This window comes from Phyllobates terribilis, unplaced genomic scaffold, assembly GCF_046119375.1.
Source record: "Phyllobates terribilis strain yellow unplaced genomic scaffold, ASM4611937v1 Scaffold_1__5_contigs__length_1240528914, whole genome shotgun sequence".
Classification (NCBI taxonomy): domain Eukaryota; kingdom Metazoa; phylum Chordata; class Amphibia; order Anura; family Dendrobatidae; genus Phyllobates; species Phyllobates terribilis.
The window spans coordinates 33,393,395-33,537,573 of record NW_027362761.1 but is presented as its reverse complement, the minus strand read 5'-3'; the positions used below and the strand labels follow the sequence as shown (position 1 = coordinate 33,537,573).

The 144,179-nt window shown below is 44.9% G+C and overlaps 1 protein-coding gene across 5 annotated transcripts; it reads left to right on the top strand.

Moving 5' to 3' along the window:
- The first annotated feature begins 34,549 nt into the window (after positions 1-34,549).
- Positions 34,550-139,066, top strand: C2CD4C (C2 calcium dependent domain containing 4C). Of its 5 annotated transcripts, none has more exons than XM_073660713.1 (6): positions 34,552-34,960; positions 91,502-91,663; positions 91,755-91,790; positions 91,877-91,936; positions 113,974-114,060; positions 118,266-126,452. In XM_073660713.1, exon 6 carries the CDS (start codon positions 118,326-118,328, stop codon positions 119,631-119,633), a length of 1,308 nt encoding a protein of 435 aa, XP_073516814.1. In that variant the 5' UTR covers positions 34,552-34,960; positions 91,502-91,663; positions 91,755-91,790; positions 91,877-91,936; positions 113,974-114,060; positions 118,266-118,325; the 3' UTR covers positions 119,634-126,452. The 5 variants fall into 5 exon arrangements, 4 of the variants coding, with proteins under 4 accessions (XP_073516815.1, XP_073516814.1, XP_073516813.1 ...); XM_073660712.1 differs by having other exon boundaries at positions 91,864-91,936; XR_012256398.1 differs by lacking the exons at positions 91,502-91,663; positions 91,755-91,790; positions 91,877-91,936 and adding an exon at positions 135,529-139,066 and having other exon boundaries at positions 118,266-120,742.
- The last annotated feature ends 5,113 nt before the right edge of the window (positions 139,067-144,179 follow it).

Sequence of the window (144,179 nt, the reverse complement as noted above, 5' to 3'; positions counted from 1 at the left end):
GCGTCCTGCCTTTACGTACCACCAGGAGGCGGCGCCCTACCCGGCAGACCTTGTGGGGGCTGATGCGCAGGCCCTAAACCCATCCCCGCCTGCGAACCTGCACCATCAGGTCCAAGAACTAACAAAGAGTGTTGCTGCATTGACCAGGACCGTACAGTCGTTACAGATGGACCCATGAGGACCAATCAAGCTGGCTTCCAGTCCGGAGGATGTCCCGTGGCGTCGACAGAGGAGGATTCCGTCGTGCAGAGGGAGGCCCACAGACCGCTACGCTGAGGATGGACAGCCGAATTGCCGCCGTTGCAGCCAGCCGGGACACATAGCCAGGTACTGTACTTTAAACAGGTCCAACCTGGGGCAGAGGGCCAACCCCCAGGCATAAGGTCACCAGGCCCGTCTAATTGGCGCGATAAGTACGTGGGGGGGTGCCCGGTTTTACCCGTAGTGCTGGACGGTATCCCCATGAGTGCACTGCTGGACACTGGGTCCCAAGTGACTACCATCCCCTATGTACTTTTCAAGCAGTACTGGAGTGACACTGATATAACCCGTTATCCAGACGATGACTTGAGCATCATCGCCAGCAATGGCCAACCTGTGCCGCAGGTGGGGCTCAGAGAGATGACCATTAAAATTGGTAAAGTTGAACTGCCGGCACAGGGAGTGATTATTGTGGACATTGACCGTCGAGAAAGTCACCCTAAAAAAACCTTGGGTACTAACGTGATTGAAAATTGTCTTTCAGAAATAATTGTAATTTTGCAGCAGGTGGCGATGAATGCCAGCTCCAGCCAACAGAGGGTCCTCCAGAAAGAGATAAGAGCCCTGATGAGACAGCAACAAGTAGAACTATCTGGTGGTGAGATCGGTAGCGTGAGGATGAGCGACCCGTTCCCCATTGCCATGCCTCCCAAAAGTGAAATGATGATCTGGTGTCGGACTGCAATCGGGTTAAGAGGAAGAGACTACCAAGCCATGTTAGAACCCGTGTACTCAGACAGCAGGCCCACCATTTTGACAGCCCGGGGGGTGGTTGATGTCTGCCATGGAAGGTTGCCCGTCCGGGTCTTAAACATTGGGGAAAGGGAAATACACTTGCCCCGGTACGCTACACTAGCCAAATTGTTTGCTGTCGAACACAATGCTCTCAGGGTCGTGGAGCCCTTGCCTCCATCTCCCCCGGTGGAGGATAATGGCTCCCAGAAACACAAGGAGGACTGGTGCCAGAAACTCCATGTGGGTGCTGACTCCACTCCCTTGCACCAAAAACAAGGAGTCTACCGGGTGGTTCGGGAGTACGAGAGAATCTTTAGTAAGCACCTGCTGGACTTCGGCAGAGTGAAAGGGGTAGAACACCACATCCCACGGGGAGCCACCCACCAATAAAAGAAAGATACAGACCTGTACCCCCCGCACACTATCAGAAAGCAAAGGGCATGCTGAGAGAAATGAAAAAAGCCGGGGTCATTAGAGACAGTTGTAGCCCCTGGGCAGCCCCCTTGGTTCTGGTAAAAAAGAAAGACGGTACTATGAGAATGTGCGTGGACTATAGAAAAGTCAATCGTATCATCCATAAAGACGCGTACCCGTTGCCTAGAATAGAGGAGTCTTTGGCTGCACTAAAATCAGCTAATTTCTTCTCTACTTTGGACCTTACTAGCGGGTACTGGCAGGTTCCTGTGGCAGAGGCTGACAAGGAGAAGACCGCCTTCACCACCCCGATGGGGTTAAGTGAATTCAACTGTATGCCATTCGGGCTCTGCAACGCACCTGGGACCTTCCAGAGGCTGATGGAATGCTGTCTAGGGCACCGAAAATTTGAGACGGTCCTACTTTACCTGGACGACGTGATTGTATATTCAAAGACCTACGAGGACCATCTGAAACACCTGGCAGAGGTGTTCGAAGCCCTGGCAGGCTTTGGCCTGAAGGTGAAGCCCTCAAAGTGTCACCTGTTGAAACCAAAGGTACAGTACCTAGGACACGTGGTGAGTGCAGAGGGAGTAGCCCCCGACCCCGACAAGGTTACAGTAATCAAGAGCTGGCCAAGTCCCTCTAACATCAAAGAAGTGAGGCAATTCCTCGGGTTGGTAGGCTACTACCGAAGGTTCATCCCCGGATTCACTAAGATGGCAGCCCCAATGCAGGACCTCCTGATAGGTCAATCCAAAACTAGAAGTAACAAACCACCCTTCAAGTGGGATAAGTTGGAAGAGGATTCCTTCTGCCAACTGAAGATTGCCCTCACGGGGGATGAAATTCTGGCCTACCCTGATTATGGCCAGCCTTTTATCCTCCACACCGACGCCAGTAATGTGGGGCTAGGAGCCGTACTGTCCCAAAATCAACAGGGCAGGGAACGAGTGATAGCGTATGCCAGCCGGAAGCTGAGGCCCACCGAAAGAAACCCGGAGAATTACAGCTCCTTCAAGTTAGAGTTCTTGGCAGTGGTGTGGGCCGTAACAGAACGGTTTAAACATTACCTGGCCTCTGCAAAATTCACGGTGTATACGGACAACAACCCGTTGACACATCTGGACAATGCTAGACTTGGTGCTCTAGAGCAGCGGTGGATGGCCCGGCTGTCAAATTATGACTTCACGATCAAATACCGAGCGGGCCGAACCAATGCAGATGCCCTATCCAGAATGCCTCACTTACCCGATGGGGGAGAAGATGAGAAGATCCAGAAGAGCTGGAGGAGGTGGAGATCCCTGCGTTTCACCGGTATGGGGCCACCCAATATTCCCACAGCGTAAGAGACAAGAACGTAACCACCATCATGTTCAACCCCTTACCTCATCACGGCTGGGCTGAAACGCAGGATAGTGACCCTGCAGTCAGCCTGGTGAAAGAGATGCTGACCCAGGCAGACGCTCGCCCTGATCCGGATGCTCCAGAGGAAGCTAAGCAGCTGTGGAAGGAGAAGAGCAGACTATTCCTCTACGAAGGTAAGCTGTGCAGAAGACTTGTCAACCACCGGACGCACGAGCTGACCTGGCAAGTAGTGGTCCCAAGACGAGATGCGGCTATGGTTCTGGAGGCCTACCATGACAGAGCGGGACACTTCGGTTGGAAGAAACTAGAGTTCCTACTGAGAGAACGGTTCTTCTGGATAGGTATGAGAGGGGCCATAGAGAAGTGGTGCAGGGACTGTGGCTCATGTAACTTAAGAAGGAAGGACCGTACCAGCCAGAAGACACCCTTGAGGCCCATCGTCACCAGGCAGCCTCTTGAGCTGGTAGCTCTGGATCATGTGAAATTGGCTCCAAGCCGGTCGGGTTACATCTATGCCCTGACAATAGTGGATCACTATTCCCGGTCCCTGGTGGTGGTCCCGGTTAAAGACTTGACAGCCCAAATGGCAGCCAGAGCCTTCCAGCAGCACTTCTGCCGCCCACACGGGTATCCGGAACAGGTACTAACAGACCAAGGTCCAGCGTTCGAGGCTGAAGTCTTCCAGGAGTTCTGCAACCTCTACGGCTGTAAGAAGATTCGGACGACACCTTACCACCCACAAACCAACGGGATGTGTGAGAAAATGAATCAGATAGTCATTGATCTCCTCAAGACATTGCCCCTGGAAGAATGCAGCCTGTGGCCAGAAAAACTGCTGGACCTGATAGACTTATACAATCATATCCTGGTGAATGCTACCAACTGCACCCCGGCTTACCTGATGCGAGCGAGACCAGGTAAGCTGCCTATGGACCTGGAGATGGGAGTCCTGACACCCGAGGACACCTCCCCAGATGCGGACTGGGATACAGAACGGCGGCTACAGCACAAAAAGGTACAGGAGAGTGTGGAGAGGAGCCTGGCTCAAGCAAGAGAAAAGCAAGAGAGGCTCTTCAACCAACACGCCCCTGCTGGTCCCCTGGAACCTGGTGAGCAGGTCCTGAAGCGGAAGAGAAGGCTTCACAAGCTAGATGACCAGTGGGAGAGAGACCCATACACAGTACTGCCGTCCAACCACGACAACTCGAAGGTCTGTGTAATAAGCAAGGATGGAGGAGAGACCACGAACACTGTCTCCAGAGACCACCTAAAACAGTGACCCGAGCAACTACAGAGTGCAAGTGAAGATCAAGATGACCTTGAGCCCGCAGTGGACAAGGAAGAAACGGTCAGCACCGTTCTCAGAGAGTTTCCCCAGTCCTGGACTCGGATAAACGATGCAATTGTGGTACCTGTCCTACACTTCCTTCAACCAACCCAGCAGGAACCTACAGGCGAGCAGGAAGAATCAGAGGAACAAGCAGACCCGGAGGCAGAAGAACCCATGCCAGCAGCCCAGGAGAGTCAACCCTCTGCTGACAGTGAGCCTGCCATGCCTGCGGTAAGCCAAAGGACCCGCAGACAGCTGCCTGCACTGCCTGTAAACCCAGCTAGTAGCTGTTCCCTAAATGCTAGTGGGGAAAGCCAGGTTAGACCACCACCAGACAGTGGGTTACGTAGGTCAACCCGGAGCACTAGGGGGCAGATGCCCGCTCGCTGGAAATTATAGGGTGTGTAAAGAACTGTAAATAACCCTTATAAGTAGTTGTCAAATGTTGAAATGTTTGAAAAGTTAACTGCATGACCAGTGATTATGTTTTTCAGTTTCTTTCAGTTAACCAAACGGACTAACAGGTTATGGACATTAAATAACCGGGACTCTTTGTAAGGTTTGTTTGGAGCTTAACCGAGGAATGAATAAAGATTGTCCACCAAAGACTGTCAAGGACTCGGGGCTAGGACAAACCCCCAACCGGTTTGAGCTCCCTTTTGTTGGTGATATGGACACCCGGTCACAGACCACACTGTGACCTTAAGAACTCAAATTGTGCTGGTATTTGCTGATGTTTTATGGTTATGTGTATTTACCCTGTTTGTTTTTGGCCAAAAAGGCTTAGTCCCGGAGTACTAAACTTTTACTAGGGGGGAATGTGTCACCCCAGGCCTGAATGCTACAAATAATAAAGGCTGTGTCTGAGAGCAGGAGGGAGGTTCCCTGGTTAGGGACAATTAGCATGCAGCACCTCCTGTCCCAGGCCAGTAGGGGGAGCAGGCTGCCCTATAAAAGCTGGAACTGGGGGCAGGGTTAGAGAGACCAGAAAGACCAGAGAGACCAGAGAGACCTGGGAGACCTGGGACCGTGACGGAGTCTAGGCCCAGAGAGTAAGGGTCAGCAGCAGGCTGAGGAGGTCGTGAGGCAGTGGAGGAACTGCTAGCCAGGGACGTACGGCGCTGAGAGCCTGTCCTGGCAGAAAGGGAGAATTACCTACCGGACATTGGGGTCCGAGGCTGTAAAGACTCTAAGTCCAGCAGCAGAGAACCAATCCGCGAGGGATTTCATGTCCTTTGGCCTAAAAAGCCCGGAGGCTCCGCCACAACAGAAGGGACCAGCAAAGCCAAGAGAGGCCAGAGGTAAAAGGAGCCCAAGTTGCAAGCCATACGGGTGAGAATACACGGCACGCTCAGGGACGTGGGCTATTTTACCACTAAGAGGGGAATAGTCAGAAAGAGCATAGAGAGCACGGTAGGCCTACATCCTCACCCTGACCAGAGGGGCTTCCCGAGTGTTCTAAGACATCCAGGCCCCTTCTAGCTGGTACTGTTGTTGGGTCATTACCATCTGTTATAATAAAGACCCTGAACTGTTTAAGAGGACTCTGCATTCTGACCATCGCGGCCAGAACTATCACCCCCAACGTCCACCTACCCTGCCCTGGGGCTACACTCCTCCTGTGGGGAGTTATACCATTCCTGTGCTGCTCACCAACACCAGCCCCAACAGTCTGTCCTGCAGAGGCGGTTATCCCTGACCGCAATCCACGGGTGGCGTAGTCGGACTTTCACATGAATATATACATAAAGAGACTGCCACCATTTTAGATTGACACCCTGAGCACGGGACCGGGTTGCCACTACTACCCCTATCAGCACCGCGCAACCTAGAGACCCGGTCTTGAGTACCCCACGGCCCAGGGGGCGAGTCATATATAGTGGTCGATCATACACACATTCATTCTGAAGGGAGTAACGAAGACAAGTCGAACATTGCGCTTGGCTATCTCCAGTGATCCCAAAGAGAATGAATGAAGTGGAGGTGTGTATGATCATCTAAAGCTCTATTCACATGGGATCTTCAGAGCCCTGGTTCTTGGGATTGGTGCGGGTCCCAGTGATCAGAACCCCAGCAATAGGAAAGCTAAACCCTATACCAGGAAAGATCTTTGAACAAATTATTAAACAACATGTATGTAAATACCTGGATAAGAATGAAGTGATTAACCAGAGTCAGCATGGGTTTGTAACTAACAAGTCATGTCAGACAAACTTAATTTCCTTCTATGACAGAATCACTGACTGGGTGGATCAGGGAAATGCTGTAGATATAGTATATCTTGACTTCAGCAAAGCATTTGACAAATTATCTCACACCATCCTTATTGAAAAAATGACCAAATATGGAATGGACAAGGCAACTGTTAGGTGGATTCATAACTGGCTTAGTGATCGGACTCAAAGAGTGGTCGTAAATGGCTTCACATCCAGTTGGATGAATGTCTCAAGTGGGGCACCACAGGGCTCTGTCCGGGGACCTGTATTGTTCAACATCTTTATCAATGATTTAGATGAAGGAATTGAGGGTAAACTAATTAAATTTGCTGATGACACAAAGCTAGGAGGGATAGCTAACACTAGAGAAGAGAGAGAGAGGATTCAAAAAGACCTAAATAAACTGGAGCAGTGGGCAGCAACTAACAGAATGGTTTTTAACAGGGAAAAATGCAAAATACTACATCTTGGCAATAAAAATGAAAAAAAACCATATACAGAATGGGAGGAATAGAGCTAAGCAACAGTACATGTGAAAAAGACTTAGGTATACTAATAGATCATAGACTGAAGTTCTAATAAACCTGCATGTAAATTCTAATGAAATTGCTTAGTGTGCCTACTTCAACCACAGCTGAGTGAGTAAAATCCTACTGTGTGTAGAGGCTCATATGAAACAATGGCTCATGTCCAATGACCTATTGAACAAAGGAACAATACATCTGGCATAATTAAGAATAATTCACCCCCGTACCAGTGTCCAGGGTGAAGCTGTGTTATCACATAGCCTCTGGGGTTAAATGGGCTCTTCAGAAATACACAAGGATTAAAGAGTATAAGCACATGTAACGCTGTAAGGAGATGGACAAGTGAGGAGATTTACACAGTTAATGCACAACCGAGTGTCTGCAAGAAAGCACCGCCATCTGCTGATCAAAGATGATAGGAAAAGAGAAAGCAGAGAACTACATTAGCAGGAACCGAAGAGTGAAGTGCATGTTGCCTGAGGGAAGAGATTGGAGGAGACACCAGATCAGGTGATAGCTGTGGTGAAGTTAATAATTATAAAAGGCCCCGGAGGGCAGTGAAGGGGAGGACTCGGCACCTGGACCTGTGCAGGTCAGACTTGTGGTGCAGTGGAGTTGGCTTACAGGCATTACGAGTGAGGAACTGAGTAACCAGACCCAAGTGAGGAACCGAGTAACCAACCCGAGTGAAGAACCAAGTAACCAGATCCTGGGCCGAGTGACCAGAATTGAAGATGGGAGACCAGAGCTGTGATATCTGAGGCGAGTTCCTAGGACCAGGGCTGAGAGAGAAGACCAAGATGCAGAAGAAGGACATTCGTGTAAGCCGTAACTTCTGGTGTAGACTTATGGTACAAGGGAGATTGGGGCCATGTTTCTGGGGACGAAGGTGGCCAGCGTGATGGGTGTGCAAAATGACTTATCGATACGGGACTTGCAGCCTAGCGGCGGAGCATCGTAGACTCCCATTAGGGCCTGTACGACGGTCCGTATTGCTTAGAGAGTGACAGAGAAACAACATGGATGGGCTCAATAGTACTGTGACACACTTCAGGTGGAGGTGTTAGGTCCAAGACACTACTAACGATAATAGTTGTTTACTTGTAATAACAGAACAATAGCGTGTTAATAAAATTGTCTTAATACCCAGTGTAACCTAATTGTTGTATTCGTACTGTATTATTTACTGTAATTCCACTATTTTCTTTACCCCTTTCATATTGTGCCATAGGCACCACATACATCTGTGTTAATCAAATAAATATCTGTTGGTTAAGTTACCACTGAGTCATCCATCTCTGTACTGTTGCATCCACATACCTGTTAACCTTCAACTTTTAACACTGAAAAAAAAGACAATCTGTGTACACATCCATGCTCATTGTAAACTAGTGCATGAATAGCATTCTTAAAGAAGGCAGGCCACACCTTAATAGCTAGCATAATGTCATATTGCATACCAGTGTCATATTATTTTACTGCTATGAAAGCACACAATAGGTATGAGATATACATACAGTATACAGTATAATTGCAATAAACCTCTTGAATGGTAATTGATTAGCTTTAGGTTACGTTCCCAAGGTGAGATTTTTGTGTTTTGACACTGTGTAATTTTGCTGGGCAGAAAATGCAGCATCTTACAGTTCCAGCAAAGTGGATGGGATTGATAGAAATCTCATTCCCAATGTGCATTTTTTCATGCTGCATAAACTGGTCAATTTCTCCGTAAAATTGCATTAGATGAAGAAAATCCTCAGTGAAAAAATCCATGAAATCCGCATATGACTGTATCAATAAAGCCAGATACCAGGAAGTATCAAAAACAAAGCAGCTTTATTTAAAACATAACATACCAAAAATAGACAAAAACTGCAGCATCAAAAATGTTATAAAATGCATATAAAAAAAGTGCTCTAAGGGTATGTGCAGACGGTCAGGAGCCGCTGCGAGTTTGAAGCTGCGTGCTTATGCAGTATAAAACCTGCAGCGGCCAGATGTTACAGCATAGTGGATGGGATTTGCAGAAATCTGTGCCTGAGGATCACCTGCGGACACTGACATGTGGCACGTCTTTCCAGGATGCAGCATGTTAATTTCTCTTGTGGAGTCGCTCGTCTCCGCAAGAGAAATTAGATCAGTACAATGTATTGAATGCGGTGAATCCGCATAGTTCAATGAACACATGCGGATTCAACTGCGTTCAATATCATGCAGCGCTTATAAAGTATGCTGCGTCCAAAGCGCTGCCTGTACAAATCGTGTGCACATACTCTTAGATGCAACAAACAAAAAATTTAGTAACCTAATTTACCTAAATGATGCACAAATGCTGCAAAAACAAGCCCAATTAAAGATATACCTCTAAATGAGGTTAAATTGGGGGCATCATGCAGAAACAAGTCACAAAGTCTACAATACTTACCAAAATGTTTGGTCAAAATTACTGTTATTGTGAACAGTTAAGCAAGTTGAAGATGAAATGATCTCTAAAACGCCTAAAGTTAAAGATGACACATTCCCTTTGTATTTTAGAAAAAAAAAAAAAAAAATATATATATATATATATATATATATATATATATATATATATTCATCTTTTACATTTTAAAAATTACAAAAAAGCAAATTGGCTGTTGCAAAAGTTTGGGCATGTTGCATGGTTAGTACCCAGTAGCACCCCCTTTTGAAAGTATCACAGCTTGTAAACACTTTTTGTAGTCAGACAAGAGTCTTTCAATTCTTGTTTGAGGGATTTTCATCCATTCTTCCTTGGAAAATTCTTAGTTCTGTGAGATTTCTGGGTCATCTTTCATGCACTGCTATTTTGAGGCTTAGCTACAGATTTTCAATGATGTTCAGATCAGGGGACTGTGAGAGCAATTGTAAAACTTTCAGCTTGCGCCTTTTGAGGTAGTTTATTGTGGGTTTTGACATCTGTTTATCTATTTGTAGAAGCCATCCTCTTTTCAACTTCAGCATTTTTACAGATGGCGTTATGTTTGCATCAATAATTTGTTGAAATTTCATTGAATTATTATTATTATTTATTATTATAGAGCCATTTATTCCATGGCGCTTTACATGTGAAAATGGGTATACAGTACATAGCAAACAAGAAGTACAATAATTTGAACAAAAACGAGTCACCGACTGATACAGGAGGAGAGAGGACCCTGCCCACGAGGGCTCACAATCTACAAGGGATGGGTGAGGATACAGTAGAAAAGGGCAGAAGTAGTCGTGCAGCAGTATGGTGGAGCGAGAGTTACTGCAGGCTGTAGGCTTGCTGGAAGAGGTAGGTCTTCAGGTTCCTTTTGAAGGTTTCCACGGTAGGCGAGAGTCTGATATGTTGGAGTAGAGATTTCCAGAGTAGGGGAGATACACTGGAGAAATATTGTATGTGATTGTGGGAAGATAAAAGGAGAGTAGAGAAGGATATCTTGTGAGGATCGGAGGCTGCATGTAGTTAAGTACCGGGAGACTAGGTAACAGATGTATGGGGGAGTGTTAAATAATACTTCTTTCTGTATTATTTATCTCTATTGAGGACTTCGCAAAGTATCAATATCACGATTTTCTTATAAAAAAATGTATTGATTTATTCTTGGATTGTCCATTAAAAAGAATCAGATTGCAGCAGGTACATACAATAATTAGATAATTAGATAGTTACAGAGTGATTGTCCATTTGTCCATAATTAGCTTAATTGTTGAGATTCACCCATCTTTCCCTGGAATCCAGCACGTGTGTCCAGGTAAAGAACGTGTTTCCTGGGCCTACATCAGCTGCTGGTTTACACACGGATCCTTGTCTTGTGTCCTGTGGAATGGCAAGCAACCCCCCTTTCTCTAGCATGGGCTTTTATAGCACCTGTTATTTTGAATATGGTAGTGAACTAAAAATACACACACAAATAGCGCATGTCATCTAGACACCCTTAGCACGAGGCTGATGCAATTTTGTGCAATGTATAGAACTCAGAATTAAGAATAAAATGAATATCAATAATTAATATTTAACAGGGAGACAGGTTGTGGATAGCTTTGTATGCCACGGTTAGGGTCTTTAACTTGAGTCTCTGGGCAATGGGGAGCCAGTGCAGGGATTGACAGAGGGGAGAGGCCGGGGAATAGCGAGGTGAAAGGTGGATTAGTCGGGCAGCAGAGTTTAGGATAGATTGGAGAGGTGTGAGAGTGTTGGAAGGTAGGCCACAGAGCAGGAGGTTGCAGTAGTCGAAGCGGGAGATGAAGAGGGCATGCACTAGTGTTTTTGCAGATTCATGGTTCAGGAATGTGCGGATCCGGGAAATATTTTTGAGTTGCAGTCGGCAGGAAATGAAAAGGGCTTGGGTTTGAGGTTTGAAGGAGAGATCAGAGTCAAGGGTTACCCCGAGGCAGCGAGCTTGCAGGACTGGGGAGAATGGTCAGCCATTGACCTTTAGATAGGTCAGTTGGGGGGGTTGAATGACATAGTGGAAAGATGATGAGCAGGGGGCCTAGAACTGAGCTTTGGGGGACACCGACAGATAGGGGGCGAAATGAGGAGGTGGTGTGTGAGTGGGAGACACTGAATGTCTGGTCTGTTAGGTATGAGGAGATCCAAGATAGGGCCAAGTCTGTGATGCCAAGAGATGAGAGAGTCTGCAGTAAGAGGGAATGGTCCACTGTTTTTAAGGCAGATGACAGGTCCAGGAGGAGGAGGACAGAGTAGTGTCGCTTGAATTTGGTGGTTAGTAGGTCATTGATGACTTTAATCAGGGCAGTTTCAGTGGAATAGTGTGGTCGGAAGCCAGATTGTAAACGGTCAAAGAGGGAGCAGGAGGAGAGGTGGGAGGACAGTTCAAGATGGAAGTGTTGTTCCTGTAGTTTTGAGGCAAAAGGAAGAAGTGATATGGAGCAATAGCTAGATAGAGAGGATGGGTCAAGGGAGGGCATTTTGAGGATGGGTGTGATCGAGGCATGTTTAAAGGATGAGGGGAAGATACCAGTTGTTATTGACAGGTTGAAGAGATGGGTTAGGGTTGGGATGAAGACTGTGGTAAGGTTTGGGATGAGGTGGGACGGGATTGGGTCAAGGTCACAGATGGTGAGATATGTCTTGGAGAGTAAAGAGGAAAGTTGATCTTCCATGATGGCGGAGAAGCTGGTTTTGGAGGAGAGTTGAGTAGTTATGACAGGGGGCTGTAGAGAATTTAGGCAAAAGCTTTGCCTTACGTTGTCAATTTTCTGATTCATTCATTCATTTTTCTGAATCAATTCTTCTCTCTAGCCATGAAATGTCCCCCGTGCCATTGGCTGCAACACAACCCCAAAGCATGATTGATCCACCCCCATGCTTAATGGTTGGTGAGATGTTCTTTTCCTGTAATCCTGTGGCTTTTTTTCTCCACACATACCATTGATCATTGTCAAAGAGTTCAATTTTAACCACCTTGGTCCACAGGACTAGTTTCCAAAATGCATCAGGCTTGTTTAGATGTTCTTTTGCATACTTCTGACACTGAACTTTATGGTGAGGATGCAGGAGAGGATTTCTTCTGATGACTCTTCCCTGCAGACCATATTTGTGCAGGTGTCTCTGAACAGTAGAACAATGTACCACAACTCCAGAGTATTTTAAATCTTTCTCAAGGTCTTTTGCAGTCAAGAGTTCTAATTTGCCTCTCTAGCTTGGTCTTCCAGACCTTATCTTGACCTCCACTGTTCCTGTTAGCTGCCATTTCTTAACTATATTTTGAACTGAAGAAAGAGCAACTTGAAAATGCTTTGCTATCTTATAGCCTTCTCCTGCTTTGTAAGCCTTCACGATTTTCATTTTCAGAGTTCTAGGCAGCTGCTTAGAAGAACCCTTGGCTGTTGTTTTTTGGCACAAGGTTAAAGGAGGCTGGGTTTTTTAAAGCTAAGAACACAAATCTCCAAGGTTGGCCAAACTTTTGCATCGGCCCATTTTCCTTTTTGTAATTTTTAAAATGTAAAAAATGACTATATATATTTTTTGTCTAAAATACAAAGGAAATGCGTCATCTTTAACTTTAGGCCTTTTACAGATCATTTCATTTTCAACTTGCTTAACTGTTCACAATAACTGTAATTTTGACCAGGGGTGCCCAAACTTTTACATGCCACTGTATATACTTACTGCTGACATCAGCCAATAGACCTGCCTGAGCGTGTCTGGAAAGTTCCGAGCATGTCCTTTAAAATATTTCCAATATATAGGCGTCTCCACTACAGAAATTGACATGCTGCGGGTGAGTTTGGGTACGTGTCCACAATCAGGAAATGCTGCTGGTTTGATGCTACGTATTTATGCAGCGTCAAACCCGCAGAGACCAGAAATTACAGCATAGTGGATGGGATTTCTAGAAATCCCATGTCCACTATGCGTACAACTGAGGCTGGGGACCACCCGTGGACACTGACATGCGGCGAGTGTTTCAGGATGGCAGCGTGTCAAATTCATTTGCGGAATAACCACAAGAATGTATTGAATGCAACGCAATCAATCCACATGGGTCAGTGAACCCATGTGGAATTTCATTTTCATAACCAGCAGAGGGAAAGGCAACCACCAGGGGCTAATATTACTAGCCGGGGAAGTGGCCATTAGCCAGAATTGTTCCCTGGCTATTAATAACAACTCACAGCTGATTGCTTATCCTTTACTTGCTAGATTACCAGGGGACCCCAGAAAAAAATTGACGTAGGGCCCCCCTATAAAATGTAACCAGCAAAGGCTAGGCAGACAGCTGGGGGTTGATATTAATAGCCAAGAAAAGGGCCATGGATACTGGCCCCCTCCAAGGCTAATAATATCAGCTCTCAGCAGCCCAGAACTGGCGCATCCATAAGAAGCACCAAATTTGGCGCTTAGCCTCCGCTCTTCCCACTTGCCCTGGTACGGTGGCAAGTGGGGTAATAAGATTGGGGTTCATGTCAGCCTTGTATTGGCAGCTGACATAAAGCCCAGATTAGTAATGGAGAGGCGTCTATAAGACACCCCCATTACTAACCCCGTAGTAAAGTTTCTGACATAAAGACACGGCCAGATTTTATTTAAAAATAAAAAACACCATATACTCACCTAACGCCCATTCCGCTAAAGCCATTGTCACCTGTAAAAAAGAACAAAAATAAAAAACAACCATCTCACCTGTCCACCATTATGACATAATCCAGTGTCCCACGACAAACTGGGTCACTCTTGTGCTGTCACACCAGCAATCATTAATGTGACTGCTCTAGAGGACAGCACTCTATACACTGACAGAAGTGTAATCACTCCTGTCAGTGTATAGCGCTGTGCTGCCGGGAAGGAGGTCACTGGAGTTCAATCAGCTGATGATCAGCTGACGAGCTCCGGTGACCTAACTTACTGCAGCGGTGCTGTGTGAGAATTTTCTCTCAATGACGACACCAATAACAGCTGATTGGCGGGATACCGGGTATCGGGCCCTGGTCAATCAGACATTGATTACCTATCGTAAGGATAAGCCATCAATGGAAAAGTAGTGCACAACCTCTTTAATGGAGAGACCACTTCAGATTTAGATGCCACCTTCAGGTTACTGGTGCCCACAGGAATACAACTATATTTTCTAATTAATACTGCTGCTAAAACAATACAGTAAGGTATGTTTAAACACGTTTACATTGTTCCAATGGGGAACTGTAACCAGTTTTACACTGTCAAAACTGCTAGCAGATGATGTTTAAAATAAATCTTGCCATATGTGGTTTCTCTACAGCAACCACTGGAGAACATAGATGTAGCTAGGAGTTCAACATGGGGGAGAGGGGAAGGGAAGGGGTACGACTGAGGGGGTGAAACACATCTGAATGAGCCCCTAACCAGGTAACCATGTTTATAACTATGGTAATGCACCCTAATTGTGGATATAGGAGAACCTCAGCAGATGACCATTCTGTTGCTGAAAATAAATCTTTATTCAAAGACGAACACTAATATTTACCACAATACGGTGACCATGTTAAGGTAGATATCATTCTTGCAGAAAATTATAGATAGTGACTTTCAGGTGACATTCTTTTTCATGGAGTCGCTCACTTTTTAAGTCTTTTCCATCTAAACCAGACCAACAACACAATTTCTGACCATGACTTGTCTGCAGAGTTTGCAACACAGACACATTTGATTTCTCACATTTCCAGCACTGTCCCCATCTATTCTCAATCTGCACAATCTCCTCTTCCTACTGTCACCATAATGATGAGCTTTCTGGTATCGTATTTGTTCCTGCTACTGGACCTGCTGGGTGGCTCAAAAACAGTGCTCCTTTTTGTGCCCCACATATTAACATCCACCACTGTATCCCTTACAAAGTAAAATTCCACCTTTGTGCCTTCTAGATGGTAAAATTGTTCCCTAGAAAATATTAATGTTCTTTCCAAGTGCCCTAAAAACAGTGTCCCCATTTTGCCCCCTAGAAAGTAATAATGCCCACTGTGTGCCATTTTGATGGTCACAATTGCCTGAGTAACCCCTTACTTCTTAAGGATTGACTTAACATTTAATAATGTCCCGAATCCGCCCATGTACATTAATAATATTCTCTGAGTTCCCTCCATGTATGAGCAGTAATAATGTCCCCTGAACTCCCCATGTACAGTAATGTCCCCTGAGTCACTCGTGTACAACCCCCCATAGACAGTATGATGTGCCCACAGCTCCTCTATACACAGTGTGATGCCCCGACAGCTCACCTATAAATGTATGTGTAGCACCCTGAGGATTCGGCTGCTACAGGGGTATTGCACCTCAACCCAGAGGTGTGATATTCCACTCCCGGGTAAGGATGGAGTGTGGAACTGAGCTCGGTAGGCTGCATGCACTACACACATCCCATTTCCGAGGAGCAGACCGACGGTACTCCCACTTAGAAATGTGCAGGTACGACCGAGTCTGTTCCTGGCTGGAGTGGGAGGGGGGTGGTACATCCCAAGTAGTGTAGGGGCAGATAGGGGGAGCAGCCTGGGTAAAGTTAGGAGCTCATTGGGTGCTGGTCACCTGAGCTCACACATAGAGGGTGTATATAAGGTGGGCACCAACTAAGAACAGGGTCAGATGCAGAGAACAAGTCAGCGAGCAGAGGAGAAGGAAAGACCCAGAGTGAGAGAGGAGAGAGAGAGACCCAGAGGCACAGAAGAAAAGGACTCCAAGATCCCAACTTAAATCCCCGGGTGAAGAGTCGGCATCAGGGTACCGGAACCCAAGCTGGTGGGGGTAAAAACATTCCCCAGCCAGAGACCGGAGACCGTGGGCAGCGTTTGCCACGGTCACCCACCACATCCACCCCGAAGGCACACCACATGAAGGGTCAGGGAACCCAAGGCCAAGGGTGTCCCAACAGAAGGCCCGAGGGAGCTGGACCTAGGTGGATCACTGGTGGGGACGGCCAGAGAACGGGACAGAAGGAGAGCTCAGGGCCACGCTCCGGACTTGTTTGGGGGTTGGCTGGATCCAGGACCTGGTGGACGCAGCACGGCTCGGGTGGTCACTCGAAGCTGGAGTGACCAGTACAACATCTGCAGTAAGTAAACACCCTTAACTGCATAACCCGACTCTGTCTTCACTGCCGTCTGCACTGCACCACCACAACCCCCATCCTCTGCACCTGTTCCCCCTGAGGCTATACCCCACCCGTTGGGGGTTATACCATCTCAAGCTGCACCTGCACCATCAGCCTCAGCGGACCCTGCTGCAGCGGCGGCCACAGTGACCGCATCACAACGGGTGGCGTAGTCGACACAAAAGAACTCTTAATAACATCTGTAGGACTGCCACATAACACTGAGTTTGACGCCCTGGGCACGGGCCGGGTCACAGCCGCTCGGAGACTACAACCCCCCATCTGATCCGGTGCCGGGTATTCCCCCTCAAAAAGGAATATGTCCCAGGGGGCGCGTCATATGTAAGGCCCATACATCTCCTAGTATGGACCCACAGTATGATGTCCCCACAGCTCCTCTATACCCAGAGCGATGCCCCCACAGCTCCTCAATGCACAGTATAATGCCTTCACAGCTCCCTTATACATAGTATGATAGGCCCAAAGATCCCCTATACACAGTATGATGTCCCAACAGTTACCCTCTTCACAGTATGATGAGCCCACTGCTCCCCTATAGACAATATGATGGGTGCACAGCTCCATTCTACTTAGTATGATGTCCCCCAAATTCCCCCACATACTATCATATCTCCACTTCTCTCTAGAGATGAGCGTTGTTCTACTCGAACTGTTCGCCAATCTCAAATTCGAGCTGTTTTGGGCGGTGTTCGAGCCGTTCGGCGAACACGAACAATTTGAGAAAAATTCGGCTGTTCGAGGTTATGTTCGATAACTGTTCGTGCACCAAAATCATAACTGGATTTTTTCTCAGTAATGATGAAAATTAATGTTAATACGCAGTTTGAGTGTACAGCGGGGTGGGGGGAGGGGCAGGGAATGGATCTCTGCAGGAACAATGAAGATCTCCATTTTTTTTTTCTCTTTCCCGCATTTACAGTGGGGAGGTGCAATCTGTCAGCCTATCAGCAGCGCACACACGGAGTGAAGTGCTTTTTTTCACACAAGCAAGGGCATGTGTCATTGGCAGTGTATGTCACATGTCCTTGCCCTATAAGACCAAGCCATTTTCCCCGTCGCCACCATTTTCTCACTGCTGCAGCTGCGTGTTAGACGGCACCGCTGTTGCTGTGTGCGCTATACCTTGTTAATTTCAAGCCAATTTTCGCACAAATATACAGATAGCTTGGGAGTAGGGAATAGTTGTGATTGCAGTCCTTTTAAGGACTAGGTTACAGCATTTCCTACGACTTTTATCAGGCAGGTCTGTGGTCTTAAATAGATAGATTGTGGGAGTAAAGACTAATTGTAATTGGAGTCCTTTTCAGGACTAGGTTACATCAGTTCCTATCAGTTTTTGCCAGGCAGGTCTGTGCCAGTGCTGTGCAAGTTTTTTTCACAGCATTTGGCTGAATCTAGCAAAGCTAATCCTTTTTGGCCTATTGCAGAGTGTGTTAGTCAGTGGAGTAGCCTATCTGTGTTGCAAGATATACCACCTGTGTATAGAATACCAATTTTTTTACTGCACCTAGTGAAGTAAAATCTTTTGGGCATAGCATCATTCTATTAGTCCATCTATACTGACCTCCATCAGGTTGCAAATTGAATATAATTTTTTTCTGCATCTAGCTCTGAAAAAATATTGGGCTTCTAGCTGTGTGTGGGACTTGTTGTATTAGTCCATCTATACTGACCTCCATCAGGTTGCAAACTGAATATATGTTTTTCTGCATCTACCTCTGAAAAAATATTGGGCTTCTAGCTGTGTGTGGGACTTGTTCTATTAATCCATCTATACAGACCTCCATCAGGTTGCAAACTGAATATATTTTTTTCTGCATCTACCTCTGAAAAAATATTGGGCTTCTAGCTGTGTGTGGGACTTGTTGTATTAGTCCATCTATACTGACCTCCATCAGGTTGCAAACTGAATATATTTTTTTCTGCATCTACCTCTGAAAAAATATTGGGCTTCTAGCTGTGTGTGGGACTTGTTCTATTAATCCATTTATACAGATCTCCATCAGGTTGCAAACTGAATATATTTTTTTTTGCATCTACCTCTGAAAAAATATTGGGCTTCTAGCTGTGTGTGGGACTTGTTGTATTAGTCCATCTATACTGACCTCCATCAGGTTGCAAACTGAATATATTTTTTTCTGCATCTACCTCTGAAAAAATATTGGGCTTCTAGCTGTGTGTGGGACTTGTTCTATTAATCCATCTATACAGACCTCCATCAGGTTGCAAAGTGAATATATTTTTTTCTGCATCTACCTCTGAAAAAATATTGGGCTTCTAGCTGTGTGTGGGACTTGTTGTATTAGTCCATCTATACTGACCTCCATCAGGTTGCAAACTGAATATATTTTTTTCTGCATCTACCTCTGAAAAAATATTGGGCTTCTAGCTGTGTGTGGGACTTGTTCTATTAATCCATCTATACAGACCTCCATCAGGTTGCAAACTGAATATATTTTTTTCTGCATCTAGCTCTGAAAAAATATTTGGCCTTCTAGCAGTGTGTGGGACTTTCTCTATTAGTCCATCTATACTGACCTCCATCAGGTTGCAAATTGAATATAATTTTTTTCTGCATCTAACCCAGCCAATAGTTTTGGCCTAATACCACAGTTTGGCCACTCAGCTCTGCTCGGTTCCCATCCATTGTTTTTTTGTGCAAACAACTCCAGAGTTGTTAATTAGTTAACCACCAAAATGAGTGGAAAAAGGCCTGCTGCTGGTGGAAAGGGGAATAGGCGTGTTGGGAAGGGGAAAAAAGGTTGTGTCCGTGGGGTAGGTGTTAAAGCAACAGTAACATCTGCAGAAGAAAGACCATCTTCCAGCCAAACTAAAATGTCTACTTCTTTTAGCGGACAATGTGATAAGATCCCTTTCTTACGGCCACGCCAATCGCTACAAATTCCAGATGAGGCACAAAAACAGCAGGTGCTTCAACGGATATCAAGTGCTCCTTTAAGTGGGCTCTCCTCCACATCAACTTCAACATCACAAATACTCCAGTCCTCAAAGGTGTCACCCCAATCGCACTTGCTTCCTCACAGCTCCCAAATCTCCAGCTGCCCGTCTGAGTATGAGGTAGAACAGATGGTTGAGTCTGCAGAGCTGTTTACTCATACTATAGCCTGGGAATCAGAGGTCGACTCCAGCGCTTCTGTGAATCCAGACGAGGAAATGATCTGCACTGATGCCCAGAATCTTTATGAGTCGGATCCAGGACCAGACGCAGAAGGTTCTGACCATAATGTAGACCCTCATTCCCAAACTGTAGTTCTTGTTGGTGGAGACAATGAGGAAGACGATGATAAGACTCAAATACCTGATTGGAGCGACAACTTTAGTTTTTTGTCAGGGCAGGAACAGGTTGGCTCTGAGGACGACGGGTGTGATAACGCACAGGGTGATGATGATGAGGTTGGAGATCCCACTTACTGTCAACCCACAGTCAGCCAAGAGATGAGGTCAGCAGAGGAGGTGGAGGAAGATGCTAGTGACGACGAGGTCAGGTTGCGCCTTCCTGGACAGAGACGTAGTACTGGAAGCACGTCAACAACTGCATCCTCAAACACAACTCTGCCTCTCACCACAAGTCGTGGTGGCTCTTCAGGTCGCATGGGTGCTAAGCCTTGCATAGCCTGGGCATTTTTTCAGATCGATAAAGATGACCCAACTCGTGTTATCTGTAACATTTGTCAGCAAAAGCTAAGTAGAGGCCAAAAAATACATAGTTTGAGTACTTCATGAATGAACCGGCACATGGACATGAAGCATAAGTTGCAGTGGGAAGCTCAGTGTGCTACAATGCGGCCTAGCCGGCCGTGCCAACCACCGTCTGCCATATCTTGTGCATCCGCGGCCTCTTCATCCTCTGTGACTGGGGGGACAGCAGTCACACCTGTTTTGGGGCGCAGACCTGCCACCTCTTTACCCGCAACAGCCAGCGTGATTGGCAGGTCATCATTTTCTTTGGAGGTGGTAACACCAGCTGGTGTTGAGCGCTGTCCGACATCGATAGCACCACCTTTGGATCAAGGCAACCTAACATGTCCGCCTGCATCTTCCTCACAGACCGGCAGTTTGCCGGGGACACCCTTATCAACCCCGTCTAAGCACAATAGCCAGCCCTCGGTCCCTCAGATGTGGACAAGTAAAAGACCATTTCCTCCTAGCCATGAGAAAGCTAAGAGGTTGAATTTCACCATCTGCAAGTTCTTGGCTACAGAAATGCTGCCTTTCCGCCTGGTGGACACAGAGGATTTTCGAGACCTTATGTCCGTCGCAGTGCCCCAGTACCAGATGCCCAGTCGGCACTACTTCTCAAAGAAAGGTGTGCCTGCGCTCCACCAGCATGTCGCACACAACATCACCGCTTCTTTGAGAAACTCTGTGTGTGACAGGGTGCATTTCACCACAGACACTTGGACGAGTAGGCATGGACAGGGGCGTTACATGTCGCTGACTGGGCACTGGGTAATTATGGTGACAGCAGGACAAGGGGCTGCTGTCCAAGTCTTGCCGTCCCCACGAGTTGTGCGTCAATCCTCTTTATGTCAAAGTTCCTCCACTGCTTCTGCCTCCTCAACCTCCTCTCGGTCTTCCACCTGCACCCAAAGCCTGTCTGGTCATGCCACAAGCTTTCTAACTGCGCAGAAGGGATCCTGCACACCTCCTTACTATGCTGGCAGTAGGGCTCAACGTCATCAGGCGGTTTTTACATTGAAATGTCTGGGAAATGTGAGTCACACAGCTGAGGAGTTGTGGTCAGCTCTGGAGAACCAATTTCATGAATGGTTGTCTCCACTGGACCTGAAACCAGGGAAGGCCGTGTGCGACAATGCTGCAAACCTGGGTGCGGCCCTTCACCGGGGCAATGTCACACACGTGCCTTGTATGGCTCACGTGTTGAACCTGGTTGTCCAGCAATTTTTAGCCCACTATCCCAGACTAGATGGCCTTCTGCAGAGGGCACGGTCGCTGTGTGCTCACTTTCGCCGTTCGCATCCCGCAGCTCAGCGACTTACATCTCTACAGAAGTCGTTGGGCCTGCCACTTCACCGGCTAAAATGCGATGTGCCTACCCGGTGGAATTCAACTCTGCACATGTTGCAGCGACTGTGGCAGCACCGACAAGCCCTGGTGCAATACGTTCTGACGTATAGCCTGGGCCAACGAGATCCAGAGGTGGGGCAAATCACGCTGGAGGAGTGGTCTCAGATCAGGGACCTATGCACCCTTCTGCACAGTTTTGAAATGACGACGAAGATGTTTAGTGCTGACGATGCCATTATCAGCATGACTATTCCGGTGATTTACATGCTGGAGCACATGTTAAACAGAATTCGGAGTCAGGTGGTGGCACAAGAGGAGGTGGAGGAAGTAGAGGAGGAGGAGTTGTATGCGGAAGGGCTAACATCTGCAAGGTCCAGACGGTCGGCAGCACCAAGGCGGCAGGCATGTGAGGGTGGGGGAGATGGTTTTACCAGGGCGCATGGTAGCAGCCAAACTAGTGAGGAAGGTGCAGGAGCCCAGGAAGAAGTGGAGGACGAACTGATGGAAGACTCATCAGATGAGGGAGACCTTGATCACATTTCTGTTGTGCGAGGTTGGGGGAAGAGGACAGAGGAAGGAAGCATGATTGTTACCTCGCCACCAACACAACAGGGACTTGGTGCTCCTGGATGCGCAACACACATGAGTGCCTTCTTGCTGCACTACCTGCAACATGACCCTCGAATTGTGAGAATTAGAAATAATCCTGACTACTGGGTTGCCACACTGTTAGATCCCCGGTACAAAAGTAAATTTGCAGAAATTATTCCTGCCATAGAAAGGGATGCACGCATGCAGGAGTATCAGCAGAGACTGTTGCAGAATCTTACATGTGCTTTTCCACAAAATACCAGTGGTGCACGTAGTGAATCTCACAGTTCCAACTTGCCAACCGTGGGACCGTCAAGTGTTCAGCACTCAAACCGTAACAGAACCACAGTATCTGCTGGTAACATCAATTTTGCGGAATCATTTCACCACTTTTTTAGCCCATCCTTTGCAAGGCCACAGGAGACAAGAAGTCTGACACATAGTCAACGCCTAGAGACGATGGTACAGGAGTATCTCCAAGTAAACATTGAAGCCACGACTGTGTCACTGGACCCTTGCTCTTTTTGGGCTTCCAATCTGGATAAATGGCCGGAGCTAGCCACTTACGCCTTGGAGATCTTGTCATGCCCCGCAGCCAGCGTTCTGTCTGAACGTGTGTTCAGCGCTGCTGGTGGTGTGCTGACAGATAAGCGCACGCGGCTCTCCACTGATAATGTAGACAGACTCACGTTCATAAAGATGAACAAATCATGGATCCGAAACGACTTTTCTACCCCTGTGTCATCCTGGGGAGAGTAAAAGCTTGATGATTGGTTAAAATCACCCTACCAACCGTTTTAAGCTTTCAAATTACTAATCATGTTTATCTGTATCTTGGCTGGAAAATAATTTGGGCTTTGTAGCAGTGTGCAGCACTGATTCTATTAGGCCATCTATAATAAGCTCCACCAGATTTAAAATTACTAATCATGTTTATCTGTATCTTGACTGGAAAATAATTTGGGCTTTGTAGCAGTGTGCAGCACTGATCCTATTAGGCCATCTATACTAAAGCTTCACCAGATTTAAAATTAATAATAATTTTTAGCTGCATCTAGCCCGGAAAATAATTTTGGGGCTCCGAGATGCGCAAGACACATAAGTGCCTTCTTGCTGCACTACCTGCAGCATGACCCTCATATTGTCAGAATTCGAAGTAATCATGACTACTGGGTTGCCACACTCTTAGATCCCCCAAACTTTTCGATCAACCTTTTCATTTTAATAAAGACCAAAAAAATGGTCATTTTTGAAATTATAAGCATTAGCAGGTTGTTAGAAACTGAAATCAAACAGTTTTCAACTCAAAACTTTATTCTAGGTGATGTTACATTTTCACATAGGACCCCTTGTTCGAAAGGAGCTTCTGAACTCTCTCGTCCATTGAATTTGTCAGGTTTTGGATGGTTTCTGCTTCAATTGTTTTGCATGAGGACAGAATACCCTCCCAGAGCTGTTGCTTAGATGTGAACTGCCTCCCGCCATCATAGACACTCCTTTTAATGATGCTCCAAAGGTTCTGAATGGGGTAGAGGTCAGGGGAGCATGGGGGTCACACCATAAGTTTGTCCCCTTTTATGCCCATATCAGCCAGAGATGCAGATGTTTTATGTGCAGCATGAGATGGTGCATTATCATGCAGAAAAATGATCTTGCTGTGAAATACACGGTTCTTCTTCTTGAACCATGGCAGGAAGTGCTGTTTGAGAAAATCCACATACATTATGGAGTTCATCTTTAGCGCCTTCAGGGATCCTAAAGGGGCCGACAATCTCTCTCCCCATGATTCCAGCCCAAAACATTACTCCACCTCCTCCTTGTTGGCGCTGTAGCCGTGTTTGCGTGGGGTGTCCATCAACCAGCCATCCTCCACTCCATCCATCTGGACCATCGAGCGCTGCACGGCACTCATCCGTGAACAAAACAGTTTTGAAATCAGTCTTCATGTAATGTTTGGCCCACTGGAGCCGTTTCTGCTTGTGTGAAGTGGATAGAGGAGGTCGACAGGATGGCGTATGCACAGCTGCAAACCTCTGAAGGACCCTGCATCTTGTTGTTCGGGGGACGTTGGAGGCACAAGCAGCTTCAAAAACTTGTCTGCTGCTATGACAAGGCTTTTTTGCCGCTGCTCTTTCAACCTGACGTAATTGCCTGTAGGAAAGAGTCCTCAATTTGCCCTTATCAGCACGCACACGTGTGTACTGTGAATCAGCTACATACTTCTTGATTGCCAAGACACTTCATCCTGATCATCGCACAATGTTTATTGTAGTCATGCCTTGACCTAAACACTCCACAATTTCTCAGCAGCCGACACATCCTTTTTCTTTCCCATTTTGGCAGAAAATGTAGGCTGCTTAATAATGTGAGACAGCCTTCTTAAGTAGTCTTGCCTTTCATTGGACACACCTGCCAAACTAATTAGCACAGGTGTCTGCAATTGCTTACAGTGATATAAAGAGCCCTGACACACATCACCATCAATGAGTTTAACTGACAAAACAAACAAATTCTTCCCTTATCACTCCTAAACACTTTTTGCATAATAATTTGGAACACAGTGTACATGTGCTTTTCCACAAAACACCAGTGGTTCACGTAGTGAATCTTACAGTTCTAACTTGCCAACCGTGGTCTGTATGGAGTTGTTCAATAAAGGGCCCAAAATTAAGATAACATAGATGGGAGAGGTCTCTATGAATAGGAATTCCTAAGTATTTGATACCCTGTGAGGGCCAGGCAAAGGGAAAGTTGGACTGGATGGAATCCTATATGGATTTGGGGAGGGAGACATCGAGGGCCTCAGACTTCGCTGCATTGATTTTAAAATTTGACCATGTAACAAAGTGATCTATTTCAGCCATAACAGCATGGATGGATATATGTGATTGAGTGATATATACTAGGACATCATCAGCAAATAGAGAATACTTGTACTCGGTGCCTCCCACCTCAATCCACCTAATATTGGGGTTATGGCGAATTGATGAGAGCCGGTGCTCCGTCACTAGGATGTATAAGAGAGGGGACAGAGAACATCCCTGCCTTGTCCGATTGGTGATTGTGAAAGGTGATGAAAATGTTCTGACGCGCCCCCTGGGCCTTGGGACACCCGGAGCCGGACCGATTTTGGTGGATGCTGGTGGTTGTAGTCTCCGTGGCGGCAACCCGGTTCCGTGGCTCAGGGCGGTCAAACCAGTGGCGGAACTATTTATGTGGTTTTGATGTTTAAATGTCCGACTACGCCACCCGTGGATTGCGGTCAGAGTGAACCGCCGCTCCAGGGCAGACCGCTGAGGCTGGTGTTGTGGGTGCAGCAGAGCGTAGCATAACTCCCCACGGGAGGAGTATAGCCTCAGGGCAGTGTATGCGGAGGATGGGGGTGATGGTGCAGGGCAGCAGCAGTAATGACACGGAGTCAGTGATGCAGTCCAGGGCCTTTACTCACAGTTCTTATTATCCAGACCACGTCTGCAGGTAACGGCTGCCCACGTCGTACTGTGCTCACCAGGTGAGGGGCTCAGACAACTCCCAGATAACTTTGGAGTGCTTCACAGGACCCCCTTTGTGTGTCCTTTGTCTGGCCTTTCTTACCAACCCTTCTGTCCGGCTGCCTCGGGCCTCCTCTTGGTAAACTTGGCGCCAGTTTCCCTGACCTTATGTGGTGCCTTCCTAGCGGGTGTAGCGAGGGGCTGCGCCACATAAAATGTCACAGCCTCCTGTTTCTAGCTGAGGGTCGTTTCCTGCCTCCACTAGTTTCGGGGACCGGTCTCCCCCTTTGGCCTGACCCATCCACGCAGGTGGATTCGGGCGTGCGGTGGCGACTCGCCCGTCCGCACCCCTGAGATCCCTTCGTTCCTCGTTCCTGGAGCCTTCTCCGCTCCTCTTCCTTCCTTCTCCCTCTTCCAGGCCTGGGCCTCTGTTACTAGGTCCGCCTCCGGAGCAGAGCTCATGCAGAGCCCCTGCTCCCTGCCACTTCTGCTCAGACTTCTCTGCACTGAACTAAGATGGTGCCCACCTTTTATACTCCCTTCTCAATGCACCCAGGAACTGCTTCCTCCCTGCTCCTGCACTACAGGGTTCCCCTTCCTCAGTGTTCCCTCCCCCCACTCCAGCCAGGGACAGGGACTGTCGTGCCCATCTCAGGGGCATATTGGTCGCCCTGCCCCACGGCAATGTGGTGTAATGCATGCAGGTGTCGGGTCCTGATCCACACTACATCCTTACCTGAGAGTGAGATATCACACCTCTGGGTGAGGTGCAATACCTCTGTAGCAACCAAGCCCTCAGGGTGCTACAGTTCCATTTATCTTCAGCCTAGGTGACGTATTGCGATACAGGGCCGTGATTTTGGCTATAAAAGGGTCCCCTAGACCCCTACCCCAAGCTTTTTAAGAGAATCATATATGGCGTGCCAGGAGACTCTATGGAATGCTTTCTCAGCATCCAACGAGAGTATCTAATTACAAATTTTTAACTGCATCTAGCCCAGGAAATACTTTGTGCCTAGTAGCAGTGTCTGCTAGTCAGCGGATTATCCCGGCTGTTAAGCAAGCTACACCACCTGTAGTTTGGACACTTCATTTTTTCAAAGGAAATGCTTCGGGACCACGGGATACTCAGTGAAGAGCATCAGGAGGCACCCCAAGGCATAGGGGCTCGGACTGGCAGTAGGATGCCTTGCGGTGGACAGCCGAGCTCGATCCTTATAAAAGCTTTTTAACTGCAGCAGCTTTAGTGGACGCTACTGGAGCTGGAATTACGCGGCTGCTGGCATGAGACTTGCCCTCCAATAGATCCTTGTAAATGGATTTAAAGTGTATTTATTCAAATTAGAGAGACAATTTAAATTAAAAATCTTAGAGCTGCCTCCACCACAGGGGGGCTCGCTCGACCCACCAGCGGACAGGCACCAGTATTGGGAGAGGGGGGCTGGCCGTCAGGGTTCACCGCGGCTCTGGCACAAACCCGGCGACACGGAGGTGGCACGGGCAGGAGCGGACTGAACGTGTCGGCTTCTCACTTTTTGGATTTTAGAAGGGCATGACATGCCTATATCTGTGTCTCCCCCTCCTTTTACTCCTCCACCTCTTTTCTTTTCGCATGACTATATGTACTCGTCACTTTTCCATGTGTTACTTGTGTCTTCTGAGCAGTTTGTCAGCTTTTGGACACCTTTGAAGGTGTTTTCTATGTGTTTCTATGTGTTTTTGTTTGCCTGCCATTGGTTTTAACGGTGTTCGAAGGTGTTCGACGAACAGTTCGACGAACAGTTCGGCGAACACACGGGTGTTCGACGAACCGAACCGAACTCGAACACTACGGGGGTGGCTCAACACTACTTCTCTCCTGTTTACAGTATGATGGCCCCTACTGCTCCACTATACACAGTATGATATCTCCACAGCTGCCCTATACACCATATGATGTCCTCGTAGCTTCCCTACACACAGTATGATGTCCTCATAGTTCTCCTATATGCAGTATAATGTCTTTGTAGCTCTACTAACCACAGTATAATGTCCCTACAGATCCCTTTACATAGTATGATAGCCCTAAAATCCTTCCATTGCACATCATAATGCCACCAAAGCAGCCTATAAACAGTGAAATGTCACTCATACTATATGATGGCGCCAACAGTAGTCCTCACACAGTAAATTGTCCACAAAGACTGCCTATTGGCAGTATAATACCAAAAAGCCACCCATACACAGTGTAATGCCCCAAAGCCCCCCTATACATGGTATGATAACCCTCACAGTAGTCCTCACACAGAAAAATTCTCACAAAATGTCCTTATACTTTGTATAATGCGCTCCACAGCTTCTAATCACAATAAAATGCCCCCCCTAAGCACTGAAATAATGGCTGCTATTAACATAAAAATAAACACCATATAATCACCATACCCTGGATCCTGGTTAGTCTGCTGCCAGACTGTGGCAGTGTGTATGGACCAATCTAGTGATGTTATTGCACTGAGGCAAACACAGGACGTCAGAGTCCTGGTGTAATGAAATCATAACGTTGCTCTGCTCCTTCCCCATACTCATCCAGTGCGTCATCTGTTGTTCTTCAGAAGAGAGAGCGGTAGTGCAGGGAGACCATGTGTCTGCTCTATCATAGAGTTTAACTGTATTGGTGTGCTGTACACACTGATACAATTAAAAGTGGTGGTATCTCCAGGTGGGGCCCTTCGAGTGAGGGCAGACCACTCTCTCTGTTACCCCGGTAGCTACGCTACTGAAGGAGAAGGAAGCCCTGCCCTGTATGAATAGTCTTGGATTCCCCCAAACAAGACTTTAAGGAGACATCTTATGGTTACATGGCTGTATCCAGGGGAAACCAGGTTGCATAGTTTGCTCACTTAATACAGGGAGATTCACTTGGAAGAGGCCCCGAAAATTCTTCAATATGTCTCCCTAGGACGAAGCAATCTGAACAAAACATGCAATGAGCTCCTCAGTATATAGAGCTTCAAACAAACCAGGATGCACCCTCGTTGGCATGATGAGGTAGGCGCCGGAGAGACCCTGTGAAGTTTGTTCTCCATACGCGACATCCAGATGAATACCCCAGTATCCCTTCACTTAGTCACTCAACTTCTTATCAGAATGGGGAGGTACAGTATTGAGAAGCCAGATATGACACCACCAGACTTCTTCCTTTGGGGTATGCTCAAAGGAAAAGTCTATTGGAACAAGCCTTGCATTGTGGAAGAATTGAAGGAAAACATCCAGCGTGAAATTGCTGCTATTCCCCTGGATATGCTTGCTGATCCATTCAGGAACATGGAGCGCCGTGTCGAAATGTGTCTGGCAGAAAACAGAGACACCTTACAGCATTGCATGTGTGACGATGGTGGGTGTGGGCCCACTGTGCCACTGTCCGGGCTTACCATTAAGGGGCGTGACTAAGTGACTACCCCGTTTTCACTAGAGTCTCTAATGGTTAAGATTGGCTTGGGCCGTAGGCAGTCAGCAGGTGCCACTCCAGGGCACTCCCTAGTCCTGCAGAAGCTGACCCACGGGTCAAGGCAGGAATGCGGAGTACAGGGGGCAAAGACAGAAGCGTATTCAGGTGGTTCAAGGTCGGGACAGGTAGCACAGATTCAAGAAAGGTAGCGGAGGTCAGGAGCGGAGAGATCAGACAGAACAGGAAAACAAACCAGGTCGGTAACAAGATAAACGGAGCAAAACAGCAGCTCAGGCAAGGTGTGGAGGGAGGAGCTCCCTAATTTACCACCTCTTGGCATGGATAGGCCAGGGAAGCTAATCACTGTGGGACCCAGTGGCTACAAGTTCCTGCAAAGTCTGGCCGTGCCTCCCTATTTCCGGGTGGAGGCTCTCCAGCAGCAGGAGATAAAGCAGAGCTCGGGAACTTACACAAAGCAGCTCACTGGGAGGGGCAAAGCGGTGCACGTGGTCAGTAGGATGGCGCTTACCATTCAGGTGAGCCACCGGCATGACAGCAAGTAACGTAACTGATTACACATACGTCAAGGAATGGAGCATATTTTTTGGGGTTCAAATTGTTTCATCGTAATGAGAGTTACAACAAATTATTCGGGCCTCTTTCGAGTGAATCTCCCTATAGTTTTTATAGTATTAATGTGTGAGAATATTGGAATCTTTAGAACGCCTCAGCACACTGAGTGCACTAAGATATATGTGAACAGTGAATATATGAATTCTGCTATATAAACTGCTGTATAGCCTGTACCTGTAGAACTAAGGAACTTGGCACACAAATTGGCCAATTCACGTGTGCCTATCTTTCACGACAAGACGTATCCTGTAATGGAGAACATTCACTGTCAAATTTACACTTACCACTCCTGTGCATTAAATGTGATGGTGTAGGTTCCTATCTATGGGGTACACACACCAGGATGTATTCACTGTGTGTATTCAACCTCGCTATCTTGCTTTGTTGGCTTAGCCGTACTGAACATGTCTTCTTGAAATCAGATATAATGCGGTAAGTAAAAGAATAGAGAAAGCAGCCTCTACTCTAATGTCTACGGTAACCGCTGCTGCTCCAACTCCGAGGCTGGAATTCCCTGAGGACAGAACACATCTAGCTACAATTATACTGCATAATACTGCACAATCACATTAATATAGCTGTCTCTGTGTCACAGTGCATGACGTGACGTGGCCACACAACATTATGTCCTACACAAACAAGCTGACGTGCAAAGTGCATTCATTTTACGCAGCATATAACAATAGCAGCCACATATGTTATTGTTATGCAGAGGCACATATAGTAACACTTGTCTAGATGTCATCATTTAACACAATGTACTGATAAATGTAAAAGTCTGTACAGCAAAATGCAATGAAATAAAACAATGGACTCATATTAGGTATATTAGGAAATGTATTTTATCTACAGTAAATATATATCTATATATATAAAATATATGTGGTATATACACACGTGGTCAAAATTGTTGGTACCCCTCGTTTAATGAAAGAAAACCCCACAATGGTCACAGAAATAACTTGAATCTGACAAAAGTAATAATAAATTAAAAATCTATGAAAATTAACAAATGAAAGTCAGACATTGCTTTACAACCCTGCTTCCACAGACATTAAAAAAAATTAAACTTATAGCTTAGTAATGAAAACAAGTCAGTCAGCCACCCCTTCACACACAGCACTGGTCTCATGCCAACTCATTTGTTAAGAACAAATTTGAGACTAGCTTTCAGATATCGGGGTACCTTAATGGTATTAATTGGCAACGGGTATTAATTGAAGTTTATTACTAAGTTGTATATATGGACAACCTCTTTAACCGATCCATTGATGCAGCACTTACAGCCCCGCTTAGGAGGCCAGGTGCAACTCACTTTATGACATTGTATGGTTGATACCTTGGTCAAGTTTTATTCAAGACCAAAAATGTTGAGGAATTCTTCATCTATATCTGGATGGGAGATGTCCAAACAGCATGAATTGTTGTTCCTAAGTCAGCATGTTATTGATCGGCTCCTTTGCTGCTTCTTAGGTCTTATAGAGTCAAAGGCTTCTTTATTCATCACTCTGGTCATGTCCTAATTCCCCAAACTATGAAACATTAGTTTCCTTCCTTTACATGACAGTGTTGGCTGGTTGAGGAGCGAATCAGATAGTGGAGTTAGTACTAATTTTCATCACTCCTGCACAATGCCTCTTCATAGCCGTGGCCTAACAATAATTAGCGGCTGAAATGACCTGTCAAAGAGCAGCCTTGATAGTTTTAGTGTGGTGAGAACCTAAGTGTCCCCTCCTGAAACCCCTATAGCTGCATTATTCTAGAGTACAGCACAAACCAGATGATTGACAATCAGAAGGCACTGACACTGACTGACATAGACAAAAGGAAACATCAGGGAACAACGTTTGTAGTCTCAGCTATGAGGCCAGACTCCAGCTGTGTGAGATATTATAGAGGACCTGTCACCATGTCAAAAGTGCCAGTTTTTGCACTTATTTTATTTCCACTACTACCATAAAACTTAGCAGCAAATTGAAAGGCTCATATCTCTAATATCGTATGACGGATTAAAGAAAAAAAAGAACAAGGGGATCAACGGGAATAAATTAAGAGCAAAAACTGTCCACTTTTGACCTGGAGACAGGTCCTCTTTAAGTTTGACATAGAACTTATTACTGATGTGAATGTGACATTTCATATTTTAAAGGGGTTATCCTATGTTTGTTTTCCAGGAGCAAATCTCCTCTGCCTCTTGGCTTTCTAAAGATTGACAGTTCAGGCCAACAGCTTGGTAAAGCCACTGGTCCTAGCTGCGAGCCCTCCATTGCTGCCGCATCAATGATGAAACACAGAGACTGAAGCTGGTTGGATCCAGCAATCCGGCCAGATTCAGAGCATTACTTATAGCCAGTGCGAGACTGCAGTGATCGTCGGCAATCTGGGAAACAAGATATAAAATACAACATTAAAAATCTCTCTTCAGAATTGAGAGGATTTTTAATAAGAAGTAAATTTCAATGTAGCTTGATTTTACAAGTATTTTTTAATTTCATGCATTTACCAACTTGAGGCAACCCCTTTAAAGGAGCTAGAGTAAAATCTGAAGGCTATGTCTTCTGACATGCTGCAAAAAAGACGAGCTGTCACTTGCCATAAATATGTCATTTTATGAATACCACTATGCTGAATCTGGCATTGGTTATTTTTTGTTCTTGCACCTCTCCGTTCCTGAAATATGACCCTCTCTTCCAATTATATAAACCTAGTCTTTGTGGCCAACTGGGTACGGTCCTCAAGAAGAGTGCCGTAGAAGAGTTGAGTACCAAGCCTACTTAGCTAAAAATACTATATAATAGAGAAGGCTAGACTAGATATTACATAGAGCGAAGAGAGAGCCATTATCTCACCAATGGAAAGAACAAAAAGTTCTTACTGCTGGTAAGAATTATATATTTATGGCAAGTGAAAGGTCCTCTTCTATCTCTTTCCTTTTTTTCTGCTTTATTAATAGAGACTAAGAATAGTTTCACTTTTTGCTCACCAAAAGGTAAGTCTACATTTCAGAACTCAATTCTATGGCCTATTTATCTTCTCTGTTACCATTTTTCTTATTTCTTTAAAATGATTATTGGAACTTATCGCAGGGTAGAACGATACACATAAGCTTCTGTGCAAATGAGCGCTCAAGGCCAATTAACACAGAGATTATTTGTCCATTGTGAACAATAATAGGCAATAAGCGCCACACGTAAATCAGACAAAACTGGATTTATTACTTAGTGAATGGATTGAATGAGCATAAAAATAAAATAATTACAATGCTGGAATACCTCAAAATGTGTAGACAGAAATATATAACAATTTATCTTTTTAAAGAAATAGTGTACATAATATACATAATAATTTACATAATAAAACTAGGAAATTAAAGGGAACCTGTCACATTATACATACATATAATGGCAGCATGGTGGCTCATTGATTTGCACTGTTACTTTTCAGATTTGGGGCCCTGGAATCAAATCCCACCAAGTATAACATCTGCAAGGAGTTAGTATGTTCTCCCTGTGTTGGCGTGGGTTCCCTGATGATGATGTCTTTAACGCTCTGTGTAATATGATGGAGCTATATAAGTAAATTTAATGATATATGTATCTATATGCATTTGAGTCCAGTTGGCGGTCCTACTTGTGACTGACAGCTAGCTCTGCATGCACAGTCATACAGGGAAGATTGACATCACTTGTGGGGGTGGCGCTAGTCTCTGCACACTGGGTATTCTTATAATGCGCACTGACAGTGTGCTGTCCCGTCGGCTTGTTACTTTATGACAGAGCGCAGTGTCACTGTGCATGTTCCACAGTGACAAGAACCTACTGAGCATGCATCGCAACTGACAACTGGCGCATGCTCAATAGAGCAGGGACTAGCCCAGTCCCTGAAACAGAGGTCACTGATGACGCTTCATTTCAGAGAGTGATCAGGGGCTGCGACAGTGACCGCAGCCTCTGACCCCTGATGACAAGTCACTTGAGTATCTCAGCATGCACAGGGATTCTTAAACGAAGCATCATCAAAAAGGTGAAGTGATAAAAAGACAAAGAAAGCAGTTACATAGTGTAGTTAAAGAAGGATAAAATAATTTTAATTATAGGGGTTGTTTACTACTTGAACACTCCCTTCTCATTCCTCATGTTTGGCCCCGTTAAAATATAAACACCTATACACACCTCTGCCGTTCCAGCAGTGTCGGTACTCGCGTTCCCGAGGCTCACGTGAGGTTATGAGCCCGGCGCCCAATCAGCGCTGGCGTCACTGTCCCCCGCCTTCGGACAAATGGTGCATCAAGAGGAAGTCAGATCTCCGCCACAGCTGCCATCTCCTTGTGATTACTTTTACGTCTGAAGGCGGGGACAGTGACACGAGCACTGATTGGGCGCAGGGCTCATGTGACACAACCTCATGTGAGCCTCGAGAATGAGAGTGTCAACACCGTTGGAATGGCGCTGGCACCGGAGGTTAGAATAGGTGTTTATATTTTAATGGCACCAAACTTAACGAATGAAAAGGAGGTGTCCAAGTGGGGGATAACCCCTGTAAGGTATATTAGAAAAAAGATTAGATTATGACATTAGATAAATAGACATTTAGGATGAAAATAAATTTGTGTTTCATACCACCCCTTTAATGAATAGGATCCCCCACTGGACTCTTATGCATTCAAACACAAGAGATTTAAAGGTTTACTGAAAGTTTTCCTACAAAAATCGATATAAATCACCAAGTTCAGACACCATTTTTAACATGACAGGTTCCCTTTAACATATTAGGAGCTTGTGTTCACTATGGGCTGAAAGCAAATATCCAAAGCTGTAGTCTATACACATTCCAAACAGTGACAACCTAAAGGGTAGAATGAATGGGATTATTCCTGATGGCTCCTTCTTCCCAGTAATGTGTCCAGCATGTCTGACAGCTGGTAATATCAGGAGCTGTGCACATCTGGGGTCCATCCAGCCGCTTCCTATAGTCTAGGACTGCACAGATGACGGGCACACTATGGGCACACTTGTTGCCCCCCAGGAGAGGCTAGGTGAGGCTGGCTGTGGTGCCTCCCAGAGCTGGGAGGTGTGTGAGGAGGGATACATATGGTTGGCTGGCAGGGCTGCGAGCTGTGGCTATATAACAGCAGAGTCCCGGCCACTTCGGAGGCAGACACAGACAGACGACCTGCTGCACCCAGTCCATAGATGCCAGGCAGGACGCTCGTCTAGAGGAGTCGATGCCCACAGACAGCGCCCGGCGTCCCAGGAGCTGCTGAGCCTCGGCACACTGCAGAACAGCCCGGAGCAGGGGCTACAGGTGGGTCACCGAGCACAGCACCCACTCTCATTCCCTGGCAGCCTATCATGGCTTCCACCACTTCCTAATGTTGCCCTTTACCAGACAGCTGGGGCTTCTGCCTGGTGATTGTATGGCATAATCTCATTGTGCAGCAGTCACCTTCGATCGTCTTCATCTATTTGCCTATTCTGCTACATACTATTCCTATGACAATGTTCACTCAGCAGAGCTGAGTTTGTTATCTGACACAGCTCATCACAGTAACACTGTGCTTCCTGTGGATTTACATAGGGCTGCAGCTAGATCTACTGCTTTCTTACAGTCCATTACCTTAATGCTAAGTTTGCATGCATGTAATGGATTTGTTCTCAAGGCTCATAGTCCTTTTATGCTGTATTATGTATATTATTTCTGATCATTACTTGTAATGACACTAGGTGTGAGACTATGAGGATTATGACAATGCGCAGACAATGCAGTCTGAAAGGGTTAAGGGAAAAACGCAGTTCTGCTACATCTATAATCACATCATTGACAGCAGCCAAGGAGAAAATGCTGGAGCAACATTGATTAAAGTTTTCCATTGTGTATTAGTGAGCTTGGGTTGACAAGCCATTATTAGCCCTCCCTAATGGCTGGTCTTGTGACCTGTAACTGGCAGGTGGGCACCGTAGAAGACGGATATAGTGGACAGGTGGGAGGGAGAAGAGACAAGATACCATTTACCAGTGGCTGCCTGCGCTACTTATCTATTTTATTATTATTTTATTCTATTGAAGGGAACTATGGCCAAGATTTGTTTATGGCCATTTATCTGTATTATAGTTGTATCTAAGCCCTACTCACAGCTCATCGCCGAACAGCTTCCCCATAGACGTAATGATTCTTCCCCCATTAGCGGAGCCACAGGGAAAACATGTAATGAGATATTGCTACAATAAAGATTTTTTCCATGGACTAGAGCATAAAATATTATGTCTGCTACATATGGGAGATTTTTTTTACTGATTTCATTTTATTTAAATTGGCTTGTTTCCAAAGATCTAACTATCACTTAAAATAATCTTTATAGTTTGCTACAATACTATGTCAGTGGTCAGTGTAAATACTTCCGATCCATCTTTCAGATTGTAATCTGGATGTTTTGGATCATTTTTGGTGGGTAAAACATTTTAAGAATAATTGTGAATAAAGCTTAATAGGGCTTATAAAATGAGATCTCTAAAAATGTTACTAACAAATTTCATTTGAAAATGCCTAAAATTTCCCTCGTTGCTTTAAAATAACACCGTTATAAATGCAGAGAAAAAAAAGGCTGCGACAAAAAACCTAAAAGGAATGAAATTATGCAGACATTTACATGTTTCTGCTGTTTAACTCTATGTGTACGTCTGTGTGTAAAAAAACAAACACAAAAAAACATAAATGTCATACTGTGAAAAGAAGAAAAGTATGGGAGGGTCAGAAAATCATTGAAGAGCTACATCTGGCACTTAAAAGAATCCTTATCTTTAGAACATTATAAGTTTCCAAGTTTCCTTTATGGAAACCGCTGTATATGCTTGATACGAGCACATAACCGCTAACGTTCCTGTATGGCCATATTACATAATATAAAGACCTAGGGCACAGTTTTATCATGAGAGGTTTAACTTAAAAGGGTGGTCCGGCATCCTAAATGTATTTTCCAACGATCTATTTGTGCCCCCTAAATACTTTTGCAATTTGCTTTATTACACAACACCCTACACTTTTCCCTATCTAGGTAATCTCTGTTTTTTTTTACTGTACTTCCGGTGAGGTTTCGTTTGAGAAGAGTCTCAAATGTAATATCACGGGAGGCTGGTGCTGCACTCATTCCCTGCAGCTTCCATCACCTCTCCTAGAACAGGACATCACAGGGGGCAGCCCTGCAGTTGTTCACTAGTTTTTCGCATCACCGCCCCCTTTGAAGACGTTCTGGATCCTGGATGCAGTGGAAGAAGTGAGTGCAGCGCCAGCACTCTACTTCTATCGCTGCCTCTGCAGTAACTTCTAACTGAAAGAAGATGTAGTCAGGGGCGGTGACAGAAGTGAGTGACACCAGCGCCGCCCCAAAGCTTCTAGCACCGCCCTCAAATAAATTGTCATCAGGGGGCGGCGCTGGTGTCACTCACAGTTTCTATCAGCACCGACTGATGATTCATTTGGTCCGTGGATTTTAAGGTCCCCATACACATTAGACTGTCTGCTGAATATGTCAGTATTGATGGGTTCATCTGACATTTGTTTAATGTGTATGGGGGCATTAAGATACCATGGCCCAAATTCAAATGGTACCTCTACATTTCCTATGGATATCTATCGTAATATTTCTACTTTATGTGCTGTAATGTAGACTAAATGCCCCCAAATATACTAGATAAGTCATCTGAACGCGCCAATATCGGCGGGTTGATGTCAAAGAAAATAAACATTGGTGAGCTTCATTTTAAACACCCAATCCATTTATTTTCTGGAAGATAAGTGGCTTACATACTTGTCTGACTGTTGCTTTCTCCACCCTCCTCATCGAGAGCACATGAATGTTTTTATTTTTTTCATTTATTTTACTTATATAGCGCCATCATATTCCACAGCATTTCACAGACAATATCAGCACTGTCCCCATTGGGGCTCTCAATCTACATTCCCTATCAGTATGTCTTTTGAGTGTGGGAGGAAATCGAAGAACCTGGAGGAAACCCATACAAACACGGGGAGAACAGTAAACCAACATTCATGTGTATTAGGGAGAGGCAGGTGTTGACCAAATCAATGTTCATCCAACAGCGTTTTTTGTCACAACCCAAAAACCATATTACCGTGTCCGGGAAGTTTCAAGGAACAAATATTCTCCAGTATATACTAACACTGCTACAATTTTTGAGCATAATATAGCTAGTACAGTTTTCCATGATCTATAAATAGACATATATGAGAAGACATTTTTAATGGGCGAGAGTTGGTCACAGCTTTATTACTTAAGACTGCTCAGCTGATAACAATCTCTGCGGACTCTTCTAAGTTCTCCATAAAAGAGCTTCTTCGAGACTCCTTTGCCTGGTGCTTATCTCCCTGCAAATATGAAAGATTAGGCAATTGACATTCCAACAGTTGGATCCTTCTTTTCCCCCATATTATCTTTCAGGAAAAAGTTAGGTGGACCCCAAATTAAGGGGGATTCAATCAACTTTTATCTTAAGCTAACCAATCAATGTTGCAAGCAACAGTCTTTTATCTTAAATAGTGATTTATAGTGATTTCCATCTTTAGATGGGATTGCCAAAGATAGCAGAGTACATCACAAAGCTTTCTTTCGGCAATCCAATGAAATTGAAGGAGCAGTGGTGCACATGTTCAGCCACTGCTCCATTCAGATGGGCGGCCCTATTCTTGGGGTTCCAGTGGTCGAACTCTTATCAATCAGCAAGTTATCACCCATTCTATAGATAGGTGATAACTTTTAAAGATGGAAAAAATTTTTTTTAATGCTCATAAGTATAAAAACCATGCAAAAAATAGGCTCCTGTAAATATTTTTTCTGTACCTCCCAGCAATTTGACCCTAAGTAGGAACAGGCTCCTGGCTAAAACCTCCAATTACCACCATACATCTTATCAAGCACTGCCAGCTGTGACTTCCATATAAAAACAAGACACTTCATATGACATAATAATAAAAATGAGAGAACAAAAATAGAGACAAACAAACCACTTTAATGAGGACCTTTCATTGGATTTCTTAAGTTGAGTACTTCATCTGTTTTATGCGGCTTCACTGATTCCGGAACAGTTTTTCTTTTTTTCTGTGCACTCCCATTCTAAAGATATACCCCTGGTAATAAAGAGCACCTACCCTTCAATCAACTGGGCATATATCACAGAACTTCTGTGGGCAATTGCCTTTTCTTCTCTATGAGGCTGGCCAATCAAAACATGGTGGAGTCATAAAGGGAAAAGTAAACTCCCACAGAGAAGATCACAGCTGTAGTCTCAGCTCAGCTTCTTCTCCTGAGAGGAAGTTTGTCTCATATGAACATGCTGAGAACGCTGCAGTCACCTTGTTTTGTTTGGCCGATATCATAGATGAGAAGAAGCAAACGTCCATAGAGAAGATCTGTAGTTTATATCCAGTTGATTGAAGCAAAAATTAACATATTGGGCGCTCCTTATTACTGGGGCAAAGCTTTGGAATGACGAGGCACAGGAAAAAAAAGGAAAACTGTTCCAGAATCATTGGAGTAGTGAGAATTGAAGAAGGTGCTCAGTTTAAACTAAAAAATCAAGTGAAAGGTTCTCTTTAACGTGGACTTGTTTTTTACAATATGAATAACCTTTCTTTTCCAATATTTTTATTGAAATTTTTAAATCGACATTACAATATGAATAACCTTTCAACCACTAACTACACTGAACAAAAATATAAACGCAACACTTTTGTTTTTGCTCCCATTTTTTCATGAACTGGAATCAAAGATCTTGGAAATAGTGCTAAATTCTCTGAAACACCTTTGGAGACGGCTTATGGTAGAGAAATGAACATTCAGTTCATGGGCAGCAGCTCTGGTGGACATTCCTGCAGTCAGCATGCCAACTGCACACTCCCTCAAAACATGCAACATCTGTGGCATTGTGCTGTGATAAACTGCACTTGTTAGAGAAGCCTTTAATTGTGGCCAGCCTAAGGCACACCTGTGCAGTAATAATGTGTCTAATCAGCATCTTCATATGCCACACCTGTGAGGTGGATGGATTATCTCTGGAAATGAGAAGTGCTCATTAAGGGCTCTTTCGCACGTTCGTGTCTTTAGTACGTGTTGTGATAGTTTCCACACGTATCGGAGACACTGACACACGTAGACCCATTTAAATGAATCCATGGGCAAAACACGCTGACATGTCCATTTTTGGACGACGGCACTGATCACCGGACCCATTCAAGTCAATGGGTCCGTGTAAACACATGCCATCCGTGTGACACATACTGGTGCTTGAGAATCAGCGGTACAGTTAACACTGTTCCCAAGCGTCGGGTGCTGAACACTGCCCTCACCATGGTTTCCTGCCGGTGCTGTGATCAGCACCAGTAGGGGCAATGATGAGAGTAGTAGTGTCTGCTCCCACAGTGTCCGAGATGGTTTGGGGTGAGCTGGACCGCAGAGTGAAGGCAAAATAGCCAACAAGTGCTAAGCATCTCTGGGAACTCCTTCAAGATTGTTGCAAGACCATTTCCTGTGACTACCTCTTGAAGCTCATCAAGAGAATGCCAAGAGTGTGCAAAGCAGTCATCAAAGCAAAAGGTGGCTACTTTGAAGAACCTAGAATATAAGACATATTTTGAGTTGTTTCACACTTTTTCGTTAAGTATATAATTCCACATGTGTTAATTCATAGTTTTGATGCCTTCAGTGTGAATGTACAATTTTCAAAGTCATGAAAATACAGAAAAATCTTTATATGAGAAGTTGTGTCCAAACTTTTGGTCTGTACTGTATATACCTTAACAACTTCAAATTCCTTAAAGGGGTTTCCCACCAACAAAGTACATTTTAAATAATAGATCTAAGAATAATAATAAGTTCCACAATTTAATGTGTTAAAAAAATGTTCCTGTGCTGGGATAATCTTATAAATGTGCCCCTGCTGTGTACTGTGTAATGGCTGTGTCTGACCATACAGGAACATAGTCTGATCATACCACATCTCCTGGGCAAAGGAGGAAGCAAAAGAAAATACAGATATTATAGCCGGGGATCGCAGTTGATTCTTTTTCTGAAGCAAAACATTTCACTGCCTGTTTTTAAGCAATGTTTTACCCCAAAGAAAGAATCAGCTGGAATCCCCTCCTGTAATGTCTGTATAATCTTTTGCGTCCTCCCCTGCCCAGGAGATGTGGTATGATCAGGCCATGTTCCTACATGGTCAGACACAGCCATTACACAGTGTATAGCAGGGGCACATTTATAAGATTATCTAAGCACAGGAACATTTTATTAAAACACATCCAATTGTGTGAACTTATTATTATTCCAAGATCTATTGATTAAAAATTCATCAAAATTAACTTTGTTCGTAGGAAAACTCCTTTAAAAAGGAGAAGGCTTATGAAGGTGAGAATAGTATGGGGTACCTTACCTCTCTTTACCTACTAATACTGCCTATCTCTTGGGCAAGTTGTGGCATGAGGGATGAGAAGAAAAGCTAAATGGTGGGCCACCTCTGTTGGCTTTCTTTCCTTGCTCAGAATATTGTACTTTAAACTTGTCTTTTTAAATATAAAATTAGTGTATTTTTAGTTAAAAACGAAAATTATGAAAATTGTCTTAAAACCTGCAAAAAAGTTAGTACCCAGGATACCAGATCTAAAGAAAATGCTTTGGTGAAATCAATGACTTTTTTTAATAGCATTCCAATTTCTGTTTCTAATATAAAATCCTACAGCAACAGAAGAAAACGGCAAAAGCAAAAAAAAACAATACAAATGACTAGAGATGAGGAAACCATTTTTGCTTGAAAGGGACACTAATCCTAAAGTCTTTCTTATCTACATTTGCTGGGTAGGTGAATGTTATCTACTGTTGTCAGTGAATAGTGGTTTCAGGTTGGAGATAAGCTGATTGTAGGGTTCTGCTATGTGATGGCTGATGTAATTCCAGAAATGAATATCTGACATCAGGATCGCTGAGGTCAATATACACGTGAGGATACATTTGTAACAATAATGCTATAGTGAGTCGTTAACATTCAAGAGACATGCCTGTATATGTAAAAATACGTTGGTTTTTTTTGAAACCTTGATTGTTTCTAACATTGCTTGTTTTTTATCCTTTCTTTCAATCCTGACTACTAATGACGGGCATATGCCTTTTTACACAGGGGAATGTAAGCCAAATTTTAGACCAACAGAAAAAATTTAATTAACAGCAAACAAGACAATTCTTGGCTATAGTGCAGCTGTAGCACATTTTTATACTGAAAATAATTGCCAACTTTTCCACGATTTCGTCATCAATTTTTTTAGTTAGCATGTATTGTCAATCACTAAGGACTCTTGGGGCCCAAATCATTAAGACTGGCATTTTGTATACCAGTCTTAATGAGAGGCATTCAGGAATAAGAAGAACCTACAGTGGTGTGAAAAAAGCATTTGTCCCCTTCCTGATTTCTTATTCTTTTGCATGTTTGTCACACTTAAATGTTTCAGATCACAAAACAAATTTAAATATTAGATAAAGATAACACAAGTAAGCACAAAATGCAGTTTTTAAATGAAGGTCTTTATTATTAAGGGAATAAGAAATCCAAAGCTACAGGGCAATGTGTGAAAAAGTGATTGCCATCCCTCCCTTAAAACATAAATTAACTGTAGTTTATCACATCTTTGGGAAGCTGAGTTCAATTTCCCTAGCCACACACAGGACTAATCCTCAAAAGCTAGACATCATGCTGCGATCCAAAAAAATTCAGGAACAGATGAGAAACAAAGTAATTGAAATCTATCAGTCTGGAAAAGGTTATAAAGCCTTTTCTAAAGCTTTGGGACTCCAGCGCACCACAGTTAGAGCCATTATCCACAAATGGCAAAAACATGGAACAATGGTGAACCTCCCCAGGAGTGGACAGTCAACCAAAATTACCCCAAAACGCAGCGACGACTCATCCAAGAGGTCACAAAAAAACTCACAACAACATCCAAAGAACTGCTGGCCTCACTTGCCTCAGTTAAGGTCAGTGTTCATGACTCCACCATAAGAAAGAGACTGGGCAAAAATGGCATGCATGGCAGAGTTCCAAGACGAAAACCTCTGCTGAGCAAAAAGAACATAAAGGTCTCAGTTTTGCCAGAAAACATCTTGATGATCACCAAGACTTTTGGGAGAATACTCTGTTGATTGACGAGACAAAAGTTTAACTTTTTGGAAAGTGTATGTCCCATTACATCTGGCATAGAAGTAACAAAACTTTTCAGAAATGGAACATCATACCAACAGTAAAATATGATGGTGGTAGTAAGGTGGTCTAGGGCTGTTTTGCTGCTTTAGGATCTCGAAGACTTGCTGTGGTAAATGGAACCATGAATTCTGCTATCTAACAAAAAATCCTGAAGGAGAAAGTGTGGCCATCTGTTCGTGACCTCAAGCTGAAGCTCATTTGAGTTATACAGCAGGACAATAATCCAAAACACACCAGCAAATCCACCTCTGAATGGCTTATGAAAAACAAAATTAAGACTTTAGAGTTGCCTAGTGAAAGTTCTGACCTGAGTCCGATTGAGATGCTGTGGCATGACCTTAAAAAGGCAGTTCATGCTCAGAAACCTTCCAATGTTGCTGAATTTTGCAAAGATGAGTCGGCCAAAATTCCTCCAGAGCGTTGTAAAAGACTCATTGCCAGTTATTACAAATGCTTGATTGCAGTTGTTGCTGCTAAGGGTGGCCCAACTAGTTATTAGGCTTAGGGTGCAATCACTTTTTCACACAGGGCCCTGCTGGCTTGGATTTCTTTTTCCTTTAATAATAAAGACCTTTTACTTGTGTTATCTTTGTCCACGGTCGGACTCTCTGGAAATCCCCTGTGGGCCTTTGCTGCAGACGAGAGGGGGGAAAAGAAGAATTAAAAAAGAAAAGCCTGCTATTTTTAGGGGCACAGGCCCTTTAAAATTGTAGACAGAGTATATGCAGGGACGTGAGCACGCAAGGTTCATTACATGAACCGCCACGTCGCACGTCTTGATGAAGCTGACATCGCAGGGGTATGACGTCACTGTCATGCACCAGCTGCAATGGGCGCACTCAAGTCAGCTGCCAGCCGCCTCTGCTAGGTTGGCAGCCATTTTAAAACGAGTGTGCCGGATCTAAGAAGAGGACAATACACGGCGCCGGGAGTTCAGGAAGGTGAGAGGAATCTTCTTTTTTTGTTTTTCTTTTATGTAAGGATGCAGAATGGGATAGGAGCCAGGATGGATATATGAAGGGGGCAGGCTGGACACATGGGGGCTGGGATGGATATATGGGGGGCAGGCTGGACACATGGGGGCCAGGGATGGATATATGGGGGGACAGGCTGGGCACATGGGGGGCAAGGATGGATATATGGAGGCCAAGATGGATATATGGGGGGGCCGGCGGGACACCTGCGGGCCAGGATGGATATATGGGGGGGGGGGGCTGGACCCATGGAGACCAGGATGGATATATGGGGGGGGGCAGGCTGGACATATGCGGGCCAGGATGGATATATGGGGGGTAGGCTGGACATATGGGAGCCGGGATGAATATATGGGGGGCAGGCTGGACACATGGGGGCTGGGATGGATATATGGGGGGCTGGATACATGGGGGCTGGGATGGATATATGGGATGGGCAGGCTGGACACATGGGGGCCAGGATGGATATATGGGGGGGGGGCAGGCTGGACACATGCGAGCCAGGATGGATATATGAGAGTGGGCAGGCTGGACACGGGGACCAGGATGGATATATAGGGGGGACAGGCTGGACACATGGGGGACCAGGGGTGGATATATGGGGGCAGACTGGGCACATGGGGGGGCAGGGTGGATATATGGGGGGCAGGCTGGGCACATGGGGGGGGACAGGGTGGATATATGGAGTGCAGGCTGAAAACATGGGGGGCCAGGGATAGATATATGGGGGAACAGGCTGGGCACATGGGGAGCGTGGATGGATATATGGAAGCCAGGATGGATATATGGGGGGCAGGTTGAGGGACACACATTATTAGTTTATGGTGGCAAGTGGGGAACATAATTACTTTAGGGTCCAATTAAGGACATTATTACTTCTGTAGTACAATTTACTTTTTAGGAAACTGTTTTCCATGGGGGGGACAAAAGGGAAGTTCTGTTACTGTGCAGGGCGGCACTATGTTGCTTTTTTTCTTAATCTGGTGCAGTGTAGAAGTCAGGAAAAAAGTGGGGAATGTGATCTAGAAGTGATCAGCTATTGATAACTATTATTTTTTCATGGCTGGAAGGAGTGATGGCGGTCTGTGCCAGATGAAGAAGAAAAGTGAAGATGAAAGACTCCACCTAGAGACGTTACTGGTGAAACAGTGTATTACATGTACACTTACACTATAATAGTATATACAGAGCTCCTGTGTATGTCACTGGTGACCACTATATTGACTGTACTTTATATACAGAGCTCCTGCGTATAATGTCACTGGTGATCACTGTATTACCTATACACTGACACTATGCACAGAGCTCTTGTGTATAATGTCACTGCTGATCACTGTATTACCTGTACACTTACACTATACACTGTATACTATATACAGAGCTCTTATGTATAATTTCACTGGTGGTAATAACAGTGTGGTTTTTATTCATGATCAGTATTGTAGTATATGGTTACTATGTGGTGGTAATATGTAATCTGGTCATGGTGTGGTGGTATTTGTCGCTTGTATGTGCATTATTCTGTCACTATATGGTGGTAGTATGTGGTCTGGTCATGGTGTGGCGGTATTTCTCCCTTTATGTGGTATTATTGGTCTTGGTATAGTGGATTGTGTTGTGTATGGTGGTCATTTGTTCTCCTTGATAATAATTAGAAGAAGACTCTTTATTTCCATTAGAGATTAAATATTTGGAAATCACTTACAGGGGTTCTCCAGTGAAAACAAGTAATCTCCTCTCCACAGGATAAGTGATAAGTTATTGATTGGTGGGGATCTGACTGCTGGGACACGCACAGATTGGCAGAATGTGGAGCTTTTATCCCCATTAGATTGGAGCAGCATATGCTACTTGACCATTCATTCCCCCAGTGGCTGTGAGTGTTTGTTCTTGTTTCTTTTCTGGAAGCCCCCAAAGAGAATGGTCAGACATCCCACCAGCCTCTGCTATTTAAAATGTCCTGCCAGGGATAAAACTTCTCCATTTTTACGATCGGTGCGGTTTCCAAAGGTTGGACCTAAATGATCAATAAAGTTATCACCTATCCTGTGGGGCCCATGAATTGGTAATAACTTGTTTTAACCAAAGAGCCCCTTTAATGCAAACTACAGTAATTGTACATCTCAGATATAGTGGCGCACAATATATGTGCAGGAGCCGCCTGTGATTTACAGTCTACGCCGGTTGCATGGATTTATATAGTGTGACCAAGTTGTCAGGCACTTTCCAAGTGATGCTGAAATCGCTTGGAAAGCGCTTGTCAACCCGCATGCGGAAATGCAAGTGAAGAACACTTCACATCCGCAAATCCCTGGCAGGAAAACGCATGTACAATCCGCATGTACAATCCGCATGTACAATCCGCATGTACAATCCGCATGCGTTTTTTCTGCCAGGGAGATGCAGAAATGCTCAGGAGAAAATCTGGAGAATTTCTGCATCGTGGGCACATAGCCTAATATTTTGTCATTTTACTTGTTGCATTGTTGCATTTTTATGAACAAATTAATGTCAAAAAGGATCCATGGCATAACTGGTACAAATGGAAGCAGAGAGGCCTCACTTATTATTATGGTTATTATGGGGCCCATCTGGGTTCCGCTGTTTTTAGAATGGAAATAAAAGTACATCATGCTGAACCGGTTACATGAAGGAACACAGGCAGACCCCATAATAATCGATGGGTTTCCTTTTCTTCTTTTTGCATCAGTTACCCAATGGATCTATTTTTTGTCTGTTCCTAGAAATGGAACAGACAAATGGAATGCAAAAGTGTCAAAACAGCAGTGTAAGCACAGTCTTAGTTGCACGTGCAACTGCTGACATTCATTTTCCTTAGTTTTAGATTGTATATAGAGTATTGTGTACAATAAAGTGCCAGACAGAACAGTTTATGAGACACCGGATCATTTGCTTCTTATACCAGCTCACTATTTATAGCAGGCGGCTTATTTCAGGTTCAGAGAGACTTGTGAAGCACAATAGTATAAGGACTGCACACTTGACAGATTTCTATGTTGCATTGTGTCCATTGTTTGCTGCAACCAGCAAATCATTACTGTACATTTAAGGCTATGTGCCCATGACGCGCCCCAAGGGCAATGGGGTACTCGGCAGCCGGGCCTTTGGATGCTGGTGGGGGATAACACGGTGGCTGGCCCGGTCCGTGGCCCAGGGCGGTCAACCAAAAAGGGGGATTTGTAACTTGGATAGGAAAAATAAAATAAATAGTTTGTGACGCCACCTGTGGTACCTGGTAAGGATTACCAGCGCTGCTGCAGACCTCCCGGGGGTGATGGGATGGCAGCTGAGGTGTTTCTGCTCCCCACAGGTGGAACGGGCCCCCGGGGCAGTGTGGAGTTTGATGTTGGTGATGCTGGGACTTGTAGTGCAGGTGGATGGCGCAGCAGGAGTAACTGACAGACAGGGGATTCGCTTCAATACCTTTACTGGTGCGGATGTCAGGTACGGTCCAGGGAACTCAGTAGGATGGGTGCACTTCAGGACTTCTCCCCAGTGAGCGGGTATAAGGCCTCCTGGTCCATGTCTGCCTCTCTGTATGCTCCTGGCCAGCCTGCAACTGGGCCTAGCTTATGTGTCGTGCTGTTCCTTCACCTGTCGCTCGGTAGTAGGACCTTCTGCTGGCAACCACTATCCCTGGTAACGCTGGGGCCTTCATGGTTCCTGGTCCTGTAATTGGTCTAGCTTCAGGTCAGCCAGGATTTGTAGTCCTCCTGGGATGCCGGTGATCCCTGCTGGGTATAAAGGGGCCCTGTAGGCGCGGACCCGGTGTCCGGTTTGTATATCGGGGTGAGCCTATGATGCTCCTCTGCCCCCTAAACTCCTCTCTCCTCTTGCCGTTGACCACACTCGGGGCCCTCAGAACTCAACTCGTGCTGTAGGCCTTTGCTCGCCTAAGCACAGCAGCCAGCGTGCTGCCTCTTCGCTGCTCTCAGCATCAGCACGCTCTCCAGCAACTACTCTGACTAAAACACTGAACTGCCTGGCTCCACTCTCCATATATATATCCCTAACTGGCTCCCTCTGGTGGTATGAGGGTATGAGGTGGAAGGGTGGAGGTGTTTGTATGTACTGAGGGCCTCTTGTGGAGAAGTCCGTCCATACACCCTGGGTCCTTTGGTACCTGTGCACAGCAGGGTGCCACACCCACGTAGCAGATTTGATGCAGAGCGTTTTTGCCACTCTCTGGCAGAAAAAAAAGGCATGCAGATTTACATGCGTTTTTTCTGCCAGAGAGAAGCGTTTTTTCAGCGTTTTTACATGAGTTTTCGCATGCGTTTTTTCAAGCTCTTTTCCAAGCGATTTTGAGCATCACTTGGAAAAGTGCTTGACAAGTTGGTCACACAATATAAATCCGTGCAACCGGCATGGATTTACAGTTATATGAAAAAGTTTGGGCACCCCTATTAATCTTAAGCTTAATGTTTTATAAAAATTGGTGTTTTTGCAACAGCTATTTCAGTTTGATATATGTAATAACTGTTGGACACAGCAATGTTTCTGCCTTGAAATGAGGTTTATTGTACTAACAGAAAATGTGCAATCTGCATTCAAACAAAATTTGACAGGTGCATAAGTATGGGCACCTCACCAGAAAAATGACATTAATATTTAGTAGATCCTCCTTTTGCAAAAATAACAGCCTCTAGTCGCTTCCTGTAGCTTTTAATGATTTCCTGGATCCTGGATGAAGGTATTTTTGACCATTCCTCTTTACAAAACAATTCCAGTTCAGTTAAGTTTGATTGTCGCCGAGCATGGACAGCCCTCTTCAAATGATCCCACAGATGTTCAATGATATTCAGGTCTGGGGACTGGGATGGCCATTCCAGAACATTGTAATTGTTCCTCTGCATGAATGCCTGAGTAGATTTGGAGCGGTGTTTTGGATCATTGTCTTGCTGAAAGATCCATCCCCTGCGTAACTTCAACTTTGTCACTGATTCTTGAACATTATTGTCAAGAATCTGCTGATACTGAGTGGAATCCATGCGTACCTCAACTTTAACAAGATTCCCGATGCCGGCATTGGCCACACAGCCCCAAAGCATGATGGAACCTCCACCAAATTTTACTGTGGGTAGCAAGTGTTTTTCTTGGAATGCTGTGTTTTTTTGCCACCATGCATAACGCCTTTTTGTATGACCAAACAACTCAATCTTGGTTTCATCAGTCCACAGGACCTTCTTCCAAAAAGAAATTGGCTTCTCCAAATGTGCTTTTGCATATCTCAGCCGACTCTGTTTGTGGCGTGCTTGCAGAAACGGCTTATTTCGCATCACTCTCCCATACTGCTTCTCCTTGTGCAAAGTGCGTTGTATAGTTGACCGATGCACAGTGACACCATATGCAGCAAGTTGATGCTGCAGCTCTCTGGAGGTGGTCTGAGGATTGTCCTTGACTGATCTCACCATTCTTCTTCTCTGCCTTTCTGATGTTTTTCTTGGCCTGCCACTTCTGGCCTTAACAAGAACTGTCCCTGTGTTCTTCCATTTCCTTACCATGTTCCTCACAGTGGAAACTGACAGGTTAAATCGCTGAGACAGCTTTTTGTATTCTTCCCCTGAACAACTATGTTGAATAATCTTTGTTTTCAGATCATTTGACAGTTGCTTTGAGGAGCCCATGATGCCACTCTTCAGAGGAGATTCAAACAGGAGAACAACTTGCAAGTGGCCACTTTAAGTAGCTTTTCTCATGATTGCATACACCTGTCTATGAAGTTCAAAGCTCAATGAGGTTGCAAAACCAAAAAAAGTGCTTTAGTAAGTCAGTAAAAAGTAGGTAGGAGTATTTAAAACAAGAAAATGATAAGGGTGCCCATACCTATGCACCTGTCAAATTTTGTTTGAATGCAGATTGCACATTTTCTGTTAGTACAATAAACCTAATTTCAAGGCAGAAACATTACTGTGTCCAACAGTTATTACATATATCAAACTGAAATAGCTGTTGCAAAAACACCAATTTTTATAAAACATTAAGCTTAAGATTAATAGGGGTGCCCAAACTTTTTCATATAACTGTATAATGTGTGAACAACTTAGATGCTTTAAATGCAGCATCTATAGTAAAAAAAAAGAATTAAAACATTAAAAATAAAAAAAAACCTGTATACTCACCTCTCCTGTCTCCTCCAGTATGCTCCCGGCAGCATCCTCTCTCTTCGGCGTCCCGCAGTGTACTGGCAGGACCTGCGGTGACGTCATTTAGTCAGCTGATGGTCACGCGACCATCACCTGACCGCCGACGTCAGCGGTCGCGTGACCATCAGGTGACTAAATGACGTCACCGCAGGTCCTGACAGTATACTGCGGGACGCCAAGGAGAGAGGACGTGGCCGGGAGCAGACCGGGGGCCGCCGGAGAGGTGAATATACAAGTTTTGTTTATTTTTAACTTTTTTATTTCTTTTTTTCACCGCGTTATAGCCGGGATGAAGAGGAGGTGTAGTCTCCTCTTCATCCCGGGTACCATAAGCTGCAAATTGCGGCCATTGAATTTAATTGAAACGCAGCAAATCCACATATACCTGCGGGTTTGCTGCGTTTCAATGTTCCTCAATGGCCGCGAATTTGCAGCGTAATCGCGATAGAAATGGTCATGCTGCGTTTTGCAACGCAATGCGAATTCGGCACGCTAATTAGCGCATCATGTGTACAGCACATCCGAATTCACATTGCTTTGCATGGCAGACTGTTTTACAAGCATTTTCGCAGCTGTAAAAACGCCGCAAAAACGCTACAAAAACGCTACGTGGGCACATGGCCTAATGCTGGAAAGTGCGGTTTAGAAGTAGAGGCAAGTCGGATCTATATAACATCATGAAGCAAGTGCTAAAGTGGTATCGATTTTGATTTATTAGACTAGCAGGCTTAGCCACACCCTGTCTCACCCATGCTCCGCCAATTTTGGTAAATGTAATAATCAACTGGTAGTTGCACATTTTTTAACATTTGTAGGTGTTTTATGCCCAAGAACTGGCGAAAACGCCTTCATGAATCAGGTCCATATACCTTTAATCTTGTTTGTTAGACAAAAGTATGAATTCAGAAATGGTCCAGGTAAAAGTTAAAAGGGTATACTAAAGTTTGGAATATATCCCTCATCAATGGGATAGGGTATAACCGCCTGATCACTGGCCGATGGGACCCCCACCAATGCCAAGAAGTGGGGCTCTAAACCCCGTGGGAATGGAACGGTGGTTGATCATGTGGAACTCTGCTCCATTAAGAACGAATGAAATGACAGTGCACGTGATCGACCACCACTCTGTTCACATTGGCCCTTCAGAGCGCTTGCGTCACGGAATCAGTGGGGGTCCCAGCACAGCATACACAGATAGTAGCTGGTGAGTGGTTCAAGCAGATTTATATATATATTACCTATTTATTATAATACATAGCAGATTATAGAAATCAAGCTCTGTTTAACCTCTTTTGTCACCTCTATCCCCTCACAGATTGTTAGCTTGCGAGTAGGGCCCTCACTCCTCTTGTTTGAATGCATGAATATTGTGTTGTTCTGTAATGTCTATTACTGTTTGCACATGTACCCTCTGAACAGGGCTGTGGAGTCAGAGTCATGAAGTCGAAGCCCATTTTGGTAAAGTCGGAGTCGGTATAAAATGGACCAACTCCGACTCCTAAAATATATAATAAATTGGTTAAAGTAGTTCAATGCAGTTTATGGGGAATATTTGTTCCTAAGATTTTGGGAAAGTTATGAAATGTCCTATAAATGTCTGTCCTATTCCTGATCTAAGGGTCTAGACTTTTAGCTGAGATGAATCTGTGCTACCGTAAATGTATCACTTAAACGTGAGCCACATATGAGGGAGTCGTGGAGTCCGAGTCGTGGAAATTGAGGAATCGGAGTCGGAGGTTTGGCTTACCGACTCCACAGCCCTGCCTCTGAATTATCCATTTATATTATTTCTAGAGGCTAGAAGGAGCTGTCCGAATTTTATTAAATTTCTTGCTTAAAAAGTAGATACAGTAGAGATTGTGTGCTATTTTAACTAGTGTTGAGCCACCCCCGTAGTGTTCGAGTTCGGTTTGGTTCGTCGAACACCCGTGTGTTCGCCGAACTGTTCGTCGAACTGTTCGTCGAACACCTTCGAACACCGTTAAAACCAATGGCAGGCAAACAAAAACACATAGAAACACATAGAAAACACCTTCAAAGGTGTCCAAAAGCTGACAAACTGCTCAGAAGACATAACTAACACATGGAAAAGTGACAAGTACATATAGTCATGCGAAAATAAAAGAGGTGGAGGAGTAAAAGGAGGGGGAGACACAGATATAGGCATGTCATGCCCTTCTAAAATCCAAAAAGTGAGAAGCCGACACGGCCAGTCCGCTCCTGCCCGTGCCACCTCCGTGTCGCCGGGTTTGTGCCAGAGCCGCGGTGAACCCTGACGGCCAGCCCCCCTCTCCCAATACTGGTGCCTGTCCGCTGGTGGGTCGAGCGAGCCCCCCTGTGGTGGAGGCAGCTCTAAGCTTTTTAATTTAAATTGTCTCTCTAATTTGAATGAATACACTTTAAATCCATTTACAAGGATCTATTGGAGGGCAAGTCTCATGCCAGCAGCCGCGGTAATTCCAGCTCCAGTAGCGTCCACTAAAGCTGCTGCAGTTAAAAAGCTTTTATAAGGATCGAGCTCGGCTGTCCACCGCAAGGCATCCTACTGCCAGTCCCAGCCCCTATGCCTTGGGGTGCCTCCTGATGCTCTTCACTAAGTATCCCATGGTCCCGAAGCATTTCCTTTGAAAAAATTAAGTGTCTAAACTACAGGTGGTGTAGCTTGCTTAACAGCCGGGATAATCCGCTGACTAGCAGACACTGCTACTAGGCACAAAGTATTTCCTGGGCTAGATGCAGTTAAAAATTTGTAATTAGATACTCTCGTTGGATGCTGAGAAAGCATTCCATAGAGTCTCCTGGCACGCCATATATGATTCTCTTAAAAAGCTTGGGGTAGGGGTCTAGGGGACCCTTTTATAGCCAAAATCACGGCCCTGTATCGCAATACGTCACCTAGGCTGAAGATAAATGGAACTGTAGCACCCTGAGGGCTCGGTTGCTACAGACGTATTGCACCTCACCCAGAGGTGTGATATCTCACTCTCAGGTAAGGATGGAGTGTGGATCAGGACCCGACACCTGCATGCATTACACCACATTGCCGTGGGGCAGGGCGACCAATATGCCCCTGAGATGGGCACGACAGTCCCTGTCCCTGGCTGGAGTGGGGGGAGGGAACACTGAGGAAGGGGAACCCTGTAGTGCAGGAGCAGGGAGGAAGCAGTTCCTGGGTGCATTGAGAAGGGAGTATAAAAGGTGGGCACCATCTTAGTTCAGTGCAGAGAAGTCTAAGCAGAAGTGGCAGGGAGCAGGGGCTCTGCATGAGCTCTGCTCCGGAGGCGGGCCTAGTAACAGAGGCCCAGGCCTGGAAGAGGGAGAAGGAAGGAAGAGGAGCGGAGAAGGCTCCAGGAACGAGGAATGAAGGGATCCCAGGGGTGCGGACGGGCGAGTCGCCACCGCACGCCCGAATCCACCTGCGTGGAGGGGTCAGGCCAAAGGGGGAGACCGGTCCCCGAACTAGTGGAGGCAGGAAATGACCCTCAGCTAGAAACCGGAGGCTCTGACATTTTATGTGGCGCAGCCCCTCGCTACACCCGCTAGGAAGGCACCACATAGGGTCAGGGAAACTGGCGCCAAGTTTACCAAGAGGAGGCCCGAGGCAGCCGGACAGAAGTGTTGGTAAGAAAGGCCAGACAAAGGACACACAAAGGGGGTCCTGTGAAGTGCTCCAAAGTTATCTGGGAGTTGTCTGAGCCCCTCACCTGGTGAGCACAGTACGACGTGGGCAGCCGTTACCTGCAGACGTGGTCTGGATAATAAGAACTGTGAGTAAAGGCCCTGGACTGCATCACTGACTCCGTGTCGTTACTGCTGCTGCCCTGCACCATCACCCCCATCCTCCGCATACACTGCCCTGAGGCTATACTCCTCCCGTGGGGAGTTATGCTACGCTCTGCTGCACCCACAACACCAGCCTCAGCGGTCTGCCCTGTAGCGGCGGTTCACTCTGACCGCAATCCACGGGTGGCGTAGTCGGACATTTAAACATCAAAACCACATAAATAGTTCCGCCACTGGTTTGACCGCCCTGAGCCACGGAACCGGGTCGCCGCCACGAAGACTACAACCACCAGCATCCACCAAAAAGGGTCCGGCTCCGGGTGTCCCAAGGCCCAGGGGGTGCGTCAGAACATTTTCATCACCTTTCACAATCACCAATGGGACAAGGCAGGGATGTCCTCTGTCCCCTCTCTTATACATCCTAGTGACGGAGCACCTGCTCTCATCAATTCGCCATAACCCCAATATTAGGTGGATTGAGGTGGGAGGCACCGAGTACAAGTGCTCTCTATTTGCTGATGATGTCCTAGTATATATCACTCAATCACATATATCCATCCCTGCTGTTATGGCTGAAATAGATCACTTTGTTACATGGTAAAATTTTAAAATCAATGCAGCGAAGTCTGAGGCCCTCGATGTCTCCCTCCCCAAATCCATATAGGATTCCATCCAGTCCAACTTTCCCTTTGCCTGGCCCTCACAGGGTATCAAATACTTAGGAATTCCTATTCATAGAGACCTCTCCCATCTATGTTATCTTAATTTTGGGCCCTTTATTGAACAATTCCATACAGACCACGGTTGGCAAGTTAGAACTGTAAGATTCACTACGTGAACCACTGGTGTTTTGTGGAAAAGCACATGTACACTGCGTTCCAAATTATTATGCAAAAAGTGTTTAGGAGTGATAAGGGAAGAATTTGTTTGTTTGTCAGTTAAACTCATTGATGGTGATGTGTGTCAGGGCTCTTTATATCACTGTAAGCAATTGCAGACACCTGTGCTAATTAGTTTGGCAGGTGTGTCCAATGAAAGGCAAGACTACTTAAGAAGGCTCTCTCACATTATTAAGCAGCCTACATTTTCTGCCAAAATGGGAAAGAAAAAGGATGTGTCGGCTGCTGAGAAGCAGCAAATTGTGGAGTGTTTAGGTCAAGGCATGACTACAATCAACATTGTGCGATGATCAGGATGAAGTGTCTTGGCAATCAAGAAGTATGTAGCTGATTCACAGTACACACGTGTGCGTGCTGATAAGGGCAAATTGAGGACTCTTTCCTACAGGCAATTACGTCAGGTTAAAAGAGCAGCGGCAAGAAAGCCTTGTCATAGCAGCAGACAAGTTTTTGAAGCTGCTGGTGCCTCCAACGTCCCCCGAACAACAAGATGCAGGGTCCTTCAGAGGTTTGCAGCTGTGCATACGCCATCCTGTCGACCTCCTCTATCCACTTCACACAAGCAGAAACGGCTCCAGTGGGCCAAACATTACATGAAGACTGATTTCAAAACTGTTTTGTTCACGGATGAGTGCCGTGCAGCGCTCGATGGTCCAGATGGATGGAGTGGAGGATGGCTGGTTGATGGACACCCCACGCAAACACGGCTACAGCGCCAACAAGGAGGAGGTGGAGTAATGTTTTGGGCTGGAATCATGGGGAGAGAGATTGTCGGCCCCTTTAGGATCCCTGAAGGCGCTAAAGATGAACTCCATAATGTATGTGGATTTTCTCAAACAGCACTTCCTGCCATGGTTCAAGAAGAAGAACCGTGTATTTCACAGCAAGATCATTTTTCTGCATGATAATGCACCATCTCATGCTGCACATAAAACATCTGCATCTCTGGCTGATATGGGCATAAAAGGGGACAAACTTATGGTGTGACCCCCATGCTCCCCTGACCTCTACCCCATTCAGAACCTTTGGAGCATCATTAAAAGGAGTGTCTATGATGGCGGGAGGCAGTTCACATCTAAGCAACAGCTCTGGGAGGGTATTCTGTCCTCATGCAAAACAATTGAAGCAGAAACCATCCAAAACCTGACAAATTCAATGGACGAGAGAGTTCAGAAGCTCCTTTCGAACAAGGGGTCCTATGTGAAAATGTAACATCACCTACAATAAAGCTTTGAGTTGAAAACTGTTTGATTTCAGTTTCTAACAACCTGCTAATGCTTATAATTTCAAAAATGACCATTTTTTTGGTCTTTATTAAAATGAAAAGGTTGATCGAAAAGTTTGGGGGATCTAAGAGTGTGGCAACCCAGTAGTCATGATTACTTCGAATTCTGACAATATGAGGGTCATGCTGCAGGTAGTGCAGCAAGAAGGCACTTATGTGTCTTGCGCATCTCGGAGCCCCAAAATTATTTTCCGGGCTAGATGCAGCTAAAAATTATTTTTTATTTTAAATCTGGTGGAGCTTATTATAGATGGCCTAATAGGATCAGTGCTGCACACTGCTACAAAGCCCAAATTATTTTCAGGTCAAGATACAGATAAACATGATTAGTAATTTGAAAGCTTAAAACGGTTGGTAGGGTGATTTTAACCAATCATCAAGCTTTTACTCTCCCCAGGATGACACAGGGGTAGAAAAGTCGTTTCGGATCCATGATTTGTTCATCTTTATGAACGTGAGTCTGTCTACATTATCAGTGGAGAGCCGCGTGCGCTTATCTGTCAGCACACCACCAGCAGCGCTGAACACACGTTCAGACAGAACGCTGGCTGCGGGGCATGACAAGATCTCCAAGGCGTAAGTGGCTAGCTCCGGCCATTTATCCAGATTGGAAGCCCAAAAAGAGCAAGGGTCCAGTGACACAGTCGTGGCTTCAATGTTTACTTGGAGATGCTCCTGTACCATCGTCTCTAGGCGTTGACTATGTGTCAGACTTCTTGTCTCCTGTGGCCTTGCAAAGGATGGGCTAAAAAAGTGGTGAAATGATTCCGCAAAATTGATGTTACCAGCAGATACTGTGGTTCTGTTACGGTTTGAGTGCTGAACACTTGACGGTCCCACGGTTGGCAAGTTGGAACTGTGAGATTCACTACGTGCACCACTGGTATTTTGTGGAAAAGCACATGTAAGATTCTGCAACAGTCTCTGCTGATACTCCTGCATGCGTGCATCCCTTTCTATGGCAGGAATAATTTCTGCAAATTTACTTTTGTACCGGGGATCTAACAGTGTGGCAACCCAGTAGTCAGGATTATTTCTAATTCTCACAATTCGAGGGTCATGTTGCAGGTAGTGCAGCAAGAAGGCACTCATGTGTGTTGCGCATCCAGGAGCACCAAGTCCCTGTTGTGTTGGTGGCGAGGTAACAATCATGCTTCCTTCCTCTGTCCTCTCCCCCCAACCTCGCACAACAGAAATGTGATCAAGGTCTCCCTCATCTGATGAGTCTTCCATCAGTTCGTCCTCCACTTCTTCCTGGGCTCCTGCACCTTCCTCTTTAGTTTGGCTGCTACCATGCGCCCTGGTAAAACCATCTCCCCCACCCTCACATGCCTGCCGCCTTGGTGCTGCCGACCGTCTGGACCTTGCAGATGTTAGCCCTTCCGCATACAACTCCTCCTCCTCTACTTCCTCCACCTCCTCTTGTGCCACCACCTGACTCCGAATTCTGTTTAACATGTGCTCCAGCATGTAAATCACCGGAATAGTCATGCTGATAATGGCATCGTCAGCACTAAACATCTTCGTCGCCATTTCAAAACTGTGCAGAAGGGTGCATAGGTCCCTGATCTGAGACCACTCCTCCAGCGTGATTTGCCCCACCTCTGAATCTCGTTGGCCCAGGCTATACGTCAGAACGTATTGCACCAGGGCTTGTCGGTGCTGCCACAGTCGCTGCAACATGTGCAGAGTTGAATTCCACCGGGTAGGCACATCGCATTTTAGCCGGTGAAGTGGCAGGCCCAACGACTTCTGTAGAGATGTAAGTCGCTGAGCTGCGGGATGCGAACGGCGGAAGTGAGCACACAGCGATCGTGCCCTCTGCAGAAGGCCATCTAGTCTGGGATAGTGGGCTAAAAATTGCTGGACAACCAGGTTCAACACGTGAGCCATACAAGGCACGTGTGTGACATTGCCCCGGCGAAGGGCCGCACCCAGATTTGCAGCATTGTCGCACACGGCCTTCCCTGGTTTCAGGTCCAGTGGAGACAACCATTCATGAAATTGGTTCTCCAGAGCTGACCACAACTCCTCAGCTGTGTGACTCACATTTCCCAGACATTTCAAAGTAAAAACCGCCTGACGACGTTGAGCCCTACTGCCAGCATAGTAAGGAGGTGTGCAGGATCCCTTCTGCGCAGTTAGAAAGCTTGTGGCATGACCAGACAGGCTTTGGGTGCAGGTGGAAGACCGAGAGGAGGTTGAGGAGGCAGAAGCAGTGGAGGAACTTTGACATAAAGAGGATTGACGCACAACTCGTGGGGACGGCAAGACTTGGACAGCAGCCCCTTGTCCTGCTGTCACCATAGTTACCCAGTGCCCAGTCAGCAACATGTAACGCCCCTGTCCATGCCTACTCGTCCAAGTGTCTGTGGTGAAATGCACCCTGTCACACACAGAGTTTCTCAAAGAAGCGGTGATGTTGTGTGCGACATGCTGGTGGAGCGCAGGCACACCTTTCTTTGAGAAGTAGTGCCGACTGGGCATCTGGTACTGGGGCACTGCGACGGACATAAGGTCTCGAAAATCCTCTGTGTCCACCAGGCGGAAAGGCAGCATTTCTGTAGCCAAGAGCTTGCAGATGGTGAAATTCAACCTCTTAGCTTTCTCATGGCTAGGAGGAAATGGTCTTTTACTTGTCCACATCTGAGGGACCGAGGGCTGGCTATTGTGCTTAGACGGGGTTGATAAGGGTGTCCCCGGCAAACTGCCGGTCTGTGAGGAAGATGCAGGCGGACATGTTAGGTTGCCTTGATCCAAAGGTGGTGCTATCGATGTCGGACAGCGCTCAACACCAGCTGGTGTTACCACCTCCAAAGAAAATGATGACCTGCCAATCACGCTGGCTGTTGCGGGTAAAGAGGTGGCAGGTCTGCGCCCCAAAACAGGTGTGACTGCTGTCCCCCCAGTCACAGAGGATGAAGAGGCCGCGGATGCACAAGATATGGCAGACGGTGGTTGGCCCGGCCGGCTAGGCCGCATTGTAGCACACTGAGCTTCCCACTGCAACTTATGCTTCATGTCCATGTGCCGGTTCATGCATGAAGTACTCAAACTATGTATTTTTTGGCCTCTACTTAGCTTTTGCTGACAAATGTTACAGATAACACGAGTTGGGTCATCTTTATCGATCTGAAAAAATGCCCAGGCTATGCAAGGCTTAGCACCCATGCGACCTGAAGAGCCACCACGACTTGTGGTGAGAGGCAGAGTTGTGTTTGAGGATGCAGTTGTTGACGTGCTTCCAGTACTACGTCTCTGTCCAGGAAGGCGCAACCTGACCTCGTCGTCACTAGCATCTTCCTCCACCTCCTCTGCTGACCTCATCTCTTGGCTGACTGTGGGTTGACAGTAAGTGGGATCTCCAACCTCATCATCATCACCCTGTGTGTTATCACACCCGTCGTCCTCAGAGCCAACCTGTTCCTGCCCTGACAAAAAACTAAAGTTGTCGCTCCAATCAGGTATTTGAGTCTTATCATCGTCTTCCTCATTGTCTCCACCAACAGGAGTTACAGTTTGGGAATGAGGGTCTACATTATGGTCAGAACCTTCTGCGTCTGGTCCTGGATCCGACTCATAAAGATTCTGGGCATCAGTGCAGATCATTTCCTCGTCTGGATTCACAGAAGCGCTGGAGTCGACCTCTGATTCCCAGGCTATAGTATGAGTAAACAGCTCTGCAGACTCAACCATCTGTTCTACCTCATACTCAGACGGGCAGCTGGAGATTTGGGAGCTGTGAGGAAGCAAGTGCGATTTGGGTGACACCTTTGAGGACTGGAGTATTTGTGATGTTGAAGTTGATGTGGAGGAGAGCCCACTTAAAGGAGCACTTGATATCCGTTGAAGCACCTGCTGTTTTTGTGCCTCATCTGGAATTTGTAGCGATTGGCGTGGCCGTAAGAAAGGGATCTTATCACATTGTCCGCTAAAAGAAGTAGACATTTTAGTTTGGCTGGAAGATGGTCATTTTTCTGCAGATGTTACTGTTGCTTTAACACCTACCCCACGGACACAACCTTTTTTCCCCTTCCCAACACGCCTATTCCCCTTTCCACCAGCAGCAGGCCTTTTTCCACTCATTTTGGTGGTTAACTAATTCACAACTCTGGAGTTGTTTGCACAAAAAAACAATGGATGGTAACCGAGCAGAGCTGAGTGGCCAAACTGTGGTATTAGGCCAAAACTATTGGCTGGGTTAGATGCAGAAAAAAATTATATTCAATTTGCAACCTGATGGAGGTCAGTATAGATGGACTAATACAACAAGTCCCACACACAGCTAGAAGCCCAATATTTTTTCAGAGGTAGATGCAGAAAAAAATATATTCAGTTTGCAACCTGATGGAGGTCAGTATAGATGGACTAATACAACAAGTCCCACACACAGCTAGAAGCCCAATATTTTTTCAGAGGTAGATGCAGAAAAAAATATATTCAGTTTGCAACCTGATGGAGGTCAGTATAGATGGACTAATACAACAAGTCCCACACACAGCTAGAAGCCCAATATTTTTTCAGAGGTAGATGCAGAAAAAAATATATTCAGTTTGCAACCTGATGGAGGTCAGTATAGATGGACTAATACAACAAGTCCCACACACAGCTAGAAGCCCAAATATTTTTTCAGAGGTACTGTAGATGCAGATAAAAATTATTTTGAATTTGCAACCTGATGGAGGTCAGTATAGATGGACTAATAGAGAAAGTCCGACACACTGCTAGAAGGCCAAATATTTTTTCAGAGCTAGATGCAGAAAAAAATTATATTCAGTTTGCAACCTGATGGAGGTCAGTATAGATGGACTAATACAACAAGTCCCACACACAGCTAGAAGCCCAATATTTTTTCAGAGGTAGATGCAGAAAAAAATATATTCAGTTTGCAACCTGATGGAGGTCAGTATAGATGGACTAATACAACAAGTCCCACACACAGCTAGAAGCCCAATATTTTTTCAGAGGTAGATGCAGAAAAAAATATATTCAGTTTGCAACCTGATGGAGGTCAGTATAGATGGACTAATACAACAAGTCCCACACACAGCTAGAAGCCCAATATTTTTTCAGAGGTAGATGCAGAAAAAAATATATTCAGTTTGCAACCTGATGGAGGTCAGTATAGATGGACTAATACAACAAGTCCCACACACAGCTAGAAGCCCAATATTTTTTCAGAGGTAGATGCAGAAAAAAATATATTCAGTTTGCAACCTGATGGAGGTCAGTATAGATGGACTAATACAACAAGTCCCACACACAGCTAGAAGCCCAAATATTTTTTCAGAGGTACTGTAGATGCAGATAAAAATTATTTTGAATTTGCAACCTGATGGAGGTCAGTATAGATGGACTAATAGAGAAAGTCCGACACACTGCTAGAAGGCCAAATATTTTTTCAGAGCTAGATGCAGAAAAAAATTAGATTCAGTTTGCAACCTGATGGAGGTCAGTATAGATGGACTAATAGAATGATGCTATGCCCAAAAGATTTTACTTCACTAGGTGCAGTAAAAAAATTGGTATTCTATACACAGGTGGTATATCTTGCAACACAGATAGGCTACTCCACTGACTAACACACTCTGCAATAGGCCAAAAAGGATTAGCTTTGCTAGATTCAGCCAAATGCTGTGAAAAAAACTTGCACAGCACTGGCACAGACCTGCCTGGCAAAAACTGATAGGAACTGATGTAACCTAGTCCTGAAAAGGACTCCAATTACAATTAGTCTTTACTCCCACAACCTATCTATTTAAGAGCACAGACCTGCCTGATAAAAGTCCTAGGAAATGCTGTAACCTAGTCCTTAAAAGGACTGCAATCACAACTATTCCCTACTCCCAAGCTATCTGTATATTTGTGCGAAAATTGGCTTGAAATTAACAAGGTATAGCGCACACAGCAACAGCGGTGCCGTCTAACACGCAGCTGCAGCAGTGAGAAAATGGTGGCGACGGGGAAAATGGCTTGGTCTTATAGGGCAAGGACATGTGACATACACTGCCAATGACACATGCCCTTGCTTGTGTGAAAAAAAGCACTTCGCTCCGTGTGTGCGCTGCTGATAGGCTGACAGATTGCACCTCCCCACTGTAAATGCGGGAAAGAGAAAAAAAAATGGAGATCTTCATTGTTCCTGCAGAGATCCATCCCCTGCCCCTCCCCCCGCCCCGCTGTACACTCAAACTGCGTATTAACATTAATTTTCATCATTACTGAGAAAAAATCCAGTTATGATTTTGGTGCACGAACAGTTATCGAACATATTTATTATGCAACTTTGCTTTACATTTATATATAATGATGGTAGGGTATGAGATATATTTTTGTCTTTTGTAGGTTTTGCTTCCTTTTGCTAGTGTGAACATGCTCCTATTTCTTGCATGTCTACCATCTTAGACCTCAGTTCACATTGCTTGGTTTTTTGTCTTGTTTGCATTCTGTGCAATTTAAGGGTGTGTCATCCCCTTTGTTGAGCTGATCAGTATATATGTAGCTTACCACGGGCCTAGGTGGTCTGGAGTTGGGACCCGGTCCTATTTGTCTACCCTTTTATATGCATTACTTCAACTTTGATATACAGTAAGGTTTTTAATATAAACAGTATAGGTACCGTCCCAATTTAGGGTCACCTTGCCGCTGGTGGGACGGCTTGTATACTTTTTTTGATCAAAAATAGTTCACTAAGTACCCTATATTTATTATGCAACTTTGCTTTACATTTATATATAATGATGGTAGGGTATGAGATATATTTTTGTCTTTTGTAGGTTTTGCTAACATTATAATTTTCTTTAGCATTTCTATAAAATGAAAAGCTAAATGTAACTGTCTCCTGTACCTGAATTTCAGCTTCAGAGAACTTAATTCCTTACAATTTTCAGTTTTGAAATTCTTGTGACCTGACAAGCATTTCCCGTGTATCTAATGTCCGCCGTAATTTTTCACACTTTCACACAGAGGTGATCAATCTGGTACGCTATGTTTTCTACATATTGTGAAAGTGCCTGGTTCACAGGAACCAGCTTTGCTACATTTTGGTAACTAGTGTTTTTGCAATAACCACCAGATTCGTAATCTCTTCATTAGCAATTAAAAGTAGCAGTTCATAATATGTGTGTGTGTGTGTGTGTATATGTATATACGGTATATATACAGTTGAAACCAGAAGTTTACATACCCTATATAAAAAGACACATATGCATGTTTTTCTCAATATGTGACATGAAATCAGAATAAATCTTTCACGTTTTAGGTCAATTAGGATTACCATCATTTTTAATATTTGCCAAATGCCAGAATAATGAGAGAGAATGTTTTAAGGCATTTTTATTACTGCAAAGTCAAAAGTTTACATACACTTAGATTACTATGCCTTTAAACAATTCTGGACTGCCCATATGATGACGTCATGTGTTTGGAAGCTTCTGAATTAACAGAAGGAAGCTTCTAAATTTTTTGGCAACATCTGAATTAATTAGAGACACGCCTGTGGATGTATTTTAATGCACACATGAAACACACTGCTCATTTGTGTAGCATCATGGGAAAGTCTAAAGAAATGAAGATATCAGAAAGAGAATTGTGGACTTGCACAAGTCTGGTTCATCCTTGGGTACAATTTCAAGATACAAACAAGATGGGATGGTCCAGCCATCATACTGCTCAGGAAGGAGATGGGTTCTGTGTCCCAGAGATGAACGTGCTTTGGACCGACATGTGCATATCAACCCAGGGACAAAAGCAAAAGACCTTGTGAAGATGATGGCAGAAGCTGATAAGATTGTGTCAATATTCACAGTGAAACGAGTACTGTATCAACATGACCTGAAAGGCCACTCTGCCAGGAACAAGCCATTACTCTAAAAGAAACATAAAAAAGCCAGATTAATGTTTGCAAATGCACACAAGAACAAAGACCTTCATTTTTGGAGACATGTCCTGTGGTCTGATGAAACTAAAATTTAACTTTTTGGGCATAATGACCATCGTTACATTTGGACGAAAAAGGGAGAAGCTTGGAAGCCTAAGAACACCATCCCAACTGTGAAACACAGGGGTGGCAGCATCATGTTGTGGGGTTGTTTTGCTGCAGGAGGGACACAAAATAGATGGCATCAGGAGAAAAGAAGATTATATGGCAATACTGAAGCAACATCTCAAGACATCAGCCAGGAAGTTAAAGCTTGAGCGGAAATGGGTCTTCCAAATGGACAATGACCTGAAGCATACTGCCAAAATGGTAACAAAGTGGCTTAAGGATAACAAAGTCTATGTTTTGGAGTGGCCATCACAAAGCCCTGATCCCAATCCTATTGAAAATTTATGGGCAAAGCGGAAAAGGCAGGTGCGAGAAAGATGACCTACAAACCTGGATCAGTTACACCAGTTTTGTCAGGAGGAATGGGCCCAAATTCCGACTAACTATTGTGAGAATCTTGTGGAAGGATATCCCAAATGTTTGACCCAAGTCATTCAGTTTAAGGGCAATGGTAGCAAATACTAATGAAATGTATGTAAACTTTCGACTTTGCAGTAAGTAATAACAATGCCTTAAAACATTTTCTGTCTCTGGCAAATATTAAAAATTATGGTAATCCTAATTTACCTAAAGCAGGAAAGGTTTATTTTGATTTCATGTCAGATATTGAGAAAAACATGCATATGTGTCTTTTTATTTAGTGTATGTAAAGTTCTGGTTTCAACTGTGTGTGTATATATATATACATATACATATGTAGTGTAGCACCCTGAGGATTCGGCTGCTACAGGGGTATTGCACCTCAACCCAGAGGTGTGGTATTCCACTCCCGGGTAAGGATGGAGTGTGGAGCTGAGCTCAGAAGGCTGCATGCACTACACACATCCCATTTCCGGAGGGCAGACCAACGGTACTCCCACTTAGAAATGTGCAGGTACGACCGAGTCTGTCCTTGGCTGGAGTGGGAGGCGGGTGGTACATCCCAGTAGTGTAGGGGCAGATAGGGGGAGCAGCCTGGGTAAGGTTAGGAGCTCATTGGGTGCTGGTCACCTGAGCTCACACATAGAGGGAGTATATAAGGTGGGAACCATCTTAGATCAGGGTCAGTCAGTCTTTTGCAGAGTCAGAGGAAGAGAGCAGAAGAGCAGAGCAGCCCCAGGCCCAGAGAGAGAGAGGAGAAAGAAAGACCCAGAGGGGGAGAAAGAAGGAACTCTGAGAGCCCAAACTAAATCAAAGGGTGAAGAGTTGGCAACAGGGTACCGGATCCCAAGCTGGCAGAGGCTACAGCACACCTTAGCCAGGAACCGGAGGCTGTGGGCAGAATCTGCCACGGCCACCCACTATATCCACCCGGAAGGCAGACCACGCATAGGGTCAGGGAACCCAGAGACAAGGGTTCACCAACAAGAGGCCCGAGGGAGCCGGACATAGGTGGATCCCTGGTGGGGAAGGCCAGAGAAGAGGACAGGACAGAAAGGGAGCTCAGGACCACGCTCCAGAACTACTTGGGGGTTGGCCGAGTCCAGGACCTGGTGGACGCAGCGCGGCTCGGGTGGTCACTCAAGGCCGGAGTGACCGGTACAAGAACAGCAGTAAGTAAAGAACCCTGAACTGCACAACCCGACTATGACTATCATTACCATCTTCCCTGCACTTCCATAACCACCATCCTCTGCACCTGACCCCCTGAGGCTATACCCCTCCCGTTGGGGGTTATACTACCTAAGCTGCACAAACACATCACCAGCCTCAGTGGACCCTGCTGCAGCGGCGGCCTTTTGACCGCAAATCAACGGGTGGCGTAGTCGACATAAAGAACTTTAGTAACATCAGTAAGGACTGCGACACACTGAGCTTGACACCCTGGGCACGGACCGGGTCACAGCCACTCGGAGACTACAACCCCCATCTGATCCGGCTCCGGGTATTCCCCTAAAGAATATGGCCCAGGGGGTGCGTCAACTTTGGCGTAGTCGGCAGGATAACGTGCCCGCAACACCCGGGTACTGCGTGCCTGAAGAAAAGAACAAGTTTACCTCAAAAAGAAGTCTCCCGCCGGTCCCGGAGGGTCCCCGCCATCGGACTAAATCACAGATCGATTCCCGCCGGTTGTCCGCCATTAACAGCTTTTTCCCGCCATTTGCAGAGTTTCCCGCCACTGGGAGACGATTCCCGCCATTTCCAAGGGTTTCCCGCCTTGTCAGAGCGGACGCCATTATGGGCGTACCCGAGGATGGCAAGAGGCCGCCTCCCATCGTGGGCCAGGACCGAAAATGGCGCCAAAAGTGGAAACCGCCCCCACCAACAGAGACTGTGATGCTAGAGGTGTCTGTCAGCGTGAAAGAACTGCTCCTGGAGCTGACAATCACCAAGTGGCCCCGGGACCGCCCTCGAAGTGGGAGGACTGAGAACAAGAGAGCAAAGATGGGTGTCGCCTGGAGCAGTCTGGAGAGAGCGCACCCGGAGACGAGAAGCCTGGAGCAGAGTCCAGAAAGAGCCTACCCGGAGATGGAGGGAGAGCCAGGCAGCACCGACCCAGTGGTCAGGAGCCTGATGCGGGCCGCCACTCCAGGCAGCACCGACCCAGTGGTCAGGAGCCTGTTGCCGGTCGCCACTCCAGAAGGCCTGCTGGAGACAACGGGAGGAGAGCAGAGCAGCACCGACCCGTTGGTCAGGAGCCTGCTAGAAGCAACGACCCCACTAGGCTTAGTGGAGGTCTTGGCACAGCTCCCCCGAGATCGGGAGTGTGCACAGACTGCGCTGGAGGGCCTCGCACGGAGGATGGCCCGGGTGCAGCGAGAGACGTTGGCGGAGTGGAGCCGAGAGATGGCCCAGCAGACAAGAACCCGTCAGCGGAGCACGCCACCCGAGACGAGGAGACAGACCGCCTCTGAGGATGGCGCCGGAGGACTGAAGGCCGGAGACGGCGCCGAAAAGGGAGCCGAACGAAAGGAGGCAGGTAAAGGGGACGTCTCTACCCCAAACCGGGAAACCGCGTACCTGCCCCAGCTCCCCGTCGCAGAGCCCGAAGTATCCCCTGCCGTGCCCGTCGCTGCAACGTCACCGCCGCAGACTAGGCCTCAAACGGGAGCCGCGACCCCTGTGACGTCACACGCCTCGACCCCGAGCGTGACCAAGCAGGAAGTACCATCGGCCTGGTCGCAAGGCCTAGTACCCGCGGGCGACGCAATACCAACAGCCCCCCCTACCTCCGCGGAGCCCCCGGCCTGGTCGCAGGGCCAAGTAACACAGGGCGCCGCCGTTCTTACGGTGCCCTTTACTTTCAAGGTGCCCCAGGCCTGGTCGCAAGGCCTGGTCAACCCGGGCGCCGCTACCATCACAGCGCCCGTAACATCAAGAGTGCCGCACCTGGGTGAAGACCTGTTCGCCCAACATACGTGCCCGGATGGGCAGCCCTTCATATGGCCACCGGAGTTTCACCATCCCCGACTCCGGAAAGAGAGACCCCTAGACGAACCCCTGATTCCGGTTCCGAAGCCTGTAAAGAGGATCTCGCCCCCGCTAGAAGAGACCCAGTTTGAGTGGGATCCCACCGGAGAAGACCTCATGGGGTTCACTCAGGAGACTCGGGCAGCTGCAGCGGAGCGTGCAGAGTGCTGCCGCCAGCAGCTCGAGGTCTTTGAGAGGGAGCGGAGAGAGAGGCGGGTCCGGGAACAGCAAGCCCAAATAAGGAGCGCGGAGCAGAAGAGCCGGACCAGGAGAAACCCCCGTGCAGCGCATGGTCCCCGTACCATCGGGACTGTGATAAAGTTCAATCTGCAGCATGGGTGGGGTTTCATCAGGGATCACCGCACCCCAGGCGACGTCTTCGTGACAAGAAGAGACGTTGAGTCCCACCTACCGGAGGGACAAAGAGGACGTGACCTGTATTTAGGGGACGAGGTCACCTTCACCCGGCACAAGTGTGCCAAAGGACCCTACGCCCTCCATGTGCATCGCCTGACGGAGGAGGAGCTGCGGTGTGAGGAGGAGCAAGAGGACCCGGACGGGTCTGAACCAGAACCTGGAACCAATCACAAAGAAAGAGCAGGAGGACGCCGTCGTTGAGTATGGCAGAGTAGAGACTGTATATAGTTGCCCGTCGGGGCACAGTGAACCGTTGCTGCTAATATAGTCCCCGTTGGGACCAGAGAACTGAACTGTTAACCCGTGTGTCCCTATTCCCACTGACCGAGGACTGAGAGCGGCCACCTTCCCTTTTGTATATAGTTGCGCTTCCTAAAGCGCCCCCTACCGGTTTTATAGGAAACCATTTTCTTAAAGAGACTGTCGCACTTTACCCGGTCACAAGTTGCACCGTGACCGGAGGTACCAGAAGACAAGAATGTTTCTAATGAAAAGTTTTATATGAAAAGTTTTATATGATAGTTTATTATGTTGTTTATGCAAAAATTGTATGTTTTGGTGTTTTTTATATCTTACAGCCCGAGGACGTGCTGTGATTTACCAGGGGGGAATGTAGCACCCTGAGGATTCGGCTGCTACAGGGGTATTGCACCTCAACCCAGAGGTGTGGTATTCCACTCCCGGGTAAGGATGGAGTGTGGAGCTGAGCTCAGAAGGCTGCATGCACTACACACATCCCATTTCCGGAGGGCAGACCAACGGTACTCCCACTTAGAAATGTGCAGGTACGACCGAGTCTGTCCTTGGCTGGAGTGGGAGGCGGGTGGTACATCCCAGTAGTGTAGGGGCAGATAGGGGGAGCAGCCTGGGTAAGGTTAGGAGCTCATTGGGTGCTGGTCACCTGAGCTCACACATAGAGGGAGTATATAAGGTGGGAACCATCTTAGATCAGGGTCAGTCAGTCTTTTGCAGAGTCAGAGGAAGAGAGCAGAAGAGCAGAGCAGCCCCAGGCCCAGAGAGAGAGAGGAGAAAGAAAGACCCAGAGGGGGAGAAAGAAGGAACTCTGAGAGCCCAAACTAAATCAAAGGGTGAAGAGTTGGCAACAGGGTACCGGATCCCAAGCTGGCAGAGGCTACAGCACACCTTAGCCAGGAACCGGAGGCTGTGGGCAGAATCTGCCACGGCCACCCACTATATCCACCCGGAAGGCAGACCACGCATAGGGTCAGGGAACCCAGAGACAAGGGTTCACCAACAAGAGGCCCGAGGGAGCCGGACATAGGTGGATCCCTGGTGGGGAAGGCCAGAGAAGAGGACAGGACAGAAAGGGAGCTCAGGACCACGCTCCAGAACTACTTGGGGGTTGGCCGAGTCCAGGACCTGGTGGACGCAGCGCGGCTCGGGTGGTCACTCAAGGCCGGAGTGACCGGTACAAGAACAGCAGTAAGTAAAGAACCCTGAACTGCACAACCCGACTCTGACTCTCATTACCATCTTCCCTGCACTTCCACAACCACCATCCTCTGCACCTGACCCCCTGAGGCTATACCCCTCCCGTTGGGGGTTATACTACCTAAGCTGCACAAACACATCACCAGCCTCAGTGGACCCTGCTGCAGCGGCGGCCTTTTGACCGCAAATCAACGGGTGGCGTAGTCGACATAAAGAACTTTAGTAACATCAGTAAGGACTGCCACACACTGAGCTTGACACCCTGGGCACGGACCGGGTCACAGCCACTCGGAGACTACAACCCCCATCTGATCCGGCTCCGGGTATCCCCCCCCCAACAACACTGGCCCAGGGGGCGCGTCAGTAGCATGGGTGCAATAAGTATTGAACACATCACCAATTTTCTAAGTAAATATATTTCTTAAAGTGCTATTGACATGAAATTCTCACCAGTGTGTATTATGGCATTCATAGAGTTCAATTTTGGTCTCATCTCACCAGACTATATTCTTATATTCTCCCAGTATTTCACAGCCTTGTCTAAATGTTATTGAGCAAACTTTAAACGCACTTGAACATGCTTTTTATTCAGCAATGGAGTCTTGCGTGGTGACCTGTGCATACAGACTGTAACATCCCTGCCGGCGTGCCTGCATAGCTTCCAATCCTCCACCATGCAGGGAAGCCAACTTACTCACCAGTCCAGGTCGTGTAGTGTGTTACTTATCTTCTGCTTGCTGTGCAGCTGCGCCTGCACTTCCTGATTCTTTAAGGTACAGTGCATGCATTACTAATGTGTCCCTATCCTATTGCTTAGAGGCACTGGGTACATAAAGCACCTCCACCTATTGGGAGGTGCCTGAGCAACACTCTTTCAGTGTGTTTGTGCAACTGCTGAGTTGCCAGGTCCTTTTCTGTTTCTGACACCCTGGGGACTGAGTACCCAGGCCTGAACCTTTACCTGTGTTTTATCTGGTCTGTTTTTGCCACCCTGGGGGCTGAATATCCAGGGCTGTACCCTTAACCTGTTCTTGTATCAGTTCCTGTCTGAATTGGGACCTATCCTTGATCCTGTGTGTATCTGTGTCTGGTTCTTTCCCTTCACCTCTTGTGTCTGAACCTGTACATATTCCTGATACCTGCAGTGTCTGAACGAGTGCCTACCTCTAATCTATTGTCGCTGTGCAACTTTAGGGTTAGTGAGTACACTTGCTACTTCTTTGTAAGTACCCTGTGTGAACTTGTTCCTATCTGTCTTGTCCGTACCTATCCTTGTGTGCATCCTGTGTGAAACTGACCCTGTCCAGTGCTTGTGAACCGAGTCCTGGCCGCATCTGCGGTTTCCTTGCCTGGCCGCGTCTGCAGTTCTCTACCAATCTGTCCAGTCTGAACTGGGTCCTACCAGAGTCTGTATATCAACCGTGTCTGCCAGTATCTGCCTATATACCAGCCTGACCTGTCGGCACCTGCCAGTGTGTATCTGTATTCCAGCCGAACCTGCCAGTACCTACATACCTCGTTAAGGGTTAGGAGCTGTGTGTCTGAGATCTGCCCTGGTGTAGAACCTGGTTCCGCCCCTCCTGGACTCTCCTCCGGATCACGACACTGTCAGTTGTCGTGCATCCAATTTCGGTCTGCGAGTGGCACTTAGTAACACCCCTCCAGGCACTCCTCAATGTGTGGGACCACAATCCACGCTAGCGCTAAACAGTTTGAGCGTGAGCGTAACACAGGCCATGGAGGTTGATTGCATTACTTATAGTTTTCTTTGAAACAATTGTACCAGCTGATTCCAGGTCTTCCTGTACCTCTCCACAGGTGGTCCTTGGCTCTTGGACAACTCTTCTGATAATTCTTTTCACTCCTCCTGTCTGAAATATTACGGGGAGCACCTGGTTGTGGACGGTTCTTCATGTGTTCAGTACTTTTTTTCCTGTGTCATTTCTCATAATTACATATAACTTAATTTATGGACAACAATGGTTTGATTTCTTTGACTGTGTGGATTGGAAGGGTTGTTACCGACATTTAGTGAGAATCTGCTGAGAATTTCATGTCAATGGCACCTTTAGAAATATATTAACTTAGAAAATTGGTGATGTGTTCAATAATTATTTCACCCGCTGTATATATAAAGTTGTAAGGGCAAGGAAGTGAATCTTTTCAGAATTACCTGCACATCTGCATTGATTCTTAGTACAATGCAGAAAAAGTAAGTGAACCTCTGAATTCTCAAGAGCTAATTGCCAAAAGGTGTTCCAATTAAGGAATTGAGATTGAAAGTGAAGTGATGCTTTGCCCAATAAATAAAGGCATACAAAGTCTGTTTAATGACAAACATTTTATTCTTCTGAAACATTGATTAGATTGAGCCATGTCTCAAGGAAAACCATTTTTTTTTAGAAAACTTGTTCTTGTTATAGAGGTGCTTTAATTTAGAAAAGACTATAGAGCATTGCTAAAGAGCTGGGTATACAACAAGCCATGGTTAGACAAATTGCCTACAAATGGATGTGAATCAGGACTGTTGCTATTCTTCTTAGGGGTTTGTGTCTGTAAAGGTTACTCCAAGAACTGATTGGACAACTCTAAAAGACATGAGAAAGAAACCAAGGTTAAAGGTCAAAGATCTATTCATGACTCCACAAACTTCAAAAACCACTGTTCTTTTGTTCACTATTAGAAAAGCACTGAATAAGAATAGTGTTCATGGCAAGTCACCACAAATTACTGTATTTTTTTGGACTATAAGATGCACCAGACTATAAGACGCACCCAATTTTTTGGGAGGAAAATGGGTAAAAAAAATATTAATGTTAAAATGGGGGTCCATCTTACAGTCCGAATTTAGCTTACAGTGGGGGGGGTGGGGTGGGATAACAGGAGGCAGGGTCGCTGCTGCAGGAAGCCGGTAGAGGCAGGAGTGGGGCGATGCTGCGGGCCCTGGTCTGGGAGGAGGGGGTGTCCTGGTGGTGTGACGCTGTGAGCCCTGGGCTTCAAGAAAATGTCGGTGGTGAGGCAGGAGCGGAGTCCCTGCTCTGTACATTGATTTCCCGGTGGTGGGCTTCAGGGAGGTGGCCGCCGGAAACGACGCATGCTCAGAATTAGATCTCGGCTTTCCATTTTACTGGAGTGCCACAGCTTGTCGTGAATTAGACTAGCTGTGGTGTCACTCCCCAGTCCTGCACCAGTTAAGCCCATTTTGGCATAGCTGGGAAAATTGGGCGTGAAAATGCCAAAATTTTGTGACTTATCAAAGTGTTTTATGCCAGATTTATGGCAAAAACACTTTGATGAATCTGGGCTAATGATTGCAAATGCACAAGTAAATCATCTAAAAATGGTTGGAAATGAAGAAAGTTTGTGTTTTGGAATGACCTAGTCCCAAGTCTGATCATCATCCTATTGGAATGCTGTGATATGACCATAAGAGGGCTGGTTTCATGAGCCCAAACACAAGGCAGAATAGACCAAAATTTCTACTTCATATGTTGTGCAAGTTCTGTTTGCAGCCACAATCAATGTTTGGGGGAGGTAACTGCTACTAAAGAGGGATCTACAGGCTATTACATTCATAAGTTTACTTACGTTTTCTTTCACGCACTGTAGATGTTTACTCAATGTGCTCAATAAAACACGAACGGTATAGCTGTTTTGAGGAATTACTTTGGTTAGATTGTTTGCTAATAATTTCCTTCTCAGCCTAATTGGGTAAACTTAAAGAAACTAGTTTCCATGGATATTAGGAAGTTGACACAAGTCAAGGTACATACAATACAGACCAAAAGTTTGGACACACCTTCTCATTTAAAGATTTTTCTGTATTTTCATGACTATGAAAATTGTACATTCACACTGAAGGCATCAAAACTATGAATTAACACATTTGGAATTATATACTTAACAAAAAAATGTGAAACAACTGAAAATATGTCTTATATTCTAGGTTCTTCAAAGTAACCACCTTTTGCTTTGATGACTGCTTTGTACACTCTTGGCATCCTCTTGATGAGCTTCATGAGGTAGTCACCGGAAATGGTTTTCACTTCACAGGTGTGCCCTGTCAGGTTTAATAAGTGGGATTTCTTGCCTTATAAATGGGGTTGGGACCATCAGTTGTGTTGTGCAGAAGTCTGGTGGATACACAGCTGATAGTCCTACTGAATAGACTGTTAGAATTTGTATTATGGCAAGAAAAAAGCAGCTAAGTAAAGAAAAACGAGTGGCCATCATTACTTTAAGAAATGAAGGTCAGTCAGTGCGAAAAATTGGGCAAACTTTGAAAGTGTCCCCAAGTGCAGTTGCAAAAACCATCGAGCTCTACAAAGAAACTGGCTCACATGAGGACCGCCCCAGGAGGAAGACCAAAAGTCACCTCTGCTTCTGAGGATAAGTTTATCCGAGTCACTAGCCTCAGAAATCGCAGGTTAACAGCAGCTCAGATTAGAGACCAGGTCAATGCCACACAGAGTTCTAGCAGCAGACACATCTCTTCAACAACTGTTAAGAGGAGACTTTGTACAGCAGGCCTTCATGGTAAAATAGCTGCTAGGAAACCACTGCTAAGGACAGGCAACAAGCAGAAGAGACTTGTTTGGGCTAAAGAACACAAGGAATGGACATTTGACCAGTGGAAATCTGTGCTTTGGTCTGATGAGTCCAAATTTGAGATCTTTGGTTCCAATCACCGTGTCTTTGTGAGACGCAGAAAAGGTGAACGGATGGACTCTACATGCCTGTTTCCAACCGTGAAGCATGGAGGAGGAGGTGTGATGGTGTGGGGGTGCTTTGCTGGTGACACTGTTGGGGATTTATTCAAAATTGAAGGCATACTGAACCAGCATGGCTACCACAGCATGGACCATCATTTATTTTTCAACAGGACAATGACCCCAAACACACCTCGAGGCTGTGTAAGGGCTATTTGAAGAAGAGAGAGAGTGATGGGGTGCTACGCCAGATGACCTGGCCTCCACAGATGGTTTGGGGTGAGCTGGACCGCAGAGTGAAGGCAAAAGGGCCAAAAAGTGCTAAGCATCTCTGGGAACTCCTTCAAGATTGCTGGAAGACCATTACAGGTGACTACCTCTTGAAGCTCATCAAGAGAATGCCAAGAGTGTGCAAAGCAGTCATCAAAGCAAAAGGTGGCTACTTTGAAGAACCTAGAATATAAGACATATTTTCAGTTGTTTTACACTTTTTTGTTAAGTATATAATTCCACATGTGTTAATTCATAGTTTTGATGCCTTCAGTGTGAATGTACAATTTTCAAAGTCATGAAATTACAGAAAAATCTTTAAATGAGAAGGTGTGTCCAAACTTTTGGTCTGTACTGTATGTATGATGTTTTATTTAATATCTTCATAATCATATATGTGGGTTGGCTTTTCGCAGGACAAGTTGTAGTTTTGAATGATGCTTCATTTTATAGAGCACAAAATCCATAAGCATCCAGCCTATTTAATAGATGTGTGGTTATGATGGCCTATCACCTCTCTCCAACATTCTTCCAATAACGGCACAAAACACCATCATTCTCAAGTTTGAGGAAAAGTGAATGCCCCCGAAATGTTGCGCAGTTGTGCCGACGCTAAACTCCTCCATGCACCATCATAGCAAATAGAATAGACTATTCCTGCACATTTTCAATCCAGCTCAGCTGATTTATGGAATAGAGGACACATTGGGTGAAATTGGGTGAATATTCAAGTTATCCCTCGTGTTTATGTGTGTGCAATATCTTTTAATACTAAAAAGAAGCAGTTATTACAAAATGATTGTGTTGTGTGCCTTTATTGGAAGGTAGTTTTGAATGACACCATTCAGTTTACTGTAGCATACCTGGCGGCGTTCTTGCATGGTGTTCCATCTCTCATCATGCAAGATCGCAAACTTCATCTCCCGCCCAGCTTCCTGGTCTGGCTTCTTTCCTTGTGCTCTGCTCTGCTCCACTTTGGCTGCATAGGGCGACGCCCGCTGAACTTCCTGTTTCTTGTACCTGCTGCGGACACGCCCCTGTTGCACCTTCAGCCTATTGCTGTCCATCTTTGGGTATTTATACCACCTTCTTCCTCAAGATGGCGCCTGAGCATTGTTTCTTGTCAGTTGGCTTTTTGTCTCTGACATGCCAGGTCCTATCCTGTTTTCCTGCCTGTTTTCCAGTTCTGTGTCTGAACTGTGGTCTGTTCTTGTGAACACGCTTCTTGCCTGTTCTTTCGCCTTCTAGGGGCCGTATTCCTAGATCTGCCTGTCTGTGCCTTGCGGTATCTGTTCCCGTCTGAACAGAGTCCTGTTTGTCTCTCTGCCTTGCGGTATCTGTTCCCGTCTGAACAGAGTCCTGTTTGTGTCCCTGCCTTGCGGTATCTGTTCCCGTCTGAACAGAGTCCTGTTTGTGTTCCTGCCTTGCGGTATCTGTTCCCGTCTGAACAGAGTCCTGTTTGTGTTCCTGCCTTGCTGTCTCTGTTCCCGTTCCTCTGTTCCCTGTTGTCTGTGCCTCGTTTCTACTTTAAACCTTGTCTCCCTTTTCCCTCTATGTCTGTTTTCTGCGTCTTTCTGCAGAGTCTGAACCCGCTCCTAAATTCCTTCTCGACGTCTCTGTACCTCTGTTGTGAATTTAGTGTATGCTCGCTACTTCTTTGTAAGTACTGTGCATGCTTCTGGTTCTGCCTTTCCTTCTCCGTCTGTTCTTTGTGAACAGAGTCCTATCCCCCTGCCTTGTTTACCGCTCTGCGGTGTCCACTCTGCTCCTGCTTAGCTTGCCGCTCTTGCGGTTTCTGCTCTGCTCCTGCCTTGTCTACCGCTCTGCGGTGTCCGCTCTGCTCCTGCTTAGCTTGCCGCTCTTGCGGTTTCTGCTCTGCTCCTGCCTTGTTTACCGCTCTGCGGTGTCCGCTCAGCTCCTGCTTAGCTTGCCGCTCTTGCGGTTTCTGCTCTGCTCCTGCCTTGTTTACCGCTCTGCGGTGTCCGCTCTGCTCCTGCTTAGCTTGCCGCTCTTGCGGTTTCTGCTCTGCTCCTGCCTTGTTTACCGCTCTGCGGTGTCCGCTCTGCTCCTGCTTAGCTTGCCGCTCTTGCGGTTTCTGCTCTGCTCCTGCCTTGTTTACCGCTCTGCGGTGTCCGCTCTGCTCCTGCTTAGCTTGCCGCTCTTGCGGTTTCTGCTCTGCTCCTGCCTTGTTTACCGCTCTGCGGTGTCCGCTCTGCTCCTGCTTAGCTTGCCGCTCTTGCGGTTTCTGCTCTGCTCCTGCCTTGTTTACCGCTCTGCGGTGTCCGCTCTGCTCCTGCTTAGCTTGCCGCTCTTGCGGTTTTCACTCTGCTCTTGCCTTGCTTGCCGCTCCTGCGGTTTCTGCTCTGCTCTTATCTTGCTTACTGCTTCTGCGGTTTCCGCCCTGCCCTGCTTCTGCCCGCTGCTCCGGCAGTCCTGTCCTGCCCTGCTTGTGCTCGCTGCTCCTGCAACCCCGTCCTGCTCTGTTCTTGCCCACCGCTTCGGGCGTTCCCTCTCTGCTGTGGTTGTCTACCGCATCTGCGGTTCTGTGACCCAGTCTGTACTGGGTCTTAACCTCTCTGTGCTCCAGCCCGTCCTTTCGGCCAGTACCTCCCTGCCTGCATACTCGCCTGTATCCACCCATCTGCATACCTGCCGTGTTTGCTTACATCCACCAGTCTGTGCCAGCCTAACCTGCCTGTTCCAGTAATCCCAGTGTGGGTCAACCCCCGTGTCCGGAGTTTGACCTGGAGTAGCACCTGGTCCCTCTGCCCGGTTTCTCCCTGGTGCACTGGCGTCGTATGCCGTCGTGCCACCTTGGTCAGATCGGCCAGATACTTAGTCACGCCCCTCCAGGCACTCTCCGGTCTATGGTCCAGTGGAACCACAACACCCGCACACGCCAGTCAGTCCGGGCGTGTGCATAACAGCATGCTCAGGCCATGGTTCCCGTTGAGCCCCACGGCCTTCGCTCTCTGAGACGTTTTCCAGCTAATACGTGCATTAAAAATAAATAAATACATTTTTTTTTTCTCTCTAGCTGAGTTCCAGGCTAATTTCGCACCCGTCCAGATGGAGCTTTCTGCACCCGTTCCTGCGGATCCGCCCCAGTACTATGGGGATTCAAAACAAAGTCGTGCATTTGTGGAGCTATGCATGCTGCACTTCAAGTTCTACCCTCTTTCTTTTCCTTCTGATTGGTCTAAAGTGGCATTTATAATTGACTACCTAGCGGGGGATGCCTTGAAGTGGGTCACCCCCCTATGGGAAGCTTGGGATCCTATCGTCCTTGACCTGCAGGCCTTCCTGGTGGCCTTCCTAATGGTCTTCGATGACCCCAACCCTGGAGTCCCTGCTGAAGCTGCACCTGCTCCCGCGGATCCACCACGGTACTACGGGGATCCAAAACAATGCCGTGCGTTTGTGTGGCAATGCTTGCTGCAGTTCCGGTTCTATGCTAATGCTTATTCTTCTGATCGGGTTAAGGTGGGATTTATAATGTCCAACCTAGCGGGTGATGCCTTGGAATGGATCAACCCCCTATGGGAAGCACAGGATCCTATCGTTCTTGACCTACAGGCCTTCCTGGTGGCCTTCCTTTTGGCTTTCGATGATCCTAACCCTGAAGCCCCTGCTGAAGCTTCACTTCCCTGTATCCCGGAGCAGCCCCGACGGGTAATGTGCATAGGTAGCGCACAAGTTCTCCTGCCCGAAAAGACTGTTGCTTGCCCTGAATCCTCTCAGGATGACTACACTCTCCGGAATACTGCTCCCAACCTCAAGAGGCAGTCCAGACGTGCTAGACGCAGAGGCAAGCCGTCACGCCAGGGTCTGTCCTCCCTGAGACCTCCTGACCCCAACCTTGAAGTCCCTACTGAAGCTTCATCTTCCTGTATCCCGGAGAAGCCCCAGCGGGTGATGTGCGTGGGTGGTGCACCAGTTCTCCAGCCAGAAGAGACTGCTACCCATCCAGAGTCCACACAGGAGAGCTTCCTGCACCTGGCATCAGATTCTACACCCACTTTAACCAGTGTGCATGTCCAAGGATGCTCCGAAGCTGTGTTTACCTCCGAGTCTGTACACCTCTACTACCTGGCGGAGGACCCCTTGTTGCCTCCTGAATCCTCCGGGATACCACTCGATGACAATTGGAGAGAGACTTCCCTACACCCGGTACCCGATACTTCGTCCGCTCAGTCCTGTGGGCCTGACAATGGGTGCCTCAAAGTGGTAGTTACTCCCGAGTCTCTACACCCCTCTGACCAGGCGGAGGACCTCCAGTTGTCTCCAGAACCCTTCGGGGTGCTACCTGGTAGCGAAAGGACAGAGACTCTCCTATTCTCTGTACCTGATACCTCGCCCGCTTCTTCCAGTGAGTCTGACCTTGTGTACTCCGAAGCAGAGGTTACCCTCGAGTCTCGGTATCCCTCCAACCTGGCGGAGGACCCCCAGTTGTTTCCTGAATCCTCCGGGGTACCACCACATAACAAAGAGGCAGTGTCTTCTCTACACCTTGTACCTGATACTTTGCCCATTTCATCCTGTGAGCTTGACAAGATGTACCCCGAAGCAGAGGCTACCCCCGAGTCTCTGCACCCCTCCAACCCGGCAGAGGACCTCCAGTTGTCTCCTGAACTTTTTGGGGTGCTGCCTAAAAATAAATGTAGAGAGACTTTTTTGTGTGCTGTTTCTGGTACTTCACCCGTTTCATCTGTTGCTGAAGATGGCTGGATGGGAAGTCACATCCCAGCCATCCAGATTATGAGACCAGTTTTGTCTCCTCCTGTGGACAATAGAAGTAATCTCCTTGAAGAGAGGGATTGGCCCCCAAATTCCCTGCGGAAGATCCTTGCAGGCCTGAAGAAGAGGGGGTGTAAGGGGGGGGGTACTGTAGCATACCTGGCGGCGTTCTTGCATGGTGTTCCATCTCTCATCATGCAAGATCGCAAACTTCATCTCCCGCCCAGCTTCCTGGTCTGGCTTCTTTCCTTGTGCTCTGCTCTGCTCCACTTTGGCTGCATAGGGCGACGCCCGCTGAACTTCCTGTTTCTTGTACCTGCTGCGGACACGCCCCTGTTGCACCTTCAGCCTATTGCTGTCCATCTTTGGGTATTTATACCACCTTCTTCCTCAAGATGGCGCCTGAGCATTGTTTCTTGTCAGTTGGCTTTTTGTCTCTGACATGCCAGGTCCTATCCTGTTTTCCTGCCTGTTTTCCAGTTCTGTGTCTGAACTGTGGTCTGTTCTTGTGAACACGCTTCTTGCCTGTTCTTTCGCCTTCTAGGGGCCGTATTCCTAGATCTGCCTGTCTGTGCCTTGCGGTATCTGTTCCCGTCTGAACAGAGTCCTGTTTGTGTCTCTGCCTTGCGGTATCTGTTCCCGTCTGAACAGAGTCCTGTTTGTGTCCCTGCCTTGCGGTATCTGTTCCCGTCTGAACAGAGTCCTGTTTGTGTTCCTGCTTAGCGGTATCTGTTCCCGTCTGAACAGAGTCCTGTTTGTGTTCCTGCCTTGCTGTCTCTGTTCCCGTTCCTCTGTTCCCTGTTGTCTGTGCCTCGTTTCTACTTTAAACCTTGTCTCCCTTTTCCCTCTATGTCTGTTTTCTGCGTCTTTCTGCAGAGTCTGAACCCGCTCCTAAATTCCTTCTCGTCGTCTCTGTACCTCTGTTGTGAATTTAGTGTACGCTCGCTACTTCTTTGTAAGTACTGTGCGTGCTTCTGGTTCTGCCTTTCCTTCTCCGTCTGTTCTTTGTGAACAGAGTCCTATCCCCCTGCCTTGTTTACCGCTCTGCGGTGTCCACTCTGCTCCTGCTTAGCTTGCCGCTCTTGCGGTTTCTGCTCTGCTCCTGCCTTGTCTACCGCTCTGCGGTGTCCGCTCTGCTCCTGCTTAGCTTGCCGCTCTTGCGGTTTCTGCTCTGCTCCTGCCTTGTTTACCACTCTGCGGTGTCCGCTCAGCTCCTGCTTAGCTTGCCGCTCTTGCGGTTTCTGCTCTGCTCCTGCCTTGTTTACCGCTCTGCGGTGTCCGCTCTGCTCCTGCTTAGCTTGCCGCTCTTGCGGTTTCTGCTCTGCTCCTGCCTTGTTTACCGCTCTGCGGTGTCCGCTCTGCTCCTGCTTAGCTTGCCGCTCTTGCGGTTTCTACTCTGCTCCTGCCTTGATTACCGCTCTGCGGTGTCCGCTCTGCTCCTGCTTAGCTTGCCGCTCTTGCGGTTTCTGCTCTGCTCCTGCCTTGTTTACCGCTCTGCGGTGTCCGCTCTGCTCCTGCTTAGCTTGCCGCTCTTGCGGTTTTCACTCTGCTCTTGCCTTGCTTGCCGCTCCTGCGGTTTCTGCTCTGCTCTTATCTTGCTTACTGCTTCTGCGGTTTCCGCCCTGCCCTGCTTCTGCCCGCTGCTCCGGCAGTCCTGTCCTGCCCTGCTTGTGCTCGCTGCTCCTGCAGCCCCGTCCTGCTCTGTTCTTGCCCACCGCTTCGGGCGTTCCCTCTCTGCTGTGGTTTTCTACCGCATCTGCGGTTCTGTGACCCAGTCTGTACTGGGTCTTAACCTCTCTGTGCTCCAGCCCGTCCTTTCGGCCAGTACCTCCCTGCCTGCATACTCGCCTGTATCCACCCATCTGCATACCTGCCGTGTTTGCTTACATCCACCAGTCTGTGCCAGCCTAACCTGCCTGTTCCAGTAATCCCAGTGTGGGTCAACCCCCGTGTCCGGAGTTTGACCTGGAGTAGCACCTGGTCCCTCTGCCCGGTTTCTCTCTGGTGCACTGGCGTCGTATGCCGTCGTGCCACCTTGGTCGGATCGGCCAGATACTTAGTCACGCCCCTCCAGGCACTCTCCGGTCTATGGTCCAGTGGAACCACAACACCCGCACACGCCAGTCAGTCCGGGCGTGTGCATAACATTTACCATGTAATGTACTGAGTAAGTAGGGTGCAATGGTGAAACATGTCTTCTGCAATTCCTCAGAATAGAGAGCAAAGAGAATTGAGCTGCCCTTGCTTCCACTTGCGATGAAATCGGACGAATGTAATTCAATAAATTGGATTGCATTCGATCCAACGTATATCAATAATTCTGTGCTCATATACGTTTTTTTTTCAGCTCCGATTGGATTGAGATCAGACTGAAAAAAAAAAACACAGCATGCTACAATTGCATCAGAAAAATGGATCACACTCACCCATATAAGTCTATGGGTGCGTGTGAAACATCGCACTGCACTTGGATATCACTCGAGTGCAGTGCGATTCCCACCGATGGCGGCAAAGAAGGAGATGGAGAAATTACTTTCTCTGTCTACCCGGGCAGCTGTGCTGCGATTCTCTCCTGCGAATGGATCAGAGCACCGACACTCCGCTCATGCTCCCTGCAGAGCAGGAGTCGAGTGTCATTAGCATATTGCATCCAATGCTCTCACATCCGATGACATTCACTATTAGGACCCCCGGCCTATGTGTTTAGATAACAGTTAGCAATAGGGGGTAGAATAACCCCTGTTAGTAGTGTGCTTACCTTTGTGGTTTATGCTGAGGGAATAACACCTTAGTTACCATCCAGTATAATGGACCACACATAGTCTTCCATACAGAATAATAGACCCCACATAGTCCTCCATACAGTATAATGGGCCCCACATAGTCTTCCACACGGTATAATGGGCCCCACATAGTCTTCCACACAGTATAGTGGACCCCACATAGTCTTTCACACAGTATAATGGGCCCCACATAGTCTTCCACACAGTATAATGGCCCCATATAGTCTTCCACACAGTGTAATGGGCCCCACATAGTCCTCGACACAGTGTAATGGTGTAGAGGACTATGCTCTACTCTCTACTCTACTGCTCTACTCTCGTTAGCGATCGATCTGAACCTCTGCACTGCTCCGCTCAGTGGGCGCGTTGTCATTGTCATTGTTTTCAACTGCATCGCATGTCAAATACACTCGCCCTGTGGGCCAGAGTTTGACATGTGTGAGTTAGACAGTTCTGCACCAGTCATCTCCTCCTGGGTCTAAGTATTCAAAGTCGACAGTTTCAAGAAAGAGCAGAGAGGGTCAATAGGGTACCACATCTTTCACAGAATCTAAGAGGATACAATGACTTTGTATCAGCAACAATTATTAACACATTCGATATTACACTATATTTTTGTACACTTCTATACAACATTTTTAATAAACTTTTCCCATTCCCCACGACGGCACCATAGGAGAGATGGATCCACCCCAAGGGCAGGAAACCCCACATGCTTAAAAAGGCGGAGCCCTCTATCATGCCTCAGTGGTTTCCTGTCCTCGAGGAGACTCCCCAGGTGCTGCCGGGGGAGTGAGGGAGCTTACCTTGATGAAGACTGAGCGCGGCTCAAGGAGTCTGCGACGTCACCCCTGAAGGCATCCACGGAGTCCTGGACCTCTCCGGGGGAGGTGGGGGAGACATTCACGACGCCGCTCCAGATGCCGGCCACCAGATAACAGTTCCCCGGGAGCACGGTGGAGTCACGTGCAATTCACCTCTGGGGCGGCAATGACATCAGTTCTGGGAGCATGTCCTAGTACGGCAGAGTGCTTCCCCGGAACCCCCACCGGCATCTTGCTTCACTTCTGGTGGCATAATGCATCACTGGGAGCCGGCATAGCAATGATTCCCGGGGGCACGGCCCGTAGTGGTTTGTGCTTCTCCAGGAAAGAAACTGTGGACGTTTCCTGGGGGGAGGCCCCCCTTCCTCCATCCCATGCTGCATGGTTTTTCAATGATGGAGTACACAACTCAGCCTAGAGAAGTAGCCCCTCCGACCTCGGTAGTCCTGCGTCAGGTGGGGTAAGTCAGGGGTAAAACCCTGAGAAATCCTTATTAAAATGTATCCACTTTTGTCTACACATTTGTCTTTAGGAAAGGCCTAGGAAGGCACAAACAAAACACAAAGAATGCGCACTATGCAAGTGTAGATTAGGGGCAGCCTACGCTAAATGGTTATGCAGGGATTGCATTAAGAAAGCCCTGTCAGAAGAGTCCCCCTCTCTCATGGATAGTATGCGATCTATGATAAAGGTTGAGGTTAAAAAAATCACTAAAAGGGGTTAAAAGCCAGCACCTCTACAAAAGAAGCTAGCGGGAAGTCTAGTTCGGAAGAGGAGGTTGAGGAAGGTCAACCGGGAAGCTTTTACACAGACTCCACTCCATCATCATCCTCTACTGCTAGAGACGAGGATCCTTCTTGTTTTCCGCCTGAAGATACCAGCAGGCTAGTGAAAGCGGACAAAGCCACCATGAAAGTGGAGGAAGTAAAAGAGCCTCAGTCCGTACAGAATCAAATGTTTGGGGGACTGAAGAGTAAGAAACATAAGTGTTTCCCAGTGCATAAAACCATTGCCCAATTAATTAAAAGGGAATGGAAAAAAACAGATAGGAAAGCTTACGTCCCAAACCTAATAAAAATGAAACACCCCTTTGAACCGGAAGACTCAGAGATTTGGGATAAAACACCTAAAATAGATGTAGCAGTATATAAGGTTTCCCGAAACTCGTCCCTTCCATTCGACGATGCAGGACTCCTAAAAGACCCTCTTGATAGGAAGGTGGAGAGTTTTTTGAAAAGAGTCTGGGAGTCTGGGGCCGCGGCTTGCAAACTGAACATAGCGGCGACGTGTACGGCAAGATCCTTAAGCATATGGGGTTAATTCAACTGCAAGAACAGAACAGAAATAAGTGCCCTAGGGACCAACTATTGGCATGCCTTCCAAAAGCAGCAGACTTTCTTGCCAATGCTTCAGGTGACGCTGTCTGCCTGACAGCTTGAGCCTGTGCCCTGTTTAATTCAGCCAGAAGAGCTCACTGGCTAAAAAATTGGGCGGGGAATTTCAATTCAAAATCCAGACTCTGCGGTATCTCCTTTGAAGGAGAGTATCTTTTTGGATCTTCTCTTGATGAAATTCTTGATAAAGCGGGGGACTGTAAAAAAGGTTTCCCCAGACTAGCACGCCAAAATATTATTATTAAATTCACAGAAAACCACATTTTGGGATATTTCAATAATTGATCAAAATGACCTCCCACTATTTGTCCCAATCGGGACCCATATATCTACAAAAAGTGAACTCTATCATGAATATAATGCCTACAAAACAACAGTCGGAGTCATACACTTGTAAAATCATAGAATTTATTAGATGATCATGAATACAAATACCACAATTAAATTATTTAAAATACATAGAGGATGGAGGATTTAACAGAATTGGGGGACATTACCCCAATACCAGTGTCAGCAGCAGACCCCAGTATTTAAAGTCCGTTGAGCCAATCAGTGGTGGTCGCGTGGATTGTGCAAGTTGCTACCAGCTGTTTGTGTATCCCCATGCATTATTATGTGTCATGTTTATAGGTTATATACTGTTAATAGTATACAACATTCAAACAATAGCACCACCAAGAGTCTCAACCATTAAGCTCTTGTGCCCTGTATGAGATTTGTAACCATCAAGCTTGTAGTTCCCCTCAAAACCTGTTCTTTTATTTTAACTAACTTTGGTTTGTGAATGTTTCTCTAAAAGAGGACTACTAAACCACCATCTTACAATACACAACCACACCTGAGCAATGTCAAAAACCAGATCACTACACACATTTCGTGCCATTTCTGCAAATGCAGCATCTATCTACAAACTAATGTGCTGTAATATCTGCCAGAGAACTTCATTTAACAATAGTGTTGAGCCACCCCCGTAGTGTTCGGGTTCCGTTCGGTTCGTCGAACACCGGGATGTTCAAGGAACTGTTCGTCGAACTGTTCATCGAACACCTTAGAACACCGTCGAACACCGTTAAAACCAATGGCAGGCAAACAAAAACACATAGAAACACATAGAAAACACCTTCAAAGGTGTCCAAAAGCTGACAAACTGCTCAGAAGACGCTCTCTTTAAAAAAGCCGGCCGGCAATTCAGCAGCGGCATACACCGGTACCCGACAATTTAGACAAGAAGGAATAGAGCATCACACATAGATTAGATAGATAGAAACATGTCAGTCACACATATAAGAAGCACAGTGACAGTGTTGCTTACTGTACTTGTCATTTAGTGTAAAGGATTTATTAAAAAAAATAATAGTGTTTTCGTGCACCGTCTCTTTAAAAAAACCGGCCGGCAATTCAGCAGCGGTACCCGACAATTTATAACAGAAAGAATAGAGCATCACACATAGATAGATATAAACATGCCAATCACATATATAATAAGTACAGTGACAGTGTTGCTTACTGTACTTGTCATTTAGTGTAAAGGATTTATTTAAAAAAATAATAGTGTTTTCATGCACCGTCTCTTTAAAAAAGCCGGTCGGCAATTCAGCCTCGGTACCTGACAATTTAGAACAGAAAGATAGAGCATCACACATAGATTAGATAGATAGAAACATGTCAGTCACATATATATGAAGTACAGTGATAGTGTTGATCACTGTACTTGTCATTTAGTGTTAAAATAAAGGATTTATTAAAAAAAAAATTGGCGTGGGGTTCCCCGTAATTTTAGTCTCTAGCGGAGGTTAAGCAGACGGCTGGGGCAGATGTTTGAAGCCTGGGAAGGGGGTAATACCCACGGAGCTTCCCAGGCTACTAATATCAGCCCCCAGCTGAATACCTAGCCTTTACTAGCTATTAAAATGGGGGACCCCCCCCCAAAAAATGACGTGGGGTCCCCCCTATTTAAATAGCTAGCAAAGGCTAAGCAGACAGCTGGGGGCTGATATTAATAGCCCAGGAAGGGTGCCATGAATATTGGCCCCCTCCCAGGCTAGAAACACCAGCCGTCAGCTGTCCCAGAAATGGCGCATCCATAGGATGCGCCATTTCTGGCACTTAGCCTCGCTCTTCCCACTGCCCTGTAGCGGTGGCAGGGGGTAATAGGGCTGGGGTTGATGTCAGCTTATAATGCCAGCTGACATCAAGCCCAGGTTAGTAATGGAGAGGCATCTATAAGACACCCCCATTACTAACCCCATAGTCAAAGTTAAAAGAAAACACAAACACCCAGAATAAAGTCCTTTAATTGAAATAAACACACAATTCTTTATTGTTCTAAATTAAACCATACTTACCATCACGCCCATTCCAGCTGAAGCCAACGATCTCCTGCAATAAAAGAAAAATAATAAACCAACATCATCCTTACCTTTCCATGGTTCCCACGACAGCTTCAGCTCTGCTACATCGAGATGACAGGCTGGACCGCAGCAGAACGCTGCCATCCAGCCTGTCATCCCGCAGACACTGAGAAGCGCAGGCTTGCTTGCGCTCCTCAGTGTCTGGCTGTGACGGCATAAAGATGAGCCGAGGTCATGTCCAATGAGCTCGGCTCACCTCATGCACGTCACTGACAGCGTGGGAGAATTCTCACGCTGAAGCGCTGAGTGCAGGAGAATTTTCCCACGCTGTCAGTGACGTGCATGAGGCTGATATTCAAATTTGGCGCACAAATCGGTGATTGGTCGCGGGCAGCGTCCGCGACCAATCAGCACAGTAGTGTTTAACTTTGGCGGCAAGATCAGTGATTGGTCGCGGTCAAGACGGCGACCAATCACCGATTTGTGCGGCACATTTAAATAGCGGCCGCGACCAATTGGATGTCAGCGCCGCTCCCCGGTCCTCCCTTCACGCCCTAGCCGCATGGATGTCAGCGGCGCTGCCTGTGCGGATACTTCCGCTGCGAGAACCCGGGACATGAGCGGGCGCTCGGAGCAGAAGTATCCCGACCCGCAGCGCCGCTCCCCGGTCCTCCCTTCACACCCTAGCCGCTGATGTCCCCACAGTATCCGCATGGTGTTACAAAGGTCCGGACATTTGTGTTAAAAATCGCTGATTGGTCACTGGCGCTGCCCGCGACCAATCACCGATTTGGGCGCCAAATTTAAATATCGGCCGCGACCAATCACCCATCTTGGCTCCACATTTAAACACCGCTGTACTCATTGGTCGCGGACGCTATTTAAATGTGGCGCCAAAATCAGTGATTGGTCGCGCCCAGCGTCGGTGACCAATCAGCACAGCGGTGTTTAAATGTGGAGCCAAGATCGGTGATTGGTTGCGGCCGATATTTAAATTTGGCGCCCAAATAGGTGATTGGTCGCGGGCAGCGCCAGCGACCAATCAGCGATTTTTAACACAAATGTCCGGATCTTTGTAACACCATGCGGATACTGTGGGGAGATCAGCGGCTAGGGTGTCAAGGGAGGACCGGGGAGCGGAGCTGCGGGTCGGGATACATCTGCTGCGAGCAGTCGCTCATCTCCCGGCTTCTCGCAGCGGAAGTATCCGACCAGGCAGCGGCGCTCCCCGGTCCTCACCAATACGAATCGCTGATTGGTCGCGCTCTACGCACGCGACCAATCAGTGATCTTGGCGCTAAAGTTAAACACTGCTCTGCTGATTGGTCGCGGAAACTGCCCGCGACCAATCACCGATTTGGGCGCCACATTTAAATAGCGTCCGCGACCAATCAGTGAGATTGGCGCCAAATTTAAACAACGCTCTGCTGATTGGTCGCGGATGCCGGCCGCGACTAATCAGCATTATTGGCGCCAAATTTAAACAACGCTTTGCTGATTGGTCGCGGACTCCAGCCGCGACCAATCAGCGAGATTGGCGCCAAATTTAAACCCCGCTCTGCTAATTGGTCACGGATGCCGGTCGCGACTAATCAGCATTATTGGCGCCAAATTTAAACACCGCTCTGCTGATTGATCGCGGTCGCCGTCCGCAACCAATCAGCAGTATTGGCGCCAAATTTAAACCCCGCTCTGCTGATGGGTCACGGTTGCCGGCCGCGACTAATCAACATTGTTGCCGCCAAATTTAAACACCGCCCTGCTGAATGGTCGCGGTCGTGACCAATCACCGTTATTGGCGCCAAATTTAAACACCGCTTTGCTGATTGGTCGCGACCGCGACCAATCAGCATTATTGGCGCAAAATTTAAACCCCGCTCTGCTGATTAGTCGCAACCGCCGGCTGTGACCAATCAGCAATATAGTCGCCAAATTTCAACACTGCTTTGCTGATTGGTTGCAGTTGCTGGCCGCGACCAGTCAGCGATTTTGGCGCCAAATTTAAACACCGCTCTGCTGATTGCGCCGGGTCTGCCGCATACATATTCTAGAATACCCGATGCGTTAGATTCGGGCCACCATCTAGTTTCATGAAATAATTAAAAAAAAAATTGACGTGGGGCTTCGCACTATATTTGTGTCCAGCCAGGTACAGCAGGCAGGAACGGGCTGCCCCCAACCACCAGCTGCCTATTTGTACCTGGTTGGACACAACAATATAGGGAAGCCCTTTTTTTCTTAATTATTTCATGAATTTCATGAAATAATTTAAAAAAAAAATACGTGGGGCTTCGCCCTATTTTTGTGTCCAGCCAGGTACAACTAGGCAGCTGGGGGCTGGAATCTGCAGCGCAGGGAGGCCCAAGCTTTCTGGGTCCCCCCCGCTGCAAATTGCAGTCCGCAGCCACCCCGGAAAATGGCGCGTTCATAGAAGCGCCATCTTCTGGCGCTGTACCCAACTCATCCAGGGCCCTGGTGCGGTGGCTCACTGGGTAATAAATGGGTTAGGGCCAGCTTGGCATTATCAGCTGGCCCTAAGCCCGAAATTCATGGGGTCACGCCAATATTAAACATGACCGCCATGAATTTGTAGTAAAGTATTTAAAAAAAACACAACACCCAGAATAAAGTCCTTTAATTGAAATAAACACACAATTCTTTATTGTTCTAAATTAAACCATACTTACCATCACGCCCATTCCAGCTGAAGCCAACGATCTCCTGCAATAAAAGTAAAATAATAAAGCAACATCATCCTTACCTTTCCATGGTTCCCACGACAGCTTCAGCTCTGCTACATCGAGATGACAGGCTGGACCGCAGCAGAACGCTGCCATCCAGCCTGTCATCCCGCAGACACTGAGAAGGGCAGGCATGCTTGCGCTCCTCAGTGTCTCGCTGTGACGGCATAAAGATGAGACGAGTTCATGTCCAATGATCTCAGCTCACCTCATGCACGTCACTGACAGCGTGGGAAAATTCTCCTGCACTCAGCGCTACAGCGTGAGAATTCTCCCACGCTGTCAGTGACGTGCATGAGTTGAGCTGAGATCATTGGACATGAATGAGCTCACCTCATGCACGTCACTGACAGCGTGGGAAAATTCTCACGCTGTAGCGCTGAGTGCAGGAGAATTCTCCCACGCTGTCAGTGACGTGCATGAGGTGAGCTGAGTTCATTGGACATGAACTCGTCTCATCTTTATGCCGTCACAGCGAGACACTGAGGAGCGCAAGCATGCCTGCGCTTCTCAGTGTCCGCGGCATGGCAAGCTGGATGGCAGCGTTCTGCTGCGGTCCAGCCTGTCATCTCGATGTAGCAGAGCTGAAGCTGACGTGGGAACCATGGAAAGGTAAGGATGATGTTGCTTTATTTTACTTTTATTGCAGGAAATCGTTGGCTTCAGCTGGAATGGGCGTGGTGGTAAGTAGAGTTTAATTTAGAACAATAAAGGAATGTGTCTTTATTTCAATTAAAGGAGTTTATTCTGGGTGTTTGTGTTTTCTTTTAACTTTGACTATGGGATTGGTAATGGGGGTGTCTTATAGACGCCTCTCCATTACTAACCTGGGCTTGATGTCAGCTGGCATTATAAGCTGACATCAACCCCAGCCCTATTACCCCACTGCCACCGCTACAGGGCAGTGGGAAGAGCGAGGCTAAGTGCCAGAATTAGCGCATCCTATGGATGCGCCAGTTCTGGGGCGGCTGACGGCTGGTGTTTCTAGCCTGGGAGGGGGCCAATATTCATGGCACCCTTCCTGGGCTATTAATATCAGCCCCCAGCTGTCTGCCTAGCCTTTGCTAGCTATTAAAATAGGGGGGACGCCACCTCATTTTTTTTGGGGGGGTCCCCCATTTTAATAGCTAGTAAAGGCTAGGTATTCAGCTGGGGGGTGATATTAGTAACCTGGGAAGCTCCATGGGTATTACCCCCCTCCCAGGCTTCAAACATCTGCCCCAGCCGTCTGCTTAACCTCCGCTAGAGACTAAAATTATGGGGACCCCCACGCCAATTTTTTTTAAAATAAATCCTTTATTTTAACACTAAATGACAAGTACAGTAAGCAACACTGTCACTGTACTTCATATATATGTGACTGACATGTTTCTATCTATCTAATCTATGTGTGATTCTCTATTCCTTCTATTCTAAATTGTCGGGTACCGCTGCTGAATTGCCGGCCGGCTTTTTTAAAGAGACAGTGCATGAAAACACTATTATTTTTTTTAATAAATCCTTTACACTAAATGACAAGGACAGTAAGCAACACTGTCACTGTACTTCATATATGTGACTGACATGTTTCTATCTATCTAATCTATGTGTGATTCTCTATTCTTTCTATTCTAAATTGTCGGGTACCGCTGCTGAATTGCCGGCCGGCTTTTTTAAAGAGACGGTGCATGAAAACACTATTATATTTTTTGATAAATCCTTTACACTAAATGACAAGTACAGTAAGCAACACTGTCACTGTACTTCGTATATATGTGGCTGACTTGTTTCTATCTATCTAATCTATGTGTGATGCTCTATTCTTTCTGTTCTAAATTGTTGGGTACCGGTCTATGCCGCTGCTGAATTGCCGCTTTTCATGTTTCACTGTTGGCACTGTTCCCATCGATTTGGGCAATCACTGTAATGCCACAACCACCATGGCTGTGGCATTACAGTGAGTGGCAGACAATCCCTGCATGATTGGTGCTCAAAATAGCGCCAGACATGCAGGACACGCTTTTCGTGCACGAACAGTTATCGAACATAACCTCGAACAGCCGAATTTTTTGCAAATCGTTCGGGTTCGTCGAACAACTCGAACACCGCCCAAAACAGCTCGAATTTGAGATTGGCAAACAGTTCTAGTCGAACACCGCTCATCTCTATTTAACAAGTGGATAAATGAAAAAAATTATGCTGGATGTGTCAGTAAGTCCAGGGGTCGAATTGATTTAGATTTATATTTTTAAAGCCTATTTTACCTTGAATGTATTGTACAAAATTAGTAATTCGAGTAAAGATAAAAATCATAAAAATAATCTTCTTATTAAAGTTTCAGTTTAGTCTTACTGTAGGGACAGCTTTCCCCTATCTTTCCTTAGTACTTGTTGCAGATCATAACACTTCTGGTCCGGTGATAGCGCGGACTTATAAAAAGAGCGCCTCTCCACTTACAATCCACGGCCTCACTGAAGCTAGGCGCAGCCAGCGCCGCTGTTCACAACTGCCAGCCGAGCCCTGTTACCGGATACCGGTTCCCATAAGTAAGTGTATGACTCCATAATGGCCGCATGTATTCCTTATACACATCCTGTATTACTGTATGACCGATACTCACTGTCCCATCTCCCTTAGACTCACCCAAGCCAGCATCTCCTGGACCACAAAGAGGTACCTTTTATAACCTACTAACCCTAATTGGCAAGACCAGACCCTATAATGCTACTATAACTCTACGCTATAGCTTTCCTCCATAGGGGCCCAACTTGCTTGAAAACACAGCTTAAATCCTTCACATAGACATCATCCAGCAGAAAGTAAGGATTTTATTTTTTTGTATCATGACTACTATATGACTGTGTGAAATATGTACTACTATGCACTGAAGTCTCTCTCCCCTGCTCCTTCCCCTCTTCATTCCCCCTCCTTCCTCCCCTTCCCCCCACCGTTTTCCCCTTCCCTACCTCTGGCATTACTCCCCTAACTAATTGGAATTTCACCGTTTTATTACTTTATGTACTGTCACTTGACCACATTATTGTACTTGTTTATATCACCCTGTACTTATACACCTATTCCTTTTTTCACAGTAGAGACTGAATTGATTAAGGCCAGTTCAGGCCGAAACGTCTCAATATATTGTCGCCACCCACCTCTGGTTTGATCAATTGTCTTGATTTATGCTGTATTAATAAATTACATTTCATACTATCACAATTATGAGAGTGCGATAAAGTAACTTTTTTTGCTTTAGTTTGGGCTTACAAGCCCATTGCATCTGCACCTCAACTTGAGACAGAGTGCACGCCAACTTAACCCCAACTGATCATTAGACAGTGACGGAAGACTAAGATTAGATAGGAAGGACTTAATGTCCAACAAACTGGGAGAAGTATGGTCAGGGGCCGAATATAATTTATAAAGTGAGGAATAATATTCCTTAAATTTGTTTGCAATATCTTTAGTGCTGTATAATTTCTGTTGTTGAGGGCCATTTTTGAGATAGGCTATTTTTGCTTTCATTTCTCTGGAATTTAGTCTATTCGCTAATAACTTCCCTGCTTTGTTGTCTTGAGAATAAGAATTTGCTTTTATTTTTTGAAGATTTCTCTCATATTTCTACACTAAACAATCTCTCAATTGAATTCGAAGATTACATAGTTTACCAGCTCGTTCTCTATTGAAAAAATGTTTGTTTAAGACTTCTAGATTCTGGATTTCAGAGAGGATTTCATTGAATTTTTTTATCCCTTATTGTTTAATTTTATGGCTTAATTTCATAAAAATCCCTTGCATGTATGCCTTGTGTGAGTTCCACAGGGGAAAAGGGCTATCCACTGATTTGGCGTTAATTTGAAAAAAAATCTTGTAAATTATTTGGAAGGTACTCTACATTTTGTGGAGAAGATAGAAGATACAGATTAGCTTTCCATAGATAAGTGGGAGGGGATGAGTGTCTCTCATCCACATGCAACATTAACGGGGCATGATCCGACCATGTTATGAGGCCTATGGACGAGAGTACAATGTCATCTAGAAGCAATCTGCTCACCAAAAATAAATCTATGTGTGAGAATGTGTTATGGACAGACAAGAAGAAGGAATAATCTCTTTCATTCCTATGATGGATTCTCCAAATATCATATAGATCTTCTTTGTTAATTAAAGATGCTAAATTGGGGGAGTATCTTTTGGATATTGATGAAGAGTCCAATTCACAATTTTGTGTTAAATTGAAATCTCCGCAGTAGATGACATGGCCTTGTTTTATTTTGTTTACTTTTTTCATTAACTTATGCAGAAAGTTTAACTGAGAAATATTAGGCGCATAAACTACTACAATGGTATATATTACATTATTAATGGAACATACTTGAATTATATATCGCCCTTGTGAGTCAGAAACCAAGCATATTGGAGAGAAAGCCACAGCATTACACCTCTCTGTTACTTCTTATAATTGGCCTTTAACACGTGGAAAAAGGGGGTGTCGCAGTCTACCAACATCTCTATGGATAACATGAGTTTCTTGATCACAAAAGATTTCACATTTAGAGGAAACCGCCTCCTTCCACATAAACGTTCTTTTCTGTGGACTGTTAAGACCATTAACATTCATTGAACATATCTTAATCACTATTTTTATAATTAGGAAAATGCTGACACCAGATAAAATCTGTGACCAACCATATACAAATGTGCAACATCAACTCTATCTTTCCCAAACTCCACCAAAATTTCACAATTAGCCTGTATGCAAAAGACAACATAAAAATACAAAACATCAATTTGGCCAACATTAACAGTTAATTAGCAGATCAACTAAAGGATCTACTTATTCTGTGCGACTGACTAGTCAATAATCCAGAAGAGGGCAAAAGTTCTGCCGGATTGGCCAAAAAAGGTACAGGATTCCCTCTCTAAGCGCTGAATGATAGAATCTTGTTCGTCTGGGTAGACCTGTTCTTAGTTGAAGAAAGTTGCCAGCTGGTTTCCACGAATTGTGGGTGGGGTCTGTTAGGACGAGTGGGTTCTATTAGTGTAAAGTTCCAGTTACTCATGAGGTTTTCTCCCTCTTCAAAGGAGGTAACCGTGTGCCACTCTCCTCTGTAATTTAGGAGAAGCTTCATCAGGAAACCCCATCTATATGCCACTTCCTTTTCTGAGTCAAAGTGATGGGATTCAATAATCTGCGGAAAAGGAAAGTCGCTGCCTAAACATCTGCAAAGATTTTAATTTGTTGATAAGGGTGTGGGAGTTCTCCTTTTTTTCTAGTGAAGAGTAGTAGGTCTTCTTTTATATGAAAGAAATGGATGCATTCCAAGACATCTCTGGGCATTTATTCAGGTAGATGTTTTGGGCGTTGTACCCTGTGAATTCTGTCAATGATAGTGTTTATTGGGGAGCAGTTTGGGCTAGCTGCTTTAATCAGATCTTGAAGGTATTCCCTCTGTTCTTGAGGAGGCACATCTTCTGGTATCCCTCACAATTTTACATTGTTTTGCCAAGAGCGATCCTCTAAGGCTATGTGCCCACGATGCAGATTTGAAGCAGAAATTTCCTGAGCATTTTTGCCACTCCTTGCCAGAAAAAACGCATGCGGTTTTTATATGCGTTTTTGACGCGTTTTACATGCTTTTTTTTAAGCGTTTTTGAGCATGAATGAATGATTTTTAAAGCTAAATAAAGTTGGTGGGACATTGCTTAAACCCTTGGATTACCATAAGAACTGGGGTGAGTATATTGGTTCATTTAAATGATTAAAGAATGGGTCTGTTGTATTTCAAATAAAGTGTTTATACGGTGTCTGTGTGTTTCTTTACTTTGTTTGGTCATGAAAAGGTCTGATTGACACCTTGACATCACCAAATAAAAGAGCTGGGTGTCAGCTAGTTCCATTCACCCAATCTTCATTAGCATTTCTATTTACGTAATTCATGCGACTGCTATGAGCTGTTTTTTTAGCCTGGGAATGTGCCACTAGGCAAACATTTTCCCTGGCCATAATTAACATCTCACAGCTGGTTCGTTAGCCCCTACGTCCCCCCTCCCCGATCAGCACTCAGCAGCACTTTGGACACAATGTATTTATGTTGCGTCCAAAACGCGGAGTTATAATGCCCCACTTTTGTTGTCGGTAAATATGAATCCACCGCATATAATGACACTTCAATTGGTCAAAATCTGCAGCGGAGACTAGCGTGTCCGCTACAGAAGTTGACAAGCTGCGGGTGAGTTTGGGTACGTGGCCACGATCAGGAGCCGCTGCAGGTTTGACGCTGCGTGTTTATACAGCATCAAACCCGCAGCGTCCAGATGTTGCAGCATAGTGGATGGGATCTCTAGAAATTCCATGTCCACTATGCGTACATTTGAGGCTGCGAATCACGCGCGGACACTGACATGTGGTGCGTCTTTCAGGACCGCAGCATGTCAAATTCTCTTGTGGAGTCGCTAGTCTCCACAACAGAAATTTAACCACTAGAAAGTATTGAATGCGTTAAATCCACATGGTTCAGTGAACACATGTGGATTTACCTGAGTTCAATAGAATTCAATGTTTTGGATGCAGCAAAAATTTGCATCCAAAGCGGTGCTACGTCTGAATTATGGCCACAAAGCCTAAAATAAAATAAAGAATGGCGTGGGCTCCAACATCATTTTTATAACCAGCAGAGGGAAAGCCGACCTCTGGGGGCTGATATTAGTAGCCGCGGAAGGGGTCATTAGCCAACAGTGTTCCATGGCTATTAATATCAGCCCACAGCTGTTTGTTTATCCTTTACTGGCTAGATTACAGGGGACCCCAGAAAAAAATTAACGTGGGGTCCCCCTATAAAATCTAGCCAGCAAAGGCTAAACTAGACAGCTGCAGGCTGATATTAATAGCCATGGAAGGGGCCATGAATACTAGCCCTCTCTGCGGCTATTAATATCAACCCTCAGCAGTCCCAGAAATGACAAATCCATAAGATGCACCAAATCTGGCGCTTAGCCTCGCTCTTCCACACTGCCCTGTAGCAGTGGCAGGGGGTAATGGGGTTGGGGTTGACGTCAACCTTGTATTGGCGGCTGAAGTGAAGCCCAGGTTAGTAATGGAGGGCGTCTATAAGACGCCCCCATAACTAAACGCGTCGTAAAATGGTCGGCGCATTTTCAATAAAAGATACGACCAGAATAAAGAATTTTAATTAAATAAAACAGACACGGTTCTACAATTTTTTTTAATTACCCGCTTCCGCGAAGCCCTCAATCTCCCGAAAAAAAGCTAAAAATAACCCCAACAATATTCCTCACCTGTCCGCCATCAACGACGTAATCCACATAACGCCCACGACGATACGGATAATTTCTACAGCTGTGACATCAGCAATCACTGATGTCACAGCTGCAGAATACAGCACTGTATACTGACAGGGGTGTAAAATCACCCCCTGTCAGTATAGAGTGCTGCAGGAGGTCAGTGGGGTTCATCAGCTGAAGATCAGCTGATGAGCCCTGGTGAGATAGAGAGCGTGGGAAAATTCTTGTGAATCTTCCCACGCTCATCAGCGGATCGGTCATGTGACCATCAGCTGATTGCTGCGGCACTGATCACCTGATGGTCGCGTGACCATCAGGTGATCAGTGACATCACCGCAGGTCCTGGAAGCACACTGCGGGGCGCGAGCCGCCAATGGTACAGCATCGCCCAGGAGGACACCAGGGGCCGCCGGAGAGGTGAGTATGAAGGTTTATTTTTACTTTTTGATTCTGTTTTTTACTGGTGCTAGCACGCGGGCTGGGAGAAGCAGGCTACCGCTTCTCCCATCCACGCTGCTCTCGCTGTTATCAGCTAGAGCAGCGGTCGGATGAGAGGAGTAGCAGCCTCCTCTCCCGATCCGGGTACCAGCCGTGGCGTGATTCCAGTGCGATTTTGCGCTTATTGATTTACATTGAAAAGCAGCAAATCCGCATGTATAGATATTATACATGCGGGTTTGCTGCAATTCAATGCAAGTCAATGGGCGCGAAAATTGGTTGTGCTGCAGATTTTTCCGCAATGATAATCCACTGCGGATACTTCCGCATCATGTGCACAGCACATGCGGATTATCATTGGTAACCATAACAGACCTCATACCAAGTGTTTATAATAAACCACATCGTGGGCACACAGCCTAAATCCACTAGCTTAGCTTGAATGGCTTCCAATTCGTCTGAGAGTTCATTATGTGCGGCTATCAGCTTGTTGTGTGATTTGGCAAAATCTTCCATTTTATTTTCCATGTGAGATACTCTCTTATCTAGTTCCTTCGTTAGAGTTTGTATAGGCAATAATAAAGTGACCAGGTCCTTTTGCATAGAACTGCTGAAAGCCACCAACATATCTCTAAGTAAGTTGCCTGATGCTGGTTCATCTGATGTGCTGAACTGTGCCAGTGCTATTGATGTACTAGATGTAGCAGTGCTGGCTGATCCCCTGCTGACACTTGCAGCTCCTCCTCCAGCCTCTGTCTGTGTGTAGCTGGGATAACTGTGGAAGAGGAAATATCCCTCTGCCTCCCCGATGGGACTACATCCCCCTCCATGTCTGCCAGGGGACTATATCTTGAACCCGGTGAGTGATTTTGCTGCGGGGAGGGACCTGGGGATCCTGTACTCACTGCGGACGGGGAGCGCAACGGGTCACAGGGGACAACACACCTCGGAAATGCTTAAAAAACGCTTGGTAGAAGGTCTGCAATGTTCCCCAATGATAATCCGCATGTGCTGTGCACATGATGCGGAAATTTCTGCTGCGGATTATCATTGCGGAAAAATCTGCAGCACTACCATTAATTCTGCATAATCGCGGCGTTTTCGCAGCCATTGACTTCCTTTGAATCGCATAATATCCTCATCACTATGACGCGCCCCCAGGGCCGTGGGGTACTCGGCAGCCAGGCTTCAGATGCTTGGAGGAAATCACGGTGGCTGGCCCGGTCCGTGGCCCAGGGCGGTCAACAAAATGGGGAATGATTATATTTATAGGGGTTTTAGAATAATTCGTGACGCCACCTGTGGATTCTGGTAAGAGGTTACCAGCGCTGCGACAGTCCACTGAGGCTGATGTTAGGGGCAGCTATGATGGAACGGCTTCCCACAGGTGGAGCAGGCCTCAGGGCAGTGTAGAGGTGTAGAAAGATGGTGGAAGCAGGAGAAAGACGGCAGGACGGTCCCAGAGGAAGTACAAGCACCCACACAAGGGCAAACTTCAATACCTTTACTGGTGGTGATGCAGCTACGGTCCAGGGCACTCAGGGCGAAGGGTACATTTCTGGACTCTCCCGAGTGAGCGGGTGTAAGGCCTCCTGATCTGTGTCTTTTACTCTCTAAGCTTCGGGCCTGCCTGGAGCTAGGCCTGGCTTGCTTACTGCTTCCTTCTTGTACCTACTGACCTGGCGGTAGGGTTTTCTCCTGGTTCCCACTATTCCTGGTCGCTGGAGCCTTAGTGGTACCTAACCCTGTTGCTGTGGTCAGCGGTTGACCTGGGACTTGTAGATCTCCAGGGATTCCGGTTGTTCCTACGGGTCATAAAGATCCCTGTAGGCACGGACCCGGTGTCCGGTATAGAAATTGGGGTGAGCTTACTATGCTCCTCTGCCCCCCTTAGTTCCACTTGCCTTCGGCCGCTCGGGGGCCCTCACTAGGCTTCAGGGCTGCTGGAGGTCTAGCTTGCCTCACACAGCAGCCTGCGTGCAGCTACATCCTGTCTCTCTGCAGACTGAACACTGACTGAGCTGCCTGGCTCCCCCTTCCCTTTATATATCCCTATCAGGGCTCCCTCTGCTGGTATGAGGTGGAAGGTGGAGGTGTTTGCATGTAGTGAGGGCCTCTTGTGGAGAAATCCATCTATGCACCCTTCTAGGTTCTGTGGCACCAATGCGCAGCATGGGCGCCACAACTACATGTGCACATGCGGATATTAAGCAATTCAATGTGCGGATGGTACCGGGTCTGGAGAAGAGGAGACTCTCCTCCAGACCCGGGTACCATAGTACCTGTAAAAAAAAATAATTTAAAATAAAAAATAAACATTATACTCACCTTCTGATGGCCCCTGATGGTCTCCTTAGCGATGTGTCCTGGCTCCCCGGCGGCTCGCGATGGTTTAAAAGGACATTCCATGACGTCATTTAGTCATGTGACAGGTCACGCGACCGCCGACGTCAGCATTCGCGTGACCTGTCACATGACTAAATTACGTCATGGAAGGTCCTTTTAGACCACCGTGAGCCGCCCAACACACCGGACGCATCGTACAGGAGACTGGGGGCCATCAGAAGGTAAGTATAATGTTTATTTTTTACCATTCTTTTACTATTAACTTGGTCACACTATATAAATCCATGCCAGTTGCATGGATTTATATAGTGTGACCAAGTTGTCAAGCACTTTTCCAAGTGATGCTAAAATCGCTTGGAAAGCGCTTGACAACCTGCATGCAAAATCGCATTTGAAGAACGCTTCACATACGCTTGTCCCTGGCAGGTAAAACGCATGTACAATCCGCATGTACAATCCGCATGCGTTTTTTCTGCCAGGGAGATGCAGAAATGCTCAGGAAAAATCCGGAGCATTTCTGCATCGTGGGCACATGGCCTAAATCACTAGGGCGCTCAGCGAGCAAGCAATCTTTTGTAAAAGAGAGTCAGCAGAGATGGCTGTTGACTGAATGGTCGGCTAAATCATCATTCGGCTGAGAGCAATCTAATCTGTATGGGCAGCTTAAGACACAGCATTGTCTAATAAATTTGTATCTCACCATGTTTTTGTTATGTACCTGACATATCCGTTGGTACTGTAAATAAACATGTTTAAATGATACGTTTGTGTTTACTTAGAATATGATGGGAGAAACATATGTTGAACGGGTATTAGTGATGAGCGTAAGTGCTCATTACTCGAGCATGCCTAGGCTGTTCGAGTATCGCGGGTGCTCGATTTAGATGTTCAAGTCCCTGTGGCCGCATTTTTTGCTGCTGCTAGTCAGCCTCAAAACATACAGGGATTGCCCATGTTTGTCAGGCAATTCCCACATGTTTTGTGGCTAACAGCTGTGAAACATGCAGCCTCGAGTAACTAGCACTTGCGCTCATCACTAATGGGTATCTGTTTATATATGATTGTGCGCATATCCGTTTTGATCTGTTTGTTTGTTTTATACAGGATGCAAAAACGCAGTCTGCTGTTCTTTTTCCAGAAAACAAGTCACATAATTTGGGAACCCCCATCCTCACCCCCACATCATTAAAAAAAAAACCATAGCTCTCTTTTTATTTTTAATACAAATGCACACGGATGCAACATATGTTATAAACACGGATATACTTGAATCCACTTAATAACAGATCAAGTTTTTTCATTTCAATATAAAAACATGCAGCTATTAAAAATTACAAAATGTGGGGTGAAATAGGCCTTACTCCAACATATGTTTTGGAGAAATTGTCCATATCAATGAATTTCTGTGACTAGTCCCAGTCCTTTTAAGATTTACCAGTATTTATCAAAAGTAGCGTAGATCTTTGTAGATTTGGCATTCATTTTCAATGTATTTTTTTTTTATTACGGTCACATGATAATACTGGTGTAACTGCACCTGCTTTGACTTAAATGGGTTTTCCACTACCTGGATATCCCCTTTTTTAAAAGTAGACCCCCTTGTAAAATTAACTGGCGGCATACCAGTGAGCTCTGGATCTCACAGGGCTTGTGTGACATTGCTATGCTACGTGAGCCCTGTAGCCAATCAGCCTATCAGTAACCAATCAGGTGCCTACCCTACCATCCCTATATATGTTCCACACCTATCGCCGAGCAGGACCCTAAACCCTGCATGAGCCTAGAACTTGGCCCTAGATAGGAAGGCGGAGAGGTGAGCACTGATCAGGCCCCACTACAAACTAAAGACAACAAGGTAGACAAATAAAGGGGATTAACTTTGCTTAAGTAGACACCAGTTGAGTAAAGTTAACTGTCATCCAAGGGCACCAGAGAAGACGCTAGCCGACTTCTAGTGCTCCAAGCCTGTACATAGAAGGATCACTGGCGATTGCCTTGAGCAAACTGAGGGGTTTTATCTCCTATGCAAGGGTGTGTCAATCATCAGCAGGAGGAAGGTCGCCGCTGGGTCTTAAAGCAAGAAGGATTAAGAAGGTGTCTGCAATACCAAGCTCAGTGACCTTCTACAGCTAGATCCAGAGCTCCTGTCTATTACACCTGACACATCCATGACAGTACCCCCTCCCTTCTACGAGTGGCCTCAGGACACTCAGGACCAGGTTTTTCAGGATAAGAGGTGTGAAATGCACAAACCAATCTGGGGGCATTCACCTCTGATGCTGACACTCACATCCTTTTCTCTGGACCATAACACTTCCAGTGCACCAAGTACTGTAGGGAACGATGCTGGAGACGAGAATCTACAATCCTCGAAATCTGAATCTCCAAATTACCATCAACCATGATTGGGGGTGGCGGTAGGGGAGAGGACTCAAGAGGTTCCACATATTTATTGAGAAGAGACCTGTGAAAGACATTGTGGATTTTAAGGGCCTGAGGCAGCTCAAGACGAAACGCTGCTGGGTTAATGACAGCGGTTATTTTATAGGGACCAACAAATCTAGGTCACAGCTTCCAGGAGGGAACCTTCAACTTGATATTCCTGGTAGACAACCACACAAAGTCATTCACACTCAGTTCAGGACCTGGCGAGCGTTTCCTGTCAGTCATACGTTTGTACCTGTCTCACATGATCTTCAAATTACTCAGAGCCACCCGCCACACAGAGGAGAGCGACAAAGCAAATCGTTTTTCCCCAGGAACTCCCGAAGCCCCTCCTCCACTAAAAGTACCTGTAGCGTCGGCGTCCCTGCCTCCTGCTAGGCAGGGACGCTGTTCCCCTCACCTCTCCGCTCCGTGCCCGGCGTCTTGCTCCCGCTCTGCTGGCAGCGCGCGCTGCTTCCCGGCCACTGTGCTTAGGGCGCGCGCGCGCTCCCCCTCTCTTAAAGGGGCCGCGCGCGCCGTCCTAAGGAGTCCCCGGCCAATGGCCGGTGGACCTCACCATATATAAGGCACCTCCTCCAAAATGGAGGTGCCCGAGCAATGTTGTTGCATAGCCTATCACTTTGCTTCAGCCCTCAGGTCCCGTTACCAGATACCTGCCAGTTACCTGCCAGTTACCTGCCAGATTCCTGCTTGATACCTGCCTGATACTTGTCTATCTACTTGCATTCCTGCGGTCCGACAGTCTGCCTACCAGCCCTGCCAGTCTGTCTATGGATCTGATTGCCCGCTCACCTGGGAGCGCTCATCGGCTACCTGCCTGCTAGCCTACCTGGAGTCTCTGCCGTCACGTGCTGTGACCACCTGCCTGTCCAGAGACTCTTACCCGCTCACCTGGGAGCGTCCGCCTGCTACCTGCCCCCTAGCCTACCTGGAGGCTCTGCCGTCACCTGCTGTGACCACCTGCCTGTCCAGAGACTCTTGCCCGCTCACCTGGGAGCGTCCACCTGCTACCTGCCTGCTAGTCTTCCTGGAGGCTTAGCCATCACTTGCTGTGACCACCTGCCTGTCCAGAGACTCTTGCCCGCTCACCTGGGAGCGTCCACCTGCTACCCGCCTGCTAGCCTATCTGGAGGCTTAGCCGTCACTTGCCGTGACCACCCGCCTGTCAAGAGACTGTCCCCGTCACTTGCCGTGACCTCCTGCCCTTCTACCCAGAGACTGTCCCCGTCACTTGCCGTGACCTCCTGCCCTTCTACCCAGAGACTGTCCCCGTCACTTGCCGTGACCTCCTGCCCTTCTACCCAGAGACTGTCCCCGTCACTTGCCGTGACCTCCTGCCCGCCTACCCAGAGACTGTCCCCGTCACTTGCCGTGACCTCCTGCCCGCCTACCCAGAGACTGTCCCCGTCACTTGCCGTGACTACCTGCCCGCCTACCCTGGGAGCCACCCGCTTCCTTACAAGGACTGCCCCTTTGTATCGTTGCTCAGAGGTTCCACCTCCCAGACCCGTTACAGTACCAAACTGTGGATGGAAACCGTGTGGACCAAAGAACGATGACATGCCGGTAGATTCTTGGCGATGATTATTAATAGCAAATTCTGCCAGCGGTAAGTAAGATGCCCAATCCTCCTGGTTTTCGGAGACAAAACACCTGAGGTAAGTCTCCAGATTCTGGAGGATGGAAGGCAAAGGAAAAGGACAGTTGCACCCCCAGTCGAGAACAGAAAGCTTTCCAGAACTTGGAAACAAACTGGGTCCCCCGATCTGATACCACATCAGAGGGAACCCCGTGAAGCTTCACTATCTCACTTATAAACATCTGAGCAAGAGTTTTGGCATTCAGAAGTGTAATGCGATGAAGTGAACCATTTTACTGAACCCATCTACAACCACCAAAACCACAGTTTTGCATGCAGATACTGGTAGGTCAGTAATAAAATCCATATACAAGTGTGTCCATGGCCTGCTAGGAATAGGTAGTGGAAGAAGAGTACCAGACGGACCGGTATGTGATACTTTAGGAAGCGTGCAAATACTGCAAGCAGACACGTGTTCAATCACATCCCGATGCAACCCCGGCCACCAAAAACTACGAGAAAGGATATCCTTTCTTCAGACTTTCCGCAACGAAATCCTTTATGGCTTATTTCTCAGGACCAGAAAGATTATACAGTCTGGACTTTGGTAGTTTAGCTCCGGCCGTCAGGTTAATAGGACAGTCATATGCACGAGGAGGAGGCAAATCCTGACACCCCCTCTCAGAAAAAACGTTCTCAAAACCAGACAAAAATGCAGGTAAGGTCGCTGTAGAGACTGTAGAAAGGGAAATGTTTAAACAGTTTTCATGGTAGTAATCTCCCCGCTCAATGATCTCTCTGGATTGCCAATCTACCAACGGATTATGTTTCATCAACCAGGGTAGACCCAGTACAATTGGTGTGGGAAGACCGTCCAGGACATAGCAAGGGATAATCTCACCCCTTTGACCCCACCCTTAGTCTTACATTATGTACAATCTGAGTTAGAGCTTTCTATGCAAGTGGCACTGAGTCAATGGCGAAGATGGGAATGGGCTTAGCTAAAGTACAACAAGCAAGACCATGAGTTCTCACAAACTCAGCATCAACCATGCTGACTCCAGCTCCACTGTCAACAAACACAGAAATTTTTTTAGTCTTGCTCTCTAGCACCACCTCTGCTATCAGGACAAACCGAGAACTGCAGGTTGATGATAAACGCACCCCTTGATTATCCAACTTGAGACTACCAAGTGTTAATCGGGTGTCCTTTTGCTTAGGAATCGAAGGACAGGCCCCAATAAAATGTCCCTTTTTTCCACAAAAAGAACACACTCCCTTTTTTTTGGGATCTCAGGGAAACGTACGATGCATATGTGGTGCCCCTGAGGGTTCGGTCGCAACAGAGGTGTTGCATCTCAGCCAGAGATGTGGCATCTCACTCTCAGGTAAGGAAGGAGTACAGCTCAGGACCCTAACACCTGCATCCAACATGTCCACTCCAGCAGGGCAGGACGAGATTGCTCCTAAGGGAGAGCACAGTCCCTGGTACCTGGCTGGAGTGGAGGGGAACTGAGAGGGGGAACCATATAGTGGGTGTGGGTGGAGGAAGTAGCTCAGGGGAGCACAGGAGAAGGAGGTATAAAGTGGGGAGCCATCTTAGAAAGAAGTGGTCAGTCAGAGGAGGAAAGTGAGGGGAGCAGAGGCTCTGCAGGAGCTCTACTCCAGAGGCGGGCCTAGCCAGTGAGGCCCAAGTCTGAAGAGAAGGAGAGAAGAGAGGAGAGGGAGCAGAGAGGCTCCAGGAACCAAGAAAGGACCACAGGGGTACGGGCCGTGCAGAAGGCCACCCGTACGCCCGAATCTACCAGGAGGTGGAGGGGTCAGGCCACACAAAGGGAACCGGTCCCTCAACTAGCAGAGGACTTTATGCCCAACTAGAAACCGGAGGCTGCAGTACTTTATGTCCTGTAGCCACAAGTTCACGCCAGTCTCACCGAGAAGGTAGCCACATAGGACCCAGGGGACGGAACAGACGTCGCCCGCCAAGGCCCGCGGGTACCGGATTGGAGATACTAGGTGTGAGGTGCAGGGAAAAGGCCAGAGAGAGGACACAGAAGGGGGTCCTGCTAAGTACTCTGGAGCTACCTGGGGGTAGAACGAGCCCCTCCCTGAGTAAACACAGGACGGCGAGGGCAGTTACATGGATCCCTGTAATCTGGACTGCAACAACTGTGAGTAAAGACCTTGGGACTGCACTTCCTTGTCTCTGAGTTTCTTGCTGCGCCATCAACCCCTGCACTACAATGCCCAGCTTAACCTTCAACACCCACACTGCCCTGGAGCTAGCTCTTCCTGTGGAGAGCCACACCATCCCCGCTGCAGTAACATCAGCTTCAGAGGACTGCTCCGCAGCAGCAGCTCCCTTTGGCCGCATTCCACAGGTGGCGTCACAAACTCTATAAAAACTCTATAAATCCCCTATATATAACCCCTTTAATTGGCCACCCTTGGTCACGGACCGGGTCACCGCCACTGTGACATTCCCCCAGCATCTACCGGCCCGGCACCGGGTACCCCACGGCCCAGGGGGCGCATCATACATAGGCACCCCCTAACTGCATGGGTTCTTCCACCTCCCCCAGTACAGGTTTACCCCCAGAACGCTCCCCCGGCAAAAGGGCATTACCCCGAAAAGAGGGCTCCGAAGAAGGTGGCCTCACCCACCTATCCTGAAGGTGTCTATCAACATGTATGGCCAAAGACATGGCAGCCTTCAAGGACTCTGGGGTTTCATACACTGCCAAAGCATCTTTCAACCTTTCAGTAAGGCCCTAACAAAATTGGCTTCTGAGAACCGGGTCATTCCATTTTGTATCAGTTGCCCATCTGCGGAATTTGGAGCTATAGGTCTCTACTGACCGATTTCCCTGCTGAAGGCGATGCAGCCTAGACTCAGCCAAGGATATTTGGTCAGGGTCATCATAGATGAGGGCTAGAGCCCAAAAAAAAAACCTCCACAGACTGGAGACAAACCGAACCCTGCGGCAAAGAGAGAGCCCAGGAATGAAGATCTCCTTGCAGTAGTGAGATCACAATCCCCACTCGCTGCTCCTCACCTCCGGAGCAGTAAGGACGAAGCTTAAAATACAGTTTGAAAGCTTCTTTGAACACAAAAAACTTGTCCCTAGCTCCTGAAAACCTGTCCGGGAGGGCAACCTTGGGTTCAATCTGGACCGGCCTACCCGCAGAGACCCCAACATTAGGGACCTGCAGCCGTTGTTGCTGCTGCTGAACCTCATAGCTGAGGTCAGTCACCTCCAGAGACAGCCTGCGCAGCTGCTCTGTCAGCTCTGCAAAGAAAAAAAAAACAAACCCCAAAAACAAAACAAAACACACAAATAAAACCATGTGTTATTTTTTTTTCCCCTCTATTTATGCACGGCTGGTGATAATGTCACACAAGGTTCTAGAAAGACTAACTGCAACACGAAGGGAAGAGGGGGAGGAAGCCCAAAACACTAGGGAAAGGGGGAGTGGAGACCCTAGGCAGATCTAATACCACCCTGCCTACTTTACCATCCCTATATAGGTTCCACACCTATCACCGAGCAGGACCCTAAACCCTGGATGACCCTAGAGCTTGGCCCTATATAGGGAGGGGGAGGGTGAGCACTGGTCAGACCCCACTACAAACTAAAGACAACGAGATAGACAACCAAAGGGGATTCATTTCGCTTGAGCAAACACCAGAGGCGTAACGCCAACTGTCCTGAAGGAATCGTTCTTCAGGAATACCTGAAGAGGAACGGTTTTCATCATCTATTACGTCACTGTGGCAATGGGTCCCAGCTTCATCCTTATAAGATTGTGGCCATCGTCAATCCTGTAGCATTTCGCCTTGCTTTGCACACGCGCACCTAGTAACCTGTTGTTTATCATGGTTACGAGCCTGCTAAAGTGAGCGGTAACCTGCCGCTCACTGTAGCAGAGTGGTAACCATGATAAACAACGGGTTACTAGGTGCGCGTGTGCCCCTAGTAACCCGATGTTTATCATGGTTATCATGGTTACCAGCCTGCTAAAGTGAGCGGTAACCTCCCGCTCACTGTAGCAGAGTGGTAACCATGATAAACAACGGATTACTAGTTGCGCGTGTGCCCCTAGTAACCCGATGTTTACCATGGTTACCAGCCTGCTCCTGCTTCAGCAGGCTGGTAACCAGGAGCAGGACATCGTGGAAAGATTCTTTCCACGATGTCGCTGCTCCCCTGATCGTTGGTGAGCCTGCCTGTTTGACAGCTCACCAGCGACCACATAGCAACGCAGCAACGATCCCTGACAGGTCATATCATTGTCGGGATCGTTGCAGCGTCGCTAAGTGTGACGGGGCCTTAAGATCAGTTGGAGCATGGACAGCAGGGTTAGGGTGATAAGCAGAGATGAGAGAGGAGACAGAGTTGCTCAGAACTGTGGAGAGGTTTGTGTGAGAGAAATATATTTGTCCAACATGCAGATTGGACCTACAGTCATATGAAAAAGTTTGGGCACCCCTATTAATCTTAAGCTTAATGTTTTATAAAAATTGGTGTTTTTGCAACAGCTATTTAAGTTTGATCTATGTAATAACTGTTGGACACAGTAATGTTTCTGCCTTGAAATGAGGTTTATTGTACTAACAGAAAATGTGCAATCTGCATTCAAACAAAATTTGACAGGTGCATAAGTATGGGCACCTCACCAGAAAAGTGACATTAATATTTAGTAGATCCTCCTTTTGCAAAAATAACAGCCTCTAGTCGCTTCCTGTAGCTTTTAATGAGTTCCTGGATGAAGGATGAAGGTATTTTTGACCATTCCTCTTTACAAAATAATTCCAGTTCAGTAAAGTTTGATGGTCGCCGAGCATGGACAGCCCTCTTCAAATGATCCCACAGATGTTCAATGATATTCAGGTCTGGGGACTGGGATGGCCATTCCAGAACATTGTAATTGTTCCTCTGCATGAATGCCTGAGTAGATTTGGAGCGGTGTTTTGGATCATTGTCTTGCTGAAAGATCCATCCCCTGCGTAACTTCAACTTTATCACTGATTCTTGAACATTATTGTCAAGAATCTGCTGATACTGAGTGAAATCCATGCGTCCCTCAACTTTAACAAGATTCCCAGTGCCGGCATTGGCCACACAGCCCCAAAGCATGATGGAAAACCTCCACCAAATTTTACTGTGGGTAGCAAGTGTTTTTCTTGGAATGCTGTGTTTTTTTGCCGCCATGCATAACGCCTTTTTGTATGACCAAACAACTCAATCTTGGTTTCATCAGTACACAGGACCTTCTTCCAAATATAAATTGGCTTCTCCAAATGTGCTTTTGCATACCTCAGCCGACTCTGTTTGTGGCGTGCTTGCAGAAACGGCTTCTTTCGCATCACTCTCCCATACAGCTTCTCCTTGTGCAAAGTGCGTTGTATAGTTGACCGATGCACAGTGACACCATCTGCAGCAAGTTGATGCTGCAGCTCTCTGGAGGTGGTCTGAGGATTGTCCTTGACTGATCTCACCATTCTTCTTCTCTACCTTTCTGATGTTTTTCTTGGCCTGCCACTTCTGGCCTTAACAAGAACTGTCCCTGTGTTCTTCCATTTCCTTACTATGTTCCTCAGAGTGGAAACTGACAGGTTAAATCTCTGAGACAGCTTTTTGTATCCTTCCCCTGAACAACTATGTTGAATAATCTTTGTTTTCAGATCATTTGACAGTTGTTTTGAGGAGCCCATCATGCCACTCTTCAGAGGAGATTCAAACAGGAGAACAACTTACAAGTGGCCACTTTAAGTAGCTTTTCTCATGATTGCATACACCTGGCTATGAAGTTCAAAGCTCAATGAGGTTACAAAACCAAAAAAAGTGCTTTAGTAAGTCAGTAAAAACTAGGTAGGAGTATTTAAAACAAGAAAATGATAAGGGTGCCCATACTTATGCACCTGTGAAATTTTGTTTGAATGCAGATTGCACATTTTCTGTTAGCACAATAAACCTCATTTCAAGGCAGAAACATTACTGTGTCCAACAGTTATTACATATACCAAACTGAAATAGCTGTTGCAAAAACACCAATTTTTATAAAACATTAAGCTTAAGATTAATAGGGGTGCCCAAACTTTTTCATATGACTGTATGTCCAAATTTTGCAACGGGGCTCATAGAACTCTTGTTATTCCTCTGGCTAGAACCACTGCCCGGCTTTAATCAGGAAAAGCAAAATATAATACAATTATTAACCACCCTACATTAAATCTGGAGCACTCTAGTGATAAAACAAACATAAACCATGTACAGTCAGGGCTAAAAGTTTTGAGAATGACACCAAAATTATATTTTCACATGATCTGCTGGCCTCTGGTTTTTATTAGTGTTTGTCTGATGTTTACAGTGCTGGCCAAAAGTATTGGCACCCCTGCAATTCTGTCAGATGATACTCAGTTTCTTCCTGTAAATGATTGCAATCACAAATTCTTTGGTATTATTATCTTCATTTAATTTGCTTGCAAGGAAAAAACACAAAAGAGAATGAAGCAAAAATCAAATCATTGATCATTTCACTCAAAACTCCAAAAAAATGCCAGACAAAAGTATTGACTCCCTCAGCCTAATACTTGGTTGCACAACCTTTAGCCAAAATAACTGCGAACAACCGCTTCCGGTAATCATCAATGAGTTTCTTACAATGCTGTGCTGGAATTGTAGACCATTCTTCTTTGGCAAACTGCTCCAGGTGCCTGATATTTGAAGGGTACCTTCTCCAAACTGCCATTTTGAGATCTCTCCACAGGTGTTCTATGGGATTTAGGTCTGGACTCATTGCTGGCCACCTTAGAAGTCTCCAGTGCTTTCTCTAAAACCATTTTATAGTGCTTTTGGAAGTGTGTTTTGGGTCATTGTCCTGCTGGAAGACCCATGACCTCTGAGGGAGACCCAGCTTTCTCACACTGGGCCCTACATTATGCTGCAAAATTTGTTGGTAGTCTTCAGACTTCATAATGCCATGCACACGGTCAAGCAGTCCAGTGCCAGAGGCAGCAAAGCAACCCCAAAACATCAGGGAACCTCCGCCATGTTTGACTGTAGGGACCGTGTTCTTTTCTTTGAATGCCTCTTTTTTTTTCCTGTACACTCTATGTTGATGCTTTTTCCCAAAAAGCTCTACTTTTGTCTCATCTGACCAGAGAACATTCTTCCAAAACGTTTTAGGCTTTCTTAGGTAAGTTTTGGCAAACTCCAGCCTGGCTTTTTTATGTCTCGGGGTAAGAAGTGGGGTCTTCCTGGGTATCCTACCATACAGTCCCTTTTCATTCAGACGTCGACAGATAGTACGAGTTGACACTGTTGTACCTTCGGACTGCAGGGCAGCTTGAACTTGTTTTAATGTTAGTCGAGGTTCTTTATCCACCATCCGCACAATCTTGCGTTGAAATCTCTCGTCAATTTTTCTTTTCCGTCCACATCTAGGGAGGTTAGCCACAGTGCCATGGGCTTTAAACTTCTTGATGACACTGCGCACGGAAGACACAGGAACATTCAGGTCTTTGGAGATGGACTTGTAGCCTTGAGATTGCTCATGCTTCCTCACAATTTGGTTTCTCAAGTCCTCAGACAGTTCTTTGGTCTTCTTTCTTTTCTCCATGCTCAATGTGGTACACACAAGGACACAGGACAGAGGTTGAGTCAACTTTAATCCATGTTAACTGGCTGCAAGTGTGATTTAGTTATTGCCAACACCTGTTAGGTGCCACAGGTAAGTTACAGGTGCTGTTAATTACATGAATTAGAGAAGCATCACATGATTTTTCAAAGGGTGCCAATACTTTTGTCCACCCCCTTTTTTAGGTTTGGTGTGGAATTATATCCAATTTGGCTTTAGGACAATTCTTTTTGTGTTTTTTTCATTGAAGACAAATTAAATGAAGAGAATAATACCGAAGAATTTGTGATTGCAATCATTTTCAGGAAGAAACTGAGTATTATCTGACAGAATTGCTGAGGTGCCAATACTTTTGGCCAGCACTGTATATCACATACAGAAATATAATTGCAATCATATTATGAGTACCAATAAGTTATATTGACAGTTAGAATTGGTTAATGCAGCAAGTCAATATTTGCAGTGTTGCCCCTTCTTCTTCAAGACCTCTGTAATTCTCCCTGGCATGCTCTCAATCAACTTTTGGACCAAATCCTGACTGATAGCAGTCCATTCTTGCATAATCAATGCTTGCATTTTGCCAGAATTTGTTGGTTTTTGTTTGTCCACCCGTCTCTTGATGATTGACCATAAGTTCTCAATGGGATTAAGATCTGGGGAGTTTCCAGGCCATGGACCCAAAATCTCTATGTTTTGTTCCATGAGCCATTTAGTTATCACCTTTGCTTTATGGCAAGGTGCTCCATCATGCTGGAAAAGGCATTGTTGGGCGCCAAACTGCTCTTGGACGGTTGGGAGAAGTTGCTCTTGGAGGACATTCTGGTACCATTCTTTATTCATGGCTGTGTTTTTAGGCAAGACTGTGAGTGAGCCGATTCCCTTGGCTGAGAAGCAACCCCACACATGAATGGTTTCAGGATGCTTTACAGTTGGCATGAGACAAGACTGGTGGTAGCGCTCACCTCTTCTTCTCCGAATAAGCTGTTTTCCAGATGTCCCAAACAATCGAAAAGGGGATTCATCAGAGAAAATGACTTTGCCCCAGTCATCAGCAGTCCACTCCCTGTACCTTTTGCAGAATATCAGTCGGTCCCTGATGTTTTTTTCTGGAAAGAAGTGTCTTCTTTGCTGCCCTCCTTGAAACCAGCCCTTGCTCAAAGAGTCTCCGCCTCACAGTGCGTGCAGAAGCACTCACACCAGCCTGCTGCCATTCCTGAGCAAGCTCGGCACTGCTGGTAGTCCGATCCCGCAGCTGAAACAGTTTTAAGATACAGTCCTGGCGCTTGCTGGTCTTTCTTGGGCGCCCTGGAGCCTTTTTGACAACAATGGAAGCTCTCTCCTTGAAGTTCTTGATGATGCGATAGATTGTTGACTGAGGTGCAATCTTTGTAGCTGCGATACTCTTCCCTGTTAGGCCATTTTTGTGCAGTGCAATGATGGCTGCATGTGTTTCTTTAGAGATAACCATGGTTAACTGAAGAGAAACAATGATACCAAGAACCAGCCTCCTTTTAAAGTGTCCAGTGATGTCATTCTTACTTAATCATGACTGATTGATCGCCAGCCCTGTCCTCATCAACACCCACACCTGTGTTAATGGATCAATCACTAAAACGATGTTAGCTGCTCCTTTTAAGGCAGGACTGCAATGATGTTGAAATGTGTTTTGGGGGTTAAAGTTCATTTTCTGGGCAAATATTGACTTTGCAAGTACAGTAATTGCTGTTAAGCTGATCACTCTTTGACATTCAGGAGTATATGCAAATTGCCATTACAAAAAATTAAGCAGTAAACTTTGGAAAAATTACTATTTGTCTCATTCTCAATACTTTTGGCCATGACTGTATATGGAGAAAGGTGGGGTGTGCCAGTTTAGCAGACTCATGTGACTAATTGAGCTTTATAAGACCTGTTTGTGCCAAATGACCTAAGGCAATAAATAATCCAATTTACAACAATACACTCCTTAACTCCTTACAGTGCATCAGCAAAATTACAAATGTCTTGGCATGCTGATTATATGTTAGCTCAAAGGTACTAACTACGTGTTTTTGAATGTCATTCTCTTACTTCCCTATATGTCTAATGAATGAATTTTCTTTACTGAAGTGAAACCATATTAAAATACAGTGGCTCAGTGATTGGCATTGTTACTCTGTAGAGCTGGGGTCCTGGGTTCAAATCCACAATAGACAACATCTGCAAGGAGTTTGTATGTTCTCCCCGTGTTTGCGTGGGTTTCCTCCAAGTACTCCTGTTTCCTCCCACACTCCAAAGATAAACTGATTGGGAATTTAAATTGTGAGCCCCAATGGGGACAGTGATGATAATGTCTGTCAAATAATGCACAGATGACACATTGTTTGGGTATACCTTAAGATTAGCAAATAAAAACAGAAATTCGGTTACAGGGGTTGTCTCAATCAAGACAAGCCATTTCTATATACCCTATTATGGCAAAAATGTGCTCCACTTGGCGCTTAGGTGTCAAGTTAGAGAGCATGGGCTATTATTAACCCCTTATCGCCAAAACCTGTTTTCACTTTCCTGACAGAGCCTCATTTTTCAAATCTATCATGAATCACTTTAGGTTAAGTTTCCATGATGAGTCTTTGGTGAGTTTTTGAAGCTGCAAATTTTCACTGAATATAAAACACAGTGTCTTACAGTTCCAACAAAATGTATGAAACTTATTGAAATCTCATGCCAATGGTGGATTTTTTACGCAACCTAAACTGACCTGTGGTGCGTGTTTTAATCCACATGTCAATTTCTCTTGTGGGTACACTGTTCGGCTTTTCCCCATAGAATTGCATTAAATGCGGGAAATCCACATGTAAAAAATATATATGAATTTTTAGTGCATTTCCACTGCATTTTGAGACAGGAATTCATGTAGAGGTGTAATGACAATTTTTGACCCTAAGTGTGGATGCAAAATTACTGTTTATTCACTAAAATGTTGCTTTTACCTCATTTTAACAAGGATAACAGGACAAATGGATAACAAAATGTTTTAACCAATATCTCCTGAGTGTGACCTGAACACTTGCCACATTGAAGAGAAGTTGGGTAACAAATTTTACCATATTGCCTTTGCAGTGCTCTGGAGGTGCCCAAAAAGCAGAAAACCACCATAAGTGACTCTTTTGGAAACTGCATCCCTCAAGAAATTCATCTGTGGGTGAGGTGAGCATTTGTATCCCATAGATGCTTCACAGATTTATTTAATGTCGTGTGAAAAGAAAAAATATTTTTTTCCCCTAAAATAATCCATTATTGTAAATATTTTACTTTCGCAAGGGATATTAGAGATTTAGGAGACAATGGATCACACAATTTATAAGGCAATACACAATACCCAAGATGTAATTGGAAACTAATGTTTGGGCATAGGGTAGGTGTTGGAATAGAAGAAACGCCATTTGGCTTTTGCAGTGCAATTTGAGAAGCAGCGCCATTTATCTTTTGGGCACAGATTTTCTTGGAGTAGCATGCACGTTCAATTTTCTGAGCTCCTAAGGTGCCAGAATAGCAGTAGTTCCCAAAAAGTGATCCCATTCTGCAAATTACATTCAGGGATTTGATCTAATGTTATGGCTCTTTCTCATCTGCGTATAAATCGGACGAGTGCAATCCGATAAAAAATCGGAGTGCACTCTGACCAATGTTATTCAATGATTCAGTGCTATTCTGCGATTTTTTTTTTCTCATCTTGAATCTGGATGAGAAAAAAAATCGCAGCATGCTGCGAGTGGCCACGTATATCGGACAAGACTCGCCAATGCAAGTCAATGGGTGCAAGAAAAAAATCGCACGGCACAAGGACCATGAGTGTGCCGTCTGATTTTTACGCACACATCTTAAAGGAAACCTGACATTTCATTGGCCAAGTACAGTAAATTCACAGCTTGAACCGTTAGAATAGATAGATAGAAATATGTCAGTGAGATGCATAATCAGTGCTTTGCATGTGTAGTTTTCTGTTCTTGTATTTAGCTAATAAATAAATGAAAAAAATGGCATGGGGTCCGTCTTATTTTTAATAACCAGCTAAGGGAAAGCAGACAGCTGCTGGCTGATATTGACAGGCTGGGAAGGTCCATGGATGTTGGCCCCTTCCCAGCCTAATAAGATCAGCCCTTAGACGCCCCAGAAATGGCACATCCATTAGATGCACAAATTATGGTGCTTAGCCTTGGCTCTTACCAATTGCCCTGGTGCGTTGGTTATCGGGGTAATGGTTTTGGGGTTAATGTCAGCTGTGTAATGTCAGCTAACAGCAAGCCCAGGGGTTAGTAATAAAGAGGTGTCTATCAGACAAAAAGAAACACACACACACAAGTCCTATATTTGTAAAAAGCACTCCCTGACAAATTCCCCCTTTTACCCATTTAATACCATAAAAAAATAATCACAGGGTCCTCCGATGTCCATATGGAGGTCCAATGACTATCCCCATCTTCTTTGTCCAGCTTATGGAGCCCCGTTCAGAGAACGCAGTTCCATATACTGGAGCTGCAGCCACTGCCAGTTCTCACACTGCATAGCTCGAGAATCCAGCTGCTGTGACAAGCGGTGACATTAGTAAGGTTACTGCAGTTCAGCGGCTGTGAACTGCAATAACCTAACTGACGTCACTGCTCATCACAGCAGCTGTGTTCTGTTGCTACGCAGCATGAGAACTGGCAGTGGCTGCAGCTACAGTCTACGGAGCTGCGATCTCTGAACGGGGCTCCATAAACTAAACGTAGAAGATGGGATTGATGTGGGACCTCCATATGGACTTCGGCGGACCCTGTCGATTATTTTTTTATGGTAATAAACGGGGAAAAGAGTGAATTTATTGGGGAGTGTTGTTATGGATTTGGGAGCCATGTTGCTTTTCCAGCACCTATGAGCTAATAGTAAAGTAGTAAACATTTTATTTTTCCATTGACAGATATTAGATCAGAGTCTCAGCTTTTTTTTGTGGAATGAATTGAAGTTTTCATTAGTATTATTTAGGGCTACATAACATTTTTGATCACTGTTTATTCTAATATTTGAGAGACAGGATGAACAAATAAACAACTATTCAAGAATTATTGTCAATTCATACTGTGTTGCAGTGTGGACTGCTTCATTTGCTCTACCCGTTTAGTTTCCTCAGCACAGACGTGCCCCACGAATGCACTGTCTGACTCCCCCTGGTAGCATGATTGTTTGTGCATTGCTAATGTGATGACGCTGTCCTCCCACCCATCATGCTCAGAGCTCGTCTGTCACATCATAATGGGGATTTGAACATCATGCCGAGGTGAGAGCAGATTTGCTGCACACAGGTGATCATTCCATATAAATAATGCCCATGTTTTAGCCATGCCACCTGACAAAGCCCAGATCACTCCCCTCCTTCCTCTATTTGGTTTTTCACTGGCTTACTATGCCTTAAAAAAGTTGTTCATGACTTTTATATTGATGGCCTATCCTTAGGACCTCACTTGACCTCAGGTGCAACTAAGCAGGATTCCTGCAATGCCTTGCAGTTATAAATCATCACATATTATAGCGCAGCCAATCAGGAGGGACTATTATAGCCTGTATAAAATCCAAGGCAGGGAATTCTGCAGCCATTTTAGGTTGATTTAGGATAGTGAGGGGACGTCACAGCTCAATGGAAAAATGCTGTAGATGGTAATGTGTTGTACAACTGCAGCACTGAAGAAGATGAGTATAGTACTTTGCGAATAATACCGAGATTCAATTGTTAAATGGAATGAAGAGAAGGCTGGAACGCAAGTTAAGCACAAAATAGGGTTTTAACTCATAAAAACTTGATATATATAAAACGATTCCACGCTCACCTTGTAAAATTGCAGTTCGCAGCAATATAAAAGCATGTACCATGGATCAAACAGACCGGGTCAAAGAACATGTGGATTCAAAGCAGTTTTCTTTGCGCTGCTAGTAAGTCCACTTGGAAAGATGTACTTGAGATGAAAAACTCCAATGAAGGATTTTTATTATTAAAGATTATGAAATCAACGCGTTTCGAAGTTTATCTAACTTCTTCATCAGGACAGGGTATAACCAAACTGGAGAAACATTACAGACCATCAGTTTTATGCCTCATAAATTCAAAAAAGAGCGCAAAAAGGAAACGCATGACAGAGTGGGTGTCAAAGTTCAGTGGCGCATCAGCATATGGCACAAATCATGAAAGACATGGAGAACATGAAACATGAAAAAAACATATTTGCTAAACATTTAAAATAAATAAATTAATTGTAAATATGCACAGAAAAAAAATGATATATACTTTAGAATACTCTTTAAAAATCCATCCCATCAAACTGGCTACTTCAGAACAAATGTCTTGCTGGTAAACCATGTTAATATTATGAAGTGCCACTCTAGGCTATGATCTCCTACTTAGAAAAAAATCTAGCACTAAAAAAGAAACAATGACAGGAAATCATTTGAATGCGGTAGCTAGAAGTACATCTTTCCACGTGGACTTACCAGCTGAGCAAAGAAAACCGCTTTAGATCCGCATGTTCTTCGAATTGTTAAATGGAGAGATAGGAAAGGTGCCAGCAACAGCTGTGCCACGCTCAGTGTGATTGATCAGTGATCTGGTGCAGCTGGCATTTGTCCTGCTGAAGTTGATATACAATTGTATATTTTCTCCAGAATATAAATGTGAAATCAATGGCAGTCAGAGACAAGTATGCTAGCTTGGCACAAGCAGCTGTACTGAATTTTTGCATTTCTTTTGCAATTCTTTTTGCCAAGGTGGGTTTTTTTTTTTTTTTTAGAAAAAAAAAATTGACCAAAATACTGTGACTTGTCTACTTCACAAAGTGTGTACTTCGCAGCCAGTTCTTATTTTACTAGTCAAATTTTACATCTCTACACGCCACTCCAATTCACCACCCTGTTACAATAGCTGGCATTTTGATCGTGCACCTACCTAGCATTTCTTATTTTGTCAATGTCGAGAACATGATTGAACTTTGTAGACATTTAACAGGGCATGTATGATTTTACACACCTGTTTTACTAGTCTAATTTGAAACTCGTACATGCCGCACCTATTCTGCAGCATATCGCCACATTTAGCTTTTAGTTTTCTGTATGTGTACCTAGATAGTATTTCTTGTTTCAACCTTTTTGGCTAGGGCTGAATAATTGAGGTTGAAAAGATTGTTAAAACTTAGAGTGTAAAAGAAAAAGTGTCAATGGACGGGGTAGCGTGAAAGAAAAAATTCCATACCCAGACCCCAGGCAAAGATACTTAAGGCAAGGGACAGGTCTTCTTTAAGATCACCAAGATTGCTAAGTAGAATTAGTTTGTTATAACAATAAATTAATGTTCTCATTCTTTATAAAATAAACCTTTTTTTTTTCAGGCAGTTCAGTTTGTATCCAGTGACAACACAATTTAAATTTCACTCCATATACGAAACAGAATGTGGCTGCTGGAGAGGATCCGAGGCACAGTGGATCATAGCAGTGGTCGACAGGCAGGAGAATCTGGTGACAAACAGTCAAAAGGTGGATCATACAGCAATGTTCTGACTCCAGACAAGATTCCTGACTTTTTCATCCCACCAAAACTTACTAGTATACCAGCAGAAGGTGGAGCTGAAGGTGCTTCAGCAGGTGAAGGAGTACAGTCCAAACCTAATATAGGCACCTCTGCTTCTGAACAAAACTTGTCAGGAAGACGTCCACAACGTAGCCCTCGTCTTCCAACCAAAACTACTTCAGAGAGCAGAAACCTTGTAAAAGCTGCTAACCGGCACATCATTCAGATTGAAAGTGCAGATGAGTGGGCTTCAGAGGAAGATTTGGGTACAAATGCAGACCCACAATCTCAAACTGCCATGTCTCTTCCGTATGTTCCAAAGGCCCAAACATCATATGGTTTTGTGACTCTAATGGAAAGTCCACATACCAGACGTAAGGAATCTCTTTTTCACACTGACCAGGGTTCTCTTTCTCCATGTCCATCACAGTCTAGTTCTCCTAGTTCTCAGAGACGAAGTGGAACAGAGGGAGGATCCCAGCTAAACACTTCAGATTTTGGAATGTCTTTGATGAATCCATACCGGTATTTTAGTGGTGGTGAAAGTGATACCTGCTCCTCAGCTGAGTCGTCACCATTCAGTTCACCTTTACTTTCGCGCTCAGTATCTCTGCTGAAAATATTCACACCAGACACACAGTCAAAACTCATTAAACTTAAGCACTCAGTAGCTAGAAATAGTTCACTATCCACAGATGAGTGCAGTTCTGCTGACACTAGTCCCAGCATGCCTAGAAGAAGAGTAAGAGGTGCCAAAGGAGCTGGCATAGGTTCGGGACAACAAGGTGTGCTACCTTTGGACCTTCTACAGAAGGAACACAATGTGGGACTCAGCAAAGGAGGTAGTATGAGACTATCAGCAGAGTATGACCCATCTAATGCCCGTCTCAGAGTACGGTTAATCGCGGCGGAGCATCTCTTTGACAAGCTCTGTGATCTGAAGGGAGTAAACTGTTGTGTGGTTCTCTATCTGAATCCTGGTAAAGTTCACCGGCAGAGAAGCACTATTATAAAGAATAGCCGAAACCCAGTGTTCAATGAAGACTTTTTCTTTGATGGCTTGGTGGCTGGAAGTGCTAAAAAGATGTCACTTAAACTAAAGGTGCTGAATAAGGGAAGCAGCCTTAAAAGAGACACTCTTCTTGGAGAAAAAGAGATCCCACTGACCTCACTTTTGCCCTTTCTTTGAGAAAGGAACAGCTGTGGTGGAATGCATGGTGTGAGAGAGAGAGCTTCTTGTGCCCTGCGGTGGAGAATGGATGCACCTACTAGTTACCAGATGAATTACCATCCTGTATATGATGGCGCAACGCCCTGCAGAGCACTGCACTAGAATGCAGAAGGTAGTTCTTCTATGGCTACAAAAACTTGCACGCCTTCATTCAGAAAATGGCATAGCATTGAGCTTCCAACTTCAAGCTTTAGGGACCTTCATGTTTTGAAAAATCAAACCTGCATAAGACACAGGCTTAAAGAAAAGTAAACTCAGATGATGAAGAAACATTAATAATATATCTACAGAACACTGTGCAATGCACCGATTTCTAGAAATCAAAGCCTGCTTATAACCAAGAGACTTTGCATTTCAAATACATTCTCATGGGCAAAACCTGGCGATTATCTTTTAGACAAAGGAGCACATTAAATATAACCTCTTGTTACAGCTGCCATATGTACACATATTAAAGGCATGTGTTGTATGGCTGCATGAGATCAGAGTCGTTCTGCGTGCTTGCATAGCAACAGTAGGCATACTCCACATGTACTTTAGATGAATCCAGTTTTAACTGAATAAATTGGCAGCTTAGCCTCTGGTTATATAATATTAGTTATTTTTATATTTTGTATCTTAGCAGTAGCTAACATGCAGGAACAGAAACTTCAAGGCATCATCAGTTAGCCAGAGTCTGACTGGCACATGCCATTGTATCCCATCACAGCCAACAGGACAGGACCTCTCACAGCTTGTCACTATTGACCTATAAAAGGTAGATCTCTGGCAACTGACTTGATTTCTGTGTGTTCTGCCATGTATAATGCAGCATAATATAGTATTATTGGATAAGGATTCTCTCATACCAATATTAGATGCTTCCAAATATTCTCCAGGTGTCCGATGTACTTTTCACCATCTGGATGGACAGAAGACCCAGCAATCTTCCTTTAAGCAATTGTTCCTACCTTTTGCATAAACTACATCCATTTCCTTAATGGACATTTCAGCTCTCCCACAGAGAAAGAATTGTTTGATCGTATGTGTTCTTTCTGTTTCACACCTAGAATTTAAGAAGATGCAGCGTGAGTATTTACATCATACACATTCATTGTGCAGATGGTAAATTCATAAGGTCAAACATTCCCATATGGGTAAATGAATGTGAAATGAGACACATGAAAAATGATTAACCCGTATAGCAGCTCAGCCTTTAACTCATTTTTAATAAACTAAAGATCTAAAGTCCTTGTTTGAGAATAGGTCAGTGACTACCAGATAGAAACTTGGCCAGCTGTGGTCATGTACAAACATGGAAAAATGGAAGTTCCTATTTACTTTTTTTTCCCCTGGCTATGTGTCTTATCCCTTTTTTATAGAACAGTTTTATGTTACGTAAAGACTACCTATTACTAGCTATAATTTTTTTTTTACTGATATATAAATCTAGTGTTGTTAGTCAACTGGTCATGGTCATAAGAATTAGAGGGGTGATGAGGAACACATCAACTTGACGAAAAAGACTAGAGCTACATAAAGGGAAGAGAGGGCCATATCATGGTAATAGAGAAGAGCAGGGACTAGAGAAAATATACACCAGATTCAGGAGAACAGCTGCATTTACACCAGGTAAAAAAATACATATTTATGGCAACTGACAGATCTTCTTTAAAGTGATTTTCTGTTTCCATAGTTCAATGTAGCAAAGCCTTTAATTATTTGAAAAATAACGCAATCAACCTTACTTACAACTGCCACATCAGTGTCACATCTCCGCTGCTCCCCATTGGTCTTTCTTAACATGGCTGCAATAGTGAGATCATGTCAACAGCAACAGTCACTAGGCCAAGTGGTGATGTCAAGGTAGACAGCATGAGACCACTAAGCCCAGTGTTTGGCTTGAGTAGTCATGTGCCGTAGACATGTCACCACCTCTACAGCCTTGTCAACAAAAACCAGGGGAAGCATCAGACAAGAGGCACTGGAGCAGCTATGAAAGTGGAAAACCCCTTTAAGAACCATCTACATTGAGGAAATTTGCAGAAGGATGAAAATATTACATGGACCCCTATATTAAAGTGTATTCAATGACTGAGATTATTGATTTTACAGTGCTTTATTGTGTGCCATTTGATGCTATTTTTGTAGCTGAAACTACAGTAGGAGTGGATTAAAGAAAATCAGATGAAGTAGAGCTGTTCATCTCCTCTTGACAAAAATCCTTAAAAACTGCTTCAAGAAGCTGCTTCAAAACAGCATGTGTAAAAGTCCGCTTAGGGCACAACTATCTCTCTTTATTCTTTCATTATCAAAACCTGATGAAAGCAAATCACTTTGCACTAGTGTAACATAATAGTCATTGTGAGGTTTTTTTTAACTCTTTTTCTAATCATCTAGTTTGAACTTACAGACTTTTTTCTATCTCATCACAGTAGTATTAAAGAGAATGTGTCATCAGAAAATGACCATATGCTTAAAATGTAATATTACATGTACTTTTTTAAAAGTTTAGATTTTTTTATTTTCCATATCAATATCTGTGCTAAAAAAATCAGAAAACTTTTAATATGCACACTGGCCACTATGTCTAATACTTAACTCATACCACCTGTCCAGTCTCACTATCACAGACAGGATTATAATAATAAGTAACGCCTCTGTATACAGTAGATAACAGGGTCTTCCATTCACAATAGGGGATGGTCACAGCTCACTTCCTCCTTATTCCTTCACAATGACCTTTGCCCAGAACAGAGCATAACGTCCTTGTATACAAGTCAATAGAGTCATAGCTATCAATTGATTATTAGAACAGTAAACTACTTCATGATTACCTACTATGATAAGGCAAGGTAGACAAATATTTTAATAACTTATACATTGTGCACAGACCAGGCATGATAGTACACTGACTGCCCACGGGGTCCACAATGCAGACATGTAGTCCATCCATGTGCCTCCATCTGGTACCAACTTCATACAGCATATATTATACAAGACCCGATTTAGACAAATTTGGGGTTTGACATTAAGTCAAGTGCGTGTTAGGGTATTCTAGGAGCACACCCATCTATAGTTTTTTTTTAAATGTGTATATATGCATATATGCATGTAATGTAGTGTGAGTGTGTTAATATACTCACCTACCACCGCTCTTTCCGGGATCCAGCACTGTTCTGCTCCTCTTCTGAGTGATGTCACTGCAATTGCGACTATCCGGCTCACTCTCTCCTCTATGTGTGAGCCGTAAGTCTCTTATACAATGTAAGTCTATGAAGCCTTGTCCTGATGCTCCATCCGCTTACATTGTAATCGACAATTCCGGGTCATGCAGAGCGCAGTGTGACTCGGTGTCTGCAAAGGGGTGACGTCACTGAGAAGAGGATACTCAAAGATGGCACTAGGTAAGTATATTAACAGACTCGCACTACATTAGATCACATATACACACATTTTAAAAAAAATATTTAGCTAGGAGTGCTTCTTTAACAAATTCCCATAAAAAAACCTCATGGCATATGCCCCCCGCCATACACAAAATGTAATTTATATACATTGATATATATAGTTATGAACTAATCCCACTATATCGCGCTCTGTAATAATACCCTATTTTTGCACCCTAGAAAATAAAAAAGTGGGCAGTTTGGTTGTGTGGGGGCACACAGGAGGCTAATAATACTGCTTTTGGAGCTGAGAGGGGGTATTTTTAACACCCTTTTTCTACTCAATAATAATTGCAACTCTGTTTTGTGCCTCAACACAGGAAAAGTGTCCACCGTGGTGTTCAGTAATGAAAAATAGAATGGTCCTGCTTGCTCAGGGCTACCTGCTCTGGATCCCCAAGAGATGGTGACCACGGGCAATTGCTTAATCCCTCATTCATACTATGACCCTGGTATATTAAATTAATGGCAAGTGTTGATACAATTTATGTTAAAAAAATTCAGTTAGCCCCTCAGTGAGGATCTGTGTGATGTCTTGAGGTTTTGTGCACGGTCTTGCCATCTTGCAGGCCACAGACAGAGAGTAATAGGCCCACTAAATTTAACTTGTCCAATAGGGTTTATGTGATATGAATCATGTGTATGGGAACTCATATATGCATTCTGTAAATAGACTGATGTTGCTTAACATGCTAACTTAAGTTAAATGGTAAACTCAATTTGTATAGCTTATAAATGAACTTCATCAAATACTGTATATCAAAATAATTTAAATAATACATTTACAAAGTGTTTCCATTCAATGGACAGTTTATAGAATATTTTCTGTCCTTTAGTTTTGTGTTCCCCAACCTGTGACTTAGTAGGTAGATGTGATTCTTGAACTCCTAGTATGTGCCTCTCAGCTGTTGGCATGCAAATACTGAATGATAGACATAAAAAGTGATATACAGTCATTGCAGAAAGTGTTGGCACCCTTGAAATTGTTCCAGAAACTTTTTTTATTTCTCCCAGAAAATTATTGCAATTACACATGTTTTGTTATACATATGTTTATTTCCTTTGTGTGTATTGGAACAACACAAAAAAAACAAGAGAAGAAAAAAAGACAAATTGGACCTCATTTCACACTAAACCCCAAAAATGGGCTGGACAAAATTGTTGGTACATTTCCAAAATTGTGGGTAAACAACTTTGTTTCAAGCATGTAATTTTCATTCAAACTCACCTGTGGCAAGTAACAGGTATGGGCAATATGAAAAATCACACCTGAAACCAGATGAAAAGGGGAGAAGTTGACTCAATCTTTGCATTGTGTGTCTGTGTGTGCCACACTAAGCATGGAGAATAGAAAGAGAAAAAAGAACTGTCTGAGGACTTGAGAACCAAAATTGTTGAAAAATATCAACAGTCTTAAGGTTACAAGTGCATCTCCAGAAATCTTGATGTTCCTTTGTCCATGATGCAATACATAATTAAGATGTTTACAACCCAAGGCACTGTAGTTGGAAGTGGACGGCAGAGAAAAATTGCTGAAAGGTTGCAACGCAGGATTGTCCGGATGGTGGATAAGCAACCCCAATCAAGTTCTGAAGAAATTTAAACTGTCCTGCAGGCTCAGGGTACATCAGTGTCAGCACGAACTATCCATCGACATTTGAGTGAAATTAAATGCTATCGTAGGAGACCAAGGAGGATCCCACTGTTGACACAGAGACATAAAAAAGCTAGACTGCAGTTTGCCAAAATGTACATAAGTAAGCAAAAATCCTTCTAATAAAGCTTTCTGTGGACAAATGAGACCAAGATAGAGGTTTTTGGTAAAGCACATTGTAAAGATCTGAGGTTGTGGGTTGTAAGTAATCACCTAGGCAGGTTAACAATGCAACAATATTTTATTGATCACAGCCATGGTAATAAAGCAATTCCAGGTAAATGGCCAAAATACAGTTCTCTCAGTCCTCAAGTTCCCAATCTGGGTTCAGTAGTTCCACTGGCTTTGTATCAGGTCACACTCACTGTCTCCCAACTTTTGGTTGGCCCACAGATTTCGTATCTCCAGCCAGTATAGTCTGTAGCCACAGTCCATGATCCTCTAGACTGCAGATAAAATGATGAAAGCACAGGTATCCAGTAGCAGCAGTCCTTTTAAGAAAGTTTAAATCCAAACGACATAATCCATAATGGTAACATGTTTATCCATCCATCCTTCCAAGTCCACGGTCTCCATCCTCTTCCTTCAATTCTTCCACACAACTCTGACTAAAACATGTCTGTCCTTTCTTTCTCTGGGATCAGTCCCAGGTCAGAAGTGATCACCCTCCCCCTTAAGCATTTACTGTTAGCTAAAAACAATGAAGAATATTCTAGAAGCCTTCATCTGAGACTGCATGTAAGACCCCCTGTGATGACGGCTCCACTATGTCTACAATCTACACACATAATGAGATTATTGGCTGTTGGAACAATGGTTAGATACTCCTGAGATACAGATATCCTGAGATACAGATTAGTGGAATGCTGGACATTTTACAAGTGAATCTAGTGCACATACTGACAAGTTAGCAGAACTATATAAAACATAACGAGTAAATCACTAATAAAACACAATAATAATATTGACAAAAATGGTAGTCCATTGCTGACAAAGTATCATAGTCTTTAGTAAGTGGGCAGCTCCTCACACACATCATTCTAGTGTTTACCGAAAATGGAATGAGGCCTACAAAGAAAAGAACACATTACCTACAGTCAAATATCGTGGAGGTTCAAAAATGTTTTGGGTTGTTTTGGTGCCTCTGGAATTGGGTGCCTTGACTGACTGTGTGCAAGGCATCATGACATCATGAAAATTAACATAGGATTTTGGGTAGTGCCCAGTGTCAGAAAGCTGGGTTTGCGTCCTAGGTCATGTGTCTTGAAAATGACCCCAAACATATTTCAAGAAACACTCAGAAATGGATGGAAACAAAGCGCTGGAAAGAACTGAAGTGGGCAGCAATCAGTCCGGATCTAAATCCCATTGAAGACCTGTAGAGAGATCTTAAAATTGCTGTTGGGAGAAAGCATTGTTCAAATATGAGCGACCTGTAGCAGTTTTTGCAATAGTAGAATGGTCAAAAATTCCAGTTTAGAGGTGTAAGAAGCTTGTTGCTGGTTATAGGAAGCAACTAATTGCAGTTATTTATTCCAAAGGGTGTGCAACCAAATATTAAGTTCAGGGTGCCAACAATTTTGTCCGGCCCATTTTTGGGATTTTGTGTGAAATGATGTCCAATTTTCCTTTATTTCCTGTGTTTTTTTTGTGTTGTTCCAATACATATAAAGGAAATAAACATGTACAACAAAACACATGTAATTGCAATAATTTTGTGGGAGAAATACTTCATTTTCTGGAACAATTTCAAGGGTGCCAACACTTTCGGTCATGACTGTATATCTCTATAAAATAGAATAATCACAAATGCATTTTGCAGGGGTGTAACTAGAATTCTTAGGTTCTCCATAGCAAAGTTAGATGGAGCTCTACCAACTAATGAAATTTATAGGGAGTCTATGACTCACAAAAGTTGCATTAATTAGCTGAATAGTGATATGGAAGACTTAATCCTTATAAAATTCTAAAAGTCATACTAGCATTGTACATGTTAGTGAGAGTGCCTGAGAAAATTACTTTTAATTCAAATGCAAAAGATGTGGCTTGGGGGGGCACCTTTGACAGCACCAAGGGCTCAATGCACCGTTACATCCTGTCAATTTGCATTTTAGGGCCATTTTTCAGTTTCTGTCCTGAGCGATTGCTGCCTAAGCTCAGTCTGCATATCTGCACATGCGCACTGTCACTGCCTGAGCCCAGCCACATGGACAGGGAATGGGCAAACATGGCACTGCTGTTTACTACACTGATGCTTCAGGAAGTGTGACAATCATGTGACTTCAGAGAGGGGTCAGGGATGAGAACGGGGATGAGTCATATTCTGCACATGACTGAGCTCAAGCAGTGTCAGTGTGCACACATAGACATGGGGGCTGAATTTAGGCAATGCTCAGTCTTGGAAACCAGCACTGTCAATCAAAAATGGGGAAGACCCCCCAAAATGCAAATTGAGGGGAAGAACAGGGGTGCACCAAAGCCCCCTCATTTGCATTTGAATTAGGAGTAATTTTCTTAAGCACTGTGCCACTAGATTGTACAGTGATAGTATGATTTCTAGAAGGGCTAAGTCCCCTACACATCATATACCTAGTATAATATTCATTTTAAGAGTGACAGATTTCCTTTACAACAGAATAAGCTGTATTCTATCATACCGCCATGTTTTATAGACTGCCCATAGAAGTGCTAGTTCTGTTATACAAAAAGGTGCAATGTCCTTACGCCTGAGTGCCCCCATAGAGCTGCAAAGGCGACCCTTACACCAATAGACACTAGCAGAAAGATTGCTACTGTTATGGACTGTCTTTGAATTTGCAGACAACCCCAAAACCACACAGTTTGGTTGCATACTATATTCTTTCAGTTGACACCTCGCCAGCTGTCATGTTTTGAAAGTATCTCAAGAACTATAAAAGCTTGACAAATTTAAGAGAGTTGACCAAGGTTTCATATGTTTTTAACAGATATTTAGTAGATGGGAAAAAACTTTGCCTTACACTTCCTTTAAGAATGGTTTCCATCCATCTCTTAATGTTGTAGTAAATATCAGTATTCTTGGTCTGGAGTAATTCACAGGTTAATTTACAATTTAATTAATAAGGCAGATATTGGGCACAGGTTTAATATGTTTTGTGAGAGATGGCTGTACGCCATGGGGCTGTCACTTTTGATAATTAGGCTTTCCCTTATTACACAATGAATCTTGTCTACCTTCTAAAAACTATGACAGTGACAAGAAGCTGATGATAACAGCTGCTATCAATAGTTACCCATGAGCAAACTGCTTCTAATCATTCCAGATTTCCTCTCCACATATCAATGTCCAGACCAACAGATGGCTTAATACAGATTTTGCATAGAACGAACATATTGAAATTCCTAAAATTATACAGTCTGAATTCAGTGGCATTGTTATATTCTTAAAATATCTTCAAGTAAATTATAGTAGTTTAAATAGAACCTGTCAGTATAGAAATGGTGTGCAAGCTATGGACAGCATGTTATAGAGCAGCAGAAGCTGAGCAGGTTCATTAGAGTTGGTGCCAATTTATTTGTACATCCCTTTCCATTGACCATAACAATGGTCTGAGGTTGCTGCGTATGGATTTATACCTACTGGCATCCATGCCTCTTTTAATTAACTGGCCTGGTATGATGTCATCATTGCAGTGTGACACATGTGATGTAGCGCCAGGCCAGAGTCGCCGATGCTGGTAGGTAAAAGGTGGTATTCTCACTCCTGTGCAGCAGCCACAGACCACTCACTGTCGTGGCCGATGGAATGGGACATGCAAATCGATTCGCCTCAAATATAATATTATATATATATATATATATATATATATATATATATATATATATATATATATATATATATATATATATATATATATATATATATATATATATATATATATATATATATATACACACACAGTTGTGCTCAAAAGTTTACATACCCAGGCAGAATTTTTCCTTTCTTGGTCTTGTTTCAGAGAATATGAATGATAACAAAAAAGTTTTCTCCACTCATGGTTATTGGTTGGGTGAAGCCAATTATTGTCAAACTAGTGTGTTTTCTCTTTTTAAATCTTAATGACAACCAAAAACATCCAAATGACCCTGATCAAAAGTTCACATTCCCTGGTGATTTTGGCCTGATAACATGCACAGAATTTGACACAAATGGGTTTGAATGGCTACTAAAGGTAACATCCTCACCTGTGACCTGTTTGCTTGTAATCAGTGTGTGTGCATAAAAGCCGAGTGAGTTTCTGGGATTCAGACAGACTCTTGCATCTTTCATCCAGCCACTAACGTTTCTGGATTGTGAGTCATGGGGAAAGCAAAGAAAATTGTCAACTGATCTACAGGAAAAGGTAGTTGAGGTTTATAACACAGGAAAGGGATACAAAGAAATATCCAAGGAATTGATAATGCAGTGTTCAAACTGTGATTAACAAATGGAAAATCGGGGGCTCTGTAAAAACCAAACCACGGTCAGGTAGACCAACAAAAATTTCGGCCACAACTGCCAGGAAAATTGAAAAACCCACAAATAACATCAGCTGAAATTCAGGACTCTCTGAAAACTAGCGGTGTGGCTGTTTCAAGATGCACAATAAGGAGGCACTTGAAGAAAAATGGGCGGCAGCAGAAAGCCATTACTGGGCAAATGCCACAAAGCATCTTCCTATAAAATGCTAAACAGCAGAGACAAGCCTCAAAACTTCTGGGACAAGGTAATTTGGAGTGATCAGACTAAAAGTGAACTTTTTGGCCACAACCATAAACGTTGCATTTGGAGAGAGGTCAAGAAGGCCTATGATGAAAGGAACACCATTCCTACAGTAAAGCATGGAGACGGATCGCTGATGTTTTGGTGATGTGTGAGCTACAAAGGCACAGGAAGCTTGGTAAAGGTTGAAGGAAAGATGAATGCAGCACGTTATCAGCAAATACTGGAGGCAAATTTGCACTCATCAGCCCGGAATCTGCGCATTGGACGTACGTGGACGTTCCAACATGACAACGATCCAAAACACAAGGCCAAGTCTACCTGTCATTGGCTGCAGCAGAACAAAGTGAAGGTTCTGGAGTGGCCATCTCAGTCTTCTGACCTCAATATCATTGAGCCACTCTGGGGAGATCTCAAGCGCACAGTTCATGCTAGACAGCCCAGGAATTTACAGGAACTGGAGGCTTTTTGCCAAGAAGAATGGTCAGATTTACCATCTGAGAAAATAAAGAACCTCATCCACAACTACCACAAAAGACTTCAAGCTGTCATTGATGTTAGAGAGGGCAATATATGGTATTAAGAACTGCGGTATGTGAACTTTTGATCAGGGTCATTTGGATGTTTTTGGTTGTCATTAAGATTTAAAAAGAGAAAACACAGTAGTTTGACAATAAATGGCTTCACCCAACCAATAATCATGTGTGGAGAAAAAGATTTTTTTGTCATCATTCATATTCTCTGAAACAAGGCCAAGAAAGGAAAAATTTGGCCGGGGTATGTAAACTTTTGAGCACAACTGTATGTTTGTGGGAAAAATTCAGTATAACATGTCCCATCCATTAATAACATTGGGAGAAAGGAAGACATTTTAAAATTATGTAAAGACAGACAAAAAAATATCAGCTCACCATTGTAGAAGTCAGAAAACGCAGGGCCAGCACCCCGCCGAGGAACCACAGGAAAAACCAGAAGGAAAACCAGCGGCGAAAAATTATAAAAATTAAAAAATATTGAAACATTTAAAAAAAACGTAAAGCTCTTGAGACACGTAATCAAACAAAAAAGAGGGTAGATGCAGGGGGCGCCAACTTCACGGTAACGCATGAGGTTTTGCCCTCTCCTTCCCCCCCCTCTTTTTTGTTTGATTATGTGTCTCAAGAGCTTTACGTTTTTAAAATAAATGTTTCAATACATTTTTCATTTTTAGAATTTTTCGGTACTGGTTTTCCTTCTCATTTTAAAATTATACTTGCCCATTTTCTCTCAATATTTAATATTTATTTTGGCTTGGAATATTCTTCAGTACAGGAGTGGAGAAGGTTGTGCATTTTCTAAATATTAATTTTCCCATAAACTGGTTGAAGTGCTCTCTAAGTCTCACAAAGGAATGTGGTTTCACATTTTTCCAATTTTTGTATGCCTCACTGTATCCAAAGTATCATTATTGCGCCTTTTAAACTGCATGTGGGTTTCTGGTACTTTTTTACATGTGAACATGGCCAAATAAGCTATTTTTGCATTTAGTTTGTAAGGCCAAATGTTTAGATTTTGATATTTCACATTCAAACCCAATGACTGGTTGTAAAGATGCTCAGTCACTGATTAGACATTACTATTCATTTACATAAAATGGAATTTGTGGATGCTTGTCCCAAAAGAAAAATTTGTTGTAGAGCTTTCATGCATTATTATTTTTGCAGATACAGGTGCATCTCACTAAATTAGAAGATCATCAAAAGGTTAATTTATTTCAGTTCTTCAATACAAAAAGTGAAACTCATATTATATAGAGTCATTACAAACAGAGTGATCTATTTCAAGTGGTTATTTCTGTTAGGCCAACATATCGGATTTTAAAATCATTTTTCAAGCTGTTGTTATAAAGTATTCTAATTTACTGAGATAATGACTTTTGTGTTTTCATTGACTGTAAGCCATAATCATCAACATTAACAGAAATAAACACTTGAAATAGATCACTCTGTTTGTAATGACTCTATATAATACATGAGTTTCACTTTTTGTATTGAAGAACTGAAATAAATTAACTTTTTGATGATATTCTAATTTAGTGAGATGCACCTGTAGATCACAAACCCATTACAATCACTGTGCCTTTTCACATGCCCTTTTCTTGGCGGGATACCGGCTGTCTGCAAAACAAGCCCAAAAATGGAGACAAGGTCTACTTTGATCCGTGTTGTGGGTGAAGCTCTCAAGTCCATGGCCCCGTGAAAAATAAAAACTATTCGTATTTTAATGTTTAATGGGTAGGAGAAGCTAAAAATCTTTGTTTCTTAAGCTTGAGAAAAATGGATCCAACAAAGATTGTAAAAACTGACAAATGAATTAAAAATGTGTTAAGCACACTGACAAAAACATAGAGTGTTCTTCACATATGAGAAAAAAAGAATCCTTATGTGTGAAACCGGCCTTAAATTGTTGTGAGGTAACGAGGGTGAATAATATGGTGTTTTGATGCAAATCAGACTCCTCGCAACCTATTGAATCTTGGTATAAGATCTCATTTAGAGCGGTTTATTGTATGTTGAAAAAGAGTCTGTCAGAAGTTTTGACCCATTGAGGTGTTTAAACATTCTGCACCTGTTGATTAAGAATAAGAAAGTAAACCACGAGCGGCATGAATCAGAGCCTGGCTGCATGATTACTGCCAGGTACATTATTCTCTGAAATGCCCTACAGAGAAAACATTGCTTGAAGAGCCAGGAGGGACAAGATTACTCCTTCTCCCCACTCCGTGTGTACATAGGGAGAGACATGTCAATCACCTAGAGTGTAGCGAGCAGAAGCCAGCAAGAGGCAGTGCCAGATTAGTATCTTCTTTCTCTATCTTCACTGGGCAGATCTTTAAACTGTACTGTATCTGAAATGGTAGAGCATTTCAGAAATAAACATACCTGGCTGTAACTGTGGTTTGGGCAGCATGAAGTGAGTGTCAGTTTCCCTTTATTCCTACCGGTGCATCTTCTGCAAGTGCTTCCAGGAGTTCGTTAACCCAGAAGCGCTCTCAGCTCTCAACAGTACACGATCCACAACCCTTTCCCTGTACTCTTGGGTATTTGTTCCTGGTTGGAGGCTAGCCAACATTTAGAAGCAGACAGGGACATGTGGATGATTTACTGCAGGGAAAATTACAGGAATAGTAGATTACCAGCAAACATGTGCATGTAAAACTTCACTTTCTCATTCATACTGCTGATAAAAATGTACATAAAGGTCTAGTTAGGTCTACAAGTCTCTAATCTAGAGCTGTCAGCAGCTTTACAGGATTAAAACTACTGCCTCCCTTTAATTGTCTATGTGCTGGATAGAAAATCTGGACCTCTTGTAGTTTGGTTCTGTAGATCAGTAAAGGGTCCATTTTGTTTAATGTAGAATATGAATAGTTAAACATGGGGACAAAAGGTTTGTCTAAATGAAGTCTAAGACCACGATTCCTCATTTGGAAGATTTTTAAGTTACTTTTCTTTTTTGCCTAGGGGTATTTGTTGCTTTTTCTTGCACCAAATTCTTCAAAAATGGTGTACGCAGTTTATGAATTTTGCACAAAATGAAACATGGTTTTATTTTGGTCTTTATTTTTGTATTTTAACTTTTTTTTTTTTTTTGGTGCAAAAAAGCTCCATGTTTTGAAAAATGGCTCAAATGCTTGCACTAAATTATCTGCCGTATGTATACTCGTACCAGGGTAGGGCTCAAGTGCTTTTGTGACTTTTTAAAAAAAGCAAAAAATAATCAGGCGAAAACATCTAGGAAGCCTAAACTCTGAACACTTATATAGGCAAACACATAAAATCTATTTTAAAAATGGCGCAAATGGAAAGATGAAAATAGTACAGATAAAAAAAAAAGGTGCAAAACATGTAACAAAAAAACAGGCGCAAATGCAATAATAAATCACTCCCTCTGTGTAATCTGTTTATCTTACATAGTAAAGCCTCCCATTCTTCATCTAAATAAGAGAAGGACTGGAAAGACACAAAGTGCAAAATAGAGTCTTATCTGGGTAACAATGTTAGGAGAGTTGCATAATGGTGCTCACCTGGTCGGTTTGTAACCACTGATAACATAGGCTGCTGCCGACTCACGAGGAGATGAAAGTGCAGATAATGGAGAAACAGATGGGTTAAAGGCCCTGTCACACATAACGAGATCGCTAGCAAGATCGCTAGCGAGATCGTTATTGCGTCACGGTTTTGGGATCGCTGGGGAGATGTCAAACATGCAGAACTTCCCAACGATCTGGGCCGCCCCAGCGATCTAACCAACGATCTCGGCGGTCGTTGGGACGCTTTCACACAGCAGCTATTTCAACGATCCACACCTTGATAGGGACTGTACTGTGTCAGAAAGGCGTACATAAAATTACTTTTCCACGCCCCCCTCATCTTCAATTGGAGAACGCTACTACATTCTGATTGGGTAGCCTTGGTTTAACACTGCGTCTCCGGTCAGATGGGATCTCTACTTCGTGTCCATTAAAAATGGAAACTCATTTGAGACCCCAAACAATACCTACCGCACTAAAGATGACTGATTTCTTCAAAGTAGAGTCACAGCCGGAGAACGCTGGTGGGATCTGAAAACAACAAGGACGCAGTAGCGACCACCAATCGGAAACGAGGAGCGCAGAAAAGTCCAATTTATGCACGCCTACATGTCTCAGTTCTGAATCGCTAACGAGGTCGTTAAAAAGGTGTCAAATACAGCGATGCACACTGCTCAGCGGGAGCACAACGACCCAGGAATGGTCCAGGAAGCTTTGTAACGATCAGCGATCTCACAGCAGGGGCCTGATCGTTGCTACCTGTCACACATGACGAGATCACTAGTGAGGTCGCTATTGCGTCACCAAAACCGTGACTCATTAGCGATCTCGCTAGCGATCTCGTTATGTGTGACGGGGCCTTAATTCTGTGCTCCCGTGTAGGAAGAATGAGGGATGCCAATCCGAGTATAAATGGTTTATTAGTTAAAGTGTTTCGAAGTATACAAGCTTCTTCAGGACAACCAGTTCGTGGTTGTCCTGAAGAAGCTTGCATACTTCAAAACGCATTGTTGTCCTGAAGAAGTTAGTATACTTCGAAACACTTTGACTAATAAACCATTTATATTCGGATAGGCATCCCTCATTCTTCCTACACGGCATCACAGAATTAACCCATCTGTTTTTCCATTATTTGCATTTTTCATCTAAGAACACAGCAGATGCATGCATTCCTTATTTTTGGATTATCCTAATTCTCAAATAGATTTACTAATCATAGATTAAAAGTTCAACCCCCCTTAAATGGTTTATTTTTTCTATTATTTTTTAAATTAATTTCATCCTTTTTAACGCAAACTATTTGTTGCTAGCAGTTATTATTGACATGTAGCTTGAATACCGATTGAAAGCCCAGCAATACTTTGTAATCTCATTCCGGACACTTAGAAACGGATCTGTAAATATAAATGATGTTACGCATGGATATCTATTTGCATTAATGTTTCTGAATTTACTTTCCTGTGTTTACATGAATTTTCTTTTGGACTATTATTCAGAGCGGATAATCACGTTAGCCTGTGATCTTCCTCCACTGCTGTAGGAGGATATGTAAAACACATGTGCACATACAGCCATGATTTTGTAGTTTTCTTATAGATATTTTAATATAAAGCTCTTCCAAAATGAATACTAAGGCAATTTCTTACAAATGTTCATCTTACATGTGATGTCTACTAATAACGCTGAATGTATTGCTTAACAGTTGTATGGGAGCCAGGATGTTGAAATGGTCTTCTGCAGTCAATGTAATTATGCCCCTTTAAATCAAAAGGATTGGATGGTGATTAAAGGGAGAAGTAAACATTTTCTCTAGAAATAAGTAATGTTTCTTCTCTTTCTAGTCTCTTTCAATCATTAAAAATGGTGTTTATGTATTATTTAAAGTATTATATTTATACTATTTCTGTATTATCTAAATTATTCTTGATTGTAAATCTTCTATATTTTTGTATCTACAGTTCCCAGATGGACCCTTATTTCCTTTTTGTTATAAAGTACAGGAATAGATCCTTCCCTACTCCTTGTTAACTTATTCAATATACATTAGTCGGTTGTAATAGGCGGATTGAGGGCAGCAGGACTACAGGATCAGACTACACAAGGTCGTTTGTAGTCTGTAACCATGGAGATACATACATCCGAATAGGAACTGTACCCACAAAACAGGATATTTTTAATTAAGAATATTTATAAATTTTCTACATTTATCTATTTTATTTTATTGGAGCATCAAAAAATGGTGGAAATGGTGAGATTACTCATTAATGGAGTGTCCAATATTAGAAAAACATGGATGCTTTCTTTCAGAAACAATACCACCTGTAACCATGAGTTGTTCATGCTATTGCACATCAGCTCCTTTCACTTCTATGGGTCTGAGTAGCAATACCAGACACAACTCATGTTGAAAGGTGGCACTCTTTCTAAAAGAAAGCAGCCATGTTTTTCAAATCCTGCTGTAGCCCTTTAAGGCATACACAATTATATGTGATATTACTAATTATCCATGATTATAACACTTTGCTAGAAAAAATAATAAAGTTTCACTCTGAAAACGAAGTAGTGGCATATTACACATCCTAGAGGCCTACACAATATTAAAAGTGGTAGCAAAAATCATTTTGATAGATGTGGTTTCTGGATTCAGCAATTCTAACTGCCTTTCTGAAGCCTAGGAGAAGATGTGCAGCTTTACAAAGCACAATCATGTCTAAATAAGACTATATAGATAGTGTAGATGATGTCAAGAAGCAAAGGTCACAACATAAATCCTTATTTATACAGCAGAACATAACCTCGGATGGGGCCTGTGACATACTTATATATAGGGATGAAGTTGTGATCATCCTGCAAATCATTTTCTGAAGCACAGAAGGGGAGCAGCTCTTCGGAAACATGTAGATATACAATATCTTAGTGTCATTGGTCAAATTTTTGTTGTAACCTTCCATTTTAAAGTGTTTCTCTGTGCACTGCGCTGTATCTTCACTTTCTGATGAATTGTAAAGCAAATCTAGTGAAATATTGTTAGATGTGTTATGAACATACTGGATTTCTGACTCCATTTACTTGAATGATTACTTTTGTGTTTATTATATATCACTCCTTTCATTGTATCGCGGAACAATGTGGTGCATGTCCCTGCTGTTCCAGACGTGTGATGGTTATTTATTTTGGTAGGTTGATTCACCCAATCTAATATATATATAAAGCATGTACAACTGTGGTTTGTAAGTGATATCACCTGCTTATTTCTGAATGCCCTATAGTAAATAATAGAGAACACATTTCCTGAAAAATCTAAATGTGACCGATATTAAAGGCTTGTTCCCATCTCAGCCATCCCGGTTTCATCCCAGCCGGCCTGGCTTTGAAAACAGCCCAGAACGGCTTATCGGTACTGTTTCTATAACTCCTATAGAAGCAATACAGAATTCGGCAGAAAGAAACCTATATTTGCTTCCACATGAAATTAAGACATGTAGAGCATACAGTGGAATCCTATGTAAGTTTAAGTGTGCTGTATTTCAACTCTCTATAACTCTGAGGTTATGTAGATCCATAATACACTTCTTGTCGTAATGTTCTTCATATTAATATACTCAATTAAAGGCAATCTATTAGCAGGATTTCACCCCCCAAAACTATATGTGCACACTTTACCTTTATAAGTCCCGCAATACCTTTACATGGCAAGTCCTTTCTTGTTACTGAGAAATCAGCATTTGAATTAATATGCATATTGGGCTGTAGACCTAATGCCTCTGTCACTCCAGCTCTGTTCCCCAGCCAGTGCTGACTCCTCCTGTTTGACTGACAAATCCTTTGCCTGAAGTTACACAGCATAGAGGCTGTCAGTCAAGCAGGAGGAGGTGGCGCTGGGCAGAGAATAGAGCTGGAGTGACAGAGGCTTTAGATCTACACCCTCATTTGCATATCAATTCAAATGCTGATTTCTCAGTAACTGAGGAACGGACTGGTCATGTAAAGAGATCGTTGGATTTGTCTTCAAAACAGCTACATGTGTCTTTTTGGAGTGTAAACTTCTACTTAGAGATTCCCTTTAAACACCTAACATCCATTTCAAGTTAACTACGTATGTTATTCTGGTTTCTCACTCTATAGATTTATAATACTGTACTTAAAATTATTATTCAGTAGTAATAATCTTTTCTTTATAGCTATTTACTTGCCAAAAGAAATGAGTAATAAGGAATTCTGCAAACAAGACTGCAGACTATATAACTGTGTTGGAATCAAAGTCACCTTTAAATATGCTCTTACTGTAAAATGCACCCTACATTAAATTCAGCGCATGAATTCAGCGCATCTTACCGCACTCCTTCATTAAGACTGGCGTGTACAACACCAGTCTTAATGAATCGGCTCCATAATCTGCTGTCCTTTAAGTTAAACATGCAGAAAGCTTTAGTATAACCAATGCAGAATAAAAGCTGGACGTGATCAGACGCCATGGCCATCTGCTCCACTTCCCTCTTATCTATGATTCATTGCCCTCATTATCTTTTATTAGGGTATATTCACACACAGCAGACTTGTTGCTGAATTTTTGTGACTCTATGGTGGCTCTATACTATTACAGTTATATGTCAGGGATACTCTCCTCCAGAAACAATGCTTTTAGGGGAAAATACCTCCATAAAAGAACATGCCATGAAGCAATCCAACATTTTTCACTCTTGGAATCACACAGAATCCAACTATAACCCTTCTGTAAGTTTCCTTATGTACTCAGAGGCATATAGAGTTACAGTAAGGTCCCATGCACCACTATATGTGGGTTATTATAATTCTAAACAACATGGATCTGTAATATGGCAGTGTGCATAAGGCTTCAGGCTCCACTTCAATATTGCCGCATTGTGGGTCTTTGCCGCAAGTAGAACCGCAGAGCATTATTGCTGTGATTTTGGGAAAATAACGTTAAGTGCTTTGCTGCAAAAAAACTCAATTAAGTCGCAACATGTGAATGCAGCCTTAGTCACTTGCAGATTTAACAAATGAAACATGTTTAATACACTTTCCCGTTTGCACTATCCTGCTAAATAGGGCTTTACAAGGAGCTTTGTTCATACTTTTGAACCCAGCAAGACGTAGGACGTAGCAATAGAAAATCCGGCTGAACTGCTTTCTGTGATGGTAAAGCCGACCCTCTATGTTATCACTAATGCACTTAATTGACCCCTCATTAATGCCGGACCCTTTTGTCCTGATGTTATTTGGGTATCTAGAGAGGCGGTTTATAATCTCTTTACACAGAGTCCCTCTATCAAATGGGGGGTATATCTTCTTCCTAATAAACCACTGTCATTTTTAAGCTTTCAAAGAATCTGGGGGTTTGTATTATATAATATATACATCTATACTTAATGAATAAGAGTTGAAAAAATAATATTCAAAAATGTGTTGTATGTTTCTATATAATGAAAGGTTGCATTTTTTTGTGCAATAAATAATATTTCTAAGAATGCATAACTGTGGTGATTGTTCATTTACTGTGACCTATTGCTTCCTTATCACAATCAAAAAGAAAAATTGTCTTAATTTCCATAAATAAATCGCTAGTAGCCTGAGTGGCCCCCAAGCCTCCAGCAAAGATTTTATTCACGAGCTCATAGATAACCTCTATTCTATTAAGGCACCCATGCTCACCCATGTCCGTGCCCATGCCCGCCGGTCTCACTATCTCATTGCCTATAGATACATCCTGTAGTTCTTTCATGACAGGTTTTGCATGTGCATTAGATATCAACCTTCTTCTCGGATGCAGCCTAGCAAGTGCAGAAATACCATCCACTAAAACATGAATTGTTTTGCCATTAAAATAATTAATATTTATGTCCATATTTGTCATCTCCTATCTATAAACACTTATCTATACTGTCTAAAAGAGTAACTTTTTTTCTTGCTCACAAACCAAAAAGAGCTCAGTTTTCATTTTTTAAACAGCTTTTGGCAAAATAAAACCTCCACTGTGATTGGGGACTATGGACAACAACATCTAAAATGGAGGATTATAAAATTATGAGGTTGATTCATCAAAGCAATTTTTTTCCACCAGAAAGCTGGCATAAAACACTTTGAAAAGTCACAGAATTTTTGCACAATCCTCCTCTCCATAGAACTTTATGAACACCAACTGTCATCTCCTATATCAGTAATTTGAAAATCTGTAGTCACTGTAGATAGCTTTTACCCATTAATAGAGAATATTGAGAATAAAAAATCAGTCCCAGAGGAGAAAGAAGTTGATTTCTCTTTGCAATATATTTTATAAATTACCGTATTTTTTTGGACTATAAGACACACTGGACCATAAGATGCACCTAGGTTTTAGAGAAGGAAAACAGAAAAAAATGTGAGCAAAAAATGTGGTCACGATGCACGGTTAAGGGGGAGGGGGTCTGCTGCTGACACTGTTATAGGGGTAATGTCCCCCAATTCTGTTAATATCCCCCATACTGGTATATATGCCCCCCTTCCTATTATACGTGGCCCCCATCCCCATCCTGGTATGCATGGCACCCCTCCATCCTGATATGCGTGGCACCCCTTCATCCTGGTATGCATGGCACCCCTCCATCCTGGTAAGCATGGCACCCCTCATCCTTATCCTGGTATGCATAGCACCACTCATCCCTATCCTTGTATGCATGGCACAGCAATCCCCATCCTGGTATGCATGGCACCCCTCATCCCTATCCTGGTATGCATGGCACCCCTCATCCTTATCCTGGTATGCATGGCACAGCAATCCCCATCCTTGTATGCATGGCACCCTTCATCCCTATCCTGGTATGCATGGCACCCTTCATCCCTATCCTGGTATGCATGGCACCCTTCATCCCTATCCTGGCATGCATTGAACCCCTCATCCCAATCCTGGCATGCATAGAACCCCTCATCCCAATCCTGGCATGCATGGCCCCCTCATCCCAATCCTGGTATGCACGGAACCCCTCATCCTTATCCTGGTATGCATTGCCTCCTCATCTTTTTCCTGGTGTGCATGGCCCCCTCATCCTTATCGTGATATGCATGGCCCCCTCATCATTATCCTGGTATGCATGGCCCCCTCATCCTTATCCTGGTATGCATGGCCCCCCTAATCCCCATCAGACTGCACATAAAAAATAAACACTCCTTCTCACTTTCCTTCTCTCTCCTCCAGCGCTGCGTCCTGTCTGCCCGCACTGATCTCGCCATGTGAGCCACGCAAGGTGAGATCAGCTGCTGGAAAAGTCACTGCTCCCCATGCCAGGACTGTGTGGGTGGGGAGCAGTGACTTTATTCTCCTTAATAGCCGGTACACAGCATAGTGTAGTGTGGAGAGGGGGTGAATATTCATGCCCTTTAATAGCAGGCACACATGATCTCCCGGTAGCAGCAGGATCCGCGCTGCGGCTACACTGTGTGCCGGTTATTAAGGACAATAAATATTCTTCAGCAGTGGAAACAGTGTAGGCTGCAGCAGGCAGCTGCTGCCTCCTGTGCCCCGCTCCTCCGCCGCTACCACTCCCCCCACACCCCACACAGTATATATATTATATATACACTGCTCATAAAAATAAAGGGAACACTTAAACAACAGAATATAACTCCAAGTAAATCAAACTTCTGTGAAATCAAACTGTCCACTTAGGAAGCAACACTGATTGACAATCAATTTCACATGCTGTTGTGCAAATGGAATAGACAATAGATGGAAATTATGAGCAATTATCAAGACACACTCAATAAAGTGTGCAGGTGGGGACCACAGATAACATCTCAGTACCAATGCTTTCTGGCTGATGTTTTGGTCACTTTTGAATGTTGGTTGTGCTTTCACACTCGTGGTAGCATGAGACGGGCCAGTACACCAGGAGACGTGGAGGGGGCAGTAGGAGGGCAACAAACCAACAGCAGCACTGCCAGAGCCCTGCAAAATGACCTCCAGCAGGCGACAAATATGCATGTGTCTGCACAAACGGTTAGAAACAGACTCCATGAGGGTGGTATGAGGGCCTGACATCCACAGATGGGGGTTGTGCTCACAGCCCAACACCGTGCAGAACGCTTGGCATTTGCCACAGAACACCAGGATTGACAAAGTCGCCACTGTTGCGCTGTGCTCTTCACAGATGAAAGCAGGTTCACACTGAGCACATGTGGCAGACGTGATAGAGTCTGGAGACGCCGTGGAGAGCGATCTGCTGCATGCAACATCCTTCAACATGACCGGTTTGGCAATAGGTCAGTAATGGTGTAGGGTGGCATTTCTTTGGAGGGCCGCACAGCCCTCCATGTGCTCGCCAGAGGTAGCCTGACTGCCATTAGGTACCGAGATGAGATCCTCAGACCCCTTGTGAGACCATATGCTGGTGCGGTTGGCCCTGGATTCCTCCTAATGCAGGACAATGCCAGACCTCATGTGGCTGGAGTGTGTCAGCAGTTCCTGCAAGATGAAGGCATTGAAGCTATGGACTGGCCCGCCCGTTCCCCAGACCTGAATCCGATTGAGCACATCTGGGACATCATGTCTCGCTCCATCCACCAATGTCACATTGCACCACAGACTGTCTAGGAGTTGGCGGATGCTTTAGTCCAGGTCTGGGGGGAGATCCCACAAAAGACCATCCGCAACCTCATCAGGAGAATGCCCAGGCGTTGTAGGGAGGTCATACAGGCACGTGGAGGCCATACACAATACTGAGCCTCATTTTAACTTGTTTTAAGGACATTACATCAAAGTTGGATCAGCCTGTAGTGTGTTTTTCCACTTTAATTTTGGGGGTGACTCCAAATACAGGCCTCCATTGGTTAATAAATTTGATTTCCATAGATGATTTTTGTGTGATTTTGTTGTCAGCACATTTAACTTTGTACAGAACAAAGTATTCAATGAGAATATTTAATTCATTCAGATCTAGGATGTGTTATTTGAGTGTTCCCTTTATTTTTTTGAGCAGTGCATGTATATATGTATATATGTATATATGTATGTATGTATGTATGTATATATATATATACACCCCCCTTGGACTATAAGACGTACCCCCCCATTTTCCTCCAAAATTTTGGAGGAAAAAAGTGTGGCTTATAGTCTGGAAAATACGGTACTTATTTTCATGTATACTGTTGGCTAATCAAAAATGATGGTTGCTCTTTAATGAAAAATGATGGTTGCTCTTTAAGGCTTGACCCTATTGCCATTAGCACATCACATTGATGTTTTGAGGTGTAGCTAATGTTTGTGATGCATGGGAGAGTGTAAGGAGTTTGAAAAAGAAACAAAGGGGGTGAGTGAATCGCTGGTCTTTATGAGGGGGCATTTTGGAGGGGATGCCCCTGATTCATTAACAGGCTCATATGTGTCTCTCCACAAATCTTACTCCAGCCCCAGCACTAGAACCATCATAGGTACATGAATACATCACCAAAACCATCATAAGTACATGAATTCAGTACCAGCACCATCGTCCGTAGTGGAATGCAGCATAAGAACCATTGTCAGTACATACAGTACATAAATACAACACCAGAACCATTATCAATACATGAATACGCTTGAAGGGGAAGGGAGAGGGTAATTTAGAAGCTCACCACGTCGGTTGATCCAGGTAGGTTATCCGTATGGAGTTGCTCCGGTGGGTGCCATATCCCCTAGTGATTGCAGCCGTAGTATAAGAAGAGAAAGGGATTTGATAAACACATCCAACCAGAAATATAAAATCCAATCCTTCATTGATAACCATTAAAAAACCATGTGCATACAAGCACCTATGAGTAAGGGTGCTTGTATGCACCCGAAACGTGTCAGGTTTCTAAGTTTTTAAACATGGTTTTTCAATAGTTATCAGTGAAGGATTGGATTTTATATTCCTGGCTGGATGTGCCTATCAAATCCCTTTCTTTTCTTACAATACATGAATTCTCTGCCAAAACCACCATCAGTACATTAATACAGCACCAGAACAATCATGAATATATGATGGTGCTGTATTCATGTACTGACGATCATTCTGGTGCTGTATTCCTGTACTGATGATTATAACAGACCTATCATCAGTACTGGAATACAGCGCTAAAATCACAATCAATACCAATCTTAGGACAGCTATTAACAGCAAGGTCAGGTCAGGCTTCACCATGCACACTTATATCGCATAAAACTACAACTCCCAGTATGTCCTTAACAATGGTCAAAAGATGATTGGGAGTTGTTGTTACTGGCCCTCGTCAGACTGTGGACCATACAGGAACCACAGGACTCATTAGATGCAGTCAGTATCGCAAACAAATATTTATACCCAGGTACCTTTATGGGTCACGTTTTCTTATTGGAGTAATTCTCATCTCTTACATCTCTATCTGTTCTAGATGCTATAATGACTTTTCACATCCACAGTTCATCTCTGCAGATTCAGTACTGAATCCTCATGTACATTTACTGCAGACGGAAATGTGAACATTGTGCAAACTTAATGAGGTAGCTGCTAGCTTTGCTACATCTTAAAGGCACAGACATAACAACTTTGGGGCATTACATATTCACCCACTTTAAAAATATGCATGTCCAAATACATCTGGAACTTCTTACTGTGTT

Coding starts and splice junctions, on each gene's coding strand:
- C2CD4C (XM_073660714.1), top strand. CDS start 118,326: ATGTGGCTGCTGGAGAGGATCCGAGGCACAGTGGATCATAGCAGTGGT.